Genomic DNA, 121896 nt, shown 5'->3' on the forward strand with positions numbered 1-121896 from the left:
CTTTCTGGGTTAGCAGCTTTTGCCTGGATCAGGGGCTGATGTCAGCACATCCTCCTGCCTGCTCTCCCAACTGCCTTGTCATTCCTGGCCTCCTGGTTTATGTAGGGCAGGCCCCTCCCCTTCCCTCACAGGGGTGGCACAAAAAGGGTATGTCCTGGGGACTGCCTTCCCCTGGGACTACCACAATTCCTCCTCTTCCTCTCTCTGTCTTCCTCCCACCTCCTCTCACCTGGAGCTGCCAGGGTTGGTCCTGAGATGGCTGGGGAGGCTGCTGCCTCTGCCTCTGGGGGGTGGGCTGGTCCTGCCCACCTGGGTCCTGTAGCTCTGCAGCCTACGCTGGGAGGTCCAGTTGCAGGCTCCCAACATCCTAGCCAGGTGCCCTGCCTGGCAAGGCAGGTCCTGGCTGGGTGGGCAGGGGAGCGCTCCCCTTCTCCCCCGAGATGGGGAGGGGTGGCTGCTTGGCAGTTGAACAGCTTGCGCTCTGTCTCCCTCCTCCATGGTGGTGGGGGGAGCAGGGGGGTTTGGCATGTGGTGTCCCTCCGCTGCGCTTTGCCACCCACAGGAGTGCCCAGGCAGTATATGGGGAGGTGGCCCCATGTTCCACCGGCTTCCTCCCTGGTCCTCTGGCCCAGAAGTCTTCTCCCTGGGTAAGATGGGGACCTGTGAGAGGAGGGGAACCCCAACAAAGCTTATCAGCAGGGATGAGAAAATCCAGTGTGGCTTGACTCAAGTTGAATCTAGAGTCACTACCCCCTGCAGCTCAACTTGAAAAAGAGTCATAACTGGGGCACTTTCTGAGTCACCGAGTTGTTCTTTAGTGACTCTAAAAGACTTGGGTTCAAGTTGCCTCTCCTTTAAAAAGCCCACCATGGAATAAACAGGGCTGTTGCCAGGCTCTGTGTGTGTGTGTGTGTGTGTGTGTGTGTGATTTCACTTTAAAGACTCCCCTGCTGCCTCATGCCATCTGTAAAGAGGGTGGGAAGGTTGGGAGGGACTTCAAGAGAGCTGGGACAGAAGCAGCAAGAAGGAAGAGAGTCACGTGCAGCAGTAGTGAGGCTTATCAGGATGACCTGATCCTTTGCAGTTCTACTCAGAAGTAGTCCCACTTTAGCAAGTCATTCAATGAGGCTCCCTCCTCACAAGTAACAGTGAAGCTTACAGCAGCCATGCCATGTGGTTGGCAAGCATGATCAATACGAACTGCCTCCCTGGGCTTCTGCAGCCAATCATAAGGCAAGAACCTCCTTGCCCTCCCTCAGCCAAAGATCCAGTGATCATTGCTGCTGCCTCCCCCCTCTTGCTCTCTGCAAAAGCAAACATTAACCCTTCCCTACATCTGGGCTGGAACCTCCCTGTTACTTGCCTGGTCTGAATGCTGGCCCAATGAGGTTTTTCACACCCAGACAGACATGAGTCAGCATGCGTGGGGAACAGTGCCAAATCAGGGGGCTCCTGACTTGAGTGTTTTTCCGAGTCTTCCATGTGTGTGACTCATGAGTCAACGAGTCACCAAAAAATGTGCATTTTTGCAACTTGAGTCTGAGTCACTGACTCAAGTTCCCATTCCTGCTTATCGGTATGTTGGCTGTTTGCATGGAGACATAAAGGCTGAGAAGAGCCACAGCTTGCCTTTTGAGCTAGGTGCCTTGATAATCAGAGCCTCAACCAGAACCTCACACATATGGACTAAGGCAGCCTTAAGGCTAGGGAGTGCCCCTAGAGACAAAAGAGACCCGGCATGAACCATAGATTGGCATAGATAATTGTGCAATGCTTTATGCACCTCTGGGGTGATCCCCACTTTTTATTCCCCTTCTGCCTCTGTTCCCCTTAAGGGAATCCCTAGGTAGGTTTAATAGTTGTGGTTCTCAGGGGAAAAATGCTAGGCCCTCTGCCATTAAGACTGGCATGGTCCATCTCTGCCAGCTGTTTTGTGTATTGTTCATCTTCTTTGTCTAGCAGCAGAGGAACAATAGCCCCAACCAACTCACCTACTGAGATGGGCATGTACCAATGCGTTGGCCTCTTGAGCCCACCTGAACAGGTAAGAGGTCATGTAGGCAAACTCTCACCCCTCTAGTCAGAAAGGCAGAGGAGCACCCTTAACCAAAGGAATAGTGCCAAGTGGCTCTGGGTTGTTGTCTGTTCTAATATTCACAGGGTCAACTTTATATTGTGGGACTCAATTCAACTCCCAAGCTTGAGGATGTGTTAAAAGATGACAGGCTGCTACAGTGTAAGTTCTAGTTCAGAGAAGGAAGGATGTAGCCAGTCATGTCAGGATTTGATTGTTTTTCATTTTGCAACTGACTATAAGACATGCTTTTATAAAATTGTAAGTGCCTGTTTGTATGATTTTTTTTCCACACTACCCTTTTCTGTTTTTCCTTTTTATTCATTTTAAATAAACTTTTCCTTTACACAACACTTGACTAGTGTTTCTGTGCAAAGCCTCTAAGGGCAAGTGCTAGCCAGGTTAAATGTGGGGCCTAAAGATGTGAGTAGAGCCAGTCAGTTTGGTTTCCAAATTGTTCCTACAGGCACCAGCTTCCAAGCTCAGAGAACTCCAGCCCTTTTGGTTTCACCCAGGATAAGAAACAGCATAGGATTTACCCAGGATTTGGGGCTGCAAATTTTTCTCTTCATGGTAGCAGCATAGCTGCTGCAGTTTTGACATTACAAGTAAACCCTGCCTCCCAAGGAGGCACTGGACCACCACAACCTTTTGCAAAGGTTCCTGTCATAGATGTTCCTCCAGTTTTCTGCATGGGTTATGTTAATATGCCCATCTCCTGAGCCATTTAGCTTGAATGCCCCTTTTGTTTACCTAGAAAATACCCCACACAGGCACCCATCTAGTTTAAGAATAAGCATTGCAAAACTGCCCAGTTGGAAGCTTCTGTATTTGGTCTTATTTTGAGCAATTTCCCCAGGGCCCAATACAGTACAAAGCAGGTCACTGCCCTGTTTCTGTTACTCTGCAAATAGTAAGAGAAGTGATGCTTGTGGCAGCAGCTTCTGGAAGATCCACCAATCCGGGTAAGCTGGTGGAGGGAGGGAAGCCCGTGGGGACTTGTCATGGGTGGGGAGGGGAGGGGAGGTAGATCCTGGCAGCACCAGCATATGCCAGGATCCTATCCCCTCTTTTCCAGCTGGCCTGCTCTCTCTCTCTTTGGACTTACTTCAGTTATACAGCTGGGGTGGTTCTAAGATAATGCACAGGTCACCAGGAGACCGATGCAGATGTAAGTAGGAAATATTTTTATTCACCTCTGGGAGGCCTTCTGATTGTTGCTGTCACTACTGAATGCAGCATGCGCTCCATTAGCATGGCTGCATCATCAGTAATAGTGGATGATAGGATGAGGCAGTTAGAGTTCACACATGCTTAAAGACATGGGTCTGGGTAAATATAGTCACAGCACCCCATGTTCTAAAGTACAGTCTGTTGTCATCACATCTTTTGAGATTCCATGTAAAGAAATAATATGATTACTGTGGGTTCCCATCATCTGTACACGCAGCAGAGGACATCTGGTTAGTGGGGGACATTCTATGTTTTGTTTACTTCTCTTCTAAGGTCTTTTCTCCCATCTCAGCTTTCCTCCATCCTCCTACCCATTCCCCTTTCCCAACTTTTCTCTTTTTCCAATGGTGAGCTTGCTGGCAGGACCTGTTCATCATTTTATCTTGCGTGAACTGTTCAGTTTTCTGAAAGGTTATAATAATGACATGGATGCCACTGCTATGGGAATCATTTAGAAATGGGATCTGTGTGAACTTTCCTGGTGTTGAATCATTTTTCACACCAGACACAGTATCAAGAACCGCAATGTTTATTTGAAGCATGCCACTCCTCTGTTGTGTTGCAACTTGAATGCATGATAACACACATTTGGGGAGATAAGAGATATTGCCAAATTGTGTGAGCCATGTGCAGGACAACCCAAGACCTCCTGGCTTCTGAGGTAGCATGCCAAAATAGGGTACCTTACCCCATGATGTGCCTGCCCTTGCTCCCACTTGCCAATGCTCTAGCTTAGGGGTGTCAAATATAAGGTCTGTGGGCCGGCTACAGCCCCCGGAAGCAATTTATCTGGCCCCATTACAATTGGGCTCTCCAAACGTGGGCTCTGTCATAGCTTGAAAATATAAACAAGATTTGCACATTTTCTCTCTTCTGTCAATCAGTAATCTTTTATTGGCACAAACAACAAACACAAACCTATAATATATAAAATTCTGTCATTTGCAGCTGTTTCTATGTGAGATCAAAGTGTTTTATTTCTGGTCATCATCTGCTTAATGATGTCACATCCTGCTTAATGATGTCACTTCTGGCTCTCAGCAAGCATCATGAATGCTAACTTCAGCCCTTTGTATGAAAGGAGTTTGACATCGCTGTTCTAGCTCATCGCTCTCCTCCTCTCCATATTTCCTCTTCTCTGTCCCCCTTTCCCTTTTTCAATCCAGGGAGTGGAAGGAGGAGGAGCAGCAGTAGAGGCAGGAAGGTGGACAGATATGGGTGCCCCCCTGCCACCAATCTGCTACCTGAGGTGACAGCTTTAGTTGGCCTAATGGATTGACCAGGCCTGGCTATGTTGCTCTTTCCAAGGTAAGTTATTTCTTGCTGGGAAGGACCATTGGAATCTTTTCCCACATTGGCTTGCAAAGCCGCATACTGTCAAGTTATATACCCATGCTTCTATTGAACCCTTCTTTGCAGTGACTGATGAGGTACCGTGTGGTTTTGCTGAGGATATTGAAGACATCAGTCCTGAGTATTGCAGACTTTGTTTTATTCCTTAGCTTCCAGCTTCCCAGCTCAGGGAAAGTGGTAACACAGGAGCTCTAGAGATATTTGAAGATCACAAAACTCACCAGAACATTCCAATCCACTTCAGCAGCGGCAACAGCATTGACTTGGGTGATGGATGGCCCTCAGATAATGGGGGGCAGACAGTTTTCTGTGCTGGCAAGATTAGATCTATCAGCCATTCCAATACCATTGATCACAAGCACAGCTGATTCAGCTCCTTGTAATTTGGATGTGTGGTAGTTATTTCTGGTCACAAGTAGGTTCACTGTTTTCACAGGTGTGTGCTGTAGGAAGCCAGTGACCCTGGTGGGTTGTTGCCACACCAGGAGCATCCTTTAGTGCTGTGAAGGCTTTATTTTTCTGCAGTTAGCTGAAAGTGGAATTAAAACAGAGGTGCCACACTATATTAACTAGCAAAATGCCCTTCTCTTTGGGCAAAACTCTTATATAATGTCTACTCACAAGTAAGCTCAATTCAGTGCTGATACTTGGCAACTTCATATGAATGTTTTTTTTTTATTTACGTAGTTCAGACTATTTTGTGGCTTCCTATGGAGTCTGACTGGGGATTTGTTAGGAATTAGCCCTTGAATGGCCTTTCTGCCCCATGTCAGTTTCTATTGGGGGGGGGGGTGGAGTGAGAGTTTTTTAATGATTTATTTTCCTCTCTTTTTTTTGTCTTTGTTAAAGTGGCAAATTCAACAGGAAGCAATAAAACAGGCGGAACCTACAAAGAGAATGCGTTTCATGTAAAGGTGCAAGAGCTCTGAAAAAACCTTCATAATGCTTAGTCCACATTCCAAAGGCTGGAGCTGCAACTGATTTTATTACAGAAAAGAATTGCTGCAGAGCAAGCATAGGAGGGGTATACAGAAAACGCTAGACAACCCTGATCTGACTAAGGCTGCAGTCCTATGCATATTTCCTCCACTGACCATAATGGGACTTAGTAGACAGGATCTCACTGAATGACATTATCCAGATGCTCCATAAAAAGTGAATGAACAAAGGATGGCCATTCTATAGTAAAGGGCAATGTGGAAACAGCCATTGAGATAGCTTGAAGATGGAGACCTGTCTGTGGGAGTTTTGTTGTCTGTGATGTGACTGAATTCCAGGTCATTCTAATTCTTTACACAAAATCTGCTTATATGAAAACCAGTTCCCAGCATTCCATCGCATGCTAATGTCATACTTGAGCTTGACCAGAAGAACAAATCCAGGATAGGACTACACAGAATAGAGGTGGATTTTCCCCACGTTTATTGGGTTACCAGGGCAGAAAGTAGGTTTTGCCCACACCCCAAAAAGAATTATCAAGTGTGCCCCTTATAAACCAGTGGTATCCATTTGCTTTGGTGGGAAAGATAATGCATTCCACGACAGGGTAGGCATTCACCCAGCCTGGTGACATGTTTTGTCACCTATCCTAATCCATTTGGACTGATCCTGGGAGAGGAGCAAAATGAAAAAGGAAAAAAAAATGCACTGTTCATTGGCAAAGTGGCAGCAGCAGCACCAAGGGGCAAATGCCACAAGGGATGAAGAGAGCTGGTCTGCTATCACTGAAATTGCAGGCTTGCAGAGACCCTTCAACTTGACAGAGGAGCAGAGGCAAACACAATACCAGAATACAAAACAAAGCTGAGATATAACAAAGGCCTTTCTTACATGAGGCAGGATCCAAGGAGTCTTTTTGTCTTTGGTCGGCTTTGGATATGTCAAAATGGGGACCTTGCTCCCTACCTGCCTGTTTGTTGCTCTGAGTTTGGCTGTAGTGGAAACCAGTGAGCCCTTCTAGGGGCCCAAATCCTGACTTTGCAATGGACTGCTAGAATTGGTCTGTGTAAGCAAGTGTTCTGTCCCCTTCCTACTATTGCCATAGAACAGAGGAAGTCATTTGTGAGAATAAAACAACTGTTTCTGCACTTTTTTTATCTGTATGCTAGAAAACTCTGCCTGCTTCTCTTTTTCAAATAAATATCTCTCTTTAGATGTTTTTTAATTTTTTTTGCCGGTGGGTATTCCAAAATTTGCATGCATCATCTTGATCTCTTTAAATATTCATCTGGCCTCCTCTTTTTCTCACTTTAAGAAATTACTAAAACCTTGTTTCCTTCCTGATATTCAATTTGACTTTAAAAAGACAATAAATCCTACTCCAGTTAATTATTGTATACTTTAAATCTTTTCCCTTTCTTTACTCTCTCCTAACTAGCACAGCATTTTCCCCTTTCCCTCCAACTCGTCTTTCTTGTTGTCTCCTATGTTTTAGATCAGTATTTTTCAAACTGTAGGTCAGGACCCACTTGATAGGTCTTGCATTTCTGGTAGGTTCTGCAGAGCCTCCAATGAAAATACTGGTGATGGAAAGATCAGACAACGGGCAGCCCAACCCTGAGCTGCCTGGTGTGCAGGGCTGTAGCAGTGCCAAAAGTGGCAGCTGCCACATCCTGTGCGCTCTGGGCAGCTGCCAACAGCTCCTCAGGAGAAGGGGACTTATGTCCCCTTTCCCCGGGTAAAGTGAGTAGCCCCGCAATAGGGCTACTCGATTCTACTTAAAGGTCACCTTAGAATCAAGAACCTCCGTGTTGGGCAGCCAGCCCAACACTGAAGCTCTGGATCTGGTGGAGCAAAGCTCCCCTGGTCCCATCTCCGTCCCGCCCCACTCCCTCCCCCTGGAATGCCCCCTCCCCAACCTCTCCCCACCCTCACTCTGCCTCCGCCTGTCTTGGAACACCCCCTCCCTGCCTCCACCTACTTCTCTGCTGCTCAGTGGTTCATGTGACTGCCAGCTCCAGCACTCACCTGGCACTAGCCCAGTGCCAGCCAGCGGAGTACTGGTGCTATGGCCCAAAAACGTTCCTTACAGCATGCTTGTGATTGTGGAGCTCAGGATTGGGCTCTAATTGCTTCAAGCCCTAGCCTAGGGATATTCAAAAATCAGACAGCTGCTAACTGTCCTGCAAAGAGCTGAGCTTCTGTAGTTTGCAAGGTAGCTGCTAATTGCCCTGCAAACAGCTGAGCTCCTCAAGTTTGCAATCTTGTGCAAATACAGGGAGATAAATGTTTGAACATCTTTTTTTCTGGTGTGTTTTTTTCCAAGTCCATCAATGACAAGTAGTGGAGGCAGGTGAAGGCTGGGTCATAACTAAACCCTCAAGCCTTGCGGCTATTCGTTAGGGCTGCCTCATTACAAGAAATGGATTGAGGATTTTTTTGCAAGTAAATAAACAAACAATTCTTTCTAGATCAGCTTTTTAAAAAAGTCTTGTAAAGCTGGATGGGTCCCAACAGTGTCATTTAAAAAAGTGAGTTTCGGTGCTAAAAAGTTTGAGAACCACTGTTTTAGATGCTAAGGCTGTGGGCAGGGACATGTTCTTTCTGCTTTTGTACAGCACCTCATACATATAAGTAATTAAACAATATATTCAAATAATAGATGATTCCAATGATCTTCCCATAATGCACAACTAGTGACTTTGTGGTCAAGGGGAGATCTGAATGGATGACTTTCTGGCTTATTAAACAAGGAACAGAACAGTATGTTAAATGTGGTTCCCTTATTCTTCTGGATTTTTTTTTTTTAATCAGAATGCAGTCACTGAAGCTCCAATTTCAAGACTGGTACAGGGGAGTTGAAGGGCTTTCCAGTTCTTTCCCTCCCTCCTGCTGTCCCCAGCTGCTATTACCCCGCTGAAGAAAAGATGAGTACCCATATATTCTCTCCAGCAGGAGTACAAGTGTGGAAGGTGGGAATTTTTGTCAGAAAAAAATAGTGTGCTGGGAATGAATTGAGAAACTGCTTTCCTGCTTGGGGGGGGGGAGGATTTTATTCAAACTGCAGCTCCAGTGGTACATAAAAAAGAACCCTGGTCCTACACATGACCACGCATAGTTCTGTCTTTAGCCAACTTACCACACCAGCTTTCCAAATAGAAAAAGAAATAAAATGATAACAGTCATGAAACATCATCAGTCTAAAACAGGGGTGTCCAAAGTTTTTGGCAGGAGGGCCGCATCGTCTCTCTGACACTGTGTCGGGGGCCGGGGAAAAAAAAGAATTAATTTACATTTAAAATTTGAATAAATTTACATAAGTTTACATAAATGAATATATTAAAGATGAGCTTATATGAATGAATGAAGGTCTTGCAATAGCTCATGGCCTATAAAAGGCTTTGCACAAAGCAAGGCCAGCCTTTCCTTTGCTGCCACTACTGCATCACAGAAGTGAAACAAGAAGCAGTGGATGGAGCCCTCATCCCACAGCTCACGTGAGAGGTCAAACAGTTGCCCTCAAGCTGAGAGCAGTTGCATCGGGCCAGTGTGGGCTCCAATAAATCTCCAGAGGGCCAGAGGCTCATTGGAGACTGGGGGCTCCCTGAGGGCCGCATTGAGAGGCCTTGAGGGCTGCAAGTGGCCCCAGGGCCGGGGTTTGGGCACCCCTGGTCTAAAAGTACAGATCAGTGGTTCTCACACTTTTAGCACCAGGACGCACTTTTTAGAATGAGAATCTGTCAGGACCCACCGAAAGTGATGATGTGACCGGAAGTGACATCAGCAAGCAGGAAAAGTTTTTAACAATCCTAGGCTGCAATCCTACCTACACTTACCCAGGAGTAAGTCCCATTTACTACCATTGTTAAAGCATATACAGAGTAGCCTGTTCAAAGTACAGGTCTGTAACCAAATGCAGTCACATACTATGGTAGCATCAAGTCTAATATATTAAAAATAAAATATTGAAATGAATGGGGACCCACTGGAAATTGGCTTGTGACCCACCTAGTGGGTCCCGACCCACAGTTTGAGAAACACTGGTATAGATCACACATTTGTTGCAATGACAGTAGAAATCAAACAGGACCTCTTAAAGCAGGTATTTCTTTCAACCCCCCCTCTGTAAGAAGCCTTTTTTGCAGGTTGTTGAAACACTCAAATGTAAGGCTTGGGTGGGCTTCTCTTGGAAGAGACTTCCAGAGTAGATGGCAACACCGGAAAAGGCCTACACCCATCACCAGCAAACCCTTGAGGCAAGAAGGATCTTCTACTGCTACTGGTCTTCACCACCATCTGGTATGACCTATGTGGGGTGCTTACATGGCAATGTTGGTGGTAAGCTGTAGAAGCAAGAGTGGACAGTCTTCTTCCTTCCTCATTTCCATTTCACAACTCCCAGGAGTCCTGTCCCCCAACATTGCATCATAGGTATTTGAGAATTGTCAAACTGAGGATGGCCTATTGTTACCACCCGCTCCCCATTGCCTTTCTGTTAGTCTCTCCATTGGGTGCCCAACTGAGAAAGCTAATTGGGTGCCCAGTAATGAATGGGTAAGTTTTCCATCACCACTAATGCTGTAGCTGCAGGTGGTGACATAGAGGACTTGTATCAGTCTGCTGCCTTGTTTGTGTGGCACCATGTGGGGGGAGCTGGTGCGCTCACGTGCTTTTTAAAGCATGCAGGCGCATGCCATTTAGGGTCCCCACAGAATGTGGAGCCACCTCTGATGTGGGTGGATCCATTTTCCTAAGGTGGAGAAAAGGGGAAGAAAAAACATGCTTCTCTACAGGCCCAACTTAAAAGTTCATTCTGCTATCAGACTTCAGGGGAGTGAAGAGCAAGCCCTGGGATCAATCCTGCATTGTAGTCCTTCCTTTCTTTAGCAGGGCCTTGGAGTGAGAATGATTGGATAACCCAAGCTTTATACCCAGAGGTGAAGTCAGTGAGAGATTTACATTTACCTTGGGATTTGAGACAGGAAAGTTTCACATCATCAGCATCAAATTCAGCCCACGGCCTCCTCAGCGAATAAATATGCATCACCATGCAGTGCTGTATACCTGTGACGGGAAAAGAGTGAGGAGCCTGCCCGCAGGCAACAGGCCTTTCGGCAGCCCTCATGCAGCATCTCATCTGAGCAGGGCCTAGGAGAGGGGGGTAAAGGGGGTAATTTGTACCTGGGCCCAGGGTCAGAAAGGGGAACCAAAGGAGGGGGCCCAGAAAGTTCCTGGGACTTGACATTTTCCTATCTCACCTGAACTCATTGCCAGTGCATAATGCTGGGGCACAATCATGTGCATGCAATGTTAACTGCTGCTGCAAGCCATACACACCAGATCCAGGAAAGTTTCCATGACCCTCCTTAACACAGTGTCAAATCTGGGGGGAAACTGGCCTGCTACAGTAGCTCTTTGGATCCCATAACCATGAAAGAGTATTCAGGGACCCAGCTGTGGGGAAGTTCATTTTGATCCATTCTAGTGTGAGTCTAAATACGATGGTGCTAATTTTCTGCAATTGATTTTCTATATTTTAAAAATTTTAGTGAGACTTAGGAGTGTGTTTAATTTTCCATATTACTTTATCTAGCTGCCAATGCCACATAGTTGGGTAGACCTGGGCTCTGCATCAAGAAACCTAGTAGACCTGAGCTTCAGAGACTACTGTGCCTGTCAGCCCTCTCCTGCCCTATTTTGCCTCCCCACTCTGCCTGCCCCCATTGCCCCCCTTCCTCTTTGGGAAGGGGCCCAGAAGAAACTTTGTACCCCCAAAATTCCTCTCATAGGCCCTGCACCTGAGGCACAGTGGTTGCATCTGGTTCCTCCCTCTCTGCCCTGACTGCAGATGTTTCTGCAGTCTTGGGTGGAAAAATCTAAGGACTGCACAGCCAGGCAACTGACCACCCAACAGCCAATAGTTGGGGGAGTGAGTTGGAATGGAAAAGGATGGAAAAGATGAGACTGGGGTTTGGGGAATGGCCACCTTGGAGGAATGCTCTATGTTGGAGTGGATAGGAGCAGCTCCCATTTTCATGAATATAAGCATCTTTGGGGAGAAAAACAGCAATCAATCAATCAAATGAATAAATAAATAAATAAAGCCAATGGTCTCCTGTGCTGTCGCTAGTGTTGTGCACAAATGGAAGCCTGCAAACTATGGACGTGGTTGTTGCCTGCCATGTGTGCTTGATTGAAAATTCAGCCCGCAGTACCTTCAGCATATAAATACGTTCTAGCCCTACAAGAAGGATGAATTTATTGAAGAGTCAAGTCACAGCTGTATTCCTCCACCCTCTCCTGTGATTTACAGGAAAAGAGAGCTGGTTTCGGGGGAAGCTGCTGCCTGACCTTTGCATGTACCCAGTCAGCCCAGCCAGAATGTGCTGCTGCAGTTTGTCCTTGCCAAGTTGGAGACCAACAACTGGGGTTAAAAATTAACTGCTTCTTATGCACATTTCTTCTTTTTTACAGAATAAAAATATTTTGCGGTCTGTGCATATCTAGAATCAGTTTATTTTTTTGTTAGATATACAGAAACGCCGAACTGTATAAAGGCGCCACTCCCAAATCATGTCTTTAATGTAACTAATGCTGCGCCAATAAGTGTTGAAACTAAATTTCTGTTACTACAGATTTATGACACTTCAGCGCAATCACTCCCATGTAAAACAAGAGTACTGCTGCAATAAACAGATGCATTTGGAATTAGTCCGGTCTAATCTCAGGTACATTGGAGTAAATTGAGAGCAAACCCATAGGCTTGTGGCCCACCATGACTGCAGGTTTAGGGCCCAATCCTATCCAAATTTCTAGTGCCAGTGCAGCTGCAATGCAGCCCCAAAGAAAGGGAACAAACATCTCATTACCTGGAGGAGGCCTCCACGGATGCCCCTCTACCACAGGATGCAGCATATGCCCTATTGGTATGGCTGCACTGGCACTGGAAAGTTGGATAGGATTGGGCCCTTAGCATAAAATAACATTTTATCTTCCTGTTATCTTCCTGTTTCCTGGTTTTTAATAAAAGTTTTCCCAAAGCATATACATTCATCTGCCATAAAATTAATCCTACAAACAGCTAATGCAACTGATATATTACACTGGCTTACAGCATTCATTTTATGTGCTTTAATCAAAAATAAAAGATTGAAAAGAGATATTTTGGAACAATTCGACCATCTTGCTATTATTCCGACATATTTCAGCCAAATTGAATGTTGAATACTATAATATTTGCCAATGTCTAAATTTAACAAATAAAGTAATTGTCTCTGCTGCATCCCCCACTGAAGTTACCATTCATTAATGGCTAGAATAAGAGTGAAACTACACATTACTTCCATAACAAAAAACTTGGTGCCAATAAGCACATGGGGTGGGAGGAAGGTGTTTAGTCCTTTCTCTGTCTGCTCTTTTTCTGCTCCAAATCACCCCTTAAGCCACTTGCCTTGGGGAACAATTAGACCTGGAGATGAGACATGTGGGGAAAGGATTAAACATCCCTCTTCCTTCTAATTCTCTGTTCTCTGCCCTCCTCCCCAACCTTATTTCCCTTTAGGTAGCACTTTTTGGGCTTGGCTACATCATAATGCTTTGTGTGCAACATGTAGTTTAGGCCCTAAGACTCAACTTTTAGCTTTGGCTGTTCATTAACTTTGTGGTTATATAAACAGGTTCATTACAAATTGCCTGCCTTCACATATTTCATTTATAGAGCCCAAAAACAACACCAGCAGTTAATCTCTTTTCTGTTTGTACCCTGTTGCAGTTTTCAAAATATCTTTTTAATAGGGGGAAGTAGGGTGAATTTAATTTAATGAAAGTGATCTAATTCATTGATTTAAACTGGCTTCCCTTTTTTAAAAAAAGTACTTAGACAGTATTCCCTCTGTATCCATGAGGATTTGATTCTGAATCCCCCCAACTGATACTGGAATCCCCTTTTAAAAACATTTAAAACATTAAAAATCAATAAGAAAATAACCTTCCCTACTTTCACACCACAAAATTGTGCCTCTGCAGGGCTGCAGGAAGTCTTCTGTGCTCCTGTAAGCCACTTCTGGTTCCTGTGACCCTCTCCCCTGGCCCTGGATCACCCCAGAATGCATTGTGCAACCCGCAAATGGCTTACAGGAGTACAGGAGACAGCCCTGCAGCCATGCAAACAGCATAATTTTGCAGTGCAAAGACAGGAAAGGCTATTTTTAAAATTGATTTTTATTTTTTTAAAAACATTTTTCAGAGGAGACCTCCCCACATTCACGGCATCTGTGGATAGTAAAATACGTGGATACCAGACCCATGGATGAGTCCACTGTATTTTGTGAATACGCATGCATGCTAACTGATTTCTATAACAATTTAAACATATTGTTTGCAACTAAAGAGAACCTTTATGCATTCCAGGAGCATAATCCAAACTCTTTGCCCATGGAGCTCACATGTCTTTTGCACTTCTGAATTCTATCTGCTTGGACACAAGACATGGATTTCAGTTTGTATCTCTGCACACGTGCAATGATACAGTATGAGGCAAGATCGCATTCTCACTGGTGAAATCTACAGTGTTGCCAACACTCCCGCCATACACATGTGTTACCACTACATGTGTAAATACTCATAGTTTAGGGCGTGAGTTTGCCTGGCCCATAATTAAAGATCAGAGCTTAGGCTGGGAGCGATGTCACCATCTGTTAAGAGCAGCAAGTGATGGGAGAAGAAGAATGTAGAAGAAAATAAAATAGTAAATGCCATGAAGCAAAGTTCCTCTCAAAAAAAGGAGAGAGAGAGAGAGAGAGAGAGAGAGAGAGAGAACAGGTCAGGGAATGAAGTTTCCAATGAAGTTTCAGTGAGAGAGAGCAAGAATATGCAAGTATTGTATTGGCAACCTTCAGTCTCGAAAGACTATGGTATCGTGCTCTGAAAGGTGGTTCTGGCACAGCATCTAGTGTGGCTGAAAAGGCCAATCCGGGAGTGACAATCCCTTCCACACCGGGAGCAAGTGCAGCCTGTCCCTGGTCTGTCTCCCTGGCTATGGGCCTTCCTTCTTTGCCTCTTTGCCTCAGTCCGTTGGCCAAGTGTCTCTTCAAACTGGGAAAGGCCATGCTGCACAGCCTGCCTCCAAGCGGGCCGCTCAGAGGCCAGGGTTTCCCACTTGTTGAGGTCCACTCCTAAGGCCTTCAGATCCCTCTTGCAGATGTCCTTGTATCGCAGCTGTGGTCTACCTGTAGGGCGCTTTCCTTGCACGAGTTCTCCATAGAGGAGATCCTTTGGGATCCGGCCATCATCCATTCTCACGACATGACCGAGCCAACGCAGGCGTCTCTGTTTCAGCAGTGCATACATGCTAGGGATTCCAGCACGTTCCAGGACTGTGTTGTTAGGAACTTTGTCCTGCCAGGTGATGCCGAGAATGAGTCGGAGGCAGCGCATGTGGAATATGCAAGATACCAACAGAAATAGAAAAGTCACACTGGCACTGATGAGCATAGTAATCAAGGTGGAAAGCTGGTGATTATGAAGAATGCATCAAGTGAATGGGCTCCAAGTGAATGGGCTCTGCCTTACAGCTCAGTGAAGTGACTCACTGGTGATGGTGCAGTTTTTCCAACCTGTTGGTGATGATGCTGACTAACTGAATATGTAGCTACAGAGTTACAGAGTTACACTCTGGGTTACACTGGAGTGCTTTTATTTTTCAACACAATAACAGCACTTTGATGACATTGACAAGAACTAGAGTCAAGCCATGGAGCTCCTTACTATTCTTGACCAATCTCATTGAGAATGGATTCACAATATGAACACCACCATGCCTTTGCCAATTTCACATAGGACATCTTTTTGCAGTAAAATTTCTTCATCAGGTGAAATGTTCACACAGTCTGGCCCTTGACCATTTCCATGTGAGGAGTTAAATCAATTCCCCAAAACCTCCTGAGTTGCACAAAGAATTTCTAAGGCCAAAGGCAGTGGTTTTCCCAGGATCCCTCAGTGGTACAGGGGACAGAGTGGGCACGTGTATTGTGCTATCTGTGTATAGTGCATACTCCTCTGATTTCATGGATCCCTTTGCCTTCTTCTAAGGTTTGCTCCATGAAGTGCATACATTTTAAGTTTATACATATAACTGCCATATATTAGGAGAAAACATGTATAGCCTTGATGAATGTCCCACTTGCTTGCACCCTTGCTCAGATAATGAAATTGTTAATGTACATTCACATGGCCTAGAGAACTTAAATATGGTTCATACAAGAAACATCTTAACATAGATTTCTGGTACTTCTGTCTCTCAAAACACGGGTCTCAAAATATACCCCTACATGGTTAAGGTTTTTCCAGATTACCAAAAGAGCTTCACTATGGCATACACAAAGTACAGGACACCCTGTGACTGGGGGCAGATGTACCCATGGTTCCTGATGATCCAAACCCCAGTGACATCAGGAGGCAACTATGGTCTCTGCCACTTCGTACTGCTGACACCTGGCTTGACTCCAACTCATCCCTCAACCTGAGATCTTGACCCAATGCGAAGATGCCACTTCAGGTCCTTGAGAGGTGTTGTGAGATCTCAGGCTGAGACACAGTAGCTGAAACAGCCCAAGCATGCCGTGAGTGGGGAGTGGAGGGTGCATGGGGAATGTGTAAACTAATCTCATAATAAAGAACAGTGCTCAAGTACAAATGAGCATGATGTTTTGTGAAGAGTGCAGTATTGTCTCTTCCCACATTTGAATCAGCCTTGGGAGAGATTTCCAGTAGAGGGAATGTCCATCTATGCTGGTAGAATGAAGTTTTGATGCATACCCATATGCACACCAGCTAATTTGATTTGCATTCTGCAAGCATAGAGATGCATTCCTGGATGTTATTGCCAGTCCCCCAAGGCTAATGCTAGAATTCAAAAGGGCCACAGAACTACCATATCCTGTCCCATGTTTGGATTTGCTTGTACCGTGTTAATTAGCAAGATGATTTTATGAGACTAAGGGTGCAATCCTAACCCCTTGTGTCAGTGCTTTCCAGCACTGACATAAGGGCAATGAAGGCCCGAGGTAAGGGAACAAACACTCCCTTACTTTGAGGAGGCATCCGTGAGTGACACCCAACTGCAGGATGCAGCACATATCCCATTGGCACTGCTATGCCAGTGCTGGAAAGCCCTCAGGCCCTCAGGGCACAATCCTAACCAGGTCTACTCAGAAGTAAGTCCTATTTTGTTCAATGGAACTTACTCTCAGGGAAGTGTGGTAAGGATTGCACTGAATGCATGATATCACTTGATGTCTGACCTTTATGTTGACAAATAAAAGGTAACCAGTGGTCTTTTATTGCAGTTTTTAAAATACCCTTGTATAATTTGTTAGTTTAGACATAAATTAGTTTAGTCCCAGTCAAAAAGAAGGCTTTGGGAAGGGGAAGTGGAAAGGATGACTCTAATCCTCTACATACTCTCATGAAGGGTGACCTGCAGAATGTTAGCCTTTTTCAAAAGGGCTCAGTTGATAGGACAGGTAATGGTGACAGTGCAAAGAGGAAATGTGGGATAATCAATCCACAAAGAAGAGGCTGTCCTCAGCTGGGTCAAAGCACACTCCTTCATGCCAGGTGAGTCAACTCCACTTGGCCAGTCACCATGTGAAAGGCTGGTGCTGCAATTGCATTGTCAAAGTCCAGATCTTAGGAGACAGGGAGCCAGGCTTCTTTCATCAGCCTAGCTGAGATCAACTGTCACCTGACTTCTCCTTTCCAAGTGTTGTGTCCATTTGCAGCCAGCCCATCAGGCTGCAGAAGGAGAAATCAGAGTCATTTAATTTATATGATTATATGTAAATATTTTTGGCAAGTTTACTTGAAAATTATAGTAAAATACAATTCTGCAGGAAGTTTAAAAAATGTGTTCATATTGTACAAAATACAAATACTAAATCAATTATTACATGAAGGACACGGCTTGTTTTGACAGCACATATAAATGGCAACAATTGTGTTAAGTGCCCCTACATTTAAAAACAGTATCAGCAATAACAAAAACCAACTTGCTCAACATCCTGGAAAAGTTACAAATGACAAAATTACCAATAAAGGAAATCTAATTCAAATGTAAAATACAATTCCCTGAAAAACTCAGTACCTTCCCCCTGTGTCTTACAGCCCAATCTTATGCATGTCTACCCAGAAATATGTCTAATTAAGTTCATTGGGACCTACTTCCAGGTAAATGTGTATAGGATTACAGCCCTTATCTATTCATATTCATGGTAAAATCTTTCTAATATGTAATCACAAGAGGAGTTTGAAAACGGTTTTTGGTTTTTTTAAATCCAAAGTAAGCTCATTTTGTTCTGTAAAACAGACAGCCCAATCCTGAGCTTCTTGCACCTGGAGGAATAGCTGCGCCTAAATGGCAACTACTGTATCCTGCAGGCACTGGGAAGCTGCTGGAGAGCTCCTTGGGAGAAGGGGACTTTTATCCCCTTCCCCTGAAGAAAGCCCCAGGTCCCACAGAAGGGCTTCTCATGTCTGTGCTGGCTACTTTGCCAGTGCAGATGAAAGAACCTCCGTGTCAGGCTTTTCACCCCAATATGGAGGATAGGATCTGGAAGAGCAGGGAGATTCACAGAGGGAACTTTCAACCCAACATGGAGAACAGGATCTGGCAGAACAGGATAGGATCTGGCAGATCAGCACAGAGGATAGGATCTGCTGGTTCCACTCCCCTCCTGGGCCAGTTCCTCCTCCCCCATCCTCTACCTGCTTTGTAATGCCTCCCCCTGCCCCCAAACCCACAACACCGCCCGACTGTGTGACTTACCTTCGGGCATTCCCGCAGCATCCTCCACCCGGCTCTGGGCCCAGTGCTGACTGGTGCTGGCCCGGTGCTGGCGCTCCCTACTCTGAGGATGCCATAAATGTGCTTTATGGCATGTTTACGACACCCAGCGCTAGCACTGGAGCTTAGTGACGGTGCTAGAGCCCAACAGGATTTGGCCCTCAGTCTGTAAACATCCATTACTCAAGGAAACAAACACCTCCAGTAATCACATATGCCAATTTCATTGCATTGATCTTATCCCACGATAGTCCAACTTGTTTCAGTGGCACCTTTGGGGTGCGTAGTTGTTTTGAGGAGGATTATCAATGGGAAAATGCTGCAGAAGTTAAACACCTCCTATGCCACACCATGGCCCTGATCTCGATTGGGCACCCGCATGGTTGCTATTTTTCTTTTAAAGTAAACTGCAATGACATATTTACCATATATACCTAATAAAGGTTTGTTGTATGTTGTATGTTATGACATATTTACCATCTCGTTTAGTTTGGCCTTTAATAGAGAAATGAAAAATCAAGGAATGTTTTGATCCATAAATATTCTTTGTCATGCTTTGTAAACTGAAGGATTCCGGACTTAAAATACGCTTTGATTAATAAGTTAGATCATCAGATTTGGGGTATTTAAAGGTACAATCGTATGGTCTAGTTATGAGGACCATAGGTACCATTGAGGCTCTCAGATTTGGCAGCTCTTGAAGACACAGCCACACTAGTAGATTCTATAACGGCCTATTACCTGGGTCATATCAGTGTAACCCCATTGCTGGTGCAAGTCCACCAGAGGAAGGGACCAAAACTCTAGTGTGTCAGGGTAGGAGCAAGACCCAGTCAGAATGCCAGACTTTCTCAGACCTTGATTCCCCCTGCAATGATGGCATACAGTGCCTTCAGCAGGTGCAAGTTAAAACGCTCCCATTACAGTCAACAGAGAAACAAAACCCCACTGCCCAATAATCTCCTTCCATGTCACTGAGAGTCACAATAGAGTTTAGAATTTCAACTAAGGGTGAAAATAGACATTACTTAAACCACACGCCATGCAGCTGCATGTACGTTTATTTCCAATATGCCTTCAGTCTTACTTTTTCCCCTTCGTTTTTGCTCTTGTTTAAAAAAGGCAAATAGCAAATTTATCCATCTTCTAATAAAGACTTTGCTGTCATCCCGAAATCATTAGAATATTTTATCATTTAAACCATTTCATTGTTGTTTTCTGGGACAGTTCCGCTTCCTCATACGTGAGTAAAGATATTGGATTATGGTCTGCATAAATCATTGGCTCTGTATTGACATTTCATATTAGCAAATAAATTAGTTCAATTGTATTGTTTTAGTCATTGGCTTCCACAAAGATTTACCATCCGCTTCTAACAAATACAAACAAAATGCCCCCAAAATGTTATAAAATGTAAAGCACAACCCATCCTTGTGTAGTCACAACTGTGGGTGTAGCAAGGATGGACCAATGTGGGATTCAGTACAACAATCTTACAATCTTGATTGAAGTCAGAAGAGTAATCCGATGACCAGAAAGGCGGTATATAAATACCTAGTTGTTTTTATTATTATTATTATTATTATTATTATTATTATTATTATTATTATTATTCCCCCCTCTTCATTTTTATGTGGACCTGTTGTGAAGTTTTCACCCATGGCCATTTTTGGCAGGTGAAAGTCCCTCAGGAAGAATTGTGTAGGTTGAAATCACTCACTCACTCACACACACACATACACACACACAGAGGAGAGAGAGAGAGAGAGAGAGAGAGAGAATAAGGCTGTTCCTGCCAATTGCATCTTGGTTTCTAATCTTTTGGGGAAGTTATAGTGAATTCATTTCACTCAGAATATGAGACAAGAGTCAGCTTTTGATGTCCTTGCTGTCCTTGTGGACAATGTGGTCCTTGTGGACAATGTTTTCTGGAAGACAACAGAAATGATTCTTCCTTGAAACTGGGAGATTTTCAGTGGTGTTTAATACAGTAGAGCAGTGATTTTCAACCTTTTTCACCTCACGGCACACTGGCAAGGCAATAAAATGGTCAAGGCACTCCATCAGTTTTTTTTACAATTGGCAAGGCACACTGTGCTGTCAATGGGGGGCTCACATCCTCCAGTGGCCGTACTAATGAATAACCTTCTCCCAAATTCCCAGGGCACGCCTGGTGACCATTCACAGCACACCAGTGTGCCATGGCACAGTGGTTAAAAATGGCTGCAGAAGAGTATGATGTTTCATTGCACTAATTGAAACACTGTGTTTAATTTAGATGTGGGTATCTCCTCGATATCTTCCACAATCAGCTTCTCCAAGATTTCCCTCATTTCCTTCAGTATCCTTTTTTAACCTGTTGATGTTGAATAGTCTCCAGTTAGCTTCCAGCTTCTGATCTACCTAATACAACTTGTTTATTTAGATTTTATGTCTTGTAAAGGAAATTGCTCTTCAAATTTCTTCCTGGTGTATTAACAGTGAACTTGTGTTGCCAGAGTTTTTGTTCTTGTTTTAAATACCCCAATTAAGGCAAGACTGCCATCACTGGAGACACTTAAGATGAATGTTTTCAAATATCCAGGTTGACTTTCTAGAATCCAGACTTCCTGGGGTGCTGGTCACTGCAAAATATGTTCTACACGGATTCAAGCGAGTTCACATTTGATTATGAGTTCCTCTCATTGTCTAGCACAGACGACATTCTGTTTCTCACATAAGAGACTAATGTATGGCAGAGAGAGGCTCATATGACCTTAAAAGAATTTCGCCCAGTTGCTTTTCTAGCCAAGTCAATAACTTCTGGCACCAGCAATTATCGACTGGCTACACATTTGCTTAGAGGAGGTCACGTGACCTTTTGACCTAAAACACAGAAGAGGGAGAAGAAGATGTAGAGCTGCAAACAAAACAAGAGAGGATCATGGAACCAGGTAAATCATTGCATAACAATAGAACTCTGGATCCCTCAATGAATTGGATTGCAGTAGGTTCAGAACAGTCAAAAGGATACTTTACACAACACACAATCAACTTATGGAAATCACTGCCATAAGGTTTGGAGATGGACTCTAGCCAGGATGGTTCCTAGTGGTTTGGGAATTGGACTTAGACCGAGAAGATCCAGGTTCATATCGCCACCCAGGCATGAAGCTTCTTGGGTGGCCTTAGACCAGTCACTGTCTCTCAGCCTCACCTACCTCACAGGGTTGTTGTGAGGACAAAAGGAGAGGAGCAACTGTGTACAGCACCCTAAGCTCCTGGAGGAAGGGTAGTATAAAAATGTAAAAAATAAATAAAGGTTTATTTTAAAAAATTAAATCCTTTTATGACAGACAGATCTATCAATGGTTATAGGCAGTGATAGTGCAACATAGCCTCCATATGTAGACAACCCAAAATCACTGCGTACCAGATGATGAGACCAAACACGAGGAAAATGCTATGCTTTCATGTTCTGTTGGTGGGCTTCCTGAAGGAATATGGCTGGTCATTTTTGAAAACAAGATGAGCCCTTTGTCTGATCCAGCAGGGCTCTTCTTATATTCAAATGATCCTGTACTGAATCTTCTGCCTTTCCATGCCAGAGTTACAAATGTACACATCTTTGCTTGGCATTGGAATCACAGGCAAGTGCCAGGTAAGCTTCCCTGAGGAGGAAATTTCACAATTAGGGTGCCACAACCTAAAAGGTCTCTTGTTTGGGGGGAGGGGTGAGAGTAGAAGACAGAAGTGGAGCAATGCTTTTGCCCAGTTTGAGCTGTTGTGAGAGCTGTGCACTTTCTGTGAAAAGGCAGATTTGGGCCATACCTACAATATGTTGGTCACATTTGGACTCTATTACTGCAATAATCTACACGGGCCTGCCTTTGAAAAATGTTTGGAAGCATCAGTTTATACAGAATGCAGCAGGTAGAATTCTGATGGGAGCCCATATTAATGACCACATAATAATAAGTTTATGCTATCGTCATTGGTTCCCCATTTTTGTTTCTGAGCTCCATGCAAAGTGCTGCTTTTACTTCTAAAGCCGTATTAGTTTGGGATCAAGATCCATCCACCCGAACTGACTTGCACATTGAGATCACTGGATAAGGCTCTTTTTGGTGGCCTACCAGCACCAGAAGTATGCTGGGTCACATGAGAGGGCCTTAGAACGAATTACGAAGAAGAACACCTGGTTTCTACTCTGCTTGCTTTCGAACACTGGGTCAAGAAACCACTGTTCAAGAGAGCTTTTGGCCACCTAAACACTGGGTGATGTTTTCTTTCTATTGTTGTTTCAGTTTATATTGTCAAGGCCTCTCTGGCTTTATCTTGTTTTATTTACTGTTCTTTCCTGCAGTAGCATTGCTGCAGGGATGTGGGGGGTGTGTGTGGACCACACAGGGTGGTGCATTTGGGGAGGCACCGCTACCAGCCAAAATTGTGAAAATCTTGGTATTTTTGAATACCATCATATTATATATTATTCAGTGAGTAATTTAATTCAGAATGCACTGAAACAAAAGGCACTGAAATATCTGTACAATATTCTATCAAATGTTATAGGAAATAACCAGAAAAGGAAAACACAATTGCCTTATGTTACAAAAAGTGGATTTTCTTATCTCAAAAATGACCACCGAAACAGATTGTTCCGAGAGCCAATGTGTAATTATGAGATGGCAGGGAACCAATAAAATGTTAGTATGCGTCAGCTCTCATTCCACATATCAGAGTTAATACTAGAACTCTTAGAGCCCAATCCTGGGCTCAGTGCCGTGGCTTCGGGCCGCTGTGCACTGTCGCAAATGTGCCATAAGGTACATTTGTGAGCCTCACTGCCAGACTACCACCCATGCTAGCCCAGCAACGGCCGTGCTGGGCTAGCGCCGGGTTAGTGTGGGACAGGTGCCCAGCCTCTGCGGCTCGTGGTCTCACGGACAGCCAAGCAGGACGGATATGGGAGGAGGCATTCCCAGGAGGGGAAGGCCGGCGAGAAGCGGAGAAAGGGCAGGGGGAGGTGTGCCGGGGAGGTGGGGGGCGGGCGGGAGGTGTGCTGGGGGGAGGGAGGGAGGCAGCTCTGCTCCACCAGATCTAAGGCGCTACACGAGAGCCTTTACTACCGCCCTTTTGGTCGGTGGTAAAGTGAGTAGCCCCATTGCGGGGCTCCCGAGTTGCTTCCCGCGGTACCCCGGGGAGCACAGGATTCGGCGGCAGCCATTCTCAGTGCCACTGAGGCTGGGTGCCCCAGGCAGCTCAGGATTGGGCTGTTATTCAGTTGTGTGAGTGTCATCAGGTTAGCCACTGGTTTTTTTGTTGGTAACTGATTTGTTGGGTAACCTGTTATATATTTAAACAAATAAACAAACAAAATTAGTGGGGTTATACCAACCCTAGTGATCCCACTGCATTTTGGTGGTGCTTATGATATTGTAATTTAATCTATATGATCTGGTATGGGTGGAGCTCCATCATGGGGGGTGACGCAACTAGCTCTCATACTGGGTGATTCAAACCCTAGTGATACTTCTGATTTCATGCTATATTTTGTATGTATCATACCATGTTATTTTGTGAGCTGCCTTGGATGCCTTGAAAAGGAAGGAAGAGCAGGATAAAAATATGGCCACAGACAAATAACATTCAGTGACAGCTTGGATCTAGAGAACCATGAGAAGTGTTTCACTTATGGAACAGGATATCTAATGGTGTCTTATCTTTCATTTTTGATGGAGAGGAAAATTGGCAGAAATTGGGTGGACTTGTACAGGTGAAAGTGTTCTGCATTTGCACCCCGCCTCTGGTCCAACTGATAGTTTAAGGGCACAATCCAAAATGCCCCTTGGGCTGGCACAAGTCCTTTGCGCCAGCCCTGAGGGTGTTGTGAAAGTGCCATAAGGCACTTTCACACCACTGTGTGGGGAGGGAGGCTGGCACACAGCCATGGGCTGGTGCCTGGAGGCTAATGCGAGCCCCGCAGTGTTGGTGGAATGGTAAGCCCGTGCCAGCCAAGGCAGGCCAATGTGGGGGCTTGGGGTGGGCAGGGATGTGGATCCATGGGTGGGCCATGGCCGAGTGTGGGGCTAGAATCTGGCACTTGTGCCAGATCCTAACCCCAGTCCTTGGCAACCAGGACCAATTCCAGACTGCTTGGATTTGTCACCTCTTTAAGTGGTGCAAGTAGCCCCATTGGGGCTGCTGAGATGTTACCCAGGGTAAGGGGAATGAATAAGCAGCCCCAATCCTGCTCTGGATACAGGGCAGGCCAGCCAGCCTCCCTGTTCCAGTGCGGCTTAGGATTGGGCTGCCCAAAGAGTATAAAATGAGAAATTAATAACATATGAATTTGATTACAGTAGCTAGAGTCAGAGGGGGAACAACAAGGATAAAGACATTCCATGATGCAGCTGTCCATCATACACTCTGCTATGCCAATACAACAGAATCATCAGTATACCAGATTGGATTATGCATCATCACATTAGATCATACAGTCATTTCGCATGGCCTCTCTTTTTGCACAGTTCCTAGCCTATTTCTCTTAGAGAACTGGGGGCTTAGGATGGTTTTGGAATATTTGCTTTATTTACAAATAGAACATAGGAAGAACCAAGCAGCGAGTGCTTGCTACAAGACAGTACTCACTACTTCACATCAGAAGAATAACATTCAGAGACATACTTCAGATCAAATCCCCAGGCAGTACCCTCCTGTCTCTCTGCCGAACTGCAGACTGTTGTTTCACTACACATACACACACTTTACAACATTCCCTTTCCTTCTTTGGTGGGAGGGTGACCTTCTCCAAGCAGTGGTGTAGCTAAGCTGGGGCAGGGGCGTAAATTGCCCTGGATACCATATCTTGAGGGATGCCAACCTGCACTCCCAATGGCAGACCTGAGGTGAAGAAAGCTGCCTCCTGAGGCTTGGAAAGGCCTCACACGTCCTCCCCAAGCCTCAGGACCTCCAGGAGGCCTACTGAGGCCCTGGAAGACCATGTTCTGACTCCCTGAGAAGGCCTCATGAAGGCCTTAAGCAACGTGCTTCTGGTTTCCTGTGATAGTGGCCTTTCTAATGCTTTCTGAGGCCCGAGGGGAGGGTGTTAAAAACTTTTGTGCCCCTGGTGCCAGATGGCTTAGCAATGCCACTATCTCTGAGCTCAGATGACTGGCACTCAGGAAGATCTCCCAACCATTAACTTCCATTAAGGAAACATCACCTAAGCATCTTGGGCCAGTGTTCTAACAAAAGAGAAATGGCCAGGCCATCAGCCATGATGACATTCTTATTTTTCTTATTGTACTAGATCCTGGGATTCTTGATAGGGGCACAGCATTTCAGGCTTCACTGACATTGTCCAGCCATGGCTAGGTCCTTGTCAAAGTCAACCATAGCGGGAGTTAAACTCTAGCTTGGCTGGCTGGCATCCTGTCTTGTATGACACTACTGTGAGCCTTAACCTGTGTTCAGCAATGTCCTCCAGGCAGTCCAGGAAATGACCTCAAGGTCATTTGGTACCCAGGGACCATACCCCATGACAAAATTATTTTCAGTACAGTTGTGACATGAAATAATAATAATAATAATGGCCAGAGAAGCAGCACAGGAAGTGAACATTTTATTTTATTGAACTTTGTATGTATATGTATATGTATATATATACACATACTTTGTAAGCTTGTATATTTATATTTGTATAACTATACATGACTTTATAATTTTGTATTTATAAAATTATATATATGACGGGGAGGGGGAGGGATTGCAGAGGCTGAGCTGGGAGGAGGCAAAGGGAAGTTTGCAGAGGGGGAGGGGGAGGGTTTGCAGAGGGCGAGCAGGGAGGAGGCAAACGGAAGTATTGCTCTCCCTTGCAATACCGGGTCGATGGGACTCGTCAGCCTAGGAAGGCAGCTCATCTAAGAGAAGGAAACTCTGACCTCAAACCTCCACTGCCTTGTGGCTACATCCAGTTGTGGAAAAGGCTTCAGGAGTCAACCTCGAGGCAAAATCAGGAGCCGGAGTCCCTGAGGCAGTTCATGGCTGAACACAGTCACGTTCTGGCAACTCCTGTGACGCCGCTGGAACCAACCGTATTGGCTTCTGCCTTTCCATTGGACCATTTCAGCGATGTGGAGAGGGGGGATTTGCTGCATGGGTAACAGCCTATCTTCCATACCTTCTTTACCCAGGCTTCGTGCACTGGAGAGGACACTCCAACTTCGCCATACGGCGTCGGCACAACACGGGAAGCAGCAGTTTACCGGTTATAAGTCTTTGCTCGATTGGCGTAGAGCATGACGCCAGGGGCTGCTTCCGACGGTGGGAGAGATCATTGCATCTCATTGGGCAGCTACCGCCCGCCTTAAGCTGGGCAGTCCCCAGCCAGTAAGGTGTTGCCTCGCCACAGTCCGTTAACCTCATGGGGTGCGTGGGGTTTAGGGTGAAAACTGACAAGCGGATCGACAACTCTGCACCATGCAACAGAAAACAGAAAACTACTGCCCTAAAGCTGGGCACCTGGAACGTTAGGACAATGACACCTGGCTTCTCTGATGACCTGCAAGAAATAGACGACTCACGCAAAACAGCTGTCATCGACATTGAGCTGAGCAGACTGCAGATGGACATCATCGCCCTTCAAGAGACTAGGCTGCCAGATTCCGGATCTGTCAAGGAGTGAAATTTCTCATTTTTCTGGCAGGGAAAACCACCAAACGAAACCAGGGAACATGGCGTTGGCTTTGCGGTCAGAAATACCCTGCTGAAATCCATCATCCCATCTACTGTGGGAAGTGAAAGAATTTTGTCCCTGCAGCTCCAGTCATCAGCAGGACCTGTCACTCTCATCAGTGCTTATGCACCGACTCTGTCGTCTCCAGCAGAAGCCAAAGACAAATTCTATGATGACCTGGCCACCACTGTCAAGAAAATCCCTGTAAAAGAGCCATTGTTCATCCTTGGCGACTTCAATGCTAGAGTTGGTGCTGATAACAGTTCATGGCCCACTTGCTTAGGTCAGTTTGGCACTGGGAGGATGAACGAAAATGGCCAACGCCTGCTAGAGTTTTGCTGTCATCACGGTCTCTGTGTCAGCAACACATTCTTCAACACAAAGCCCCAACATAGAGTCTCTTGGAGACATCCAAGATCAAAGCACTGGCACCAGCTCGACCTGATCCTCACCAGACGCTCCAGCCTTCCCAGCATCAAGATCACACGAAGTTATCATGGTGCTGCCTGCGACACTGACCACTCCCTGGTGTGCAGCAGAGTGAAACTGCAAACAAAGCGACTGTATCACACGAAAAAGGAAGGAAGACCTCGCATTGATACCAGCAAGACCCGGGATCAGAGAAAAGTGGAGGAATTCGCACAAGCGCTTGAGGAATCTCTTCCAGGCCCGGCCGACGCAAACGCATCCAACAGATGGGAACATTTCAAGAATACCGTTTACAACACCGCCTTGTCCATATTCGGCAAGAAGACCAACAAGGCGGCAGACTGGTTTGAAGCCCACTCTGAGGAGTTGACACCAGTCATTGAGGAAAAGAGGAGAGCTCAAGCAGCATGCAAGGCCTGTCCCAGTGAGCGCAACCTGCAGGTCCTCCGAACTGCTCGCAGCAAAGTCCAACAGACTGCCAGGAGATGTGCTAACGACTACTGGCTCCAGCTCTGTTCCGAGATACAGATAGCAGCTGACACGGGCAACATCAAGGGGATGTATGATGGTATCAAGCAGGCCCTAGGTCCAACACAGAGGAAAATTGCCCCTCTGAAGTCTGCAACAGGCGAGGTCATCCAGGATCGGGCGCAGCAGATGGAACGCTGGGTGCAGCACTACTCTGAGCTATATTCCAGAGAAAATGTAGTCACCGAAGAAGCACTGAACAACATTGAGTGCCTGCCTGTGCTGGAAGAGCTTGACAGTGAACCAACCCTAGAAGAACTTCCCGTGGCCCTGGACTCCCTTGCCTTTGGCAAGGCACCTGGAAAAGACAGCATCCCTGCTGAAGTCCTAAAATGCTGCAAAGAGATAATCGTCACTGAGCTGCATGAAATCCTCTGTCTCTGCTGGAGAGAAGGTGGAGTACCTCAAGACATGAGGGATGCAAACATCATCACGCTGTACAAGAACAAAGGTGACAGGGGTGACTGCAACAACTACCGTGGCATCTCTCTCCTTAGTGTTGTAGGAAAGCTGTTTGCCCGAGTTGTACTAAAGAGGCTCCAGGTACTTGCAGAGAGCGTCTATCCAGAATCGCAGTGTGGATTCCGAGCCAACAGGTCCACCACTGATATGGTATTCTCCCTTAGACAACTGCAGGAGAAATGCAGGGAACAATGACAGCCACTCTTTATAGCCTTCATAGATCTCACAAAGGCTTTCGACCTGGTCAGCAGAGACGGCCTCTTCAAGATTCTCCCCAAGATTGGATGTCCACCCAGGCTCCTCAGCATCATCAGATCTTTCCACAAGGACATGAAGGGCACTGTTGTCTTTGATGGCTCCACATCAGACCCTTTTGACATCCGAAGCGGAGTGAAGCAGGGCTGTGTTCTTGCACCAACCTTGTTTGGGATTTTCTTCGCTGTCCTGCTGAAGCAGGCCTTTGGAACTGCAACAGAAGGCATCTATCTCCGGACCAGATCAGACGGAAAGCTCTTCAACCTCTCCAGACTGAGAGCAAAATCCAAAGTCCAGCTGAAATGTCTGCGTGACTTCCTCTTTGCCGACGATGCAGCTGTCACTACCCACTCTGCCAAAGATCTCCAGCAGCTCATGGATCGTTTTAGCAAGGCCTGCCAAGATTTTGGACTGACAATCAGCCTGAAGAAAACACAGGTCATGGTTCAGGATGTGGACTCACCTCCCTGCATTACAATCTCTGAGCATGAACTGGAGGTTGTCCATGACTTTGTGTACCTTGGCTCAAAGATCTCCGACACTCTTTCTCTCAATACCGAGCTAAACAAGCGCATCGGTAAAGCAGCTACCACGTTTTCCAGACTCACAAAGAGAGTCTGGTCCAACAAGAAGCTGACGGAACATACCAAGATCCAGGTCTACAGAGCTTGCGTCCTGAGTACACTTCTGTACTGCAGCGAGTCATGGACTCTTCGCTCACAACAGGAGAGGAAACTGAGTGCTTTCCACATGCGCTGCCTCCGATGCATCCTCGGCATCACCTGGCAGGACAAAGTTCCAAACAACACAGTCCTGGAACGTGCTGGAATCCCTAGCATGTATTCACTGCTGAAACAGAGACGCCTGCGTTGGCTTGGTCATGTCGTGAGAATGGATGATGGCCGGATCCCAAAGGATCTCCTCTATGGAGAACTTGTGCAAGGAAAGCGCCCTACAGGTAGACCACAGCTGCGATACAAGGACATCTGCAAGAGGGATCTGAAGGCCTTAGGGATGGACCTCAACAAGTGGGAAACCCTGGCCTCTGAGCGGCCTGCTTGGAGGCAGGCTGTGCAGCATGGCCTTTCCCAGTTTGAAGAGACACTTTGCCAACAGTCTGAGGCTAAGAGGCAAAGAAGGAAGGCCCATAGCCAGGGAGACAGACCAGGGACAGACTGCACTTGCTCCCGGTGTGGAAGGGATTGTCACTCCCGGATTGGCCTTTTCAGCCACACTAGACGCTGTGCCAGAACCACCTTTCAGAGCGCGATACCGTAGTCTTTCGAGACTGAAGGTTGCCAATACCTGATTTATAATAATATCAATGAAGAATTGGAAAGTAAGTTTAAAAGAAAAAAGTTTTCTTCTTGAAAAAGAAGTTTAAACATCTTGGAGCGGCCTCTTGGACACGCACTTTCAGCCTGGCACCCAGGTCCATCCACCCCCTGGTCATTCTCTTCAAATGCCTCTGCCTCCAGGCACCTGTCATTCAGCTATATACAGTTCTAGGGACATAGCCTGAGTCCACCCCCTTGCCTTCATGATCTCAGCAGTGTATGAACACCCCCTCACACAGTCGTAGCCTCTCTCTAAGGACTGAGGAGCTGGCTAGAACAGAAGGGCTCAGCTCCCTCCCATAATCACTGTTGTGAAGGAGAGGGCATCTTGTTCTTCAGAGCCCACCCACACTGTGCTCGATCTGTCCTGACTCTGTGGGAGGGACTGTGCTATTTGCAGCTTCCCATACAGGAGAGGTAGGAAGGAGAGGATGCAAGTGTGTGCTGGAGGAGGAAAGGGAAAATGGAGCTTCCTTCCCAACCTCATGATGAGTCTAGGCTGGGGTCAGACAGGTTGGCATTGGAACCCATATGGACTGCTGAGTATAGTCAAGAGTCCTGACCACCCAGAAGATGGCAGCTGAGGAGACCCTGAGCGCATACAATTGTTTATACACTTGTCTGCTGGTGTGGAGGGCTTGGATCCCTGTGACTTGAATATGAAATGGTGTCCTTTTTGTGTCACTACCAGTTTTGTGGCTTTTTGAGACACTGAAATGATCTTTATTTGGGCATAAGAAGAAGAATAATGCCCTCTTTTGTATGCTAAAGTCGCTTTTCCCCCCAAGACTGATCAGTTAATGACCCAATTCTTCCTGAAGCCCCATTCTGGGAAATGCTTATCCCTAGATAGCAGAAGCCCCCCTCTCTTTCTCTCTCTCTCCCTCCCCCACACACGCCACCTTTCCCCAGGCAAAAGCACTCTCTCTCATTGCTTATGGCTGCAATCCTATCCACTGCTTTTCTTGGGAATAAGCTCCACTGACTATGGGACAACCTCTGAGTAGACATACCTAGAATTGGGCTCTCAGGGCCCAATTCCATCCAATTAATCAGTACTGGTGCAGTTGTGCTAGTGAGGTGGGTGTGGTGGAGGGGCAGTCACTGGGACCTTCTCAAGGCATGAGAACATGTGTTCCCCTACCAAGAGGCTGCATTGTGGCTACACCTGGACTGGAAAGTAGAATAGGATTGGGCCCTCAGGTTGCAATCCTATCCACACTTTCCTGGGAGTAAGCCCCACTAATGGGACTTACTTCTGAGTAGACATGCCTAGGATTGGGCTCTCAGGTTGCAGTCCTGTCCACACTTTCCTGGGAGGAAGCCCCACTGACTCTAATGGGACTGACTTCTGAGTAGACAAGCCTAGGCTTGGACTCTGTGTCCCTAACCACTGGCAAGCCCCGGCACGTTCCCACGAAGGCTCCCCCCAACTTGCTTGGGTGGAGCTAGACACGAGGACCGTCTCAGAAGCCGTGAGATCCTCGGAGCCGCGGCCGTGCAGCCTCCGCCGCCTCCTCCCGCAAGCCGCAGCACTTCAAAGTTTTGCATCTCACTTCGGCTGGCTGGTGCGTGCGTGCTGTGTGTGTGCTTTTAAAGGGGAAGCAGCGCAACAGGCACCACTGCTGCCGGCATGCGGGGGGGCAGGGATCGCGGGAGCCCGGAGCCCCCAAGAAGGGAGGCAAGTCCCTGCTTGCAAGCGGGAGAGCCGGCCAGACGCTGCGACGCTTGGGGTGGGGGGAGCGGAGCTGCCCTGGCGACTGTGGGCGCGCATCCGTGGCGGAGCAGGCGCCCCCGAGCCCTCCTTTGATGAGCGCCGGCCGGCCCAAGCGGCTCCGGAAGCTGCATTAGTCTCGCTGGGGGGGGGGGGGGCGATGGGAGCGCCCGAGACGAGGGCAGAGGCAGAGGCGGAGGAGGAGGAGAAAGCGGGCAGCTCCGGGGCGCCCGCGCCGAGAGTCCGGTCCGGGTTTTGCCTGCAGCTCCGGCAGCCAGAGCAAGCGGCAGCCCTTTGCAACGTGGTGCGCCTGTCTCGGTCCTGGCAGAGCGAGGATGTAGAGGTGGGTTTGCCGGGAAGGAGCTGCTGGCGAGGAAGAGCCGCCTCCAGCTCGGCCAACTCCGCCGCCACCCCGCCTGGGCCACCTCCGCCCCCGCCCTGCTCGCCGCCACCCTCGGAACGGGCTTCGCGGCCACCCCCTCCTGATGTGCGGGGCGAGGAGGCGGCCGCCCCCGGGGTCCCTTTCTTCGCGGGGACACCTTCGGGGCAGGTGCTGCCGCCGCCGCTGAGACCGTCCTCGCCGTGCACGCTCCGCATTTGGATCGCTAATCCCCCGGCTGGCGACGAGTGCGCACACGGACTGCCCGCCTGGAGTGGCGGTGGCTGCAGCTCCGGCTCCGGCTCGGCTCCCGTCCCTCCCCCTTCCTGCTGGCGACTGCTGCGGCCGCTTCTGTCCCTGCTCCGGACCGCTCTGCCTCCGGTAGGTGCCTGCCGGGGGCAGCCTGGAACGGCCTCCCGGCTCCGTGGGCGCGATCTGCAGACGCGGGCGGGGAGGAGGGGAAAGTCTCTCGGAAAAGTTTGCGGCGCTGGAAGGATTCCCTCTCCTTGCGGGGCTGCCGGGCGAGTGGCGCAGGTCCCCGGGCTGGCTCCCTTCCACCTTCCCCTCGCCCGCCTGCCTCCCTCCCTGCCTGCCTTCCTTCCGGGGAGGTGTTGCTGCTGCTCCTGCCGCCGCCACTGCTGCAGCCACGCCGGTCTCAGATCAGTGGCTCCAGACAAAAAGCCAGGGGGGAATTTGGGGTGTGCGCCGCGTGCGCTTCTCGGCAGCGCCGGCGGAGAAAGAGCAGCCTCGGGAGGTCCCCCCCTTCCCAGCAGGCAGGCGATCGCTCCCCACCCCACCAAGTCTCCTAAAACCAGCCCGGGGCAGAGACCTGCGCTGCTTTTCCGACAAGCCAGGATCCGGCGGAGTCCTGTAAGTGGAGCTCCGAGGAGGGCTGAGGGGGTGCGTGTGGGGGGGGGGTTTCTGGCTTTCTGGGGGTTGTTTTGGGGGCGGGCGGCGGAGGGGAGCAGCAGTGCGCGCTCGGCTGGTGGCTGCTGCCGCCGCCAAGCACCAAAGTTTTGTTGGGCTGCAATCCCAGCCACACTTTCCTGGGAGTAAGCCCCATAGGCTATAATGGGACTTACTTCTGAGAAGACAGGCATAGGCTTGGGCTCTGAGGCTGCCATCCTATCCATGCTTACCTGGGAGTAAGCCCCAAGGACTAGAGTGGGAGTGAGTAGAAAGGCGTAGGATTGGGCTGCAACCCCCCTGCACGGTCGGTCCCTCCTTTGGGGGCGACAGATGCAGTTTGCAAGGCGCGGGGCTCTCTTCCGTCCCTTCCCCCCTCTCCGGCCACTGCATTGGAGACCCAGAGCCCCCCCTCCTTCGCCCCCGCCCCCCGGGCCGCCTAATCGGTGCTTCGTTTCCCAGGTTACAGCCGCGGTGTCTGCAGCCAGCCAGGCAGGCAGGCAGGCCGGCGTTGGAGGCTGCTGGGTCTGGCTGACCCTCCACGTCGCCGGCGGTCTGCTTGTGCGAGCAGGCGGCGGATTAGAGTGGCGCCCGGGCCGCGCGGAGCGCCACTGCAGCAGGGGCTGTCAGCCGCCTGATCGCGGTCTTTCCGCGCGAGGGGCGTCGGGCAGTGGGCGAGTCTGGCTGGCGCTTCCTTGCGTGCCTTCTGCAGCGCCTGGAGCGGGGGGTGGGGTGGGGTGGGGTGGGGTGGGGGTGGCGGTCAGGCAGGAATTGCTGCTGCCTCGCCTGCGGGTGACCTTACCCCGGGAGAGAGGCAGGGAGGGGGGGAGGGGAGACTTGTTGGAATCATGCCCCCTCCCCACTCTTGGGAGAGTCGAAGTTTGTTCCCTTCCCCCAGAGCTCCGGATCTCTCCAGGGATCGGAGGCAGGGAAGAAAGTTAGCAGCCCTCGATGACTTCTGTGTCTGCGGCACTTGCAGAGCAGAGCGTTTGGGGAACACACCCGCCTCTGGTTTCTCTTTTTATGGTGCGCCTGCCTGTTTCTGCGCCTCCACCCATGGAGTCGCGGCTGGCTGCTCTTTTTCTCCTTGGGATGTGTTTCCAGACTCCCAGGGGCTGGTAGGGTGCCATTCCTTGCGCCTGGGAGGGAGGGAGCTATGTGGAACAAGTCCGGCCTTTTTGGGCAAAGTCGTTTTTCTGCTTCCTGGCCAACCCCTTCCCACTGACTGAAGGAAACACTTTGTGCCCATTCCACTCCACTCCCCCCTGTGGTGCCCATTCCACTCCACCCCCCTGGGGTGCCCATTCCCCTCCACACAATTCCCCTTCACCCCCCTGTGGTGCCCATTCCCTTCCACCCCCCTTGTGGTGCCCATTTGCCTACACCCCCATTCCCCACATTTCCCTTCACCCCCCTGTGGTGCCCATTCCCCTACCCATCCCCCTCCACTCCCCTTTGGTGCCCATTTTCCTCCACCCCCATTTCTCACATTCTCCTTCACCCTCCTGTGGTGCCCATTCCTCTCTACCCCCCATTCTTCTCCAACCCCCTGTGGTGCCAATTCCCCCCCATTTCCCTCCATCCCCTGTGGTGCCCATTCCCCTCCCCCATTCCCCTCCACCCCTGTGTCCCTCCCCCACACCTCATAATCCACCTCCTTTGGCAGCCCTTGGAAAGGGCTCCCGAGGTGGCATTGTGTATGTTCATGGGGCAAAGAGAGGATCCCCCCCCCCCCGCCACTGTAGAAAATCCAGGAATCTTGCACCAGGGCTCTCACTGCAAGAGTCTGAAGCCAGTGAGGTCATAGACTAGTGTGGCATATTTGGGGCAAAATATGCAACCAAAATTGAGCTCCCCTTTCATTGCTCAATGGCAGGAACTTCCTGACCAGGATGCCTTGTCCTCCCTCCTCCTTCTGCCTTTGGTTCCATGATATGTGATACTGATTTGTGCCTTGCTGGAGTTCCGCTCTCGATTGTGGTTGATGGAAAATTCCACATGGTCACTGAAGAGATTAGGTGAGAAAACCTGACAGTAGTGAACTACAGTTTCCTTCCATCCCCACCCCCTTGCTGGCTACTGCACTGAAGGTCTAGATTAGAACCATGGAGTGCCTTAAATATAGCTATGTTGTTCTTTAGGTACTAGAACATGTCTGTGGTGTTTTGTGAATGATTTTGGCATTGCAAATATATACTTGCAAGGTGGTCATCTTTATGATGGGTGTTGCTCATGGGGGAGGAAGCGCTCATACACAGGGACTTTGGTCTGGGGGATAGTGTTTGTGCAACTCTGCGTGCACAGAACATGAACTCTTGGTGGGATCTTTGTAAATGTAGGACACCCAGTGTTGTGGTTTTTGCCCTACCACATGTGTTCTCAAGTGCAGCTGTGTACTTTCTCCCATAGAAATGAATGACTTTCACTCCTGTGGGGGGAATCCTGTAAAGGGGAATATGTTTCCTGCCCCATCTGACCCTGGCCTTTGATGATCAACCCTCTCTACACAGTCCCACCTCTTCTTTTGTGATGTGGTTTGTTCCTTGTTGGAATGCAATGGTGTTTTGGGACCTGACTGTAGTTATTTATATTATGTTTTCAGTTGTAACCTAGCATAATAGTTAAGTTCAATCACTATCCCTCTAAGACTGAAAGTTAAAGCTGGTGACTTCCTCAGCCTTTGATCAGGTGAACTATTGTTTAAATTATGGTTTCCATTTTGGATTCTAACCACGCACAAAGATGGACACACAGGTTGTAGTAAGAAGACCACATGTGCTCAAGGGCATACCTGAAATCTCTTTGCCAGTTGATTGTTGTTGTTCATGGGAATTATAGTGCTAATAGTTTAATAGATCCTTCCTGGTTGTGGGATCCAGAATATTTGGTAACCAACAGACTTTGGAATGAGATCAGAGTGGATCCCTTGTAGTTTAGAGTCATCCTGCAAAAGCTTCTGCTGCATTCAACAGTGGAGCATCTGGACTCCTTGCCCTCCCACCTGTGAAACATCTATTGTTAAGGAATGGATTCTACAACTAGATTCCTTAAATATTGCTCTGGTTTCAGGAGCAAGTTTTGAGATGATCCACTACAGCCTGACCTTTTACATATATGTTGTTGAAGATGGGTCCTCCAGTCTCTTCAGTCTTATTCAAGGTGACATTGGCACATCACAACTCAGTGACTAAACAAAGCACAATATCATTTATCAGGCTGGCCAGGGAATATCTAAGCTTGTCGGCTCAAAATATCCAAGATAAGAGGAACTTTGAAACCGTGATGCTTTCTGCAGTGGCCTAAGGAATTCAGTGGTTCAGAAATGGAGTTTCCATTGTGTCTACAAAACTCATGTTCTGGGTGATAAGGGACAGCTCTTAAAGGAAGTAATTTCAGGAGACCTATATTTTTACATTCTTAGAGGTTCATAGAAGTGATATTTACATAGGAGGACTCAAAAGTGAATATCAGGATTGTATCCAGACATCCTAAATGCAGAGGATCAGATGTCATTGCCTTGTTTTGTGATTGACATGCAGCTGGTCTAGCTTCCCCCAGTGAGTGCAGTGATATCCCAGTGGAAACAGGTACTTTATTTTTCCAGGGACACTTCAGGTTGTGTGTTGCAGGGCTAAATTGGTAACACAGGAAGCTGCCATCTGGCTGTGCCCTAAGAGATGCAGATGGACATGGCTCTGAAAATAGGGTTTTGTCATACTCCACACTTATAAGAAGCATTTGCATATGCAGAGTTGGCTGCAGTTCTTATGGCTTGGGGCCACTTCATAAGACACCAATTCCTGCATACAAAATATACATGCATGTCATCAGTTATGAAGGATGCTTATTCTGAACAAATTGTGACTTTTCCTTTCACAGTAAACCTGTGCCAAGGTGCATATGTGAGAGACAGAGAAATCCTTTCTTAGTACAAAATTATGCACCCCTCAGTTAACATCAGCTGTCAGAGGTCAGTAGTTAAATGTTTGCTTGTATTGGAATACCTTTTCCAAAGCTGGAAACTTGGCCCAGGCAGGGTTCAAGAAGTGACCTAAAACAGCATGAAAGCATGCTCTTTCAGGGAATTTTTTAAAGCAGTGGTTTCCAGATGTTTTAGCACTGGGACCCACTTTTATAATGGCACTCAATTGGGACCCACCTAGCTTTATGAGACTAAGGGTGCAATCCTAACCCCTTATGTCAGTACTTTCCAGCTTGCCAATGGGACATGTGCTGCATCCTGCAGTTGGGCGTCACTCACGGAGGCCTCCTCAAAGCAAGGGAATGTTTGTTCCCTGACCTCAGAGCTTCATTGCCCTTATGTCAGTGCTGGAAAGCACTGACATAAGGGGTTAGGATTGTGCCCTAAAAAAAAAAAAGAAAGTTTCACTTTACCAGCCCAGCCTCTCAAGCCTCTGTTTTTATCTTTTTTATTATGGGGTGGGGGCACTGCCTTCTTGAAAGTTTGTTGGGGCCTATGTTCATCAGATTGGGACCATTCTAGTGGCATTACCTTCCCTCTGCCTGCCCCTCAAAGTGGATCAAGGCACATGTTCCTATTTGGGAGTAAACATGCATGTTCTGTTCCATTTCTGTTTCCATAGGGCTTGATAAGTTTTCTTTGTCAGCTATCAGCTTGTCAGTTTTGTGACCCACCAAAAATTGGGTCTCGACCCACTGGTGGGTCCCAACCCAAAATTTGGGAAAAACTGTATCAAATTAATCAATGCAAGATAAAGTAAAACAACAAACATATTGCAGGTATTCCCTCAAAACAGTGAATAAAATCTGGTCTCATGGGATATTCAGTCACTCCAGGAATATATAGGACCTCAGTGTAGTCCCCAAAGCTGCTCCTTTTGTTGTGTACTTTGACCAAATAGAAATGTAGAATTCTGTGTGGTTTTTGGCCATCTCAAAGGAGAGTGAAGCAGCATGTCCTTCCTTCTCTTTTTTTCAGCAAAATATGTACATTTACTATAAACTTTACTTAGCTAAGCAACTTGAGAGTCATTAGCCCTGTATATTGTTACTGTATTGTTACCAGAATCCAAGAAGATACCCTTTTATGGCCTGCCTTTCTGAGCCTTTGGGGAAGATGGATAAGCACAGCAGAGCAATCAATGAAACTCCCTAAAATGTGTACAAAAAAACATGCCTATAATCCTTTTGCCAAGGAAAGCTAGGTCTGAAGTGCAATCCCATACACATTTACTCAGAAGTAAGTCTCTTTATGTTCAATAGGGCTTACTCCTAGGTAAGTGTGTATAGGATTGCAGCCTTACTGTCTGTATTTTTCAGACACATTTCTTAGGCAGTTTCTTTTGTACGTTAAAAGCTTACACACATTATGAGAAAATGACAGTTCAGAGTGCTGGATGAATGAAATCAATGTAGTAAATGGGAAGAATGATTTAAATGTAGCAGCTACTTATGTGAATGAAAAACTTGTTGAATGAATGAACTTGTCAGGGAGTGTTATTGATGTGCACATGGAAAAATTCAAACATTTAAATGAGGATTGGCCAAATCAGGATAAAGCTCTGTTTGCATTGAACTAAATAGCACAATTTATACTTGCAAACAATATTGGAAATAGTCTTCATTACTCAGAGTATTTTTGAAAGTTTTTTTTGAAAGAAAACACACACTTATTATTTGGAGTTTACTGGTATTTTTGTGGGGAGGCTGGATGTTTGCCAACTGTTTTTCATACTAAGCAAGGACTTTCACAACCCTGCTATCCTTTTCAAGGGAGATGCCATAGATCAGTGGTTTTCATACTTTTTGGGAGTTGTACTCCTGAGGTCTTTGCAGAGGAGGAGGCGAGGAGCAAGAGGTGCAAAGGGGGTGCTTTTACTTACATAGGAGTGCAGCACATTACAGCAGTTGTGGGGAGCCCCACGCAGCTACCCGAGACTTAGAATGAAAAAGTGAACACAAACCATCTACTGGTTTTGTTTGCAAACTGTAAGTGATTTGCACTTGCTTTTTTTGAACATTCTAAGCCTTGGGGAGCCCTGTGGAGGCCTGCGCGGGGCACTCTGCAACTCCTGCTGCTTGTGCAAGCCTTCTGTAAGCGCAAGCATCCCCTCATCCCCCCTTAGCAACTTAGTGGTTGCTGCCTCTTTCCCCGCTCCTTAAAGGGACAGGGGAACTTTACACAAGCTGGTGGGTCATGACCCACCAGTTTGAGTACCACTGCCATAGATTGAACTGGGGATTTTCTGTATGCCCAGCCAATGCTCTATCCTGAGTGATGTAGTCTACATCTTCTAAGCCCTACCCTTGAGTATTGGTGTATTTCCAGATTCCTTGGGATGAACCTTAATACAGTGAGAAAGGTTGACAAGTTTCCTCTGTTATCTCTCATCGTGATGCGTGAATAAACATTGTGGAATCTTCCTGGTCATTGCATTATGGCTTCTCTACCACTGTGACAATGTTTTGTCATTTTTAAAAGCATATATTGGATTGTACAGTATGATCTCCAGCAGTTAATTCGTAATTCTGTCTTCATCTCCTCCCCCCTTTTTCTGGCTTTGCACGGCTCTGGCTGTGACACCAGCTGTTTTTCTGACCTTGGGCTTCCCTGTCTGTTCCCCCCCTTTTTATTTTTTTTGCACGCTCCAGCAGTTATTTATTTGCATGTCTGTGCACACGTGCACAGCTGCCTGCATTTCCTACATTATTTTTTAAAAAAGAGATCAGCCCACAACCTGGAGAGGAGAGTCCATAAGGACAGGAAATTCATGAAGAGAACAGAGAAAACTGGAGATAGACCATACAAAACAAAAGTGTGAAGAACTGTGACAGAGGACAAACAATGGTGCTGATAAAGAATCTCAGCCAGTGTTGCTATCAGCATGGACTTATTTGTAAGGCCATGTCAATAAAATAGTCACAAAGCTGGCTTGGCATTTTGTAGGATCTGCTTTGTCGGTGCAGTTGGGCCTACATACGGTCATACAGAATTTGGCCAACCAGAAACTGCCACAGCCTGATGAGCTGAAGCCCCAGGACTGATCCAGCTGCAGCAGCAACTTGGTAGCCAAAATGGTGAATTAACAGACTGAGGAAGCATCAGGAGATGTTTGATTCGAAAAATCTGCTTCTGCTATCTTGGTTAAAGCATATGGCAGGAGGGGTCACAGTAGGAAGCACCAGTGACAGGTTTGGGGGATATGGATACTTTTGTTTTTCCACTGGAGGGTCTCTCCTCCGCAAGTTCATCAGAGGGTGCTGCTTGTCATTGAAGTTTGTTAATTTTTTTCATTAAAGATTTAATTGGAGGGGAGGAAATCTTGATCTAAGTGAATACATATTTTTTTTTATCAAGATTTAGTGAAAATCAGTCAAGGTTCAGTCTAATCCAGGGGTGCCCAAACCCCGGCCCTGGGGCCACTTGCAGCCCTCGAGGCCTCTCAATGCAGCCCTCAGGGAGCCCCCAGTCTCCAGTGAGCCTCTGGCCCTCCAGAGATTTGCTGAAGCCCACACTGGCCTGACGCAACTTCTCTCAGCGTGAGGGTGACTGTTTGACCTCTTGTGTGAGCTGTGGGATGAGAGCTCCCTCCACTGCTTGCTCTTTCACATCTGTGATGCAGCAGCGGCAGCAAAGGAAAGGCTTTGTGCAAGGCCTTTTATAGGCATTGAGCTATTGCAAAACCTTCATTCGTTCATATAAGTTCATCTTTAATATATTCATTTATGTAAACTTATGTAAATTTATTCAAATTTTAAATGTAAATTAATTCTTCCCCCCCCCCCGCCTCCGACACAGTGTCAGAAAGCTGATGTGGCCCTCCTGCCAAAAACCTGGACACCCCTGGTAATCAAACTGTAGAAACTTGAGTCTAGACACATTTTTGAGGCCAAGTACTATTTAAAATCTAATAAAAAAAGGAATATGCCAGTTTTTATTTTTATCCAGTTTTCAAGGCAGGATCCTGTTTTATTTACCATTCAAGGAGGGGGTCTCTTCCCCAGACAGTCTTTTAGTGAGGTCAATTAAGTGACATGTAATGATGACATAATGGAACCAGTTCTTCCAAACCCCAGTGTGGATCATGCCCTAGGCTGGTGTAAACTCACAATTGCCGTTCTATAGGTAAGTGGGAGCTGATATTTTTGCACTTTGAAAAGGTTTTCAGAGCCTCCCCAGCTAGTAATGAGAGAATGTATAGGAGTAGAGACAATCAGTTCTATTTTGTAATATATCCAAGTACAATTTATGTCCATTATCAGGCCAAAGACAACTGAGTTAACCTGACAACTTGCTTTGGGCCTTGTGACACTGCTATTTTGCTACCATTTAGATAGCAAGCAGCTACTGTTTAGAATCTGATCTTGGATTAAAGGGCTAACCTGGCTTGCAACGCTGAGATCTGGGTGGGTGAGATGGGAGTGTTGTCTCTTCAACTTCCTGGTGCAATATCAACATAGTTGGGGGTGGGGAGGGTTGCTATGGGGATAGTGTCATCCTCTCCAGGGTACCTGATTGGGTTTTGAACATTTGTTCCCGGTGTTGGATAACTGAAGATTTGGTTTGACCGTCTCTCTGCTATTTCTAATAAACAGTTATTTCAGTTATTGAGCTGATGCAGGTGGTCCTGGATATAATGTTGACCGCTCCAAGTCTTGTGATTTATAGGGATCTCAAAATCTGTACCAAGGCTGCCTTTACAGAAATCATGACAACCCTGGGTATGTCATTGGCTCAACCATTGCGGTAGTTCACACACTGGAACTTACATTCTTCTTAACTGGGCAGGATCAGAGATTAGGGGATTTCCTTTTGTCATGGTTAGACCACTTCCTAGTGAATTTTATGCTTGGAATAACCATCCCCCTCTCTTGTGTGACGGGCTTATTATGATGGTTTTCCCTTGGAGCCTGTTGGATTCAGGTGGATTCCTGTTTGCTTTTGGAGAAAACCGATTGGCATGTTTGGTGCTTCAGCCAAAGCCTTTTCCATCATGTGGGTTTGATTCAGAAATGACTTGGGTGGCTGATGTAATTGCTTTTGAGTGTCATTTCCTGGGAAAAGAGCTTGCTTGGCTCCATTGTATCCTGGGGAGCTTGGAGCAATGAAGCAACTAAGGAAATGGCTAAACCACAGATGGCAAGAGACTTGCAGGGAAATGACTTCACGTAAGTAAGAGCACATTGTCAAGCCTACGCTGTGGTGATGATGACAGCGAAGAAACAATATTTTGCCACGATTGCATCCTCTGAGTTCAGTCTGGCAGTGCTTTTCTGAGAGGTCTGGGACCTCTCCAGCTTGGCTCTCAGAAGGATGAGCCTGATGTGGTAGCCTGCTGTGTCTTATTTGCTAAGAACCAAATGGCCAAAATTCTCACATTCATCTTGACATGGATGCTCTGTGTTCTACAGATTCATCTACAGCAGTGTTTCCCAAAATGGGTGGTACTGCCCCTAGGGGGATGGTGGGATTACCTATTGGGTGCTAAGAGGCAGAGAGTGGCAAGGTGCTGGAGGTGGTGCCATCATGGCACCATGCTGGCAAATGGCACTCCCAAGTTTCTGCCCCTGCATATTACTGAATCTGGTGGAAACTACTAGAATTTTTCAGAATAGATATGCCACCAGAGCTCTAGTCAGACCCAGTACACCATGTTTTGAGAAACTGTCATCGCTGTGTATGTTTTTGTCACGTTGTCATTGAATGGATATGGCAGAAAGAGAAAAATCAAAGAAAAAATGTAGACAATATAGTTGGGAATATTTGAAGTATGGATTTATACCAGCAGCTGCCAATGTGCCTAATATGTGAAAAGGTCTTCTCTAATGAGGCAATGAAACCTTCCAGACTTGTTGAACATTTGAAGAAGGCACATCCGGACAAGGCAGACAAGAACAAAACTTTTTTTCAATCACTTTGTGACAGATTTCAAAAGTGACCAACAAGTGACAAGCGTGTTTTGCAGTGCTTCATGACAAAACACCGATGGTTGTGTCATACCATCATACAACTTTTCTTTGTTGATTGCTAAGTCTAGAAAACCATATGTAATTGGTGAAGACCTCATCCTACCAGGAACTAGATAGGTTCTGAGTACTGTTTTGCATAAGGCACCACATGATATAATGGGACCAGCGCAATCCTACCTCCCCCAGCCAGCACAAGGAATTTTGTGTCGTAAAACACATTTGCGCCGACTCGGTAGGAGGCTATGCCGGAGTCGTGCTGGGACAGGGTAAGTTTGTGCCGGCAGTGTACCACTGGTGCAAGGGTTTGGGAAGGGCATTCTGGGGGCGTTCTGGAGCGACAGGAGGGGAGTTGGTAGGTGGGTTGGTGGTCGGATCAGGCCTGGGCAAAGGGTGGGACCAGGATTTGGCACTTGGGCCGGAGCCTGACTCTGCTCTCCAGCGGCCCAGTGTGACATGGTCTGCTCGAATTTGCACCACCGATTTAGGTGCCACGGATCCGAGTATCCCCATAGGGCTGCCTGAGGAGTTGTTCAGGTAAGGGGAAATGTTTCCCCTTACTCCAAACTGCACCCCAGCCTGCACCAAATCTGTGCAGGCCTGCCTGCCTGCCTGTTCCAGTGCAAGTTAGGATTGTACCCTACGACAATTCCTCTCAGCAGCAATCCAGTGCAAAGGCACATAGACAAAATGACTGAAAATATGGAAGATAAATTGTGCAGCTTAGTAAGAATTTGCATTACAGCTGAATGAGTCAACTTCGTCAGGCAGTGAATCTTTGCTTCTTACTTAGGTTTGTTGTATAAAAGATGAAAGTTTGGCTTCAGAATTGTTTGCCAGAGTTATTTGCAAGGCTGCATTGCGGCTGCACCAGCGCAGGAAAGTTGGAAAGGATTGGGCCCTTAGTTCCTAAAAAGTCTGGGAAAATCGGAGTAGGTTTGCTCTGGAACAGCAAATGACCTCACTAAATCCAGGCATTCTATAGGTATGGAGTCTTGGGGCCTTGCCTACCTGGTTGCTGTGCTTCATAGCCCTACTCCACTTCTCCCATGGAAAGCAATTGTCTGCACAGGCAAAAACTGATAGAGAGAGATCCATCTCGTGATTGCAAATGTTCAACTGCTATCATAGGAGAAACTATCTCTAATGACAAATACTGGGCAGGCAATGCTAAGGGGTGTAGTAGTGGGTGTGGGGCTACTCAGTACACTCGTGCTCCCCCACTTGCTCTTTTCACCGAGAGAAAACATCAATGTAACTGAAATCTAATTAGGAAAGTTTAAAGAATGAAAAAGATGCTCTTTCAGGTACCACGCAACTACAGGCAAAGTCCTCAACTATTGGACTTTGAGACCTGTGTTGGATCTTTGTAGTTTGATGGCAGTTTTTGACAATGTTCACATAGATGTGATTTCAGATCTTCAAAAGTGGCATGCAGTTTATAATGAGTGCCTTATTGTGGGTTCATATTTTTTTCCCAAGGTGGATGGATAGAAGGGCGATACATAGTACTGTATATTGTTTCAGTCTTGGATAGCGTGACTGTGATATATAGTGGGCTGGAGTGGAGTAATACACTCCACAGCTGTAATATTGTGGAGTGGTGTGTGTTATATATAGATGTGTGTAGGTTATGTGTTGATGGGACTTGGGGGAAGGGAAAAGAAACTGTATTTTAGGGCACATGTTGTAGTTAGGGTTTGGGTTGTGAATGGGCAAAGAGACTATATAATCAAAGAATCAGGTTTATTTAGGTTTATTTAGACCCAACCTCATGTGAATCACATAAATAAGCTGTATGAGGAACACTGCCAAAAGTTAGATATGTACTTATGAAGGCCATCTAGTCGTATTCCCTTCTAGGTGGCAAGGTTAACTGGTATGTAATTATGTCTTGCGGTCTGTGTGTATTGGGGGGTTGGAAGGTGGTAATCACAGAATGAAGAACAGTTAGTATGTACATGCTTATTTCTGAGGTAGTAACAGTCAGACGTCTCAGAAGTTAGGACATCAGAGAAACACTTAATATTACTGTATTTGCAGTATAGGGTGTGGGAAAGCGTGATTTAACTTTCTGCATGATTGCAGTCCACTGAGCTGCACACCCATGTTATTTGTTGGGCTACAGGATATTCTTGGTTACAGGACCCAAGGAATAGTAATTTGTCCTATGTTTAGATGAGTGTGCTGATGTTTACAGCAAGCTGATGAATTGGGGACAAAATACTTAGCAGAGATGGAACTGTGATTCATACAACATGGAGATTTTCACTGATTTCTAAGTTTTAAAGTGAGATTGTGCAAGAATCAATATGGTATGACAGAATTCTTTGAAGTGGATGTCTGTAATTTGGTGAATATCTAAATTCTCAAATGAATGTTGATAGATGATACGAACGCCTGGAAATAATTTCATTTAGGTGTTTTGGGGGAAAATATCCAGGCAGATTTGGACAAAATTCTTCAGGAATTGTCAGCATTCACATGTAAATTCAGTCACCATATATAAATATGAATTCATATATGGATTCAGAATGAACATGGGATCAAATTCCTGTTTACCTATGTTACATTCACTGTAGCATATTAACAAGAGTTCAGAGCAATTTGGGGAGGCATCCCTAAAGAATGGAAGCTGAAGCCATTTCTGCCCAACGTTGCATAGATGCAACAAGGGACCAAATGTGTCCACCTGTGGGCTGGGCAAAAATGGGTTAGGAGGAAAACGTTTGGATTCAACGTGCAACATGGATTGCAAAATGAATTATGCAACTGAATGGGAAATTCTGAGAACCTCCAAAAATAGAGGATGCTGCTTCAGAATTAACAAATGAAAATATGCAAGGTCAGAGAAGATTTGGCATCCGGGAACATTTCTATCAGCAAACACAGCTGCATTAGGCAGTTTTTGCTACATTGTTTTTAAAGAAGTCTAGGAGACCAGCGGAGACTTCATGATGTTGAAGAGGCTTCTGGGGAATGTTTTCAGGCTTGCGCTCAGCTTTTGCAATGCCCCATGCCGGAGGAGCAATACAAGAGCCCAGACCTGCATGCTACAGCTGAAATGGTCAGGGAATGAGCTGATGCATGAACCGAGAGTGTGCCCTAGACTCCTGGGTCACCTGGCTGAAGTTTCAAGGTACATACTCAAAGGCACTCTCAGCTTGCATTGGGCAATGGCTAGGCCAGAAGCAGCATGAGACATGACTCAGTTCAGTCACATTTATTTGCTTAAAACCAAAGGTCATCACCAAAGGAGAGCCATGACTCACATATTGCTTCTGGCATGATTGGTGCCCAAGCAAAAACTGTGGATGCATGCCAGAATCTTCTGTGGCATCCCAGGCCTTGACCTCCAGACCTGGTACACTGATCCAGCAGTACTCATCTGACAGCAGGTCAGTCTGCTAGGTGGGAGACTGATCAACGATGACAAGTCTTAATAATAATAATAATTAATAATAAACTTTATTTCTATCCCGCCCTTCTCCCCAAAGTGACCCAGGGCGGCTCACGACATATAAAAACAGATTAAAACATAATTTCACAAACAGATAAAAACATATTAAAAACACATTAATGGAAACCATAAAAACAGTAGTCAGATAAAAGTCAGAATAAAAAAGAGCATAAAACAGCAGTTCTTAGAGGAATCAGGCCTGTAAAAAAGCAACTAAAAGATGTATAAAAGATGTTAAAAAGGCCATGAAGTCAGAAGGTTTGTTTAAACAGCAAGGTTTTTAGGCCTCGCCGAAAAGTCTCAAGAGAGGGAGGGTCTTCCGTTCCTTTCTGTGTGTAATATTCTGTACGCAGTTTGATATTTGGTGCAGAATTTGCATTTCACAATGGCAGCAAACACAGGATTCCCAATCCCATGTTTGTTTCCAGATGGGAAGCAAAATGATGGGGGATATTTGCAGAGCAGAAGCGGAAGGTAGGAAGGGGCAGATTAACCCACCCCCTGCCACTTTTTTCTGCACCCCGTCTTCACTTCTGTTTTCCCTCCAGACCAGGTTTACCAGTCAATTGGAGAAAGGCAACAGGAGGGACGGGTTGCAGAAGAAACATGGGGGGAGAAGTTAAGCTCCTTCCCCTCACTTTGCATATTGGCAGCAGGCACATGATTGGGAATCATTGCTGTGTTTGTCCTTCTGGGTCATGTTCTGGCATCAGGCCTCATTTTTAAAGTGCTTGTTTCTGTTCCTTAGTGCAGTGGTTCCCAAATTGTGAGCCATGGCTCCCTGGGGAGCTGCAGTAATCAGCCAGGGGAGCCCTGAAATTCCTGCAAAAAAAAAACCACCGCCCTCTACAATGTATAGCAGGGGTCTCTAAACTTTTCTACTGAAGGGCCACATCAAATACCTGGCTCAGTGTTGAGGACCGGAAAAAAAAATTAAATATAAAATTTAAATAAATACATTAGAGATGGAACTTAGATGAATGAATGAATGAATGAATGAATGAATGAATGGGGTTCAAATGTCCAGGATTTCTCTAAGCACCAGTACAACCCAAGAACTAAAGCGCACACTTAAATGGATCCCCATTCCCCCACCCCACAAGCACAACTCTGGATTGGTCAACCTGGGCCAGAGGCTCTCGGGGGATCAGAGGGCTGACCATGGGCTGGAAAGAGGCTCGCCACAGGGCTGGGGTTTGGAGAGCCCTGATGTATAGGATTGTATATCTTAATGGGGGGCTGGCCAATGGCCCAGTAGGTCAGGGGAGCTGCCAGTTGAAAAAGTTTGGGAACCACTGCCTTAGTGTAATGGAGTTGTGTTTGGAAGTTGCCGGCGATCTGAGCTGCATGTCGGTTCCTTTTTTCTTCTGGTTTTGCGAGAGTAACTGTCAGAAACGGAAACTGCCAAAATCCCTTTGATATTTGGGAGAATTTAAAAAGCAGACTGTGGTTCCATTTTAGGAGTGTCTGCAATGAAAATACTAAACCAGGTGGCTTCCTTCATGATCTGTTGCTCTTGCTGTTCATTTTCTGGATCTCTGTGATTAGCTGCAAAACGCTCCCTCATCCTATTTATCCCTCACCCACTATCACTTGTGTTCCCTCTATCTTTCTGTTGCTTCTTGTGGAAGAAAATCTGAACCCAGATTTTGCAAGGCTCTAGGTCGGCATGTCAGTAAGGCAAGTTCCTGCAAAATCAGCAATTTGCATATCATTGGAATACATCATTCAATTTTCTTTCTTTCTTTCTTTCTTTCTTTCTTTCTTTCTTTCTTTCTTTCTTTCTTTCTTTCTTTCTTTCTTTCTTTCTTTCTTTCTTTCTTTCTTTCTTTCTTTCTTTCTTTCTTTCTTTCTTTCTTTCTTTCTTTCTTTCTTTCTTTCTTTCTTTCTTTCTTTCTTTCTTTCTTTCTTTCTTTCTTTCTTTCTTTCTTTCTTTCTTTCTTTCTTTCTTTCTTTCTTTCTACAATCAATGGATACAACCTTACCCTAATGCAAATGCTCCTTGGATCCTTCAAAATTCTACTGTTGAAAGACTAAAATCCGTTTGTATCTTAAAATGGCTTTGTTCAGGAGGGTCTGTACTCCCCTTCCTGACAGCCACACTTTGCATTAAGGATTGCCCTGTATTTTTGCTCTCTCTCCTTGGCCTGTAGCATAGATTCCCTTCAGCAGTCTCCTACCACTGTGGCTCAAATGCCTTCTGTGCTGAGAAGAATCTGAATTTCCTGTCAGTTGTAGGTTTCCATGCTTTGTCTGGCTGCCACTTCATCACATGCTTTAATCGCCACATCCAGGCTTGCAAGGAGTCAGCTGGAGCCAGCCCCCTCCTACCTCCCAATCCCCACGGTATATGCCAGCCACCTCCTCATAAGGCTGGTGTGGTCAGTTGATCTCCTTTGTTCCTTGGCAGCTGTGCTGACCCGCTCCAGGCTTCATCCGCCAGTTTCCACTCCTCCCCCTTTGCTAATAGCCAGTTTGTTTTTACAGACCTTGGGTGTAGGAGCAGTGCTGTGATTGAGGGTGCATACAAACAAACATAAAGGACAGCACTTCCTTCACTCTGTATGTGCACTCGCCCACCTTCTGGTCAGATGTACCTATTTGTCTCCTGGCCTGAGCTTAGAGGGAATTGATTCTGTGGGTTTGCACAAGGAGGGGGCTTCAGCTTAATGGAAGAGCATCTGTTTTGCATATAGAAGGTTCAAGGTTCAATTTCTGGCTAGATAGACCAAGATGGAGCTAGAGAGACCAGAGGTCCGACTCAAAAATGCAGCTTCCTATGTGCACAATGCTGATTGGGTAATGACTCTGTTGCCATAGTTCCATCCCTCCCTCCACAAATTCTTGAGCAGTTTTATCTTTTGATAGTGCTTAAAAACAAAACAAAAAAGTTACCTACCAACTTTTAATTGTATTAACACTTTTTTAAAAAATTGAAAGAAAAAAGCCCTTATAGCATGGTGGAGGTGAAGGGAGAAGAGCGAGGACCAAGTCAAGGTTGAAATCACTAATATGTTTGTTTGTCCAAAATGTAGAGAAGGTGGGAGCAAGCTGGTCTTACCCCGTAGGAGGAAAAAAATGTGACAACTGCTCTTTTGATGTGTTTGTACACACCCTAAGTGCATTAATAGTTAAACTTTGAGCTCATAGCTTAAACTCACCAGACCACGAAAAGCCTCCATTAGTTACTCATGCTCCATTGCTCAACTAGAATATAATGCTGACGGATTCTCTCTCTCTCTGCATCCACTTCAGAGGTGTTTTTGGAACTTGGCTCAGATTGTTGGGTGCATCTGGTAGTATACTTTCTCCACATGCATACAATTCTTCATGTGGGCAGGAATTGTCTTCCTGATCTGAATGACCCTCTGTCTTCTCACAACTTTCAGATAACTTACAGCACAATTTTTGAGTCTGTATGTGAGTGCCAACCTTTGCTAAGATGTGTAGTTTTAATCCATGAGTGCTGACTAGCAGCCAGTACTAGGAAAGCAGCAGAAGTTGTTGTAAGCCTGTAGCTATATCACACCAATATGCGGATCCACCAGTGCAAATGTTATGATGGGGTACAGAAAACTTTTTTTTTTCCTTGAAGAATCCAAAATTATCTTTTGGTGGAACTGGAAAACTCTCGTGTGACCGACCTCCTGTCATAACATCACGACATCACAACTCACCATTGACAGTCGATAACCTGGAGTGAGGGAAGGGAATCAGCAGAAAAATATGTAATGTCACAATACAGTGTAGATTTCACTAGACATTGCGAAGGGGAACTAGATATGCAGTTGTCATTTTGAGTAGCAGCCACATATTTACCGTCATTTCTAATTTAGCTTGTGCTGTAAACTCATGATATAGGAAGCAGGCAGTAGAATGTAGGATGACTGTGGGATCGCTGTAAGGTGGGCTGAAGTATGTGTATATTTGAAGCTTGTGAATAGCTCATTGTCACATAAAACCTGGCTCCAGGCCCCCAGATGTAACTCAAAGAATTGATATAGGTCTGTATAGACAGGTAGAGTTGTTTAAAAAAAAAAAAAGTTTATGAGATAGTAACTTTTGTGGATCGTTTCCACAAGCCTGGTCTACTTCTTTGTTTTCCTCCTGCTTTAATTAGTCCTCTTTGGGTTACTGAAATAGCTTATAACAAAAACAACTAATACTGGCAGTATGAACACAACCTTTGAGAAGCTTCACTTCAGATGTCACACTATAATGTCCTCTGCATCTCTTCTCTCCTTGCTCCCACTGTTAATTGGGTGTGGGGGTTGAGCTGCTGATGGAATGTAAGATTAAGAATTATGTCATAAATTTTGAACCGAGTGTCACTGTGATATGTCATCGCTCAAGGGAGACAGCCACATAACAGTGTGCTTTGAATCTTTCCTGACTCTGTTGTAAATACGTGTGGGGGCTGAGCTAAGGATTACACGTGAACAGAGTTTTTTGGATGGATTTTTGCTCTTTTAACGCATACACCAATGTTCATTCCAATATCTTAAAATCTACTGTTGTTGCATTACAATATATTTTTCCCACTTTGGAACAGGTGCAGGGGTTGAGCAAATGTTCAAACTGCAAGTGGAGAATTATCTCATAAACATGCACATCGTTCCAACATATCTGTCTTCAAATCAGAAATTGCATGGTGGTATGTTTGACATTTGCCTGCCTGGCCCTTTTGAAAATAGGGTTGAGTTGATGTTTGTTAATTTTGCTTGGAAGGCGTTCACCAACTATTTCCCTGATCTCGGTCTCCGTGGGTGATACTGCACTGTGTTATATTTCGCATTTTCTCTTCATCCCTTTGGAAAATGGGTATAAGGCTGGTATTTGATGGTAGTGTAGATTTGTGTCCTGAGTGTGTGTACCAGATTTTCATTCTGGTATTTCAGCGTTAAAGAGAATTACAGTATTACAAACAAACAAACTTACAAGCCAGTGAGTCAAAAGACTTCTAACTTTGCTCACACAACAGTAAAAACCATGAATTAAAAGCTCTTCTAACACATTTCTCCTCCCAACCTAAAATCAGTATCCTAAACAAGCAACAGTAAATTAAAAAAGCATTTTGATCAGCCCAGCAGTATCCCCAAGGAGCATATGTCTTTCAAGTCAGTTGGGTGAGCCTCCCTGGGGGAAGGAATTCCAGAAATGGGGAGCCACTGGCTAGAAAGCCTTGATCTTTCCGCCACTGTCCTCACCTTTAGCCTTGGAGGCGCAAGAAACAGGCTCCTCTACAGATCTTAAAAGTACAGGGGGAGCATATGGGAGGCGGTGCTCCCTCAGATGCTGTGCACCAGGACTGTGTAGAGAAATCCCTAATCCAAATTTTAAAATTCCATTGACTAGTTTTGTGGTACAAATGAAAAAAGGCAAATTGCACTCAGTTTAACATTGGCTTAGGTGGGAATGCTTCCTGTGTTATGAAGAAAGGTATCTGCTGCATTTTACGGTGTTGCCTTGAAACAGCCACTGGTGCAGAATGCAACATACAGAATGTTGGCTGGGTCTTGCCAATGACGGCTTACTGATAGGGCGGTATGACAGAATCACCCACAGAAAACATAGTGGCTTTTGTTTACCGGTGGGGGTGGGTGGGGAGTCAATACAAAAAGATAGGAAAGAACATGCAAAGCATCCCAGGAACTGAGCACACTTGTTTTTTAAAGGAGATGCAGAATATAGAGAGTTGCTGAATGTCAGTTAGGAAGGGGAGAAAACACAGATGGGAGTGTGTGCTTTGCTTGGAGGCTCTGTGGCCCACTTGGACCATACTATGTAAGTGGCCCACCCAAACCTATGCTGAAATGCATATGTGCGCATGTGTTACGGTTTTATGGCAGTGTGGGGAATTTTCAACACTTTTATTTCCCCCTCTTTTGTGATTTCCCCAACTCATATATACTCTGTGAACATTCTAGACAATAATTTTAAGTGTTGTACTGGCCCCATGTGATAAAAGACATGTGTGCCTGCACCACATGTATGCCCTGATTGCCCCCCCCCATTTTCTCCCCCCCCCAAAGCAATTGACTTAGTAGCAAGAAGAGGGATGCAAGTGGGGCTGGCTTGACATGTAAAGTATCATCTGAATTATACCATAGAAATCTTGGTAGTCCATCATCCTCATCCTCAATAATAACACTGTGTGTGTGTGTGTGTGTGTGTGTGTGTGTGTGTGTGTGTGTGTGTGTGTAACAAACTTCTCAACAAAAAGTACTTCACAAAAAGTACTTCACATAGCAGTGAAGCCAGTTGCTTTCAAGCCATTTCTGCCCAACTTTGCATATACGCAACAGAGATCCAACAGAGATCAAATGTGTCCAGCGGTGGGCTGGGCAGAAATGGGTTAACACTAAAGAATTAATGAAAGATCCTGATTATGGATCTCATCTCTCACAGTTAATTTGACCCTGGGTATCCTGTATGGGGAGAGGGAAAATAGGGTTAGTGGGTGCATGCTATAAGTTAGGCAAGGGTGTTTTTGATCATTGTATTCAGGATTTGGAACAATTTCCCTCAAGAGGTTTATCTGCCCCCCTCATTCTTGGCCTTCCAGAGCTGTTTTCTGTCTTGTTTGTGGGGGTTTATTGGGATGGAATAAGGGGTTAATTTTCTGCTATTCCCTTGTTTGTTTTTGCTGTTTATCTCACTGCTATTTAGTTACATTTGTATGGTTTTAAAAACGGTATTTGGCTGTTTTATATATCTTTGATTTTTTTTTAAATTTAGCTACTATAGATGTTTTTACAAAAACCAGGATACAAGTTTTTTAAAATAAATAATAGTGCCATTGTGCTATAATGCTAGACTGTTGAGGTAGCCCTGGAAGTCAGCAGACATGCAGTATGGGGCATGTGTGTATCTGGTATGTTTAGGAATTCTCAGTCATTTCTCTCACACATGATTTCTTGTGGGTCCCCAACTAGTTTCTTTTAATACTGAATTTGGTACTGAAATGAGGTCACCCCCCAGACACGGAAATGGGTTTTGCACACTTGGGGAGCTCTCCTGGTATGCAGAAAAATATTTGATGGTAAATAAAAAAAGGGGGGAAAGCCCTAAAAATGACCTAATGAGGACTGAATTTGCTCATTACCTTCCAGGTGTGGTCCTAGGGCAAGGGAGCACCAGTTGATGGGGCGAAGGGAGTAGTCTGAGCCCCTTGTAGTATCCTGGGGTTGAGTGAGAATTAGGATTGGTGATTGTGTGCCTGCCCTGGGGAGGTATCTCTCCCTTAATCTCCCCTTCCAGTATATGCCTGAGTATATGTTATCAGTTTTGAAGGACCCTGATCCTTTGAAGCTAAAGAATGTTGTGGGGGAATTTATTAGGATTGGAGGAAAAACTCACCAAGTGCCAAAGCTCAGCCATCCCATGTTTTTGTAGGAGATGATGATGACTTTCCAGTTGATATTCTGAACTTGCTAGGAAGTATGTTGCTGCCAACACCAGTATATACTTATTGTCTATACAGGGCCATCAGTGTACATGACACCTTAGAGAGTTTCTGAAGGAAAAACAGAGCGGGACCTTAAAATCTAAATTAGGCAGTGGGGGAAATGGCAGAGAGGTGAAGGGTGATTATGGGCAAATACAGCTACATATATGTGAAACTTGGCTTCAGTTGGGAATGAGGATGAAGAGATTAAGGCAAAGGCCTTGGAGGAATGGTGAGTTTTGGGAATTGATTAAAGCAGCACAGCAATTCAACATAATACGATAAAATGAACACAGTATCAGTCACAAAAACACTATGAAACAACTTATTTAAAAAAAGAGGTGAAATAGATAAACGAAGCATGCTTCTATTTACAGTCAGGGAGAATAAAACTCTAGAGCCAAATCCCCTTTTAAAATGGAAAGTATTGGCTTGTGGCAGAAAGCAAACAGAGATGGGGTAAGGCAAGCATGCCAAGATGGGGTGCCGTATTCCACAGGCAAGGCAGAGCCACTGAAAAGACCCCTTCTCATGTCCTAGCCAGAGGCACATCAGAAGTTGGTGGGAGACAAAGGATTTAAAGGAAGATGGGCCATTCAAGCCAGCCCCAAGTTTCCTAGCCTTTATGCTACTGACAGTGGGTAGCATTGTAGGGAGTGGTGGAGAGATAGAATTTATTGTGTTGGAGAAGAAGATTAGTTTACTGTATCTGGCTTTTCTTTTCCAGTTGAGCTTTAATTCTGGAACAAAAAGGGTCCCTGAAGCTTCTGAAAAGTTTTATATTTTGTTTCTGACTGATCATTTACATATCAACAGTGAATTCCTCACCCGCATCCCAGGTATTTTGGCCTTGGTGTGTCAAGGCCAATTTTTCTTAAAAGACTCTTCACTTTGAGTATGGAAAGCACAACAGTTTTCTTTTGCAAGTGAGAAGAACACTCTTTTACCCCCTCCCGCCTGCAGCTTGCTGGAAATGGGTCTTCTTCTGTTATGCATGCAGACAGTTGTTATGCAGCTACAAGGATTTTGGACACAAGAAATTGGTGGGCCAGGATTAGTAGTGTTAGTATCTAAAATAAGATACTTCTGTTCCCAGAATAAGCATACTTCTGTGCTTCTGTTCCCTTATCAGCTCATGAAAGGCAGAAATTAAGCACTTTCTTATTCAGCTTTCCCAAGCATTGCATTCTCATGTTAGTACGAGGCAAAATATGTAAGCCATTTCTGCCCAATATAAGCCGCAGGGACCAAACATGTACACTTGTGAGCCGGGCAAAAATGGGTTAATTTTTGCTTGTTCAACAGCAGTTAAAGGCATGGAACAGTTGGTCTCAAACTTTGAGCACGGGGACCCGCTTATAGAAGGAGAATCTCTCAGGAGCCTCCGGAAGTGACATCATTGAGCAGGAAAATTTTTAACAATCCTAGACTGCAATCTTATCACATTTACCCAGGAGTAAGTCCCCTTTACTATCATTGTTAAAAGCATATACATAGCAACCTGTTAAAAGTTACAGATGTGCAACTTTTCTCCAAGTGCAGTCACATACCATAGTAGCCGCAAGTCTCTGATATTAAAAAATAAAATAATGAAATGAGTGGGGACCCACCTGAAATTGCGCGCGACCCAACTAATGGGTTCCAACTCACAGTTTGAGACACACTGCCATAGAACCTTTGTCAAGGAAAAAAGAGCTGTGTCTGACTGAAAATCCATTTCCTATGTCATGTTGTTCATTAAGCTTGACTCTTGAACTCATCTCCATATTACAAACAATCCCTTTACTTTTTTGAACTCTATGAATTTGAATAGCAAAAAAAAAAAAAAAAAATTCATGTGGCATTTGACCACAAAAGACTTATCACAAAATAACCCTCACCCTTTTTAACAGACCAGAATACCAAAGTCCCACTCTACCACACATAGACGTAGATCAGTCTTTGCAAGCTATATATCATCAGAATCACTGTTACTACTACAAATATTTATATACTAGTTTTAAATAAAAAAAGATCACAAAACAGCTTACAGAGCACACACAAGTAAATAAATAAATGGTCCCCTATTCCAAAAGGGCTTACCATCTAAAAATATATGTGATATGTTGTCGTGAAAGAAATAAATGAAACCAATCAGTCCCTGACATCTTAAAATAATGCTCATAAACTATGACTGTGGACAGGAATATTCTGAGACTGTGTTGTCTCCTGTGTTGGTGTCTAAATAACCTGCTTTCTGGTGTTCCTTGTTCTCTTGTGGCTTGGAAAACTGGTAATTGGGAACCTTCAGTGAAGGGGCTGCAACCAGGCTTCTGTAGTCCCATAGGAAACTGCATACACATACTTACTAGTGAGTGCTAATTCTCCCATCTTCATGTTTGTGCACACACAGTTTCAGACAGTCAGTGCAAAGAAAGCAGGAAGTCCAAGGCACTCACACTTTCTGTTCCATATCATAATGTCTGAAGTAGATCTTTTGTTTCTTTCATGTTAAACCAGCAATCTCTTTGTTGGGATTTTTGTGTCAGGCATTGAGTTTGCAAAAGATCTGTTGTTACATTAGTACAAAGCTATGGATCAGGAAAACTTGGGGCGCTTGAGTTTCATATGCCGTTTGCTTTGGTAAATAATAATAATAAACTTTATTTGTATCCCGCCCTTCTCCCTTAAAGGGACCCAGGGCAGCATTGGTATAATGCCTGCAGTCATTTGCACGCAATGCTCCATACTGGGACCTGGAAGCTGAGGAAGAGTTTATTGGCCATTGCAGCTGCTCCTTCAGATGGCTAGCAAATTCATCCTCTTTGATATCTAGGAAAGGGACTTTTTAAAATTTACTGATACTTACTTTAATTAATCAACGTACCAGACTACCTTTATCTTGCCTCAATTCTCTCCCACAGAGTGTGACTTTTTAAATTTATAACTTGCTTTCTTGCATAGAAGTGCTTTCTAGGCTAGTTATGTTCAACATAAAGTGATATTCATCTGTCCGTATAAGACTCGCCTGAATAATATATAGCAGTGGTATTCAGACTGGGGCGTTGCAACTCCCCAGCCTGTGGGTCCTGGCCTCTGCCCCCTTAAGGGGTGGGGGCAACCAGGAGACAGGGGGAAGGCAGCAGCGCAATCCTCAGGATCGCGCTGCTCAGGGGGGCTGCAGCGGCTTGGGTCCACTTGCCCAAGCCTCCTGCAGCCTCTGGGGGTGTGGGGAGCCCTGCGCAACCTTTGGCAGGGCTCCCCACGTCAGGAAAAGTGAAAGCGGAGCGATTGCACCCTGCTCTGCAAAACCGGAAGCGGAGCACGATTGCTTCGCTTTCCCTTCTGACGGGGCTACAGGGACTGGGGTGCACCCTCCAGTCCTTGTGTGTGGGGAGTCCTGCGCGAGCGCCTGCAGGGCTCCCCAGGTCAGGGAAAGGGAGAGTGGGGCGATCGCACTCCGCTTCCACTTTTGTGGAGGCAGAGCAGATCGCTGCACTCTCCCTTTCCCTGACCTGGGGCGCCCTGCAGGTGCTTGCACTGGGCTTCCCACACACAGGGACGACGGCTGCTGCAGGGACTGGTGAGTGCATCCCAGTCCCTGCAACCCCCTGAGTGCCATGATCCTGGGTATGGCGTCCTCGCTGCCTCCCCTGCCGCTGCTGCCTTGCCCCGCAAAGACTTACTGCAGGTTTCAAACTCCCGGAGAGTTAGAAAACAGATATATAATCTTCTCTGCCCTTCTGCAGGTACACAATGTGAGGGCCAGTTGTATTGCTTTAAGTAGGCCATGTCATAGTTTGAGCACCATAGATGAGATGGCCCTATACCTCCTGGATCTGCTGCACTTTGGACAGTGAAAGAACATGGAGGAGAGCCTTGGTGTAGATTTGCATTCATTTTGTAAGGTACCCAGGCCAAAACAATACATTGCTATGCCTCTGTGTGTGGTTCCGTGGCTGGCTTCCTTGGTACAGCCTTCCTGAATCTCCCCAGGTTCTTCTCTCCCATGGAGAGAAGGCTGTGAGCATTTAGCTTCTCTCTGGGAAAGGGGCAGAGCCTGAGAAGCAGCCTGTGTTCTTCAGGACGCTGAGCCCTGGCTCCCTGTAGTTGCTGTTCACTCAGCCGTTCTGGCACTCTCTTCAACTACGAGGCTGTGCTGTGACTCAGGTGATGAGCATTTGGGAAACACCAGCTGCAGTGGCCACCCCTGAACCTGTCTTGGTAATGATCAAAATTGTTGAGTGGGGCCAGCTGGTGCTATGCTGGTGGCCAGCACTGGGGAGGAAACCCAGCCCATGGCTAGAAATGCAACAGGGAGGAGTCTGTGTGAGAGGATTGAGGCAAGATAAAGGTAGTCTGGTATGTTGATTAATTATAGTATGTATTAGTAAAAGAAACATGGAATCTTAGCATTTTAAGTACTGCACCTTGTGCTTGGTGCATATGTTGGTGCTTTTGTATTTAATTTAGCCAGGAGCAAAGTGACATTTCAGTGCATGTTACTTATTGTAAGCTGCTTTGTGTACCCTTTTTAAGAGAAAAATGTGGTAGGAATTGAATTAATATTTGGGTAGCTTTGCCTCCAAGCTTTTCCTTATATTTCCACCAGTAAAAGGGTTAGAGATGTTGTCATCCTCATTTAATGGAAGCTGAAAATTCAAGAAAGGGGTCTGGAATATTCCTGAGGGGGTTAGGGACTCCTGATAGGCTTCCCTATGGTGATGGCCTTGTAGTGGAAGCAGGAGAAGAGAGGTATGCTACCATGTATGCTGCCAGGGTGAGTGTATGTTTTCTCTGGCCCAAAGTATCTGGTACACATTCATAACTAGGGAAGGGCTGCAGGACATGGGCCCAACCAGTAGGACTGGTTTTCGCCAATGTGGAGCCCCTGCCCAGCCCGTCACCACCACAGTCATTGCTCCCCCAGACCATGAAACTGTATTATGTATTAGTGAAATAAATATTGGCTGTTGGCATATTAAGAGATAAGAACCTCATTCTTGTCACCTATCTTGATACCTTTGTATTAATTAATGATTTTGATCAACCTAGCCAGTTCTTCTCCTTCCTCCCTTCACTAGATGCTTGAGTTGTATGTATTATGCCCCCATCAATCACATCATAAGTTCCAGAAAAGCTATATGCTGCATAAGCTTCCTATTTACATCCAAAGCATGCTTAATTTTTTTTAAATACACTTACTATTCTGGCCTGTTCTTGTGTAGCATGAACATCTTGGAGGGGGTCTCCTAATGCTGTACACGAATCACATGACGTGTGGTAAAGGGCACTTAAACATGACAGGGAGTGTGTGGAGCTCTTACTGGGGTTGGTGCTTAACCTGTGGTGCATGTTTCAGCCCTGATTTGACTGAAATAAGTAGAACCAATTGTCCCAGTATGGTCTGGGCTGGGCTTCACATGTTTTGGTGGGTTTATTTAGAATGCTTTGCCTTGCCCTAAACTCCCAAGCTATTTTTTTGACCATGCTGTGGAATGTCCCATTTCCTGCAGCCCTTCCCTAGTTGTGAATGCCAAACCAGATGCACTGGACCGGAGTTATGGTGACTCCCACATCTCCGAGCATGCTTTCCACATCTGTACACTCCCATTTAATATATTTGTTTATGTGAGTCATAAAAGAAGGATAAAAACTTAATTCCATAGGAAAGAGTCTGTAACGAAGTATTGGCTAATCTGAGAAGCAGTGTGGTGTAGTGGCTGGAGTGCTGGACTATGGCTTGGGAGATCCAAATTAATATCCCCACTCTGCTGTGAAGCTGCCTGGGTAGCCTTGTGCCAGTTGCTCTTTCTCTCATGCTAGCCTGCTTCACAAGGTTGTTGTGGGGATAAAATGGGGGAGGACCATGTAATCCTGGACAGTGCAGATCGCACAGGGGAGTGACACCACTACTGGCCCCAATTTTTTTTTAATCTTGGTATTTTTGAATAATACCATCATGTTACATATTGATGTGTAATTTCATGCAGAATGCAATGAAACAAATCGCATTGAAATATCTATCAAAAGTTGTACCTAAAAAACCGGGGGTGGGGTGGCGCGGGGCGGGGCGAGGCAATGGTGCATCACCATGCCCAGGGACAGTGACATTGCTGTATGTCAATATGATGATGCAGTAAACATTTTGTGAATTCTTATCTTTATTAAATGCAAGTAATCTTGGTTTACCATGCAGCTGGGAATTGGTTGGAGAATTCTGTGTAACAGGAAAGCTTGCATATGTTTTCATCAGCATACGCTAAAAGATTACTCTATCTATTTTGTGCTTCTGAAAATGTCCAGAGATGGACATTGACAGAGAATCACTAATCCTCTCCTCTAGGCTTATAACCACAATCCTCAAATGTTATTGTCAGAATAAATTATGAAAATACACTGATTTGCATAAATGCTTCTACGATCATTAAGATAATTTCTGCTTGCAAGATATAGGCTTGGAATTATTTGGCAGGACTTGAGAGTGATGTTCTTTGTGCTGTGTCTTCCTTGGCTTGTGTACTGGGACTTGTTTTTTTTTTTTTTTGCATGATTGCATGAGCCAGTGTGCAGCAAGATGCTTGGAGAAATGCCTGGGATGTAAGTAGAGATTTCACACTTCCAGAAATTTTGAGGTGATGAGAAAACATGGAAATTTAGGGTAATTTTGAAATATATGCAGTACCAGTGTTCCATCAATCTTCTTTAAGAATGTGAAATGCATAGGGGTAATCTAGGCAGAGTTGCAGCACAATCCTGTCCATGTTTACTCAGAAATAAGTCCCACTGTGTTCAGTGAAGCTTACTCCCAGATAAATGTGTCTAGGATTGCAACCTTAATCATTTTTAATTCCCATTGATTTAAATGGGAGAAAATGAAGCAAATTCTCAACTATTACGCTGAATGTAATTTGACTCAAAATGAATGACTTGGGCCATGCCCAGCATGTATATCTTATAGGGCAGTTAGATCATACAATAGTGCTGCTTCTAGTATTTTTAGTCTAACAAGCATAACTTTTAAACTGTTTATTTTATTAGTATTTTGGAAGTACAGTCAGAATTAGAAATGGATCTGGAAGCATTTAGGATCCTAAATGCCTGCCTTTTAAAGTTAGCAGATAGGACAGGTAAAATCGATGTCATCAACACCTAAACATAACAAGATTTATATAGTTGGGGCTTAGTTACAGTATGCAAAATGTCTGTAGGAGGGAAAGTCTCAAAAATGCTGTATATGTCCTTATAATGCAGCAGTCTCCAAACTGGAGATTGCTCTGTCCCAAAAAAGCCTTCTCTGTCCCAAATGGCGCTTACTTTTCCAAGTCACCATGTTTCTTTCAAGCTGAGTTGGGCACTGGGATGCTCTGGGCAGTCATGTCTATTGTCTAGCATCCCAGGAGGCTGTGCAGCAGGACATCTGGGCAGACGTATCTGTCCAGTGTGTCCTTGTGCCCCGCTCGGCTTGAAACGTGGTGACCTGGCAGAATGGTAAGCACTGCTCATGGTGGGGGTGAGGGCTTTTTCCAAATCCTGGATCCGGCCCATTGGCTACGGTTTTGGGAACCCTGCTATAAAGTAGCACATTTTCAGTCATCCCATTGATTTTAAACTATATATAAATTATATACTATTATATAAACTATTGATTCCTCTGAATATTAATTTTTTCCAAATCCCCTGTATTTCAGATAAAAATGAAGAACCCCTTTTTTATGCTGAATTTTTTTGTTTTATCCCCTCCCCCCACCTTTTCACATCTCTTGATGCAATCAGGGTGTTTTGTTTTTCTTTTTAAAAGAAGCTTTTGCAACTCCTGGGAAGAGTCTGGGGCTGAGCTGAAGAAACTGCTTCCAACAAACAAGAACTTACCTGAATTTAGATTGCCTTGTAAGTTCCCCAGCAAAAACAGTCACCTATTCATGCAGTGAGATTGCAGCCAGTTTCAGCTTCTTCTGTTTACAAGCTCCTGAAAGTTGGCTGAAGGACTTCAAAATTGTTGCAAAACTACCATAAATTACGTCATGCTGCTAACATGGCAATGATTTTAAAAGCATCCAAGTTGAAGTAACTTGCATTTGGATGAGAGGAGAGACTGGCTGGGGATATGGGAGGCCAACAGAGACTTCCTGGTCTCTGGAATGGCCCAGTGCCCTGTATGTGCATGTGTGAGGGGGAGGCAGAAGAAACATAAGTCAGTTGAGTAATGTGGTGATCACCCACATGTAGGCACTGTGCCTGTATTAGGCTGGATGATGCCCAAAGTTTCAAGGCTTCATATTTTGTCTTTTTCATGTCTTGTTTTAAATGATGGGCTATGTTCTTAGCCATTTTATTGTTTTATGTCATCTTGAGCATATCTGGGAAATACAGTATACGTACTATAGAAACATGTTTTAAAAAAATACTCAGAAAACCTGAAAAATGCAGAGTTGAATGATACTTGGCAGAAAGGGTGAGCGTCATGCATCCGATGAAGTGGACTGTAATCCACAAAAATGTATGCTGAAATAAATTGGCTAGCATCTGAGGTGTGCAGGCAGGGCTGGCCCATCCATGAGGTCAGCTGATGAAGTGGTCTCCACAGGCAGCAGATTGGTCGGGGTGCCCATTTCGGTCCACTTTCTGGCCTCCACTGCTCCACTTCCTCCTTCCAGTCTCTGGATTGGACAAGGAAGAGGGGGACAGAGAGAAAGAGGCAATGTGGAGAGTTGGGGAGTGCTGAACTAGAGCATTGGGGAGGGGGAAATGCAGAGGGTGGAACATCATTGGGGCACTCAATTGGGGCATTGGGGCATCATTGGGGGCAGCATTTGGCATGCTCTCTCAGGTGTTGGGAGGTTGTGGACCAGCCCCACTACAGGGTTCTTTCATTTTTGCTGCACCAGAGCAACATGGATACCCATCTGGAATGTTCTCCTCTTTGCTCTAGTAAAGGGTGGCCTTACCCAAAGCACCATCAATTGCAGGCTTGGATCTGCCTCCCCTGTGCTAACAAAAAGTTACCTTACTCACTCTTTGCCTGCTTTGAAACCATGGCTTGTGAGCCTCATGTGGCTCTTTAACATATAATGTGCACCTCATGGAAGTTGGCTGAGCTCCTTTCTGCATCACAATAAGTGTAATTATTTACCAGGTATAAACTGAGAGTCCTCTGGATTAAAATGCAAGTTTTAAAGAATTTAAATGCTAATTTTAATGCCAGATTTGAAGATTTGACCTAGCTCTCCTAGAGGTGAGGTCAGTCTGGGGAAGTAGAGGAAGCCCCTCCCCTCAGGTAGACCTTTGCCTGGCCTGCCTGCCTAAGAGGGAGGAGCTACCCTACCTGCTCCAGATCCTGCCATCCAGAGCCCACAGGATAAAATTTTGGCTTAGTAAGGATTACAGAGGAATTGTGTTGGAGAATCAGTAATTGTACAAGCCAGTGCTGACAATGTTAGCTTTAGTGGGTGTGGCTTGCGAACACCTGATTTTGGCATTTGTGGCTGTGTTGTGGGTAGTGAAGTTAGTGGAATGTTAATGTGATACTAGGTGCTTTGTAGAGTTTTGTTACATTGTGTAATATTTGTTCATGTCTTATGGCTCTCAAACATCTGAAGCATGTGGCTCTTGCATTAAAAGTTTGGCCATCCCTGTTCTATTACATCAGCATTCTTCCAGAAATTTTGGGGGAACAGACAGTGAGACTGTTTTAGCACCACAACAATCCCTGCAAAATTAATTAGGCTAGATCAGTGTTTCTCGAACTGTGGGTTGTGAACCATTTTCATTTCAATATTTTATTTTTAATATATTAGACTTGATGCTACCCTGCTATGTGACTGCATTTGGGGAAATGTTGCAGATTGGTACACTTAACAGGCTACTACGTATATGCTTTCAATACTAAATTGGACTTGATCCTTGGTAAATGGGGTGGAATTGCAGCCTAGGATTATTAAAAACCTTCTGCTTGATGATGTAACTTCCGATCATGACATCACTTCCTGTGGTTCCTGACAGATTCTCATTCTAAAAAGTGGGTTCTAGTGCTAAAAGTTTGAGAATCACTGGGCTAGATAATACCTTATTCATCCAGTGAGACTAGTGGTTGAGCAAAAATTTGAACCTAGACCTCCCTAGTTCATGTGCAATTCTCACTTCACTGCACTGGCTCTTATTTCCTACTTGTTCTTATTCTGAATATCAGGGATTTTGCTGTCACTGGCCAGCATTTTAGAAAGTCTGGAGGAGGAAGCAAGATGATATGCAGCACCATGGGTGCTGACTGAAGCAGAACTAGTGTGTGGAGCAGTTGTCCCCTGGCAGTGAACTAAATAAAGCAACGCAGATTAATCTGAGCCAGAGCTTAGCCCCACAACCTGTTCTAAATGCCACATGGGTTTTAGACAGTAGAACGCCTACTATTGTGGTAACAATAAAAAGCGTGGCTTCTAAAAACTATAATGATGTTGTGGGTTGGGTCTGGATCTTGCATGTGTGGAAACGAGGTTATACAGGGGAACTTTCCTCTTCCCTCCTCCCTACAGTCCCTGAACCCACAAAGCTGTTCCTACAAGGTGGGGGGCCCTTGGAAACAGCGATGGAGACTGGGGGCTGCAGTGGCAGCTGCAGAATTGCAGAGGCCCCTTTGCAAGTATAAGCTCTGCTCATAGAAGTTGGTTCTGCCTCAAATCAGCAATTACAGTCAGCCCTTGGCATCCATGGGGGTTCCGTTCCTGGAATCTCCATGGATGCCAAAATCCATGGATAACCTAATCCACAGTTTGGGGCCCTCACCTGACTTCTGGATGCGACCAAAAGCTGCTTCCAGTCATGTCCGGAGGCATTCCACACATGGCCTCCCTGGGCCTCAGAAAGCCTCCCAAATGTGACTGGAAGGTGGTTCAAGTTGTGTCTGGGAGGTCACTTGGGGCCCTCTAGTGCTGCTTCAGAACCTGCACTGAGTTAAATCCCCAGAATCTGTGGATAAAAAGGGTCCACCTGTACTTCCTCTCAGCAGCACCTCTACCCCATCCCCTACTTCCAAGGATCCTCTCAGGAGTGGCTTTTTGGGGAGATGCAGACCTAACTATGGGGAGCAATTGGAGGAAAATACCGTTGTGTGATCTTCTTTCTAGATCCAGGCCAGTATATCCTATAGTCAGTATCCAAATTCACAATATTGCAGTACCACAAATCTTGAAAGCAAGAGTAAAATATTTTCAAAATGTGTCTCCTTGCCAAGGCTATACATACATTATTAAACCACAATCCTAAATATCCAGAAGCTATTTGCTGCATCTCCAACATCACCTTAACTCCCAGGGGAGTCTTTTGCTCCTTTTCAAAGTGCATCTTCTTTTATGAAGTCAGACATTAAGATACAAGTTGTTGAGTATCCAAATAGAAAGATCACACACAAACTGATAAGGGCCATATTAACATTTCTTACTTAGAAAGTAAAAGCTCTTCTCTGTGTGATGTTTGAAGTTCTCTGCCTCCTGTTAACTCTTGTCAAACTGTCACATTGAACAATGTTTAGTCAATCAGGTTGAACTATCCCATTTCTGATTCTAGACTTAATCTTTGCTCTGTAGGAGGATAAAAACATACTCAAAACTATCCATTTTGTAAAATGCCCTGAGCTTTATATTTTAATAATATACATCTGCTTCTGAAGTTGAGTTGCAGCTTTTATAAATATATTACTGTACTTAAGTGGTGTTATCCTGCAGTATAGTACTGTAAATCTGAATAATTTGAAATATGGCTATCTAGTTTGTATCGTGCAGATATCCTGTTCTGTGGTATTTAGATGATTATATGGTGTACAAAATGCCATTAGTGTCAGTGTCTGGGGACGGCAGGCTGCAACTCTTGTTCTTTCCTTTTTGTCCACTGTAGATGATTTTTACTATTAAACAGGCTGAGGTCTCACTTTTCTGCAAATGTTAGTGGAGAGGGAATTTTTTCTCTAGCATTGTTGCTGCCGTTGTTTTTGATTGGCTATTTGAGGAAGTAATTTCCCAAAATTCCATGAGTTTGGGACCATCAACCCATGTGATTACATTGGATTAGAGCTGGACTATACAAAGTTGAGTGCACTTAAGGAGGTAAAGGTAAGGCAGCCCCTTAAGAAGCAATTCTTGAATTGTTCTGCGCTTGATAATTCAATCACTGACTTGTGGATATTTTTCAGCTTGTGATTTCTGAGGAAGTGGAGAAGGTCCTTGGGAGTACTGTATGAATTTGTCCACCTGCATTCTTGACTTTTGCCTGTCTTGGCTAATTAAGTGTCAGTAGAGGGAATGGGAGGTAGTGCATGCTTCTCTCTGGGATGGTAGGATGTCTTCTATCTTGAAGGAGGCAAAGGGAAGGCAGCCTCTGAAGAAGCAATTCTTGAAGTGTTCCACACTTTACAACCAGTGTCTAATTCCCCCTTTTGGGCAAGATGTCTTGAACATGTGGTGGCAGTTCAGTCCCAGAGGGTCTTCAATGAAACAGATTATCTACACCAGCGTGGTTCAACATGTGGCCTGTGAGGCACTTGTTGGTGCCCTCCAGGAACCCCACCACAGCCCCCCACCTCCTTCTGTTTCAGAGGCTTTTTGGTCTCCCTGCCATGCCATTCCAGCTTCTCCTTTGGAGAAGGAGAAGCTGAAACAGTGCAGCAGGAAGATCAAAAAGCCTACTACTGAATCTGCTGGGTATCTTTGTCGATTTAGAACCCAGAAGTATCTGGTGGTGATGTCACTTCTGTGGTAGCCTCCTGGATATGGAACTCCCTGCATGTTGCATGGAAAAAATCCATTTTCTTCTTGCTTTTAATAGGGAATGGAAGATCCATCAGTTTTTATTAGGTGATCAGGCTGAAAATGTAAAGATGGTTGCTGCTGCTGGATTATGAATGGTTCTTGATCTCCGTATCCTGGTTTTGATATTTTATATCAAGGGTGCCCAAACCCCGGTCCTGGGGCCACTTGCGGCCCTCAGGGAGCTCCCAGTCTCCAGTGAGCCTCTAGCCCTCCGGTGATTTGTTGGAGCCCACACTGGCCCAGCACAACTTCTCTCAGCGTGAGGGCAACTGTTTGACCTCTTGCGTGAGCTGTGGGATGAGGGCTCCCTCCACTGCTTGCTGTTTCACATCCGTGATGCAGTAGCAGCAGAAAAGGAAAGGCAAGGCCTTTTATAGGCCTTGAGCTATTGCAGGACCTTCATTCATTGATATAAGTTCATCTTTAATATATTCATTTATGCAAACTCATGTAAATTTATTCAAATTTGAAATGTAAATTAATTCTTCTTTTTCCCTGGCCCCTGGCGCACTGTCAGAGAGACAATGTGGCCCTCCTGCCAAAAACTTTGGACACCCCTATTTTATATGATTTTTGAATGAGTCTTGTTTCAATGGTTTCTGATTATTTTTTGTTGCCTGCTTTGCAATCGTGTGATGAAAGGTGGAATGGAAATGTGAATAATAAATACAGGTTGTGCCTTGTTATCCACTGGGGTTCTGTTCTGGAACTCCCAGTGGATTAAAAAAAAAATGTGGTACCAAATAACTTGGAAAAATAACTTTAAAGACCTGCTTCCAGGTTTCTTGCTCTTCCATAGCTGCCCCAGAATGCATTGGTATGGACACTATACCATAGTCAGCCACTAGATGGGGTGAATAATGGAATCGAACGAAATGAAATTATTCCATTCACCCCAGCTAGTGGCTGAATGAGGTATTGCATCTGTACCAATGCATTCTGGAGCAACAGGAGCAAGAAACCTGGAAGTGGGTCTTTAAAGCTATCTAACACGGAGAAGCTTGCAACCATTGCAGTTTAACAGTGTGAAGGTAGGAAATTGGATTTTGGTGCTTTTTTCTTGTTACAAGGCATTTAAATGTGGATCTTTCAGTGGTGAGTCAAATCAGTAAATACATAATCAGTGGATACTGAGGTCCCACTTGTACATAAATGCTCACTTTTTGCTGTGGAACCACCCGCTCAGGCAGTTGTCAGAAGTGGAGAAAGTTGTGATGTTTTCCGCACCTTTTCGGAAGAGTTGTGATTGACTGCCAAAACGTGTTGGGCGCAGGCTTCTGTGCTTGTCCGTAGGTGGCGGTGGAACTGCCTCAGCCTGTGACAGCAGGGCCAAAGGCTAGCATGAGCTGTAAAAAATCACATCCACTGACCGGTAATGCTCTTGGCTTCATGTGATCTGAGTGCCAAATAATCCTGCAGCTCTCACGGACTGAGGCAATTGTGTGAAAGGATTGTGATGAAGCAAGGATGTTTGAAGGCAGTTTTGAGCATGAACCCAAAGATTTGCAGATGTTTTCCAAGTGAAGAAGCTCCACTTGGTTTAGCTCTGTCAGTCAGTAGTGTATTATCTTGCTTGTTCGACTTCTCATCCAAAATATGGGGAGATATTGTTAGACAGTCAAAGCTTACTCACACTCATTTTCCTCTTAGCACTGTGGATTTCTTTTTGAGGGTTTAGAGGCCTATTTCTATGTTTCCTTTCCCACCAAGCTCGCCACTAGTGGAGGACAAAGCTGATTCCAAACAAGGATTTACAGCCTTTTGGTATTGGTTTTTTAAATTGGAATCCAATCCTATCCACACGTACCTGGGAGTAAGCCCCATTGACTATAATTGGATTTACTTCTGAGCAGACATACCTAGAATTGGGCTCTGAGGGCACAGTCCTAACCAGGTCTACTCAGAAGTAAGTCCTATTTTGTTCAGTGGGACTTACTCTCAAGAAAGTGTGGTTAGGATTGCAGCCTTAGTCTGATAATGGGAATGTATTTTCCAGTCCATCCATCATGTCACATCTGGAGTGGTGGGCTTGTTTTGGGAAGAATAGGATCATCCTGTTGCATTTTCCTCTTGGAAACTGTTGACCTGATTACTGTGACTTCTAGGAATGACTGCAACAGCTAATGCTGCTGGCCCTGGGTATACAGTCTGGTTGCCCTCTGGCTTCAGCTATCTGAGAATCAAAGGAATGCAAAGCCTTATCAAAACAGGCTCATAGTTTGGCTCCTCAGGAAAAGTTTCCTGCACTATTGCTATTTATGTTTGTGTGCCTCACAATTACAGAATAGAGTTGTACCTTAATGCTAGGCCTGACTGTTTTACATGCGCATTCAATGTCAGTGTCCTGATGTTCAAATCAGGCAAAACATGTGCTTTGAAGCATCTGTGTAACGGCCAATTTACCTTTATTGATTCACTTGGCTTAAAAGAAATTTCACAGAAGCCACTAAATCAAGATTGAAAAATGACTCCACACCTGGTCACCTCCAGGTGTCTGGGCAGAGGTGCTGTTCTAATGTTTATTCTTCAGTTCTCATGGACTACAACTGACTAATATGGATACCTGGGGGCAGGTGGGCTGGTAAATGATGTTATAGGCTAGCAACGTTTGTGCATTTACCTGGAAGGCTGCTTTAAACTTTCTGGCCCTGTGTGCTTTTTTCAGTTGCAAGGTGGCAATGGAGTTAAAAATAATAATAACTTTATTTATACCCCGCCCTTCTCCCCAAAGGGACGCAGGGCAGCTTACAATGGTTAAAAACAGATTAAAACATGATTTAGCAAGCAGATAAAAACATAACACATTAACAGATATAATAAAAACAGTAGTCAGATAAAAAGTCAGGTAAAAAAGAGCATATAGCAGCAGATCGTAAGGAATCAGGCCAGTAAAAAATACTAAAAGATGTAGAAAAGATGTTAAAAAGGCCATGAACTCAGAAGGCTTGTTTAAACAGAAGGGTCTTCAGGCCTTGCCGAAAAGTCTCAAGAGAGGGAGCCATTCTCAAGTCTCAAGAGTTTTATCTTGGGGCCCAATCCTATCCAATTATCCAATGCTGGTGCAGCCCTTCCAGTGGGGCATGCGCTGCATCCTGCAGTGAGGAGGCAGTCATGGAGGCCTCCTCAAGATGAGGGGATGTTTGTTTCCTTACCTTGCGGCTGCATTGGTGCTGGAAAATTGGATAGGATTGGGCCCTTAGTCTCGTGGTTGTATAGGATGGTGATAATGTGTAGCTAGTGGAAGTTCTGCAGGTAAGACAAGCAATATACACAAGGTGACACCCATTAAAGCGACAGAACTGAGGCATTCAGTGTTGAGATAGACTTGGACTTTCAATTTCTTGCCTGTTGACTCTTCCTTCATCTCTTGCCAGTGGCTTCTGGTCACCTATCCAAGATGAGACCAGAACTGATCCTGTTTAGCTTTTTCAGGCAAGGCAGCAGCTTAGCCTCCAGAGCCTACCTCTACACTGAATTACTGAATAATTGTCCACTGGCTCACACTCCTTGCTGAGCTGCTCAAATTCTTTGGCTTAGATTTCTGCCTCACTCTCTGTGACCCTATGTTACAAATGCAATCCTGGGTGTGGTTTTTTCAGAAGTCCGAATAAATTCAGCGAAACTTGCTTTCAGGTGAGTGCTCATAAGATTGCAACCTTACTGACTTGTACACTGGTCTTTCTGGGTGGTATTTCAAAATAATTCTTCGATGGAGGCGATTCCCATTGATGATGCTTGTATTCCTGTTTTGAAAGATTTTGATTTTAGACGTGCTGTTTTATGAGTCAGCACTTCAAAAGTTTATCTCATTTGTTCTGGTCCCTGGCAGAGCATATCTGGGTGTTCTCTGTGGGAAGAGACTGTGCAAACAACTAGCAGACGTTTGGGGGGAAAAAGGGATGTATGTTACGGTCAAAGTTTAGAGTTCTGATCATTGGATTTTAAGGTTGTTGTATTGAATTGTTTTTTACAACCATCTTGCTTCCCAGTGGAAGAATGTTTTGTAGCTTTCCAGTGGGAGAATGTTGAGAAGGCCCCTTTCCAACTGCTTCCTATTTTGAAATCTGATTCTCTCAATTAGTTCCATTTATCACCCTCCCATTCTTCAAAGTTTTATCTGCAGCCACATGCCCCGCTGAGGAGACAAGCTGCTCTTCTGTTTAAATTTAAAAATTAAGCTGAAAGACAGCTTGCCTATTCAGCTTGTATTGAAAAATTTAAGAAATCTCTGTCTATTCAGCATTTTCCTCAGTTATTTTCATGCCAGCTTCAGGGGCAACCCAGAAGTACACAAGAAACCATGCCACAGTGTAAGAACCACTGATGTAGTGGTTGTGACTACACAAGGTTGTGCTTGCTTGAACAGCCCCTGTGCTAGTGTGTCCTTCCTAAGCTGCTGTTAAGAGTCCCTTCAGCTCCCACCACTGACTTTTAGACAGACTTGTCAAACTTCTTTGGGAAGGTATCAGTAACAACCTGGGCAAATACACAAGTGAATGCTGGGCTATGCAGTCCTCTGGTTCTGAAAACTCTTGACATCAATCATGGCATGTATTAGAACAAAGATTTTCAACCTTTTTCATCTTGCTGCTCCTTGACACAGCACTAAAATTGTCAAGGCACACCATCAGCTGTTTTACAATTGACAAGGCATACTGCACTGAAAGCAGGGGCTTGCATCCCCCAGTGGCTCTACTAAAAATGATCTTCCTTCAAACTCTCATGGCATACCTCAGACCATCTGCACCACAGTGCCACAGCACAGTGGTTGAAAGTGGCTGCTTTAGAAGGGTGAGCCACAGCTTTCCTTTTACTCCGGGGAAAGTGCTGAAGTAATATGTCTACTACTTGTTTTGAACACGCCAGGAACACATAGTAAGGGCTTGTGGGTCAATTGTATTTTCCTCTTCCTCCTCTGGTGTCTATTTGCAGTATATTAGTCCCAGTCTTCAGTTTGGCAATAATTAACCTAGACTATTCTGTAAGTCACCAGCAGATTCTAGAATAACCCATTTGCTTTGGAAGAGTGGAAAAGATTCACACTGTTTTCATCCTTTAGCCATCCTTGCTGTGCAAACAAATGAGTGGTTAAAACATCTTAAGAGGTAACTGATCCAAGATCTGAATGCATCAAGGGGAAAAATGTGCCCTAATCCTACTTTGCTCTGCCTCCTTTTAAAGATGCAGTTTTATCATTATCTATTTAAAATCAAAGTGAATGGTTGGTCTCTTCTGAGCTGGAAGGTGTGAGGCATAGGTGTAGCTTGTATTTGATGTTTGGTTCACCTTCTTGCATAGTCTTTGATTTGTTAATAAGACCTGAAAATTATTTGTAACAAGTCTGGTGAAGAGAAGTTGTCTGCAAATACTTCTGCTGTCCTTACACTGCTTTGATGGATTTCATGAAGTTCTGTGTTTTTGCAGTTTTGCCCTGTTGCATTTTTCAAGCACAGTGCTCTGTGATTCAGAATCCCTCTAAGTTCTCAAGGCTTTCATGCATGATGGCATTCAGTCAATTCAGCAGGATTGTCTGTGTGTTGTTTGGAAAAGCTTTGGGGAGGGGTAACTGGAGCATTAAAGAAAAGATAAGCTAATATGACCTCAGGTAAAGATTAAGGCAAACCAACTCTGTTTTTTTCAGTTTGACAAGTGAGGAAGGTTGAAAGGGAGGTGGTGAATTTGCTCAACCAGCAAATAAGTTGTTTTGTGCTGTTTGGAAAAGCGAAATGGAAACCCTGAAAGCTCAGAACCTTTTGTTTTGGGAAGATGCTCCAGTGCTTGATCATGTTTGTTGCCCCTTTCTACATCCTTTCTGAAATGGGGTGACTAGAACTACACTTCGTATTCTTGCATCATGGGTTCCTAAAAGGGCATTATAGTGCTGGCTGTTTTATTTTCAGTCCCTTTCTGAACAATGCTAAGCATGGAATTTGCTTTCTGCACTGTTCCAGCACATGGAGCCAGTGTTTTAATTGCAGCAACCACAATGACCCCTAAATCTGTTTCCTGCACAGTCACTACCGATTTCAAGCCTATCAGTGGCTAGGATTTTATATCTGATAATGTAGCTTCCTTTTGAGCTGTTCTGGTTCAGTGCTCAAAGGTTTACAGTGCTTCCTTCTGGTTTGATTGACAGCTGTTGTAGCCAATGAGAGCAGTGGCCAATCGCCACTAGTTTCTTTCAATGAGATCTCTCATAGTGTTGATTCAGATAGCGCTTGGCTTTTTAGGACAGGATCTCCATAATGATCAAAGCTATTACTAACACTCCCTTTGAAAAAAGCAGTTCAGGCATGGGTATCTGTCTAATATCATCTTCATGAAGCCCAGCACAAAAATTTTTGTCAATCTTCTCTGCAATCTCCCTATTCTCCAATAATCCTTTTACTCTTTTGTCATGTGATGGCCCAACAGCATCCTGGGCTGCTTTTCTGCTTCTGATGTGATTAAATAAGTTTTATTATTGAAAGCCATAAGTAGCTATAGTGTAAAAAGGAGGACTGAGTATCTCCATAAAGGCTGTGCAAATTTTCCTGAATACTCAAAGGACTGTGCATTGTTAAATATGGATTAAAAGGCCACTCCATAATACAGGGACCACAGGTAAACGATTCTTCTCCAACAAGCCAAGTACTAATCCTCAAGGATGGAACCTGAAGCAAGCTTTCACTTGTTAATGGGTGTGCATGGGATGGTGACAGTGGTGATATATGGAAAGAGGCCTCTTCTAATGTATTGCTCTTGTGTCAGTGAAATCATGACATGAACACCACTTGCATCATAGAGGAAGTGGGAGGGGGAGAAAATGCAGATAGACAGGGGAGGAAACCCTGGTGGTAGAGCAGAAGACACAGTTCATACATCGATGGCAGATGTAGTTGCCCTCTGTCTTCCCTCTTAAGAATGTGTGAGGTGAGATTTTGTCAAAGTAGTACCAGCTCATGTGATTTCTTTCCCTTGGACAGGAGGAGAAATTGTATAGACTCCTTCATGTAGCTTTTTGCATGTGCTTCAGGTTGCATATTAGAGGGGAGAGTTGCCTTCTTGCTTCTCCACTACAGTAGTTCGTACTGCAGCAGCAGCAGCGACCCTAAGGCAATATGCACCAAGATGAGAGAGCTGGTATCTGAAGATGATGGTTAGATTCTCCCGTGGTCTGTTGAGTAGGGATTGTGTTCATAGGTATGTATTAGCAAAAAAAGTTGCCTCCAGATTTGAGGCATGAAGGTCTGGTTATGAAGGTTCAGCCAGGCCAACACTGAGATATATCCAGAAGCCAATGTTAGCTAATGATCTTGATTCTCTTTAAATGTCTGGCTTCATAAAGATGCTGTCTACCAACCTGTCTGCAATGAGTTATGGCTGAATTATGGGCAACAATGTTGATGCCTTTGTGAGGTATGATAGACTTGGCTGTCAAGAACCGGACGTTTTGATATGAGTACCAGTACTTAAGTAGGGGTCTTGGTGTAGGGCAGAGGTTCCCAAACTTGACATTGTGGGATCCTTGCTTGCCAAGCTGCTCAGCAGTGCAAATGTGATGTGATGGAGCACCTTGTGGTGGTCTGGAGTGGCGGGCTAGGCTCTCTGAGGAACTGCAGAAGAGGCAACCCACCCTCCCTATACTGTGTTTTGCTATTTTTCAAGTCCTTTTCCTGGTGCTACTGGAAGTATTAACAGTATTTATATATTATTATTATTATTATTATTATTATTATTAAGTGTCGCTGATGTCATCATGTCAGCGCATCATACGTCATCGGCAGTTCTGCGTCTGGAGCTTGACCAGGCATCACAGACCTGGGTTTCGGAACCACTGGTGTAGGGCAATGCTGTAGTGTAAAGCTTGCAATACTTATAAATTGTCAGTAGGTGGTGGTATAGTGTTGATTACATAATGACAATTTTAGGTCACATAACAAACAAGGGAGCCTCCCTTGAAAACACCCTGTCCTTTTTTCATTCTCTAAAGTAGGGTGGAAGAGACCATTCCAGTTCCTTGGGAGGAGATAGCATGAACTTTGGCATTAGAGTATCACTAAATTTGGGGGAAGAATCTTCAAATGTATTTTATTTTCTCCAAGCTCAGTTTTGCTTATAGAATTCCAAATGTGCTAATCTTGAATTCATTTTTTTAAACTATCATTTTTAGACATTTGAAGATTTTAGGAAAACCAAAACATTAGCAACTTGATATTTAACCTTATAGGTGGCCTTAACATGTCAGACTTTTAAGATGCATTTTGCATCTTACATTTGCATCTTTACATTTTGCAGATGTATTTTGCAAACTATTCCAGAATTAAAGCCTGGAATTTTAAAGATGTAAATCCTAGAATTTTTGCTACATTTCAGATTTCTACGTTTTGTTTCAGCTCTGCCATACACATACAAGCAGGTGAGGAAGAGAGCCTGAGCAGCTCACCCACATAAGAGGACCTTCAGTTCAGAAAGGACATTCATCGAAAGTGTGGTAGGCAGCATTTTTACTCATATGGGCTGTCATACAAATGATCAAAAGATCTTATGAAACTTACCCTTGCTGTGCTTGAAACCAGTTGTGAGGGGGGGGGGGAGTGAGGTCCTAAATTCTTCTTAAGCCTAACAAGGGCACACACTTGTCAAAAAACCTAATTGCCATCTACCGGTCCAGCAATAATGGTGCTTAACAAAACAGTCACTCTGATTACTTGGTTCTAGAAATCACAAAGCAACCATCTCCCATTCAGTGTTACTGAATTTGTCAGCTGATGCTCCTTTACTCTGGAGTAAGCCTCCACATCTCCAGGGGAGGGGGTAGTGGTGGTCTGCTGCTGGACCTATCCCCCTTCTGTACCCGATACACCAGGGATGCTCACACTTTTTCGGCTCGAGAGCTACTTTGAAACCCAGCAAGGCCTAGAGATCTACCAGAGTTTTTTTACAATGTTCACACCATCATAACATATAACATTTATGTGTACAGTGTATGTTGGTGTACCTTGCATAACCGCATGAGCCACTATTGCACAACACAACATAATTAACTATAAACATTTTTGTAATTACTTGAGTTTACTTTGATGGCTTGCACTGAAGTGAATCAGCCAAGGATGCATTGTCCGGACAGTAGCTGCTGACAGCCAGCCTCAAGCACACTTCCAAATGTTCATCAGTCATGGTGGAACTTAATGATCTTCATGTAGGAAAAGGCTGACTCACATAAATAAGTGGAGCCCTTCCTGCCTCAGGTGCTCTTATATCCCTGAGGGACCTATTGCCTTCAAGTGGCTGCAGCTGTGCAGCACACTCTGCTGGATGCCCAGGCCTTACCCTTAAGGGGCCACTACTGACACCACATCTACCTCCTCACCAGATCTTCCTCGATTCCAATACAAGTGGGGGGGGGGGAGTAGATCTCTATACAGTCCAGTGCAAAAACAGGGGAAAGGTGTGGGGGAGGGAAGATCTCTATATAGAAATCACAGCAAGACCAGTGCAAAACCCCTTGCACACAGAATGAACAGATGGAAGTTGGGGGGGGGGGAGATCTCCATACATACCAGTGCAAAAACAGGGGAAAGGTGTGGGGGAGGGAAGATCACAGCATATAGACACATATCTCATCATATAGATCACATCATATAGACATCACAGCAAGACCAGTGCAAAACCCCTTGCACACAGAACCAAGGGATGGAAGTTGGGGGAGGGGGCAGATCTCTATACAGACCAGTGCAAAAACAGGGGAGAGGTGTGGGGGAGGGAAAATCTCTATATAGACATCACAGCAAGACCAGTGCAAAACCCCTTGCACACAGAACCAACAGATGGAAGTTGGGGGGGGGCAGATTGCCATACATACCAGTGCAAAAACAGGGGAAAGGTAAGTCAGCCCCAGTAGAGTCAACGGGGCTCACTCCCAGGGATGTGTGGATGACGGGAGAGAAGCCTGCCAGCGGCTCCTCTCCAGGTCTACTCATGAGTCAGCCCCAGTAGAGTCAAAGGGGCTCACTCCCAGGAATGCGTGGACGGGAGAGAAGCCTGCGATCGACTCCTTTTGCCTCGCGATCGACCAGTCGATCGTGATCGACGTATTGGAGCACCCCTGCGATACACCATTCCCTGCTGCCACTCCATTCTGCCCTCCTCCGCTCCCATGTCATTTCATCCTCCCCCATCCCCTACTGCTTCTCCTCCACCTTATTGTTGCCAACACTACTCATTCATGTGCACGCATGTGTCCTACATGTGTCATGCACATACACATAACTGAAATCGGGGGAATTAGCGTGGCCAGAGGTCAAATTTAGCAGTATGACAGTTTTGGGTTCATTGATATGGATCAGTGGTGCAAACAAACTTGGAGTGCCTTAAAATTAGGCTAACTAGTAACCATGAGGCTGAGATAGCGCTTATCAAAGAAATATAACCAATAAGAGGCACATTTACTTTTCTTAGAAGATCAGCCACAGAACTTTAAATGGTAGAAGAAATAACTTGTCAACAGCTGAGGTTGGACAGCAGGAGTTAGTTGGAGAAGGTGAATGAAGCTTTGGGATGGGGAGGAAAAAACAAACTGTTTTGACTGAGGATCACAAAGGAAAGGGGTGGGTGGGTTTCCAGTCCTATTCTGCTGGTTAGGTTTTGGGGTATGCAGTGCTTTCTGAGCAGCAAGGGCAGGGCTGCAAAGTTCCAGGATCCAGAGGAGAAAAATAGAGCAAAAAAGTGCTCCTTGGCAAGATGGGAAAACTTGCTCAGCAGAGCAAACGCTTACTAAGGAATGGAGAAGTGACCTAAAATGGAGGAAAAACCTCAAAAGCACAGCATGGGCATCTTTGCTGGGGAAGAGATGGCTTTAAAAAGTGAAGGAAAAAAGAAGCCCTCCAAAATGCAACTTTTTGACACCCTGCAAAATGGAGGAAAAAGAAGCTCCAAAGACACACAGAAAGGATATTCCCAGATGGTTTAGGAGTGTCAGAAGTTCTGCTTCTAGAGCAGGACCTAGTTATAGGGCTTTTTACAAAGGAATTTTAACTTCTCTTTAGCTTCGCAGCCTGAGTTTTCTGCCCTTCCAGGAGGCGCACACAAGGCTTGATGGTTCTCCCATCAGAGAGGTTCCTGTGGGACAATAGGCATAGTGAGATGAGTGCCACCCAAGGCTTAGATTATTAATGGGAGATACCTCTTGGCTCAGAGACTGAAAAGGCTGCCCAAGTGGCCTGGCTGCTGGACAGTCTGAAATTTAATTTAAAATGCAGAATTCATGATGCACAGCCATTTTCTCAGGATGGAGCACCCAAAATTTACAAGCTCCTGAGGTGAAAGGAGACCTGCAGACATTCCAAAGCCATCACCCTTTAATGGCCCTGAATTAGCATATCTCCTTTCAGTGTAACCTCCCCTTTGCTGGACAAAGTTCCCTGCTTGACTCCCAGAATTGCCAATCCAGAAATCCAAAATGGAGTTAAACCACGATGGAGTTAGTTTGAACTGAACGTGTGTTGGGGGGAAAAAGAGGTGGTTCGTAATATCTCCATTGGCGTTGTCATTGGTTGCTCTGGAGCACGTGGGAAAGCGCCAACGTTCCCATTGGCACTCCAGCTGCGTGTATCTTTGCATGCAGCCGGAGCACCTTTTATGGCAGACAGCACCAGCAGAGGAGGCATGTGACCATCACTTGGGCCATTAGAAATGAAGAAGTTGTTTGGCTGTTTTGAGAGGAACAGCTAAACCAAACAGATTAATTTTTTTTTAAAAAAATTAGCTATTAAACTAAAGCTCCCAACTAACTTCAAACCTGAAGATCATCACATATTCAAATAATGCGAATTAGATTTGACCCTACGAAAATACAAGACCAACTGAAGTGGTCACCTTCGGCAGCAAATTGGGTGGATGGAGGTGGGTGTCCCCCCACTCCCTTCCATCGCTCCTTCTCTTCCCACTTGACCAAGCAAGAGTAGGACAGAGCTGAAGAGGAAATATGGAGGAGAGGAGAGTGGTGGCTTATGGCTTCCTATTTCAATCCAGGGAGTAGGAGTAGCAGGGGTTGTCATAAGTGAGGGCAGCATTTGGCTTGCTACCTTAGATGCCAGGAAGTCTTGAATTGGCCCTGAGCCAAAGGCAGTCTTTACATATATGTAGAATGCTTTCATTTATCATCCCAAACACATTTAGAGGTGTTTGAGTCCATTTTATGACTTGTGTGAGCAATCAACCCTCTGCTGGATAGTGCTGATGAGTAGTTTGAGTCTGCTCCCAAGGAATTGGGAATGTCCAGTTGGATTTAGTTACCAGTTTTTTTTATAAAGACTTGCAGAAATTGTTGGACAGATAGGTAAAAGTATCAGTATGCCTGATTTCAGCTCTAGTTTCTACTAAATAGAAATTATTGAGCAGGTTCTTCATTGCTGCAGTATAAAATGTTCTAATAACTATAATCTGTTCAGATTTACAAATACCTGACACTCAGCTGAAACGTCAAGGGCACTGTCAACTAATCTGCAAGGGTACTTAAATCCACAGAGAATATTAGAGAAGAGCAAGGTGTCAGATGTTAGCATTTGAGTAACAAAATAAAGAACCAAACCCACACTTTGAGCCTCTGTCCTGTCCTAGCAGAAGGGGCGGTTTCTGTCTATTAATCCATAATATATGTCCTTTTCTATTTTGAACTCTGGTGATCCCCCTGGAGTGAAGAATTTTAAGGATTAGCTGGGGGCCTGGAGTTTCAGCTGAATATTCATGAGATAAGGCCTTTTCCCTCTCCTCCTCCCACTGTCACCCCTGCTGCAGCTGAATCTCTTCTATTTATTCAGTACAGGCAGAGTGTCTACTACAGTGCATTAGAATTGCTGGTAAAACATTGTGTATCAGGGATGAGGAAGAGTGAGAATTTGGATCCGTCAGCATTGACCTTAAGAATTTTGTCCTGTTTCCATTTGTTATTGAAAAGTGTAAATTTAGAATAAGCTGCTGGGAAAATTTAGGTTAAAATAAAGAAAGTGTCGTAATTTTAGGTCTACTTCCGACAAGGACAGTTTTGTTAAATGGGTATCACTTCCATTTGGAGAAATGGTGTTCTGTTCATGACACGTTTACCCACTACATGTGCATACAGGAGTCCTGACTGGTGGCAAGAGCATGCCAAGTACACACTTAGTGAAACAGACACGTGTATTTGTCACACTTCTTTGCAGGCACCTTAAACCTTCTACCGCAGTTGACACTCTCATCGTCATTGACTTTTGGTGGGTTGTGTACTGTGGAAAGGATGCATTCTGGGGCTGATGCAGCAGTAAGAATATTGAGAAGCACTGTCCTGGCCTGTTCTCCCTGCTCCTCTGGAAGCAGGATCAGCACGCCGCCTGCTCACTTTTCCAGAGACCCAACAGGCAAGACAGCATCTCCTCCTCTTTGATAGCGTAGCTGTTCCTGCAGCTCACTGAAAGAGAGCAGTCTGTGAAAGAAACAGCCGCTCCGAATGCTGCTTGCTACCTTCCCTCTCCCTCAGAATAGTGGTGGGTGTTGCATGCAGCCTATGGATTTTTTAATAATTTTTTTGCCCAGAAGCATATTGTTTCAGATTATAATGTTGCTGTGTAAGGCAAACAGATTTCTGAGGAGCATAACACATTGTTTTGATTGTGTTACATAAAAACATTTATAGCAGATTTATTGTACAAGTAGACCAAATAAACACATTAAGTCACCTTACATGCAGACCATTGATTTGTCTGCTCATGTAGTGTTGTTTTTCTCTTGACTGAGCAAGGCGCCAACTGTGCCTCAGGTGGACATCTTTTTCTGGCCTGGCTACCTGAGATTCTTTAGTTGTAGATGTTGGAGCCTTCAGGGTTTGAATGTGTCACTTACGCTTGTAGAGCTTGGTGGAAGATCTGCTTGTAGCCCATTTGATGATCTTAGGAACTTCCCTTATGAGCCACACAACCTGGCAGAATCTGTGGAATAATTCAAAGCCAGGGACTGACTGCTCACATCCACCTGTACAGAAAGGTTGTTAGAGCCTTTTTGTCCTGTGAAGCACAACTCATGAATAGATTTTCAACTTCTGACGATGTTCTCACTGCCTGAGAATCTGTGTGCTATTTGAAAATGTGTAAACTCTACAGTACCCCATTCCTGACCCACAGCTGGTGCCTTGCTCTACCTTCTCTCTCTGTATTTGGTTGGATGTGTTGATCTGTTCTCTGCCCACGTGCCCTGAATGATCCCAACCCAACTATCCTGGGTTGCCCGGACACACTGTAATAAGGCAGGCTTGCAATCAAGTTGGCCAAGGTTACTAGCTCATAAACGTGTTTACTAGCCTGTTTGCCAGCAAGATACCAGTTAGTCGTTTGTGACCAAAACCAAAGAAATTCCAATTTTTGTAATGCTTTCCTGCCTAGTCATATGTCATATGGGGTGTTAAATACAAAATCCAAGGCTCTGCCATAGCTAGAGGTGTTTGTTTCTGATGAATAAGATAGGTTGCCAACTTAAGTCTTACTGAACACAGTGGGCTTACTTCTGAATAAAATAAATAACACAATTTTCACATACCTCTAACATAGCTTTTGAAAACAGATTTATTTCCCTTGCAAGTAAAGCATTGAAGAAAACAGCCCTACGGCTTGATTAAAATTTGGTAATTTAATCAAGTGAAATATGTGGGCCACATTGCTGGTTAACCATTCTTTCGCCAAAAAACAAACAAACAGGAATTAGTGTGACTGTTTACAAAAGAAGTGGGATGTATCCAATGCTAGAACGCATCGATTGATCACTTGTGAACCATCAATTGATGTATCTGGTGGCAGAGAAGATGTAAGCTTTCTTAGCTTATGATGGCAACTAGATGGGAGGGGAAGAGGGGAATTTGGCAAATAGGTGAGTTAGGGATACACTACCATATACTATGGCAAGGTCGCATGTTTTGGTCTGCACCTAGTTTTGGTCACCCATGTTGAGTAAGGATGAATTGAAGCTGGAACCTGTGCAAAGAATTTAATAGCAACAAATCTAGTTGGATATCAGTGTCCTTTCAGCAGAAAAACAAAAGCAATATTGCTCTGCTTCTCTGCCCTTGAATCCCATTTTATCCCTACTTGTTGACCTCCTCTTCCTGCTTTGTGACCCTCGCCCTCCTTGCCTTTTCTGTTCATTCTCCCTTGAAGCCTTCCGTGCCTGAAATTCCTTCCACCCAATGTAGTGCCACCTCTCTCTCCATTTAGTACCTTCCTTCATTTGGTACTCCCTTTTAAGAAATAGCATGTTCCCTGAGGCAAGCCCTCTTATGGGTTCTACTACCAATGAAAGTCTGGTCGACAGCCTCTGGGGCCTTCTCTGTGGCAGCACCCTATATGTGGAACTCCTTCACATTAGCAATCCGGTCTGCGTCAACACTAGGCCTTTACTCTGCTATCTTTCGGTCACGTCCTTTTAACAGAGTTTTCAGATGACATTGAATAGAAAGTGTGGTTATCCTGTTTTTAACCTGTTCTGAATTTTCTTTTGGAACCTCATGTATTCTGACTTTTGAGGGAAGACATGAAAGAATAGGTATAGAGCATTGTGCCACGGTCCATTACGTATGCAACTGGTTCTACTTCTTTGTTTTGTTGAAGTTTGAATATTGTTCCAAATTAATGTTTTTCATTTTTAGTCTTGTGCTCTTGAAGTGGAAGGGAAAGGACAAGGTACTTGTGGATCTGAGATGCAGACTGCCTGAAGTATCTTAGTATGAGTGAGGGAGATTTCACCCCTCCCTTCTCAGCCTTGATAAGCTGGATTGGGCTGTGGAGGTCTAACTTCTGTGTGTTGATGTGAAGCAACTCCTGATCCATTAAGCAACAGCAACCCTGACGAAATACTTGGCAAACAGGGAAAGCAGCATGTATTGAAAGCAAAGAGGTTTTGAAGCAGGGGTTGCCTCCAGCACTTGCCTACTTCTGAAGTAGTTTCATTCCCTTCACTGGGATCTGCTGACCTTCTGAGATGAGCATCCAAAAATGAATTGGAATTTCCTCTGTCCCTTTCTGTCGCCTTCACTGCCAATCAGATCTGCACTGGGGAACCAAAGGAGTGGACATCGCTCCCAGGCCAGCTTTGCTCTTTGTTCTTCATTGAGATAATCTACCTTTCCCTTTTCTCTCTTCCCAGGTGAAGGCTGCAGTCTCAGTCCTGTCATTGAATTGAACGGGACTTACTTTTTATCCTAGCCCTTGGGGACAGTCCTTGCTAGACTGGGCTTATATGCCACTGTATTAAGTGCAGTATGGAACTTTTGTTTCAATTCCACTGACACCTGATAATGGAATAGTGATACCTCAGAAATACAAAAAGCTCTTCGTGTAGAAGCAACCCAGGTTGCCGTGCTCTCTGCTTTTCAGTGGCAATTGAAAAATCTATACCATCACAAATCACAGCAAAGTACTGTCCAAAATGTAAGGTTTTACAGTTTTCTAAAAGATGCAGGCCGCAGCAGGTCATTAGAGTTGCTCCATGTCAAGGCTATAGACCCCTCTGTGACCTCTGTAGTGACATGAAGCTGCCCAGATCTGTGGCCAGGCAAGGTTTCCGGGTATTACATTCAGCAATGATGTCATCACCAAGCCGGGAAGCCTCCTGTGAAGCTGGGCAGTTAACAGCTAAGATTGGGACAGGAACCAAATGCATGAAACTGTAAAAGGGTGAGAGAGGCTTGGAGAGGGTAGGATGGCAGGAGAAAAGGAGAGGCGAATGGAGAAAGGTTGGAAGGTAACAGAAGGGGAAAAGGCCAGAGGAAAAAGAAGCAAGGAGGGTACAAGGGGTAGAGAGCCTGGGACGGAAGGGTGAAACCAACGGCAGGGAGGGAGGGAGAATGCCCTCCAAGAGTGAGAGGATGAGAGAGAAGCTATAAAAGGAAGGTGACAGAAGGCGGGCTGGAGAGGAGTGAAGAAGCTGGGAAGAGGGGACACAGAGAAGTGGGGATACTCAACATTTTTGATGTTCTGCCTGGGGGGAGGCAAGCTTACTAGGTTCCTACTGAGACCCTGGCCCCTGGGGATAGGCAGAGAACTTCAGGGTAGTGTGTCTATTAAAAAGCAATGCCTGGGGCCAAAGAGCATCCTTTTAACAAGGAGAGCCCTTGCTTTTCCCTTCCATCTGTGTGACAGTAACAACAGGGGAGAGAGGAGGCTATAGACTTGAAAAAAATTGCTTTTATTTGCTGAACCCCCTCGCCTCAATAAACCCCTTTTTTTGAGCATCTGCATCTGGCTTCTAGACTCACTGTGCTGCAAATATAGGTGATATATCATGCCCTATGATATGGACTCCCCCCCCCCACATGGGATGAGAAAGAAACAGGATGCCCATAGCCCCACTGTGTCCTCTGTCAGAGTTAACCTCTTGAATTGAGCTAAGACCTCACCAAGAAGACCGAGGTCACAATCCTAACCCCTTATGTCAGTGCTCTCCAGCAGTGCTTTCCAGCACTGACATCAGGGCAATGCAGCTCTGAGGTAAGGGAACAAACATTCCCTGACTTTGAGGAGGCCTCCAAGAGTGACTGACACCCAAGTGCAGGATGCAGCACATGTCCCATTGGCACCACTATGCCAGTGCTGGAAAGAGCTGACATAAGGGGTTAGGATTGTGTCCCCAGTCTTTCAAGGGAAGTTGGTCAATGGTTGCCAGCCCCATGTAGAGCATGCTACAGTAATCAGTCTCAGTGTAATACATGGATAACCATAGGCAGGTCTGACTAATCCAGAAAGAGAGCAGTCGATGTTCTAGCCTAAGCCCGGCACAGGTGTTCTGGGCAATAGTTGCTACCTGGCAAAATATTTTATTATTGTTCCCCATGCTGGTTACATGAAACTGCTGGGAGAGATCATCAGGGATTTTAGAGGTGAGTGCCCTCAATATGCTGGTGACATCCAACTCTGTCTCTCCCTTACATGAGACCAGGTAAAGCCATAGATGTGCTGAAAAGTATTTGGAGTTGGTAATAGGCTTGACGGGGGGGCTAATAAACTGACCTGAATCAAGATAAGATAGAGGTGCTGTTGATGAATTGTTTATCAACCCATGTTGTTGCAACCTTCAGTCTCGAAAGACTATGGTATCGTGCTCTGAATGGTGGTTCTGGAACAGCATCTAGTGTGGCTGAAAAGGCCGATTCGGGAGTGACAGTCCCTTCAACACCGGGAGCAAGTGCAGTCTGTCCCTGGTCTGTCTCCCTGGCTATGGGCCTTCCTTCTTTGCCTCTCTGCCTCAGTCCGTTGGCAAAGTGTCTCTTCAAACTGGGAAAGGCCATGCTGCACAGCCTGCCTCCAAGCCGCTCAGAGGCCAGGGTTTCCCACCTGTTGAGGTCCACTCCTAAGGCCTTCGGATCCCTCTTGCAGATGTCCTTGTATCGCAGCTGTGGTCTACCTGTAGGGCGCTTTCCTTGCACGAGTTCACCATAGAGGAGATCCTTTGGGATGCGGCCATCATCCATTCTCACGACATGACCAAGCCAACGCAGGCGTCTCTGTTTCAGCAGTGCATACATGCTAGGGATTCCAGCTCGTTCCAGGTCTGTGTTGTTTGGAACTTTGTCCTGCCAGGTGATGCCGAGGATGCATCGGAGGCAGCACATGTGGAAAGCGTTCAGTTTCCTCTCCTGTTGTGAGCGAAGAGTCCATGACTCGCTGCAGTACAGAAGTGTACTCAGGACGCAAGCTCTGTAGACCTGGATCTTGGTATGTTCTGTCAGCTTCTTGTTGGACCAGACTCTCTTTGTGAGTCTGGAAAACGTGGTAGCTGCTTTACCGATGCGCTTGTTTAGCTCGGTATTGAGAGAAAGAGTGTCGGAGATCGTTGAGCTAAGGTACACAAAGTCATGGACAACCTCCAGTTTATGCTCAGAGATTGTAATGCAGGGAGGTGAGTCCACATCCTGAACCATGACCTGTGTTTTCTTCAGGCTGATTGTCAGTCCAAAATCTTGGCAGGCCTTGCTAAAACGATCCATGAGCTGCTGGAGATCTTTGGCAGAGTGGGTAGTGACAGCTGCATCGTCGGCAAAGAGGAAGTCACGCAGACATTTCAGCTGGACTTTGGACTTTGCTCTCAGTCTGGAGAGGTTGAAAAGCTTTCCATCTGATCTGGTCCGGAGATAGATGCCTTCTGTTGCAGTTCCAAAGGCCTGCTTCAGCAGGACAGCGAAGAAAATCCCAAACAAGGTTGGTGCAAGAACACAGCCCTGCTTCACGCCGCTTTGGATGTCAAAGGGGTCTGATGTGGAGCCATCGAAGACAGCAGTGCCCTTCATGTCCTTGTGGAAAGATCTGATGATGCTGAGGAGCCTGGGTGGACATCCAATCTTGGGGAGAATCTTGAAGAGGCCATCCCTGCTGACCAGGTCGTAGGCCTTCGTGAGATCTATGAAGGCTATAAAGAGTGGCTGTCGTTGTTCCCTGCATTTCTCCTGCAGTTGTCTAAGGGAGAATACCATATCAGTGGTGGACCTGTTGGCTCGGAATCCGCACTGCGATTCTGGATAGACGCTCTCTGCAAGTACCTGGAGCCTCTTTAGTACAACTCGGGCAAACAGCTTTCCTACAACGCTAAGGAGAGAGATGCCATGGTAGTTGTTGCAGTCACCCCTGTCACCTTTGTTCTTGTTCTTATTATTATTATTAACAGTATTTATATACAACTTTTCAACTAAAAGTTCACAAAGCAGTTTACAGAGAAAAATCAAATAACTAAATGGCTCCCTGTCCCAAAAGGGCTCACAATCTAAAAAGATGCCAATGAATACCAGCAGACAGCCACTAGAACAGACAGTGCTGGGGTGAGGTGGGCCAGTTACTCTCCCCCTGCTAAAAAAAGAGGAGCACCCACTTGAAAAAGTGCCTCTTACCCAATTAGCAGGGGTTAATTGTACAGCGTGATGATGTTTATCAACCCATGAGCATAGTATTCGGCTTGTTGTGGATGGGGGTCGCACTCCCCCCCCCACATTCACATTCTGGAGCACTGCTTGATCCAGCTTTGTTACTAGCTGTTTAAGTGGCACTAGTACCTCATAGCATCTTTTTCTGTTTTGGCTGGTGTGTTACCTGTGCTGCTTCTTGGAAAGAGGTGATTAACAGCTATATCTTGGAACATCCAGACTAGACTACATGTTACATATGCTTGGGGATGCCCTTGAAGATGCCTTTGTACTCCTGGCACATAATGCAGCAGTCAGATTGTTAGGGCACCTGGTTGCAGGTCTCTTGTTATCTGGTATGCTCCCTGGGGCATTTGGTGGGCTGCTGTGAGATACAGGAAGCTGGACTAGATGGGCCTATGGCCTGATCCAGTGGGGCTGTTCTTATGTTCTTATGACTAGAACTAATTCTTGTGAGCATATTATGGCAGTATTGAAAGGACTTCCCACTACTGTTTCTGGACTCTGTTCAAGATATTGTTTTCAACCTTTTAAACCTAACAGCCTGAGGTATCTGAAGGATAATTTTCTCTCACATGAACCTGCCTTACCATTAAGATATTTGTAGCAGAAGAACTTTGCAAGAATGCATACGGGGAGAAGTTATTCTGTGCTTGAACTACCTCCTAGATTTCTTCCTTCTTAATCTCCTTTCATATTGACATCAATTAAGAGTGTTTCCTTTCCACAATTCCGTGGATAGACAAGCTGTCCACTAAACCTGATAGTTTATGTTATGCTGTATAACCGTCTCCTGTATTAAACTCTCACCAGATTCAAGGCAATTTATGATTTGAACAGGTTGTGTAATTGTTCTGCTTCCAGTCTCAGTGCATCACTTGCGTTCAGCCACTGCATGGCCTGAGTCTTCCTATGGTAGCATTATTTCCAAAAATAAAAGAATGGTGTGTCTTTTAAACAAACCCTTTCATCTGATTTTGCTGGGTGGCAATCTTGAATGGAGCTTATTGATACATGTGAATTTGTGGGTGCAGGATGGAAACAGGTCTTGGAACTTATTTATTTAAAATGTGCTGCTTTTTCCAGATGGAAGAAATGGAAACCTATTATTATTATTATTATTATTATTATTATTATTATTATTATTATTAACAGTATTTATATACCACTTTTCAACTAAAAGTTCACATGCCTATGGCATGTTTGTCCAAAGCCTTGGCCAGATTGATAGTGTTTTTTTTTTCATATTCCCACATGTTCAGTAGTAGTGCCACAGTGAGAATGATGGGTCTATAAATCCTTCTAGTTAGCAAAGTTGTGTCAAGTTCCTTGGTAATCTTTGGAAACTGCAGACCCTGCACTAGAAAACTGAAAAAGTAACAGTGTTGATTTTGCTGTGGTGTTGTGGTAGGTGTGGTCTTGAAATACTAATGCACCTTATCTGTGAAACCCATATTTTGGACCAATTAAAGAGAAAATAAGTTGATTTTAAATGCAGTAGGTAATGATAGTTTCTTTGGTGCTATTATGATCTGCCATGTACAATAAATGTGTCTTGGTTTGCAGATTATTGGTCTAATAGACTGTAACAGCTCCTCCAGTCCAGCAACAAACTAATGCAGTTCAGGTGTGGCTTTTATTTCTGCTCAGAATATCCGTAAGAGTGTTCCTGTGCAGTGTGCACATGTGTAGCAACTGATACCGAAATCTCAAACACTCAACTGCTTCCTTTTCCCTCCTCCCCTTCTGAACATAACTGAAGAGATGAACCTACATCGTGATCACTAAATCGAGTCAAAATATTTCATTTTTAAAGTACAGTGATACCAAACTTTTGCAGAAGACACTGTCATTGTTGAGCTCTTCTGATGTGATGGAGCCTTCAAGAACATTTCAAGTTCTAGTGAGGGGAACTGTATAGTGGCAGGTCCTTATGGGGAGTAGGGTTGGTGGAGACCATAATCCAGGGGTGCTCACACTTTTTTGGCTCGAGAGCTACTTTGAAACCCAGCAAGGCCCGGAGATCTACCAGAGTTTTTTTTACAATGTTCGCGCCATCATAACATATAACATTTATGTGTACAATGTATGTTGGTGTACCTTGAGCCCCACTGAGTATAACAGGACTTACTCCTGACTAGACATGCCTAGGATTAGGCTGTGAAGCTGCAATCCTAGCCACACTTACCTGGGAGTAAGCCCCATTGAGTACAATGGGCCTTACTCCCGGCGTTTCCTCCCAGAGGCACCTGAAGGGGGGGGTCGGCACTCCGCGATCTACTCATTTTGCCTCGTGATCTACCGGTAGATCGCGATCCACCTGTTGAGCACCCCTGCCATAATCCATGGCCAGCTAGTAAACCAAGCTAGCATATGTCTTTAAAGACATCTAAGCTAGCATATGTTAAACAGGGATTTATGGAGGAAAAGTCCATTGCAGGTTGTAAACTGGACTGGATAGGCACTTGGCATGATCCAGCAGGACTCATTTTACATTCTTATATGTGGGCATCTTCATGGGATTTTTTTCAAACAAAAATTAGTCTGAATGATTTTTGATTTTTTTAAAGAAACCAACGTTAGGATGCTCTATTTGAATGTCTTGTGGAAAGAAAAATGACATTCTAGTGATTAGTAGAAAAGAATCGGGGCAAGTTTGAGGACAAATTGGAACAGACAACTGACTAGCATCCTTTTGAAACCATTTGATTGGGGTGGGCATTTTACCAGATATTTTACCACACATTTCCTGTTCATTTGCACTTAATGCAAGACTGAATCCTTCCTACCTGGCAAGGTGATATACATGACTGATCTACCCAAGGCTATGAGAACTTTCCCAGGGCAGGTTGGATTTGGAGCTCCTCATCACAGCTGGCTTGAATTGTGTTAACAAGTTGCATGGTGAGCTCTACCCCATAGAAGCTTTTCCATAGACTTGCCTTTAGAATTGCTTTACTATAAAATCTCTGCAACACTTCCGCAGCTACAACTTTTATTGTATTTGGTATTCAGTTATTATGTACCCATACAGGTTTCTGCATCAGATTCTTGTCAGCTTGCAAACTCTGGCTTGGACATTTGGTTTGCACAGCCAAATTGAAGACAGCACAGGCAGATTCAGGTCTGCCTTCATGGAAAATCTTATCAGGCAGCAAGCCCAGTAAAGCAATTAACTCTCTTGAGGTTTGAACCCTACCAAGAATTTTAATTAAATAAAGTCAAGGAAAATTGAAATGATATCTTAAATGTTTTGGACTCAGCAGAACCTCTTCCAGAAAATCTTTTCATTCTAAGGTGGCCCAGTTTGGTGGGATAAGTAAGATATCTGTAGGAATACAATTAGGCACTTTTTAATTAGGCACATAAATGCTGAGTGAAGGAGAGGCTAGTTGGCTTCGTCATTCAAATTTCAGTGTAAGAAAGAGCATTTAGGTAGAAAAACTGTCCACATACAACATGGCATTTTGTCAGTGGAGGTAATTTATTAAAGCAGGCCAAATGTCAACAAAAGGATGCATGCAACTCTAACTAATACTGTATATTCCTGTCTTTCTGTGTCAAACAGCCCAATCTTATCCAGGGCATGCAATGGAAGTTTGTGAGATCTACCACTGTAAGTCCTATACGGGTAGTGCCAGAGACGGGGGTGCTGATCCCTTCTCAGCTGTGGCGTTTACTGAATAATTTTTTTTAAAAATCACTGAGCCAGTTTGGATGATCCCTCTAACTAGCCCCTCATTGCATGAAATAAGACATATGCATCTCCTTCCCAACCAGTGCTATTTAAATTTAAATTGTGTGGTGAGGGGTAGTTCAAATGTGCTCTCCCCATGTGATTACATGGTGGGAGAGATTTGCATGTACGTACTCCAAATTTCGGTAGTCTGATCTGGCAATACCATCCAAACTAGTCTTTCAGTTCCCATCTGGGATGAAATAAGATAGCTCCACATATGCCATGCCAGTCCAAGCATCTGGTAAAAAGAATAGGATATAAATACATAATTGTGCAATGCAGAGAATCATGTGGGCTGGTGCAAGTCCCTTGCGCTAGCCCAGGGGTGTTGCGAGCATACCATAAAGCATGTTTGCAACTATTATGCAGTTGGCTGAACCTGTCCCAAAACCTGTATACACTGGATGAGGGTGACCAGTATGGGGAGTTGGAGAGGTTGGTGTAAGTGTGGAAGTCTTGAGGATGGAGGGGTGGCAGGCTGGTGGGCGGACCAGACCTGGGAGGGGAATGGGATTGGATTCAGCAACTTAGGCCAGATCCTAATCCCTTCCCAGCCAGCCTGGCATTACATCTGGCTGCTCAAATCTGTGCCAGCAAATTCACTTACTTCCCTTACTCCAAAAAATATTCCCTTGCTCTATATTGCACAGCAGCCACCTCCTAATCTGTGCTGGATACACCACGGGCCACTTGGTTAAGATTGGGCTGCCTGAGCAACAGGGTGTAGGACAGCGCCCCCCCCCCATGTGTATGTGGCCTGTGGTGTGCAAAATGGGCATCAAAAGCCATCAATATATTGATAGGACCAAATAAGTCCCCTGATAAAATGTAACTATCAGCCTTTTGCCGTGTATAATGAACATGCAGGCAATTTTGTTGCTTATAATTGAGTTGAAATGATCTATTGCTAAAATCAAAAAAAAAGTTTGATATTGATAGTTACTAAATGACATGAAGTCTGAAATATGAACCTGTCCATTTTTTTTGCAGAACAGCTTCTGAGCTGATGATTTGTTGTAGAACAGTAGAAGCTGTTTATCTGGGCAATGATAATTGTTGAAACTCACTGATTTTTTTAAGCTTCAAGGTTTACCTGGATCCCACCAACATGTGTTGCAATGCGACATGCTGTGTTAGAATGTGTGGGTGTAGAAGTATGCCATTTCTCAGCTTGTCAACTCCACTCAAATGAGTGGATGACATTTAAACTGGAGTGACATACAGGGGAAGCTTGGCATTTATTACCAGTACTTTCTACATATTTAATGCTGAGTTACTACTTGGGTCAACTGGCTCTTGAGGAGTTGTTGTTGTTAATAAGAGTATTTATATACAACTTCTCAACAAAAAGTAGTTCACAATTTACATAGCATAAAAAATCAATAAACCAGTTGCAAAACTTGTGTAAAAATAATCACATGGGGTACCTCAGGATCTGCAACAGATCTGTTCTCTATACATTGTTAAAGTATGTTATTATTTATTGTTATTGAATTACATTTTTCAGTACAGTCTAACCCCAGGATCTGCCAGCACCCACAGATTTACCAGCATCTGCCAGCATCCACTGAAAATGCCGGGATCCCAGTTTAAATGTCTTTAAATAGAAACAAAGCATGCGAAAACCGGGCTTCCTATCTTCTTGTGGCAAAATAACATTGTTATCAAGCCTCTCAGGTCTACAAATAACTTGGAAGAAGCACTTCTGGGTCTTCGACATCAATATATACCACATTCAGCCACAAGAGGTGCTGAATGTAATACAATGTAGTGCACATCTAGTGGCTGAATGCAGCATATTCTGGTGCTTGGAGATGTGGAATTGTGTTTTTAGAGCTATTTTTGGCTCCAAGAGGCTTGGTAATGGTGCGGTTTTGCCACGTGTTACCTGATTTTTGCATGCTTTGTTTCAATTTAAAGACATTTAAACTGGATTCCAGGTATCCACAGATTTTGATATCCAAGGGGGTTTCCGGAAGGGAACCGCTATCGTTTCTGATCATTCATCTTCTGGAGTCAGAGGACTTTACAAGAATACCGGTTGTCATTAGTAATTTAAGCTTATAGCCACAATTGTTGCAAAGAGAGAAAAATGTGGAAGCCACAAACATGTGCAGAAAAGCTTATTCTGATTGTTTTACTCACATGGCAACCTTCAGTCTCAAAAGACTATGGTATCACACTCTGAAAGGTGGTTCTGGAACAGCGTCTAGTTTTATTATTGTTCCGGTAAAAAGGGCTGAATAAAACATGATATAAAGATTCTCTTCCAAAGCATGCTCTGACTTCATAGCAGTTCAGTCAGTGATTGTGAAAGGATTTGGGGCTTCTGTGCACATTTCCTAATTTTCACAGCCTGTGGGGTGAAGGTGTTTTCAGCTAGGAAGTGGAAACCAATGCTACAGCAGTGACCATTTTTAAGTACTCATCATCTGATAAAAGTAATGTGCAGACTGGCCTTCAGTCAGTCAGTTTTCAAGTCATCATTGCCCCTTACCCTTTCAGACTCCCTCCTCAGCACCCTGCCTCCATTCATCTTTCAACTACAGCCTCTTTTCTCCTTCTAGCCTATTCAATCCCTTTCTCTAGTCCAGCTGTTTTCAATCTTTTTCATTTCATGGCACACTGACAAGGCACTAAAATTGTCAAGGCACACCACTGGTTTTTGGCTGGTTGACAAGGTGCCCCACACTGCAGGTTTTGTGGGGGGCTCACATATCTCAGTGGCCCTACTTATAAATGACCCTCCCCCAAACTCCTGTGACATACCTGCAGCCCATTCATAGCACACCAATATGCCGCAGCGTACTGGTTGAAAATTGCTGCCCTAGTCCCCTCTCTTTCTTCCTGGTAACATGATGACTATTTGAGGGGCAAACCTGCATGTTGCCTGTTTTAATTTGGCACCCTATTCATACTTCTGTGATCATTGCCAGTGCCTTACTATGACATCCACAGAGAAACCCTTCTGAGCCTGTCTTATGGTACAATTGTAAAAGAAAAGAAAAGAAAACATGCAAAGACAAATATAGATGAATCTTATTTATGACATTTCATGGTAAGGGAGGGCTCGAGTTGTAGCTGGCTGTCTAGGGGAAAAAATGTCTTGACATGCTGTGGGGTCTTTCAACAAAAGCTTGTTATGCAGAAATCATACGACGTTTATCATGGCATGGGGCTAAACTTGATAACCTCCTAATGTTTGTACATCAAATTGCTGTTAAACAGCTACTGAGGTTGGTTCAAAAGTTGGCAACCCTAGAGAGGAAAGCCCTTGTAAATAATAAACATTAAGCACTGGTCCTGTTTCACACTGCAGATAAGTACCAAATGTTCTTACAGGAGCGTTTTGGTTTCCTGTGTGTTGATTGCTGCCATAGTTATTGTTTTCTTTTGTGTTCCAACATCCAGGTGAGGATCTGGGATTTGATGGCTTTCTTGTGGATTGTTGTTTAGCCTGTGGAGATCTGCTGTGATTAGTGGAAGAAAATATTGGCCACCTTCCTCTTGCTGCTTTACTGTACCTTACATCCTGAGGTAAGTTGTTGCTATGATGCATGTTCAAATGAGTTGATTATGTAAGTCACCGGATTAATTTTAGGAACCTGTTTATTGCTTTCTACCTAGACGCAGAAGCACAGTAGGGGAGCTCCCAGTAAACAAGGTATATCTGCATCACTAGATTATTAGTCCCTTGGCTTATAGATGTAGGAAGGAGGGGAATGTGCATGGATGGGGAAATCAGAGACTGAAGAGCATTGAAGGAGCTAACAGCATGGCAACATTGCATCCCCCTTCCTTTTATCCTGACATGAGTACTCAGGTAAATAATGCAGGGCATTCAGTCTCTCTAGTATGATGTGCTGAGTCCCAAGAGATGTACAGTGCCCTGTGAATGTTCTAAGGCAGTTAGTAAGTGTATGTGATTGCAACATTTAGGAATTTTCTCAATTTAGACAGTCACCAAAAGTGATGGCTGCTAGCTTTAAAGGGAATTGGACAGATCCATGGAGCTCTATCAAAGGCCCAGTCGCAAGGCAGTAATGGTGGAAGGGAAATATGCCTTTCTATCCTACTTGTGGATTTCCTGTGGGAAATAGGATACTGGACTAGATAGGTTTTTGTCCAGATCCAGCAGGACTTTTCTTACATTCTTATGAGCTTTATCTCTCAAGATAGCAACCTTAAGAATCCCGAATAACAAGAGAAGAGTGACTAGTGGAGAACATTCAGTAGTTGAACCATGAATTTTAGGTGACAAACTTTTAGAAATTCAAGACTATTCAGGAAGAGAAAAAAACCTTCTGCAAGTTGATAGAATTCCTTTTGATACGGAAGTGGAGAAGAAAGATTTGTGAGCTCTTTTTTGTCAGTGGGTTCAAGAAAGAAGAGCATCTTGTGGCCCTCTTGATGTGTGTTCGAGGTAGTTTGAAACTTATTCGTTATCACCTTTGAACCAACCGGACATAGAATGGTTAAGCAGGGTGATTTTTCCCATCCTTTCCATACACCCTTATGGGCAATGTCATTCAGAATACAGAACCAAGATGTGGCAGCTAGTCTGGATGAATGAATGCAGAATGCAAGAGTAGGATCTTGTGTATGATGTTTGTTGATTACAATCTTCTGGATACTTTCTTGGGAAAGTCCTATGGAATTCAGTTGCAGTTACCTGTGAGTAAATACACTAATGTTCTGGCTACAAGAATACTGGAAACCTCCAAGGCTAAAACTATATCACAAAGTGCTGTAAACAGCATATCTTATGCTGAATCCTGCAGTTTGAACCTAAGCCCTAAGAGAGAATTCCTGTTCTCTGGACCTCATGATTCTAGTCCAGTTGACTGCAGAAGAAAAACTGTTAATGACAGTAAAAGAAGGTTTGGACAGAGATTTCTGTAGATAGGAAGTTGGACTTTTTCACTTAGCATATATTTTCCATAATGTTGCAGGTAGGTTTTGGCTGCAGATTTTAGGTCTTGGTACTGAAGAATTTTCAGCACAGTATATGTAGATGCCCTCACCTAAAGTGCAAGTATGTCTGATTGAAGCCTCATAGTTTGCTTCTGAGGCGTGAATGTAACTTGGGAAGTCTCTTGCTGGCCTGTTTGCAGAATGGTATAATGTGCTCAGCTGGCAGGATAGAGGGCGTTTTAAAAAACAACAACCAAAAAAGCCTCTTGTGCTAGATTCTATTTTTGTAGCAGTGAAGACTGATCCACTTTCTCTCAAGTCTCAGCTTGCCCATTGTGTTCCTTGCCATCCTTTGATTTCCAGCACACTGTGGGTGTGGCCCAGCACGTTGTGACTCCCAAGTTAAGCGTGCCATCAGAGTAGCCCTGCTCTGTCTGTGTCTGACCGAACATTGGTTCCTTCATCAAGATATTTGTGGATGTTGTAAAATTCAGTCCTTTTCTAAAAGCAGAGAGCAACACTTGATAGGCAAGGAGGTGGCTGTGGATTGCCAAGTGAATATAGGGTGTGTGTTTTTTTGTTAGTTTTTTTTTTTTTTTTGGTGCTATTCCTTTTTGGACAAGCAAAATGGTAGATGCTGCCTTTGTTCCTGGTGTCAGCCTTTCTGACTTCTGCCTTGAGGAATGTGGTTGAACAACCTAGAATGGCTCTGCAACTTTTGTGGTCTAAAGGTCACAAGTTGCAGAGTGCGCAAAAGGAAATGTGCCTTTTTTTGTTGGCAACCTTCAGTCTCGAAAGACTATGGTATCGCGCTCTGAATGGTGGTTCTGGAACAGCGTCTAGTGTGGCTGAAAAGGCCAATTTGGGAGTGACAATCCCTTCCACACTGGGAGCAAGTGCAGTCTGTCCCTGGTCTGTCTCCCTGGCTACGGACCTTCCTTCTTTGCCTCTTTGCCTCAGACTGTTGGCCAAGTGTCTCTTCAAACTGGGAAAGGCCATGCTGCACAGCCTGCCTCCAGGGAAACGTTTTTGTGATGAGTGCCCTCTCTAGGGCTCTACAGATGTTCCCCTTCCATATACAACAAATGTGTAGATGAGGGAACAGGATGATGGCAGCTGGTACTGCCCAACATCTATACGCTCAGTAGTACATCTGAAAGGCAAGCCCATGTGCACCACGGTTTTGTTATCTAAGTGCTTTGTTGGGGGAAAAAAAAGGAAAATGCATTGGGCTTTCTAGCTATTATGGCACAAAAATGCACATCATAGCATTTGTAATGTGTTTTCATAAAACCCCACAAGGGTGATCTCTTTGGGAAGGGAAATTTAATTATCACTCAACTTCTGACTCGATTCTGAAGTTCACTAGCTGGCTTCAAGCCAAATTCCTATCCAACAACTTAATCTACCTTACCGGGTCTTATGTGAACCAAAATTGTTGAGAATTTATTGTCACTGGCATCCTACAGTCTCGGAAGATTATGGTGTTGCGCTTTGAAAAGTGGTTCTGGAACAGCGTCTAAGAATTAGACGTTAGAATTTATTGTAATCCCCCCTAAACCTTTAGAATACAGAAGTGATTCCTTTGCTGGAAGCTTACGAACCAAGAAGGGGAAGCTGGATTGTTTGGTTACAAAAGAGGCATAGTTATAGTGGGCATAATCAGAATGGAGAGGAATAGAAGGAATCAGTGGACTGTAGTTTTTCCAGGATACAGACTCTTTGGAAAATACAACGTGGTGGTACTCTGTCAAAGAGCATATGGAATTTAATGAATAGAAAACTGGGGGTTGGAGGAGATTCCTCCACAGGATTATTAAGGGTAGAAATATTAGGCCCAAATAATAATTTAGTACAGGGGACAAGCTATTGCGTTCCTTATCAAAGCTGTGAAGGGGATCTTAACTTGGATGCCTCTGATTTCTTTCTCCAAAGGAGAAAGGGTTCTAGAAATAGGTAACTTAAATTACTCTCATATAGGCTGGGTAAATTCATACTCGGGTTATTATATATAGAAAAAATATCCAGATAACACTCAATATTTTAAGAAGGAATGGGGTGATCCAGGAAATTACAGGCGATCAGTTTAATGTATGTTCCAGGTAAACTGGTGGAAAGCAAAACTAAAGATAAATTATTAAGTACATAGAAGAACAAGCCTTGCTGAAGAAGGATCAGCATGGTATCTGCAAAGGTAAGTCTAAGTCTGCCTCACTAACCATATAGATGCTTTGATGGTATCCACAGGAATGGATAAGGGTGATCCAGTTGGCATTGTATATACTTGGACTTTTGATAAAATATTGATAAAAAAATCAATAAAATTCATAAAACTTTTGATAAAATTCACCAAGTGTTCTTGGGTAACTTCACAGTTATAGAATAAAAGGACAGGTCATTTTATTGATTATTAACCAGTTAAAGAATGAGAATTGGAGAAGAGGAATAAATGGGAAATTTTACAGCGGGGGGAAGTAAGAAGTGAGAATCCCCTTAAGGAACTGTCTTGGGACTGTGGTTTTTGAACTTGTTCATAAATGATCTGAAGTTGAGTGCAAAGAGCAGGTGGCCCAGTATGAGATGAGACCAAATTGTTCAAGGTGGTAAAAACCAAAGCGGATTGTGAAGTGCTCCAAAAGGAGTTCTTCAAACTGGGTGTGTGTGAGTAGGGATGGACTATGGCTTTGTTATAGGAGTTGCAACCAAATGATTCCAGGCCATATCAGGCTGCTGTCATATGTCCTCCATATTGCCTCTTCTTTTTGCTGAAGCGTGACCTTAAGATTCTGGAGAAACCTGAAACTGGTATTTCTTTGTAGCAGGTATAGTTCAGTAGCTTTGAATGTTGGCATTTTCCCCATCAAACTTGACAGGAGGTGCCAAGCAGCCAGAGATGTGGAGGGAGCACTCCACATACAAGCTTGCCCCCTTATCCACGGGGGTTCAGTTCCAGAATCCCCTGCAGATATGTGAATCTGTGAATACAGAGGACACCTCCCCCTACCTTCCAGGTGAGGGGAGTTATGCTCCCCTCGCCTCTAGAGGATCTTCTGAGCTCAGCAGAGGCTGCGGGAGTCCACCTGTGGCCTCGGCCGGGCTCGGAATGTCTGAAAATAGTGGAAAAGTCATGACATTTTTATGCCTTGAAAAGATATTATGAGGGCCAGGAAAACTCTCCAGGGTGGAACTTCCCTTACCTCCTGAGGGGGCAGGGGGGCAGAGATCCCCAAACTGTGGATAAATAAAACCATGGATATGGGATCTTCGGATACAGGGGCCCTCCTGTACTTACTTTTTCAATGGAGGGCCTGGGGAAGTGACGATGTAGCAATGGGCTTTGTTTCTCAACCAGTGGTTCTCATACCACCAGTGGTACTTGAGGCGTTGTCCGATGGTACTTGCAGGACCACCCCCACCTGGCAGGAAGACCAGCAATGCAACGTGTCAAGCAGCAGTAGGAGGCTCAGCTCAGCATGCTGAGCTCCAGCATGCGATTTTCACAAGTTCAAAAAAAGTCCTCCCGTCCACCCTGAGTCTCTTACTGGTGTTGGATCTAGCCTCCCAGTCAAGAAGTAACTGGTGATGTCATCATCACCAGTTACTTCTGGTGATGCTTCCAATAGGTGCACCATGAGAAGTGATACAGTGGGAGACAAACATTGAAAAACACTGCTCTAGAGTAACTTCTGTTGCTTAGCTGAAGGATGACGAAGGAGGTAGAGAAAATACACTATGTTGAATGTTCAAAGATACCTGCAAATAAGTTTAGTATAACCAAGAGGCAGATCCCCATCAGTAAGCGGTGCATACCTATATAACTCCTTTTTAGGTAAAGCTTTTTTAGGTGCCAAAGTTAATATATTGACAGTTTTCAATACCTTTTGGTGGTGGTTTTCACTTTCAAAATTTAACCAATTTAAAATGAAAATCTAACAATGAATTCAACCCATTCATGCTATTGAATTGTTGTATCTTAAAATATTTGCACATATTCTAAAAAAAAAATTTCTAGGTAGGCTATTTAATGTGTTTGAATATGCCATTTAAACCACATTAAGGCTCAAATCCTATACACACTTTCCTGGGAGTAAGTTTCATTGACCACAGTGGGACTTAGTTCTGATTTCACATGCATAGGATTGTGCTGTAAGAGTGTTTTGTTACATTTTTTCCTAATTTAAATATTTCAATTCAAATATTTTTTGGCTATTGGAAAAAACCTTGGCGGTATTTATACAGTATGCAAAATATAGCAAACACTTTTGTTTATTAAATTTAGGTCAAATATACATACTGAATCATATGCCAGTCAATTTAGAACATTGAAGCATTTTCTGGTTCAGTTTTTTTCCTGAAAAATCATATCACTATGTGGTGTTACTCTTGTCTTCCAGTTTTTGTGCCAGGCAGTCCGGACCCTGGAGATCCACAAATCTCCTTTTTGCCTACTAGTCAAACCAGAATTTCTGATTGTCACTGACACTCTTTCTTGGAGGCCTTCTGTATGTGTTGGGGAATGGGGCAATGTGTGTTAAATGCTTCTTGTATCATGCTGGCATTTAGAGCTGGTAGAGAGAGCAAGACTTTTGTGCTGTGTCTTCTTATCCCCAGCCCCCAGGGGAAAGAAGAGCAAGAATAGGTCCTCAGTTTGACTGTACTTGTCGTAAGAGGCGACTAAACAGCCACCGGGTAGATGGGACTCCTTAGCCTGGGAGGGCAGCTCATCTGAGAGAAGGAAAACTCTGATCCCAAACCTCCACTGCCTTGTGGCTACATCCAATTATGGAAAAGGCTTCAGGAGTCAACCTCGAGGCAAAATCTGGAGCTGGAGTCCCTGAGGCAGTTCATGGCTGAACACAGTCACGTTCTGGCAACTGCGACGCCGCTGGAACCAACCGTATTTCCATTGGACCAATCTGCCTTTCCATTGGACCATTTCAGCGACGTGGAGAGGGGGGATTTGCTGCATGGGTAACAGCCTATCCTCCATACCTGCTTTACCCAGGCTTCACGCACTGGAGAGGACACTCTGTTCCAGAACCACCACTAAGAGCATGACACCATAGTCTTCCAAGACTGAAGGATGCCAACTTCTTGCTCTAAAGCTCGGCAGCATGTCATGAGAAACCTCTTCCCAGCTGGGAGGGAGTAGGATGAATTTCCCATTTTACATGGAGATTTACAGCAGGGAGAAGCCCTTGTACACGCTCAGCAGCACAGGAAGTGAACCCCCTCAGCTCATACTTCTGCAGATAGAAGGGCAGAAGGGTCTCTCACATTATGCAGAGGAAGGGCCCTCCTTAAAAGGCCAGAGCTGGCCCTAGTGAACTGCTGAGTGTTTTTAGGAGGACCTGGCATAGGTAGTTCTGTTAAAATAATATTTGAGTAAAAGCGCTTTTTTGTTGGCGCCTGTTGCTCTTGAGCGGAATTGATTTTATTCTCCTTGGAGCTATCCTGTAGCCTTTCCTTTCAAAAGTCATTCTTAGAGTGGGCAAGGATAGATGCAAGGACATAACACTGGAATAGTAGCCGTGCTCATCAGGAAGTGGAAAAAAGGCAGAAAACTGCATACCAAAAGGCCATGTTGTTCTGAAGGCGGGGTCTGAGAATTGGTTGCTGTGTCTTAGATGAGAAATCAGCCTTTGTAGAGCGGTTTATGTTGCTTTAGTCCCATTCAGAAAAATAAAAATCTCACCAAACCGCAACAGTGGTTTGGTTGGCTTTCTTTTCAGGCGTTTTTGGTTTTCCTCACAGTCATTTTTTAGAGCCTGCTCAGTGAGTGCCAGCAGCACTGAGAACTGGCAGAGGCAGGCAATGGGGGGAGAGTGAGCCACATGGAGAAAGCATCAGTCAAGGCCAGCTTGCCAAGTCACCATTATCTGCATGATCACAGAATCTACATCGGTGCCAAACAGCCTCGGAGGCTTTTCTCAAATCCTTCCTCTCCCTCCCTGCAACCTGGTTTATGGCCCCCTGAGTGCTTGCCTGGGCAGAAGAGATGGGGTGGAGGGAAATCAGGGCAAATGAACACTAGAAATGGACATTTTATATTGCATTATCTCCACCACCACTCTGTTTTTGAGCACCAGTTCTGCAAATGGCTAGAGCAATAACTGAATTTCAGAGGAGACTTTTTGCATAGCTTGACATTTTTAACTCCAAAAAATGGTCTTGGAATGGATATATTTACATAACTAGATCAGAAACCAGTCTGAGAACCTTGGAGCAGGACCCTGGTACTAGCATGATATTAGTATGCCCCAATGCAGGGCATTCCACAGAAGGTGTGCTGGATGCAGCTGTTGCCCCAGTGCGCTCCTTCTCAGATATACCTAATGAAGAACTTTCAGCTGCCCTGAGACTTTAAAATAGTACAGTTTGGGATCATTGTTGCGCATCACATACACAGTAGCCTTAACTGAACATCTTGTTCTCCACTCAAAAGCTCCATCTCAAGTAGAAACTAATGTAAAGTCTGAATTTTTGCACATCACATCTTTTTTTCCCCTTGGGTCTAATATGGATCTAACTTCTGGATCTAACTTTTCCAAAGTTGGAAATGCAGAAAATGGCTATTAATGTGTTTTTATTCAAAATTTGCATTATAATTATAAATTATAATTTATAAAGTTATAATAATTATAAGAAATTATAATTGCTTCAAGAATATACTAGTATACTAGGTAGGTGATATCAGTGGTATAGTGTCAGCAGCCACAGTCATTATCTGTGCACCCCTCATTAAATAATAAGTAAAAACCAAAAAACGGTTTTATTTTTTCACAGAAATTAGAAATGCAGGACGTTGTGTGATATGTTTTTATTTTGCTATCACTGTTTTTTATCACCTCTACTTACTAGGGTTTTGCCTGCTATAACAGGGTTTCTCAAACTCTTCTGGAGTTTAAGAAGCCTGATAAGTCTTTGCTGGGCAGGGGTGGAAAGCAGCAACGTGATCCCTAGGATCGCGCTGTTGTGGGGGACATAGGGGCTTTTTAAAAAATATATGTCAGTCCCTGCTGGCATCCAAGGGGTGCAGGGAGCCCCGCAGAGCCCTCTGCAGGTCTCCCCACACTTCTAAATACCGATAAAAGTTACTGCGACCCACTTCTAGGTTGCGATTGTGGAACCAGAAGTGGGTCACGATCACGTTTTTCAGTGCCTAGAATGGGTCGGCAACCCACGGCTCTGGAGCCGCATGCGGCTCTTTCAACCGCCTGCTGCGGCTCCTCCGGGTGAAAGTGGCAAAGGGGGTAACAGGAGGCACCTGTGTTGGGAGGGCAGGCTGCTTCCCTCAGCCCCCTGAGCTCACTGCCCTCCACTCCCTTCACCCCCACCTGCCCCGCATTGGTTTCCCTTTTCAATTTTGCCCGCTCTGCAGGCTTAAGCTCCCTGTTTTTCCCTTCCCCAACTCTCCAGCAGGACGCCCTCCTCCTCAGCCATTGTGAGCCCTTGCAGCCCGCCTTTCCCTGAGCAGGTCCCCACTCAGTGCAAGGAGAGGCTTTTCCTCCACAGCAGAGGAGACATCTTGTGTGTCTACTCAGTTGTAAGCCCCATTTCAGCGGGTGAAGCTTACTCCCAGGAAAGGGTGCCTGGGATGGCAGCCTTGGAGCCTGCTCCTATGAGTGTCTACTCAGTTGTAAGCCCAATTACAGCAGATGAAGCTTACTCCCAGGAAAGGGTGCCTGGGATTGCAGCCTTGGAGCCTGCTCAAGGCCAAGCGCAAGGACGGGTGAGTGGGAGCCCATGCCCGGCAGGTCTGTTAGCGAGCAAGCCCCGCTGTAGTCCCTGGGCTACTCCCAGGAAGGTGTGGAGGGCTGCAGCCTCAGCCCCCTCCTATGCAGGTCTACTCACAAGTAGTCAGTGAAGCTTCCTCCCAGGAAAGTGTGGAGAGGACTGCAACCTGAAAGCTCCAACCAACTTGTCTGCTCAGAAGTCCCATTGTAGTCAATGGGGCTTACTCCCAGGATAGTGTGGAGAGGGTTGCAGCCTGAGTGAGGGAGGGCAGGCAGGCAGGGCAGAAGCTGGCCTGAGGCTGCCCCCCACCTCCCCCCCCCAGCTCTGGCTTCTTCTCTTCCCCACCTCTGGAGTCTGTGTCCTTTTTTCCTTCTAGCAGGGTGCCTCTGGAAGGTGGGGGGAGTTCTTTAGTATCCATGTAAGATAAGCAGATGTCATAACCGCCATATGTATTGGAATCCTGGAAGATCTGGTGAGGCGGTAGATGTGGTGTCAGCAGTGGCCCCTTTAAGGGTAAGGCCTGGGCATTCAGCAGAGGGTGCTGCACAGCTGCAGCACCTTGAAGGCAATAGGGCCCTCAGGGATATAAGGAGCACCTGAGGCAGGAAGGCGGTGTGGGTTGGAGAAGGAGTGCAGGTTGGAAAGGAGACTGACTTGGATACTTTGACTGACTTACTTTGGAATCTGACCTTGGACTGTGACTTGGCTTATTGACTTTGGACTCTGCCCTGGATACTCTGACTGACTTTTTGACTAACAGACTGCTGGAGACACTGGAGTTTGAAGTGTGGCTGCTGTGCCCAAGACCTGCTGACGACCCAGGGTCTGCTGTAGTGGTGGGAGGCTGCTGGCAGGAGAGAGGACCTCTGCAGGTTGAACAGGCGAGCTACCCTGGAGGTGGGGTCCAGCAGGACTGCAGGGCAGAACCAGGGTCATTTGTTGGGGAAAGAAGGGGAGCTAATTTGCTTAAAGTGGGCATAATTCTCCAGGCAGAGAATGGCCTTGGAATCAGGCAAAACACCATAGAGGACCAGGCGTCTGAAAACACAGGACAAGAAACTAACTAAAAGTTACAAGAGGGGGCTACATTATAAAAATGGGACCTATAAGAGCATAAAGGTAAAAAAAAAACCTATATATGCAGTGTTAGATGTCAGAAGGGTTTTGTGGGTTTTTTTTTCTCTGGAAAATGGGTCCAAATGGCTCTTTGAGTGTTTAAGGTTGCTGACCCCTGGTCTAGAAGCATGGGGAGATCTGCAGAGGGCTCTGCAGGGCTCCCTGCATGCCATTCTGGATGCTGGCTGGGACTGAGGGGCTTTTTAAAAACATACCTATATCTCCTGCAGCGATGCGATGCTATGTATCAGATTGCTGCCTTCCTCCTTTCCCCGCCCGTAAAGGGGCAGTGACAAGGGTTCTCAGGCTGGTGGGTCACGACCCACCAGTTTGAGAACCACTGATCTATAGGGTATATGTCTGGTGATGCAAGAGTACTGTTTCAACACCACAAGAGATAGCAATGCTGTTCTTTCTGACCACATTATTTTTCCTTCTGCTTTTTTTTACCTGTGTGTCTTTCCTAGATGTAGAAAGCATTTGTCACTTCAGTGATAAATGAATAATAATTAATATACCTGTGAAATTAGTTATGTTTGCAATGGCCTTATAGTTTTTGCACCAGCACTCCCCTGAATTATTATTTATTAAGAATATTTGCATACTGCTTTTCAACAAGATGTAGTTCACAAAGAGGGTTTATATAACTAGATAAATAAATGGTTCCCTGACCCCAAAGGACTCGCAATCTAAAAAAAAAAGACACAAAAGAGACACCAGCAACAGCCACTGGAAAAGATGCCATGCAGGAGTGAAGAGGAACAATTGGTTTCCCCCTGCTAAATATGAGGACACCACAGAAAGGTGCCTCTTTGTTTTTAATGAGATGCTAAGATGAAGGTAGGAAAATGCCCCCCCCCCGGAATTGACAGCCACAAGTGACAGCTTCATATCATGTTGTGAAAAGGCCAGCTCTAGTTTATTAATTTATTAATGCTTCATTGCGGTGACAACGTATGCAAGTGTAGGCAAAGTGTGTGGAAAGAGGAGGTTCCTATGCCATCCATGGCACAGAAAAGGCAGCAAACATGCTGATCAAATGGCTTGAGTCTGTCTCATTTCCCAGGTGTTTGCATTTAGAAGTTGCAGCCCCCATGTGATTGTATGCATACTGCAATCTGTTTATAAGCGGTGACTTAAGGCATGAAAACCTGAACCAGGAGAGATGCATCATGTTTACAAGTCTGTCTTCTGAGAGGGTGGGAGCATATGAGTGTGAGGGCAGGGCTGAGCTGACCATTATCGGAAGGGATAGATCTGAGTGACAGTCAATGCGCAGTCATTTGCCTTAGCATGTGCTAACTCTTCACTAATCTTCTCCCCTATTTTTACTTCCAGAGCTGTGTGTTGTATATGAAAACCTGCAGGAAATGTTATGGCCCTGAAATTGCACTGAAGACGGACCTTGCCCTTCTCACGATTAGTGGTGGTGGTCTTGTTGTGGTTGGTTGTTTTCCACAGCGAGTGGGGTTGTTGCTTTTCCTGGTTCCTCCTTTGTGAAAAAGATGTCGGACCCTGGCACTCAGCAAGACACGGGCAACAAGCCAGGTGTGTTGGAAAAAAACAGCAGCCCAGGTGACTCTCAGCCCGTGATCAACTCCGAGAGGAGGAACAAAAGTGGAATAATAAGTGAACCTTTGAACAAAAGTCTTAAGAAGTCTCGACCACTTTCCCACTACTCCACTTTTGGTAGCACCAGCTTGTTAAGTGAACATTCAGAGAAAGGTGCCCCCGTGGCCAACTGCAATGAAGCAACTCTGGATAAAAGCAATTCTACCTCAAAGCACAAAAACATCGCTGACATGCTGAGCAAATCAGATCTTTCGGCAGAAGGACAGAGCATCTTGCAACAGTTTGCTCAGTCGACAGAGCTGCTGAAAAGAGTGGTCCAGGAGCACATCCCCCTGCCTAATGACCATGGGACGGGCATCTCAGACATGGAAGCTGTCTCGGCTGGAGAGACAATGAACAGCCCATCTGATTTCCCTTACCTGGGGGCTTTTCCTATCAACCCCGGCCTTTTCATTATGACCCCTGCTGGGGTGTTTCTGGCAGAGAGCGCGCTCCATATGGCTGGCTTAGCAGAGTACCCAATGCAGAATGAATTGGCATCTGCCATCAATTCAGGGAAAAAGAAACGGAAACGATGTGGCATGTGCCCTCCTTGCAGAAGACGGATAAACTGCGAGCAGTGCAGCAGTTGTAGGAACCGTAAAACTGGGCACCAGATTTGCAAATTCCGGAAATGTGAGGAACTTAAAAAGAAGCCTTCTGCTGCACTGGAGGTAATTGGGTCTGGTCAGGCAGCTTAATGTTGTCCCCTCAGCTGCTCTGTGTGAAACAACCATAAGAGAACTGGAGGTGGAGGTGTCAGGAGTTTGTATTCGCTAGCAATTCTTGCCTTCTATATTTCACATTAAACCCTAATCTTCTCACATACACATACCATGCCATTATAATTAGTAATCAGAAAGATGTTGTCTCAAGTATGCCTTTCTTCCTTAGGTACTCTCTTAAGACCTTCCATTGATTTCCCTGGCATCTTTGAGCCTTAGGCTTTATTCTTGGTCATCAGCTGATGAGATGCTTTACCTGTGTCTGGACTCTACCATCTCAGATTATTGGGGGGGGGGGGTTCCTATGATAAGAGTGCCCCTCCATTTAAAAGAAGACAAAAACCCTGCACATAGCAGTGTGTCAGGAGTTAGGGTGCTAGCCTAGCCTTCTCCCTTATATGCTCATTTTTCAATGTAACAATCGTAGAACACTCAGCCTTTTAATTTATTACTTGCGAGTGCAAGACATTTTGCACACATGATCTTGTAATCTTTACAGCCCTGTCAGGCAGGTCAGTGTTGTTCTCATATTGCAGATGGGAGTCTGAGAGAGGTAGTGACTTGCTTAAGTGACTGCTTGTGGCAAAAAGTAAGAACTGAACCAGGGCCTCCTGACTTGTAGCTCATTTTCTTAGCCACAACGCTATACCAGCTCTCAGCATGTAGAAGTGTGTATTTAAAGTGGGTCGCATACCATCACGTGTCCCTATCAGCAATCTGAAGTTGTTCCATCTAGGCATAGCTTTACCTCTGTGAGAACTAAGCTTTAGTGCCCATGAATGTTTTCCTCACTAATTAGTTGCTAATTAGTTTCTTAAGTAACATTCTTTTAAGTAACAGTAGCCACCTTGGGTCCCTTTGGGGAGAAAGACAGGGTATAAATAAATTTTCTTTCCTTAAAATATATCAAATTTTCTATATTTCCATAATAGTCAAAATGCTGCACAAGACAGTGTTGAATATTCTAAGAACAATGACCTCTCCCAAAACCTTGTGGAACTGAGTGGTCTGTCTGATGACCTACAGTTGTCAACTCTGGCTTTTTAGGCTTAGCATATAAGGCTGATTTGTACTGAATCAAACCATTAGTCCATCCTTTGTTTGTTGTGGCTGGGAAATGGCTCCCCAAAGTATTGGGCAGCTGTTGTTCCCAACTACCCAGGATCATTTAGCTGGAGATGGACCTTCTGCATACCAAGGCTGTATTATTTTTTAGATAGAAAATATGAGGAAGTGACCATTCTAGCATGCTACTAGCATGATTCATTTAAAAAAAACAGAAGGCAAATAGTGTTGAATGTACTTTGGGCTGTTTTAACTAATAACTGCCTTTAGTCATTAAAGTTACCTTATTATTAACCTCTGTATACTGCTCATAGAATTTCGAGAATGGATGGCTCCTTGTGTCCAATTTCAAAAACTGTCTCCCCTACTTGCTGTAGAAGATGGCTACGACCAGTTGTTTCCTTAGAGCAGGGTCATAGGATTACTAAATGGAAGTGGCCATCTTTTCTAGCTAGGAGCTCGCTTCTCAAAACTCCTAAGTGTGGCTGGAATGCTAGGACCTAAAATATGAATGTGCCCCTAGTGTGCTAGATGCTTTAAAAAAAAAAAAAAAAAAAAAAGCTTTTCTAGAAGCTTAAGAAAAAGAACACAGCGCAAGTGTGTGCTTTATTACTGAACTATGAATCTTCCCTATGTTTAAGTCATTGGTATTGGCTAATAAGTTTGGTATATTCCAAAACACTCTGCTATAATTCTTAGAACTAAGGATAGTACTTTGAGGATACAACATTTCATTGAGAAATGAGCTGTGGAAAATTAATGACATTGAGTAGGAAATGTTTTCACAGCATGCAGCCCATGTCAAAATGCTAATGATTGATTGGGATTTTATTGCCAAGAAACCTCTTTGGGAGGGGTCATGGGTGTCTCCTCGTAGATGTCGACCTGTCTTGACTGTCTAGCAGCTGAGTTTCTTGAAAGCTCAGGCCCATAGTCTTTATTAAGGCAAACCATTCTTGTCAGTGGCGTTTGACTGCTGTTCTACCTGAGCAAAGAGCAGTCCCAAGTTTTCCATGTAATTTGAAAGGGTTGTTACTAACATTAATGAAGTAACACATGACAAGCATATTATGGATGACAGCATACAAAAGAACGGGGTTTGAGTAATTGGATGCATCTGGAATGCCAGCCGAGCAAGGTAAGGACATAAATGCTGCTTGATAACCTTAAAAGTTAGAAGTGCTTAGCGTCTCTAATGCATAGTATAGATTTCCTTCTCACTGGGAAGATTGGCAGATGAGCACATTTTGGAAACAGATTTGGTGCTATTCTTTAGGGCACAGTGAATTTGGCTATATGATCTAGACCAGGGGTGCCCAAAGTGTGAGTTGCAAGGCCAAGCACAGTGGGTTGCAATTTGGACCTTCCTGCCCTCTTTTGTACTGGTTTGGCTCCAAATAGGTGCCATTCTGTAAGCCCCATTACTTACTGGAGCCCCCAGTGGCCTCTCCTGGCCCAGCAACTTGCTCTGCAGGCCTCAGAATGGCCCTCAGAAGCCTCAGTAAGCCTCTTCTGAAAACTGGAAGTGGCTTACAGAGGATTCTGAAGGCCATTCTGAGGGCTGTACACTGGGTTGCCAGGCCCAGAGTGGCTCCAGCCACCGCCATGACCCACTGCAGAGGGCGAGGTGAGTCATGGTACTGCATAGTTGGAAACTCCTGTTCTAGACTGTGAAGATGAGATTTGGTTCCTATTCACCTGCTTCTCATTGTGAGTCTCAGAGTCACACCAGAAAACAGCTGTGATGGTCATTGAGAGTGACCATCACAAAAGAACACACCTCATTATTTTGGTCGCTATTAGACTGATTTTATTGTGTAAGCTTGGAAAAGTACTTTACATAAACTATAAAACATTATTTATGTTTGCTTTGTTTTCTTTTTTAGGCAAAAACAATAATTTGAATCACAAATTCAATTTTTTTGGAGTTATGCAATTGACAGAAAATATAAAGGACATTTGTTGTTGCTTGGTCTCTTCCATAAGTTCATATTCAGCAAGTTGGGCAAGTACTTCCAAAGACAGTGGGTTGCATCTTAAGTAGTACAAACGTTATGGCGTGAGTGCAAGTTATCTTTTCCATACCCTTCCTCTAGGGTGGCTGGGGCAGAATCTCCCCCCCCCCCCAAAAAAAAAACCTGCTTGTGATGCAGTAGAGGGGACTGTTAGACAGACAGGGGAAGGGCAACTTTTGTGATAAAACTATGTGCTGCATTGTACACTGTTCCCAAAGGTTTCCTGGTAGGTTTGGAAAGATCACTTTGGCTTGTATTGTTGTGGGAGTGCAACTCAGGATACAACCCATTGTTTTTTGTACAAAAGCAAGCGGGAGGGAACACATTTAATCCTGAGAATGCTCACAGCAAGATATATGATACTTAGAACAATGCAGTCACAATCAAGATACAGTGCAAGAAAAATGCAATACAATTAAGATAACGGAGCAAGCAAAACTAACATTTCAAATAATGTGTTCATACTGAAGATGGTTGAGTGCTTGATGTTTGATTTTCCAAGACAGGTGATTGCATCTGTCAAGGAACTTCTTCAATATTTCTTTGAATTAAATTTGACCAATTGTTCTTTTGGCTTGGTACCTTGCCAAAACGAAAGACTTGACCCAACAATCTGGGGAGTTCAAAAAAGGAAACGGGATGATCCAGAGTCCCTTCTATGTACTTGACGCTGATGAAGCTGTAGAGCACCAAAACTGAGCACTGAAGATTGCTTGGAATATTAAGGATTACCCAGTATCCTAATGACTGTGCACAGTTTTTTCCGATGGCCCAGAGCTGCAACATATATTGGAAGAAACACTATGGAATGTATAAAAAGTTCATCCAAAGTCATTTCTCCTCAAACAAGAAAAGGCAATGTCAATGTTGTATGTGGAACTTCAATAGATTGGCTGTTCATATGTGAGGGACCCAAACTTATAAACGTGATGATAAAGACCGTTTTTAGTGATGACATTGCGAATCGATGTACTTGAAAGAAAATCATGTGAAGCTTTTAAAAACAGACACTACTTTCAACCTATATGCAAAGAACCAGCTGAAACTGTGTTCCAATGCTAAGAAGAAAGCAAAGGTGACTCTGGCTGATACTGTTACAGAGTTAACAACTTGGTATTCACATATCTGTGGGTTGTGACAAGACTGCAGTGCTATGTCAATCTCTGGAAGTCTTTGGACCGATATGAGTTATTTGTTGTGCTGTGATCAGTCTGATAGAACAATGCATCAGTGGAAGTCACAAAACCAGCCGATTCACACCTTAAAAGCTTTTCCAAAGCAAGAAGTAACTAACAACAAAACCAGTCATTTGACAATAAGTCTTTCAGTATAGCAGTCCTAGATGGCGTGGCAGAGCTACAAGCTGTTGAAAAATGAAAGACTATTCAAAACTTGTCAGAAATCAGGATCTGGCTGAGATCTTCACGGCAAGCTACAGCAATGATATAGGAAGTATAATCACCTGGTGATTGATACATACACTGAAGAGTCAATTAAGATTCTTACTAGGGACAAGAGAGTCTAGGGTGTTTGACCTACATGTGACAAAATTGGTAATAAACACCAATCTCTCAAAGGTAATGATGAAGCAGCAGCTGTCTCACATCTAAACGAAATTACAATGAACAGAGTACCTTGTAAACAAGATGTCACAGTGTATAAAGAATTGTGGAAAGGACTTGAGTAAGATTCCATACTACTGCACATGGCCTCTACATTCCTCCCATAGTGGTTGTAATTAATTAGTCAAATTTCAGTGTGTCTAAAAATTGGTGTTTGCATTCCAGATTTTTTTACATTTTTCATTTTTCAATTCAAAAAATTGAATCGCATCTTGTCACATATATAGATTAACATGTATTTCCAAGGAAGGCTTACACAATAAAATTGGTCAGGCAGGTAGAAAAATATTTGAGATCTGTTCTTTTTGCGACGGTGGCCACCCTGATGACATCATCACAGCTGTTAATTACTCATGAAGAAATGACGCATTCTCCGACTACAGAGGTTTCCGAATTGGATGAAATAGTGTAAATATATTTTTCACTGACATTGCTATGAAATGACACATGTTTCCAGACTAGTAAGGTAACAAAGCAAAGTTCTTTGGATAGAGTTATAAACGACATGAGAATGTGTGTTGTATCCCTGCCAGCGGTTTCTGTTGTGGAAAAGCTGGGGCAATTGGGGAATTGGTGATTGAGAGGAGTGGAGAAGGAAAAATGGTCTTTACAGCCCAAACTTATCTGAACTGCTTTGCCAGTGGAAGCATCAGGATCCAGACAGAAGTCGGGATCCGGTGCATGTTGCATGAGTTTGCGCTTGCTGATGGTCCTGGCTAGTGCATTAAGGCTGCCAGAGATTGCACAGGGCCACTGGTGCCAGGTGAGTCAGAGGTGGGGATGGGTGGTGGGCAGGACAGGGAAGGGAGGGGGAGGAATGAGTATTTCTTAGTGGGAGGGAGACAGTCAGAGAATAGGAGGGGATTGTACTCTCCTCCGTAGCCAATATCTCTCTACTTACTCTCCTTGGTTCTGCGCCAGCAAAATAGCAGAACCGAGGAGACCCACAGAGAAAGTAGAGGCTTTCCCCAGGGTAAGAGAATGAAATTTCCCTTACATTGAGGAGGCCTCTGCAAATGCCCCTCCTATGTGATACAGTGTGTACCTTGATGCATATGCATTGGTGGGGGAGGGAGAATTTGGATAGGATTGAGGTCTTAGCTCTTCTCTCACCCACTGCTTTTCCTGCTACTGCACATGCCCCCTACTTCCCCCTTCTTTGTGGTTCCAGGGACAAATAGACATTTGAAACCATGCAAGAGGAAGAGCAGCTTGAGAAAGGGGAAAGCAGGGGCAAGAGAAATGTTAAGCACTTCCTCCCGGCTACTTCTCTACTCTAAATTGCCTCCTCCCTGAACTTCTTTTCCATAGAAAAAGCAACCGTCAGTGTTTTGTTACGTGCATTCACATGTGACTTCTTGCATGTGAACCTTGATTTAGACTATAGGTACGTGCAATTTCAATCCCCACCAAGTCAGGTGTTCAAAGGGAAAGAGACAACTCTGCTCACTTTGAGCTCTCAACATGTGCTCAAGCATTTTGCAGTCTCTTCAAGCACAATCAGCAATGTCTGCTGTCCTTTGCACTTATGCTGGGTATGTGTGTTCAGGTGTAGGGCTTGACTGGGGCAAGATCTTGTGATTCTTTGGACAGTAGGTCTCCCCCTTCATCACTGGCTCATGGTGATGTGGGGAGAGGTGTAGCACACATCTCTGCAGCAACTGAGCATCTGGGCTTTCAAAGGTATAGTTCTGTTCTCTGGACTGTGATTTGGCTAATCTTAAAGGAGCTGCAACAAATTCCTCCTTCAATTCCATTTAATCTATATTTGATTGTCAGACAATGGGGCAATGACATGTTGTTCATCTTAACATAGTTTTTGTGAAGTTAGAGGAGGCTATAAATATCACATTCCTAAAGAGACAGCAATGCATTGCAACGAGATTGAGAACTTACTGTCTTATTAACCACATTCAAAGTTTTCCAATTAGCATCAGATCAGAATGAATGCTTAAGGAGGGGAATTGATCTGGGTGGTGGTGATATGAGAGACTGGCATCTTTCAAAAAAAATAAAAATGCTGTATTGCTAAATTATATTCTTGTTCTAATTTGCTGAGTCAGTGATCTGGAAAAGGGGAGAGGGAAAAGTCCATCTCTCCTAAATTGACCTGAAGTGGGAAAATTGATTCCATAGTGCAAATTAGGCAAGAGTATTTTTCCCCCTTCTCCCTGTTTTCCGGGGGTTTGGAGGGAGGTAAATGACACAGAATCGAATGAAAGTTCCATCCCTTGATTTGTTTTCTCCTCTATGATTGTCTAGGAAAATATTTGAAGTGTCACGTTGTATTCAGAAGAAATCTGTTGTAATTTTTTGGGTTATGATCAGCATTTCCCAAGTAGTGGCAGAACTATTCTGAGCTAAGAATGGTTATGTTCGTGTTGCTATTGCAATGTTTAGATTAGTTTAAATAAAACTAATATCTCTAATTAATAGAGATATAGCACTGATATCTGAGTGTCCTGTCCTATTGCATGCACATTTACCTTAGTGAACTTTAGTGAACTTAGAGCCTTAGTGAACACAGTGGGACTTCCAAGTCAGCATCCATAGGTTCAGGCAACATAAATACATGGAAACCACTTTTTCCACATTACTATTAGGTAAGAAATAATTAACTTAATGCTAGCAATAGATTTTGTCAGAACTTCAGGAGGAAAAATACTTTAAAGCTTTACCATATGCTCAGTGGTAATGGAGCTAGTTGCCCAAGAATGTTTTGGAGCTGGTGACTGAAAAGGAAATATAGCAACAAACACAGTAGCATCCTTTCTGCTGCAGTACAATTTTGTCTGCTCCTTCCAAGATGTCATTCATTTGTATCTTGCCCTTCCCTCAAGGAGCTCCAGCTGGCGAATGCGGGGCATCTCTCATTTTACCTAAGTAGCAGCAGTTGGAGATAGCGCAAGCTGAGACGGGCCCGAGGTTGGTCCGCTGAGCTTTATGGCTGACTGGGGTGTTGCACCCAGTTATCAATGGCATACATCTGTCCGTGCACTGCACTGCCTCTTGTACTTGCCATGTTACCCACACTTTTCATATGTTTGTTGGAAAGCAGCCAGAAAGTGGACAAAGTTGGGAACTGGTGGCTGACGAGGCAGGACTCCCCTTAAAAATTTTAGGTAGGAGGATGTTGCACTGCAAGTTTCCCTGCCCCCATCCCACTTTATTGGGAAGAGACAGGCACATGATCATGTGTTTGAACAAATAGCCTCATCAAGGTAACCTGCTCACATCCTAGGATGCCGTATTTGTGCCCTGCATCATTCCTCCCATTCTGTGGCAATTCCTTCCCCCTATTCAGTAGGATGATGGTCAGTGTCAACTAGTTATTTCCCAGGACACCTTGTTAACCATCATCACCACCATTCATTTAATGCAGCCCAACTTCTATTAAGTTAATGACTTAAATCAGAGATGTCTTTTCCTTGGTTATTTTTATCACTGATTTGAAATGGCCATGTTCTAAATCGATCCACCCAGGCACTTCTTGCTAATTAACAACTGCATTTTGTGCAGATACTCTCTTTTTAACTTCTGCGGGACTCGTGCAAGAAAACGTCTCAGTGGATTGTGCCCCAGAATAACTTGGCTCTGTCTTCCATGCTTCCAAAATCTGCCACTGCCTCACTTTCCCTCAGGGTAAGATCTCCCCTGCCCCTAAGGAGCTGCTCATTCTGAGTCACAGCTTAAAGCTGCTGAAAATGGCTTTTCCCCTCCCTCAAGTAAGCAAATGATGTAGTTTGGGGTCTTGTTGAGATCTGAAGAGTTCTGGCTCTTTTCTTGACAAACTGACATGCTGAAGGTATGATTAGAGTTGGAAATAAGTCGGTGTGTCTTCAGGCAGTGCACTTCTAAACTTCAGCTCAGGCAGACAGCCTCATCCAAGATGTTTGGAGAAGCCATAGAAGCCAGTGGTAGAAGAAATATGGCACAGTGGGAAGCACTGAAGGTATGATAAAGGCCTTATCAAGGAGGAAAACCACAATGTGGAACGTACCAACACCATGACAGAATGGGTAGATGCTATCACAAGGAAGGACAAGGGAGCTGACCATTTCCCCTCCAGAAATTGCATCATGCTCAGGTCAGTGTAAATAAGCAGAGCTAGCTTACCTCAGGAAAGACAAAGAGGCAGAGAGAAGACAAACGCAGCTTCACAAAACAAAACTACAGCCCCTCCTAGCTCAACGTAACACATATTCCAAAAGTATAAGCTGGAGAAGAGCAGCAGCGATGATTTGCACTATCATTACTCCTCCGTGGCACACGTCCTCAGGAGCGTCCGTTTTGTGCCACATTTTTTGTGCTCATAATCTTGTACCTAGGTGTCACAGCGCTTATGTTCGCAAATTCCTTTCAGCAGTTTGCAAGGAGTGCTTTTTCTCCTGTTGAGCCCAAAAGGAGTTATGTATGTTATAGCTATTTTCATGGAGTGTATGCAAGGCATGAGTAGCACCAAAAGTTTACAGTCCCTCTAAAACTCAGTGTGTACAAGACTGAACTCCTTACCTTTCCTCCCAAGCCTTCATCACTCTCCATACTGAACAACACCAGCCCCAGTTTACCATACTAACCAGACTTGCAGGCAAGGCATTAACTTTGATTTCTTCTCATTTGCTCCAAAATTTCCTCATTCATGGTCCAATCCTATTGTGCTGGTGGGCCAGTGGCATAGCAGCTTCTCTGTTCTGCAGTGCGCTTCCACCATTGAAAGGCCCAGAAGGCCACCAACAGCAGACCTACAGATTAGCCATCAATCAACCCAGATCAGCAGACAAATACACTCAGAGACATTTCAGGGGCAGACCAGGTCAGAACAGGGGAGAAACTTCAGTGGCACTGGTGCACCCTGAATCCTGTAACCCCCTCCCAGCCTGGACATATCCCTGGAAGGCTCCTCAGAACTACGCCAGCAAAAGAGCTGGCATAACTTTGAGGAGTCCCATTGGGGACCAGGAAGCTTCAGAAAAAGTAGGTAAATTTTTATTACTTACCTCTCCCAGTCAGCTTGGTCCCTAGCCAGCCTACAGGATACTCCTCTGGTTATAAGCTGCCTGAGACAGTAAATCCAATATTACTATTATTATTTCTATGGTACTTAAAGACAAGGCGCTGCACATGCAACATTTTCACATGCATAGACATATACAACTATATGTATATTAGACTAATATGAGCTCAACTATATTATAGTCAGATTTGGACATGACCGGGAAAGGTGGCTTGGACATTGTTCCTTCGCACGGAGGGATCCTATCTTGCAAGCATCTGTTTTCTCATTCAATCTGGACAACAAGAGGGGATAGTCTCCCTTGTAACAAAAGGCCAGAAGCCTGCATATGGGACTTGCCATCCTCTGGGTCCCCGGAATGCATCCTAGCGAGAGAGACTTGCAAGCAACTCTGTTACGTACTTTCCTGTTTAGGGAAAAGTGGTTTGTGAATATTATCAGAGTCCATTTTAGAACCATGACACTGAAGGCCCAATTCTATCCAACTTTCCAGCGTTGATGCCGCTATGCCAGTGGGGCATGCACTGCGCCCTGTGATGGGAGAGGTAGTCACAAAGGCCTCCTCAAGGTAAGGGAATATTTTTTTCCCATACCTTGGGGCTGTAGTGCAGTGGCTTCGATGCTGGAAAATTGGATAGGATTGGGCCCTAAGTAGAAAAAAGGATTTATAACACGCCTTTGGAAGGCACACTTGTAGCTGTGGGTGTGCATGTTAAGAGTGAGATTTTGGCACACTGCTTAAGAAATACTATCATTGTGATCAGATGTATCTCAGTGTTAGTCATATATCTGTGCAGAGTTGTATAATGTGCAGACACAGAAAGATTTCAGCGCTCTCTATTCAACATGGTTGATGCACACCATTTCTGATATTGCACCAGTAGTTTTCATGTGGTGTTACCTGCTGAATGCTGTTGTGCTTCACAGACTTTACTGGCCTCAGAAATCACTCATTATGTAAGCATCACAGCTTCTTCCCCAGTCCTGTAGCTCCAGAAAAATTCCACTGCTGAATAATTTGCTCTGGAATAATCCAAGTCACTTGGACCGCTCTGGTGTAAAAATTTTCAAGATTACACTTTTGTTATTGCATTTCAAATTGATTAAGAAGAGCATCGTCTGAATAGGCAGAAACTCCAAGATGCTTCATGTAAAACCAAGGGGATTCATATTAACTGTTTGACGATGAGGGGCTATGATGTTTAACCAGTTACTAGTTTTCTTCATAAAGTAATCTCTTGAGTATCTTGGCCACAAGAACATACAAATTCTTTGTTGGGTCAGACCAAATTCCATTTTCCACCAGAGCAACCAGGTGCCTCTTGACGTTCCACATAAAGGGCATTGAGGCTCTCAGTTATTCAGAGGTCTGTGCATGGAGATACCAGTTAGGCCTATCTATGGCATTTAGCTTGGACAGCTGTCTTCCATGCTTTCGTCTCATCCTCTCTCTAAGCGCATTTTTAAGGCTATGCAATGCTTGCATGTTTATGCTGGATGTTAACCAGTGTGCTAAACACAAGGTAAGCATTAAAAATATTGCCTGGCTATAAATTAAATGGTGTGTTGATTTGATTCACACTGAAGGAGCCTAGTGGGTGTCCTGCTCCTGCTTGCAATCATGATGGTTTCAGATTTTGTTTCTTTGGTGATTTCTGTGGTGCTCTCACTTTGTTCATTTTTTTATGTACTGAAGTGTGGGGCAGGCTCACTGGCAGCAGGTGATCTTTCTAAAGGAAATTGGCATTGCTCTGGCAGTCAAACTGGAAAGGCTGCCTAGCCACTTCTCTCCATCAGACACAATGGGGGGTGGGGAGAGCTGTACTGTGATTGGAATAATAGATAGCGAGAACAATGGCAGAATAACTGTCCCACGTTATTTTAAATACCCTTTCAGGAGTGCTCTTCTCAAAGGCCTGTTTTTGGTTTTTTCCCTCAGGTACCCACCAACTCTAAGGGCAGACCCCTGCATGTTAAAAGTCATCTCTTCCCAGTTTAGTGACAGAAAATATTGCAACCATAGGTCAGGCTAACCCAAGCAGGAGGAAGGCACCCGTAGGGACTTGGTTCACTGTCAAAGAGCTACATCCATCCTGCACACTAGGAGATTCTCACAGCAGAAAGCTTCTTAAAGAACAAGTTATCATAATTGGTCTACTCTAGGTAGAAAATAAGGCTCCTTTTCTATCCTTCAGGTTCATCAGAAGGTAGATGCATGTGGTAACCAACAATTTTGAGGATAAAATTTCAGGCAATCTGGTCCTTAAGAGGAATATTGGACAGTAGATGTTAAGGTTGCCCTTGAGACTATAACACACTTAAGAGTAAGCTCCACTGAGTTCAGTGGGACTTTCCTCCAAGTAAACATGCATAGGTTCTAACTATATGTTCACTGAATCAAAACCAATTAGGAGATGGTGTTCACTGCTCCATGCATGGCAATCCCTGATCATAGCAAAACCACATGTGGAAATGCATATTTTTCAGACATGTGAATAACACATTAAAAAGTGATATTAAAACATTAGAAGTTTCCAGTGGGAACAGGTTATTTCTCTGATTTTAGTGAGGTTTTTTAAGCAGTACTGTACATCAACCTATACTGAGTAAACTACATTTTGCATTGTCCGTTAACGCAAAGTATTGTATATTAATGTAAAAGATGCAGACTGCAAACCTGTATGCACCTGCCTGAGAATAAGCCATATTGAACACAGGGGGGGCCTATTTCTGAGTAATCAAGCATATATAATTGCACTGTAAAGTTTGCTTTTTCAAGTGTTCTTTTATTCATTCCTCAGTCATAATTATCTCAAGAAATAGCAACACTTATACAAAAGCAAACCTCGAAACAAGTTTTGCAGCCATGCGAAATGAATGGAGGACGTTGGGAGACATTTGATGTCTGAGCATTTTTGTGGAAGAAATTATTGTGTTGCATGGGGTGAGGCCATATTTTATGTATTTTATTATGTATTAGGTCAATAGCTCAGGTTAGTATGGTGAAAAAATCATCCTTTCCCTCAATGCAAGTTGAAAGTCAAACCTACCCATGCCTAACCTACCAACCTACTAACCTACCAACCTACCCATCACCAGCATCCATGCTTTGAAACTCAGAACCATAAAATGGATACCTTTTTAAAATTAAAAAACCCTGAAAAATGCCTCATGAATGGTCTGCCCTGACCTTAGACCAGTGATTTTCAACCTTTTTCGTCTCATGGCACACCAACAAGGTACTAAAATTGTCAAGGCACACCATTGGTTTTTGGACAATTGTCAAGACACACTTTTCTGTTGGTGGGGGGCTCATATCCCCAAAGGTTCTATTAATAAATGACCCCCCAGCAAACTCCCACAGCACACCTGGGGCCCATTGGTTGAAAATGGCTGCCTTAGACTTTGGGCACAGTCCTAACCAACTTTCTAGCACTGGCATAGCTGTGCCAATAGGACATGAGCTGCATCCTACAGTTGGGGGACAGTTTCAGAGGCCTCCTCAAGATAAGGCAGTGTTTGTTCTCTTACCTCAGAGTTGCATTACCTTTACTTTGGTGCTGGAAAGTTGGCTAGGATTGCGCCTTTTGAGATTCAAGACCAGGACCTTGAATTCTGTCTAAGACTGCAGATCTCAGAACACTGAGTACTGTGCTCATGGGAACCCCCCCCCATTTTTAGGTGACAGAGGGGTTGCTGTATCGTCACCCTCGTTCAAGGATAGGTACCACAGTTTCATCTTGCGTTCCATTGGTTCTGGTATTGTGGAACCATGTTTCTTTGAACAAGAGTCCATTCCAAGGCAAAGCATGAGCAAACTTTAGCAGAAATTAGAGAAGCAACCTCATTGTACGAAAAAGGCTCTTGTAGCTCTACTCATGTCTTCAAGGAACTGCGATCAGCTGTTGAGTGAGGGCTTATTTCTGTGTTCATATAAAGAGACTTCAAACCACTTTCTCCCCCTCAAGCACCATCTGAAAGTGTGGAAAGAGCAGTTTCGGGGACTTGTTTCAGTTGTCTGAGTGTCGCAAAAAAGCTCAGCCAAGGAGCTGAGTGGTCGCATAAGAGGCTGATAGATTCTGTAATGTACAGGTTACTAATAGAAAAGACTGGAGTTTTCTGAGAAGCTTTTGCGATCTGGGGCAATCGTGAACAGTGAAAAATAGATTGGGGAGGACAGGACACTGTGCTTGTAAAACCAAACATATAAGGATGCCAGACCAAAATCTGAAAAAGAATCAGGGGTGCTGCAGCTGAAAGAAGGGACATTCTCTTTTGTGTGCTGTACTGGACATCTCTGAAAAAGAGGTAAACTGCTGAATTCTGCCCAGGGCTTGTTCTTCTCCTCCCTACTCATTGTTTGTCCCTGTTCTCTTCTGTTTCTGCAGAAAGTGATGCTTCCTTCAGGTGCTGCATTCCGATGGTTTCAATAGGAACAAGAATCCCAAAGCTCTGTCATCCAGTGCAATGTCACTGCTTGCTTGTGTTGTCTCAGGCAAGGAATTTTTTTGGCGGAAATGAATGGATGCGCCTGTGTCTCCTTTAGAACCAAAAATATTTTCTCGCAGATTTCATTCCTGTTTTTATAATTTTTTTGGCATTTGTTTAACATCTTCAAGTACTAGTAAGAAAAACATTAACGGCTTTTCAAATAATTTTTAAAGAAAGAATCCATAAAGTACCAAGACGTAATAGAGTATGGACAATCAATCAATTTATTTTCTTGTGTTTTGGTGTTGATGTTGTTTATGTGTGGAACATGCAGTTCTTGTGTAGAGAATGTAAATTTACAGTAATCTTTTAAATCTAGTTACTAATAAGCACTACTGTAATTAGCACAGCTGTTTTCTCATTCATTTTTTTTTAATTTGATTAATTTCCATCATTAAAGAAAAAATAGCGTGGATAGTTCCTAGAATGCCTCAACTTCATGTTAATAAATGAGAATATGTTTAAAATAAAGTAGTCTCCCTTTCCCTAACATGTACATGAGATAAGGTTTTAATCAGCAAGATGTTTTGGTATTAAAAAGTAAAAGTATACTTGCAAAATGGGCACATCTTTAAAGCGAAACAAAATAATTATTGAGTTTAGAGCAAGAGAAAGTGCACACTAGAATAAAACCCAGATTTAATTACAACAGTTCTCTCTTAGAAACCATTTGGAAAATGTTACTGGAATTCAGATATAAGCTATTGCAGGACCTGTGCTGAAAATATACAACAAGTCGTCTTCTTCTGTTCCAAACCCTCCTCTCCTGCTTTCTCACCATCACTAACGGAAAGGCTGTTTGTAATGTTCTAGCAGTTCAGGCTGTTTTGTGAATAAAAATGAAAGCATGTTTTGTGTCATGGTTTACATCTTCATTATTCTGTCAACTTTGGCTGCATGCAGGAGTTTGATTTGTTGGATGGTGGGCGGTTTTTATTTTTGAGGCAGGATTTGGGTTAAATTGTCTTTTATGGCTACTGCTACTGGGTTTTTAAGGATCTGTAGCTTTACTCTCCTCTGATGCGACTGTTCATGGCCCTCTTTTGGTTTTCCTAGAAAGTATTGGCAATTAGGTTGTTTCCATTTCATTTGAAAAATACAGGTCTTCCCAGCTAATCACTTGTGGGAAGAGGTGGGG

At 44.6% G+C, this 121896-nt stretch overlaps 1 protein-coding gene across 7 annotated transcripts; it reads left to right on the forward strand.

Moving 5' to 3' along the window:
* Positions 1-32210: 32210 nt before the first annotated feature.
* CXXC5 (CXXC finger protein 5) lies at positions 32211-121613 on the forward strand. 7 transcript variants are annotated; one of them, XM_066624321.1, is made up of 6 exons: positions 33986-34192; positions 35043-35184; positions 75173-75270; positions 93860-93985; positions 105554-106500; positions 120656-121613. In XM_066624321.1, the coding sequence occupies exons 5-6, from the start codon at positions 105721-105723 to the stop codon at positions 120698-120700; spliced, it is 825 nt and encodes a 274-aa protein (XP_066480418.1). In that variant the 5' UTR covers positions 33986-34192; positions 35043-35184; positions 75173-75270; positions 93860-93985; positions 105554-105720; the 3' UTR covers positions 120701-121613. The 7 variants fall into 7 exon arrangements, with proteins under 7 accessions (XP_066480419.1, XP_066480421.1, XP_066480420.1 ...); XM_066624322.1 differs by lacking the exons at positions 33986-34192; positions 35043-35184 and adding an exon at positions 32211-32641; XM_066624323.1 differs by lacking the exons at positions 33986-34192; positions 35043-35184 and adding an exon at positions 32958-33130.
* The last annotated feature ends 283 nt before the right edge of the window (positions 121614-121896 follow it).

The sequence above is a fragment of the Tiliqua scincoides genome, chromosome 4 (assembly GCF_035046505.1).
Source record: "Tiliqua scincoides isolate rTilSci1 chromosome 4, rTilSci1.hap2, whole genome shotgun sequence".
Lineage (NCBI taxonomy): Eukaryota > Metazoa > Chordata > Lepidosauria > Squamata > Scincidae > Tiliqua > Tiliqua scincoides.

What these genes read in the sequence shown, in the direction of transcription:
- CXXC5 (XM_066624322.1), top strand. Translation starts at nt 105,721, where the DNA reads ATGTCGGACCCTGGCACTCAGCAAGACACGGGCAACAAGCCAGGTGTG. An exon ending in AGCCTTCTGCTGCACTGGAG is followed by an intron (nt 106,501 to 120,655) that starts GTAATTGGGTCT and finishes CTGTTTCTGCAG; the next exon opens with AAAGTGATGCTTCCTTCAGG.